The 144179-nt window shown below is 37.9% G+C and overlaps 2 protein-coding genes across 5 annotated transcripts; one reads left to right on the top strand and one right to left on the bottom strand.

Moving 5' to 3' along the window:
- The first annotated feature begins 50493 nt into the window (after window positions 1–50493).
- FANCL (FA complementation group L) lies at window positions 50494–83179 on the top strand. 4 transcript variants are annotated; one of them, XM_052784002.1, is made up of 14 exons: window positions 50494–50643; window positions 53732–53785; window positions 54758–54818; window positions 55832–55888; window positions 57577–57674; window positions 64322–64436; window positions 69830–69898; window positions 77830–77980; window positions 79768–79851; window positions 80481–80526; window positions 80616–80697; window positions 81499–81615; window positions 81945–82016; window positions 82497–83179. In XM_052784002.1, the coding sequence occupies exons 2-14, from the start codon at window positions 53760–53762 to the stop codon at window positions 82530–82532; spliced, it is 1014 nt and encodes a 337-aa protein (XP_052639962.1). In that variant the 5' UTR covers window positions 50494–50643; window positions 53732–53759; the 3' UTR covers window positions 82533–83179. The 4 variants fall into 4 exon arrangements, with proteins under 4 accessions (XP_052639962.1, XP_052639960.1, XP_052639961.1 ...); XM_052784000.1 differs by having other exon boundaries at window positions 50496–50643; window positions 53727–53785; XM_052784001.1 differs by having other exon boundaries at window positions 50500–50643; window positions 53727–53785; window positions 64340–64436.
- Window positions 82166–128680, bottom strand: VRK2 (VRK serine/threonine kinase 2). The gene is given in 17 exon segments (XM_052783999.1): window positions 82166–82836; window positions 85065–85115; window positions 85118–85156; window positions 85907–86083; window positions 86424–86597; window positions 90636–90817; window positions 91631–91663; window positions 92622–92680; window positions 95258–95378; window positions 105450–105582; window positions 114276–114368; window positions 115792–115900; window positions 116039–116126; window positions 116943–117012; window positions 117532–117587; window positions 128042–128182; window positions 128477–128680. Coding segments are annotated over 16 exon segments (1764 nt in total). The 5' UTR covers window positions 128178–128182; window positions 128477–128680; the 3' UTR covers window positions 82166–82593.
- Between the last annotated feature and the right edge of the window lie 15499 nt (window positions 128681–144179).

Below are 144179 nucleotides of genomic sequence, written 5' to 3'. Positions count from 1 at the left end.
TAAACTTACAGAGTTTTCAGAATGACCAAAAAATAGCCTTTATATTCAAGGCTTGCCTCTGTGCAACATTGCTTCCTTTGAATATGTGATTCACCAGTGAAAGTATTTGGGGGGTTTAGAAGCACAATCAGAAGCAGAATTCCCAATATCTGTCTAACAATCCTCAGTCTGTTAGTGACTTTACCTAAAACATCTCCAGACAAAATCACTACTACCATAAGCTGGAGCCATCCTAGGGGAGTCAGACAGCTGAACGCACCAACCACAAATGGGACCCACATATACAACAGGGTTAATAACAATGACTTTATTGCAAAGATTAATTAATGCTTATAAAAAGCTTTCATTTTATAAACTGCTATTGTATTAGCCAGGCCACAGCATTTCTGCGACCAAAAGTATGTGCAGCTGTGACACCTAGGCTGTGCTTTGCTGAAAAAGTTCCTCAGGAAACATCCATACTGACATTGGGACCAGCTTTATAATGACCCCGAAGTCTATATCAACCGACCATCTGCCCTGAAAGCCTCTCAGCTTCTCCCTTGGCAACAAGTCTGTCTAGGATTGGAAGTGCTGCTTGAGCTCCAGATCTCAGCTGGGGCTGGCCCCTCTCCCCACCTTTCCCATTCATGTGTGTAGAACTCACCTAGGCATGGCACAACTCACACACAGGGCTGCAATGTCAGCTACTGCCAGTCCCTGGACCACCTGCTCTGGAGTTCCCTTCTTTGGTACTCAGCTTCTTCTCTGTATTTTTCTTAATAGCAAACAAGCCATGGGGAGAAGCAAGTGGCTTACATGACCTCCCCCTGGTATGTAAGCAATAACAGAGAAGTAAACTTGGTATTTTACGGTCCCTTTTCTGAAATTCAATTCTTCAAATAATTCTAAGCTCTTAAGGTGTTATGCAAAAGACGGCTGCAAGCAGATGTAGCACTCCAAAATTAAAATCTCCCCAGCAATGTTTATAAAGTTGTGCATGCATTGTGGCACTGATTTTAATACAAAACATTAGATTGACATCCGATCTACACATAACATGCATTTGACTGACATGGGCATTTATTATACATCGATGTGACATATGCCAAGCATAACAGCTCTGACTGACAACACAGTGAAAAAGGACTTGTGTTATCCATGTTTGATTCAGAACGTTTCCATCCTTCCCTATTTAGTGGTAATAATTGTGCTACTCATATGAGAAGATATTTTTGGAGTAATACAGCACTGCAAATTGGCCCAAGTGGCACTTAAGTCCACAGCAGAAAGAGCAAGAGGTCTTTTTAGTCTCTAAGCATTTAGAAAAGATAACATAACTAGGGCTCCAGTGAATTGGAGTTGTCAAAATTCACACCTAAGAGAAAGGGGGTGTTGGGCCTGTTGCCAGGAAACAGCATCTGGTATCACATTTCTAAAAGGATGCATGCATATGAATGCAAGTGGGAGCTGCAGCATGATAAATCTATCACAGAAATTGCACCTCATGTCTGCGTTGTGGCACCCACCCATAAGAACTTCCTTGCCCTGATTCCTTAACAATACTTTACTCAACATCCAGAGACATCTAGGCAGGCATTTGCAGGACCAGTTACAGGTTCATCTTCACAGTGTGGCTAGTGCTACAGACTATGTCCAAGGCCGGAAAGCAAGCTTGACTACTCTTCATAATATTAACTGCTTGCACAGTATTTAACTTGCTCCCTGGCTCAGTTCTGAGGCCACACTTAGACATGGTTTGAGAGACAGCACCTGGAAGGAGCCACTCCCACAAGGTTGTGTGGACAGGACTGCACTTAGCTTGCCTCCCACCACTCTTCACAGTCCTCCAGCACTGTCCCAGCAGCCTTTTAACCTCTAGTATTTTATATGCCCTGATGCCATACTCCATGGTATGGCAATAAACTCTCACAGTGTTTCAGTTACTGTGAACAAAGACATATACAAGAATAATTCTGTTGTACGGACATGGGAACACCACACAAAGCTCAGAGGAGACCCAGGGTCAAGTCCTATGCACTGTGGTCATGGCCAGCTAATCCACCTTGCCCTTAGGGGCAGAAGATATATCTCTCCCTGCTTTATTCAGAGGGGATAGATCTAGACCTAGAAGATGGAAGAGAATAGAAGGGAGTAATACCGGAAGTATTACCCATGATCCAGGGCATTGAAGTAGGTTGGTAGTGGAGATGAGAAATATTCACTCTTAACTTTACAAAGACTGCAGAGTTTCTTTGTAGGACAGAAATCTCCAGAACATATTCTGGTAGAGCCAGGCAAAATCTTTACTGGAAATTCCAGTCCCTGGGCAGGCTCTCCACTCCTAGTCATGGTGTAAGCAGACGACCAAGGACTGTGGGAATAGCTGGTGTCCTGACAAAGTTCCCAGGACTGTTTTATGATGTGATGCTGTAATTGTAATAATTAATATTGAATGGACAGCATATTACTGAGTTTTCCTAAGTATACAGACACACAAATAACTTGTTAGTTCACCAAATTATAAATCACACTTATTCAAGAAGTAAAAAACTAAATAAATAACAGGATATTATTCTGGGCACCATGCTACCAATGACATCAGCACAGTTTTCACAGACTCTATATACATCCAGTGCAGGCCCAACTTCAGAGCTCTTTTTTAGACAGAATTTCTGTTCACTCTCAGTGTGGGCTGTAAGGCAAAAAATGAAGACATGGGGTTTTTTGTTTGTTTGTTTGTTTGTTTATTTTTATTAATTCCCAGCAATATCTTTCTTTGTTCTAAAGTTTAAGTGATTTTCCCAACCAGATTATACTTCTTAGATATGGAAATCTGTTAAAACTTAAACTACCTGACATCATTTAAATTGAGGTGGAAAAGTAGATTTAGGAACTGACAATGTAAAGGCCCTTTCCTGAAGAAAGAAAGAATTTCTTTTTTTAAACACAGTGTCTCCCCTGCTTCCCCACTTAAGACAACAGCTGTTGTATGGTAAAAGCAGGTCATGAAAAGTTTTAATTGTCCAGGTAGGTGTTAGTCCAGGGTAAAAGAGAGGAAGAGCTGTTTGAGCGAGATATACAGTAAGTTAATGTTCCCACAAATTATTTCTTGCCTTGTATTTAAAAGGCCTTTTATTTCAGACAGCCTTTGGCACTATAACTGTTCTGTGGATAAGTAGCTAATTCATTTTATAGAATGTCACTCCTGTGTCTCTACATGACTGTTATATTAATTTTTAAGTAACGCCTTGGCATACCATTTTGTTTTATTTATGGTCATATTACTAATTTTAATTACATTAACCTAGTATATTTGTAATCTTTTAAACTGTATTTTGTAATAAAGCACCTGGGTACTCTTGGGCAGGAGGTTGTGTACAGGCACATTTTCTCAACAGAGAATTCATGATATATTATGATTATTTACATCACATTTGAAATTTATCAGAATACTAGGCTTTTTTATGGTCTTATTTATGCCAGTATTAACAGGAATAGTTCTTTCAAACTAAAGGCTTTTTAAGTGGAGAATCATTGCTTTATGTTAGAATCTGTCAATAGTTGAATAGGACAGTATTGCATTCCAAGCTGGAAGGCATTGCTTTCTATAGGGTCATCACTGCTAATATATAAATTTCATGATAGTAATTACCAGACCAATGCTGGTCTTTTCTAGTTTTTTGCAAGTAAAAACAATCTCTACGTTATGAATAGCAGTAGTGTTGCTGTTGAAAGTGACAGAAAACTGTGCCATAACTTCACAATTTCTTGAATATGGTAAATTGAATACCATTCCTGTCACTTACATGACTCTTATCAAACAGATAAGCAAGCAAACAATAATTTGGGGCAACAAAATCTAACTATAATGATGACTTAAATTTCTACAGAGAAAGGCAAAATAAATTATGTAAATATTTTTGAAAGGAGACATTTTAGCTGAAAGCAAAAAGACAGCAAATACATTTTATGATAAGATTTCAGTTCTTCTGCACAGCAGTCTGCTAATCTCTTGGCCAAGAAAATCTAGACTAGTATAATTCTAATGCATCCAAAGGGGCTATGGACTCTAATCAATTTTGGTTTAATTTTATAATGTTCTCAAGATAACTTTGCTATAAAGAATAGGCAATATACTTTAAGAGCATCATTTTGGATGTGTTTCTGAGGGCTTATTCTATTCCATTGAAGTCAGTTAAGAGCTTTTCAACTGATTTCTGGACATACAAGTTTAAACCGGATCATACAGAAGACTGCTGAATATTTTTTTGCACTTTTAAACCACAGAAGCAAAGTAATTTATTTGCTTGCACTGCTGTTCAACTGTTTTAGGGTTCAGTCCTATAAGGACTGATTTCTTTGAATGCTATTTTTTGTGTTGCTCATTACTTTCTAAGATCAACTGTCTTACTAGAAGATTCCTAACAGTGATTTGAGAATGCACTTAATATAAAAACCTGAAGGGAAATTTTGTCATAGAATTTACCTTTTCAGTGCAATGCATGGAACTGTTATCACATGCCAGTTAACTGTAACTGTTAAATATTCTCTCTTTATTCTGCATGTTTACCCAAAAGAAACTTCTGCAGATACAGATATCAAAGATCTCATGAGATCTTTGCTGAAGAGATTTGTTATGTTTTCAATTTTAAATATGCATTGCAAAATAATAGGTGTATTGCAATTATAAGAAACATCCAATGTTTAGTTTACATAATGCATTTAATAAAATATTTGGAAGTAATTAGTAATTAATACTTTTAAAATATACTGCTTTCTTGCTAATTGTAAGCAATGATCCCTATCATTTCTACTAAGAAGTAGGTTGACTAATTTTTAGTGCATATGAAAATGGCAATTTAGAACTGGGAGCATATCAAGAAGTTGTATGTTGTTATGGTGAGCAAATACATTTCCTTGTAGGTCTGTTAAATGTAAACAATGGTGGAGTGTAGTTTACATATCTTATTCCACATAGATGTTTTTATAGCCTGCTGTGATTTTTTTTAATTGTACTTGTAAGAATATTATTTATCAAGATCCTTTTAATTAACTAGAATCATGCACATTAATTATGAACATTTTTTCTTTAAACCAGCCTTTCTTTTGACTTACATGTCGTTTGCTTTAGATTTTCTGAGATTCAAGTTCTGTATGGACAAGCCATATTTCCAGGTCTTTCCTCAGTTTTGTGTTATTTGGGCTGGTTTTGTCTAACATGGTTAAGGATGTCAGAAGCAGTATGTACTCAGCCCATTAGTCTGGCAACTGCACAGAAGGCCACCATTTGAGAGCTGGTCTATGCCAGGGTCAGTGGAGTTCAGGTGTGTGGAGAGACAATGTATTCCCGTAGAATGGGGAGACAAGATTTATGATGACCTGTTCCATGGCCTGATGAAAGTAATAGAAAGCTCCTACTGCATACCTGCACTTTGTAGGCTGATGTGTACAGTGGGAGTAGTGCCATCCTCAAAAGAGACTGCTGTTTACCTGGTCTTCACCTAAAGGATTTCCAGCATCTAGATGTTTCAGAGAAATGGGGCAAAAGGTGTTTCTTGGAGAAGGTAAAAAAAATTAGCTTCCAGAGGGTACAGAAGAGCTTCAAATTCCAGAGAGAATTAGATGCTAGGAAGCAAGAACATCCCAAAGTGGATAAAGCTGTGTGCTAAATCCCACTGTCTCCCTCAGCTCTCATATCAGCACAACTAAAGGCATGCTAAGATTTTGTGTCAATGTGGTGCTCATGAAAATGAGAGATTAACAACAGTGTGACATGATGACCCCTCAAACCAACATCATGTTTGAAGAGGTATTATTGTGCCATGTGTAGCTTGTCTAAAAATGTTAATAAGCTGGAGATGCATGAAAATGCTGCAAAACAGAAAAACTTGATGGTGAGTGGATTGCAAGAGGCCACAAAAAAATGCAAGATTTACTATTGCGGTTAGCTTGATTTCCTCTGGAAAAACAGTACATGTGCAAAAAACTCAGATCTCCAAAGAAACTTCTTACATATGGCAAAGAAAACTGCATTTCAGATAATGTTTTGGGTACTCTGCTTGAACTGTCAGTACAAGTTTATAATTGAGAACTTAAGCCTCTGGTTTACTTGTATAAACTTCTTTTTGTTTAAAATTTGCCCAATGCTTAACATAAGTTCAGGTCACTCTGAAAAATCGAATGTGCTCTTATTTATTCAGATTAATTAATACTGAAAAAATGTGCATATAAAGACAAATTTTTTGAGTCTCTGTTGCACAAGAGAAATTAATATCTCAAGATCTTAAGACCTATAATCTTTCTCCTGCTGACCTGCAGATTGTTTCTGCCTTGACCAAGCACCAGAGAGGGGGCACATATTAACTAGTGCAAAATACAGACTGGTAAGAGACATCCTACAGCTTTGGCTTTTGCAGTCTGAAATGCAGAATATCATTTAAAGTCTCAAACACGGCTCTGCAGCAAACTTCTGTCCCTTTGTAATGCTCATAAGATCCCATTATATGGTTATGCCTGGACAAAAAATTGCACATTATGTGGAACTTCACTGTGGTTGTGATGCGTCTCTAAATGGGGACTCATTAGGCAACCAGAGTTAATTTCATGTATAACTTCAGGTAGGATTTAGCTTTTGTGTTTTACTTTTGGAAATTCTAGTTACTCTAACCCCTATGTCTTAGTCAGATACTTAATCAAAAGTAGTCTTATATGCAGCCACAGACTACACGTAGCATGCCAGAAGCACTGTCCTATGGTTGGTACTGTCAAATAAATTCAGTCATCTGGAAAAGAGCATTCAGGAGGGTGGTAAACTTTCTGGATAGCAAAGAATTATTTAGGTTAGTCAGCACTACAGAGCACAGCAAAGATGTTCAATGAGACCTAATAAGTCTGCACAATGGCAGCCAAATTCAGCATTGACAAATATGAAAATACATATTGGAAGGAACAGATTGAATTGCTCATGAACATTGCTGGGTTCTAAATTAACTGTAACAACTTGTGAAAAAGACCTGGGGGTCACTGCGGGCAGCTCAATTAAACATCTGATCAATGAGCAGTGGAGGTTAAAAAAGCAAACAAAATGTGAGAATGTATAAAGAATGGGTTGGAAAACAATGACAATATTGTAATTGTGCAATTACACACATTGTTGGCACACTTTCCCTGAATACAGTATTCATTTCTGGTCACGCCATCTCAAAATACATAGTGGAAATAGAAGAAGCCCAAAGTTACACAACAGAAGGGAACAGAGACAAGGAGAAACTTCCATATTAAGAGAGATTTAAAAGATGAGAACTGTTCAGTTGGAAGAGGAAATTAGTAAGTGGGGACATGATAGAGAGATATAAAATAATTAATGGTATGGAGAAGGTCAGTTGGGTGCTCCTATTTACTCTTCCCCATAATGTAAGAACAAAGTGACATCCATTAAATTGAAAAGAAACAAATTTAAAACTGATAAAAAGAAATACTTTTTTGCACAATGCATAATTAGCCTGTTGAACTCACTGCAACAAGCTATCATTATGCCCAAGAGCTTAGTAGGATTCAGAAAGGATTATACACTTATTTGGATAATGAGAGCGCCCAGGGATACCTTAGATAGGATAAAAATGGTTGGGGGTGGAGATGTATGAACCCTCATGCTTCGGGGCATAAACCAATCATTAGCTGTCTGGGATTAGGAAGAAACTTCCCCTATGAGCAAATTATTCAATAATTGTCCATTATGGGTTTTCTTGCAAATTCCACTGAAGCATCTGGTCCTGGCCACTTACCGTAGAGACAGGGCATTGGACCGCTGACGTGATCCAGTATGGTATCTCCTATTTACATTTCCCAAATTGTCATATGCATTTGCTATGAGCCTAGGAAAGCCACCTCTGTACCAAAAGGGATAGTTCTGTCTGTTCTATGACCTCCTTGCTGCATGGCAATTACTGAATATTTATTTATGTATTTATTTGTAATATAGACAGGACAGGATGAAGTTTCATCTTTCAAAGAGGACAGATTTTTCATTTTGAATGCATGCATGGCTTGTGCTGAACAGTCTAATGCTATCATGAGATAGCATTTTATCTTTCAAAGTTTTGTAAAGCCTTTTGTGAGATTCACTGATAGTCAAAAGAGCATGTGATTCTACTGAAGCATTATTATATCTATTTTGTTTTTTATTTTGTTCCTTTTGATAGTTCACTTGACAGATTTTTCACCTTTTCCCACTTTCTCTACAAGTGGGAAATACATCCTGATAAAAAGTCTTAAGGAAACAGTATTCCAGTGTTCTATTGTACTAGTCCTATAGCAATCTAGGTTAGATTCTCCAATAAAGGTACATCAATTTACCTGTCCTGGAAAATCAGTGAGATATTCTAAGTTACTTTCTGGGGTTGCTTTAACTATAGCAAAGTCAAGTAAAACCTGCCAATTTTTCCTACTGTGTAATATATTAAAAATTAGATGCCACTGAGATGCTTTTGCATGCATTTTCATTTTATGATTTGTTCTCTGCCATCCATTTACCCTGGTTTTAATTCATTCACTGCATCTTATGATCAAGTTTTACTATTACTATCTAGTTTTACTATTTTACTGTTACCATCTAGGTTTTTTTACTATTACTTTTTTTTCTACTACTACTATCTACTATTTTACTATTACTATATAGTTTTACTATTACTGTTATTTACTATCAAGTTTTACTATACCATTTTACTACATGAAATTCTGCAACAAAGAGAGTGTCAGACGAAAATACAATTTCTGCTTTAAACCAATCAGAAGAGCATGCTTGTACATAATGCAGAACTGGTACAATTATTCTGGAATATCCCTTTCATGCATTTGTGATTTACCAACCAACCTCTGTGCCTGGAACTCTCCTCTACACACTCGTTTACCTACCAATAGTACTGATAAGATCCAGTAGGGTCAAATAATCACCAAAGGCAACCTAAAGTGCCTTTATTTAGTGTATTTAATTGTCAGGACAGATGACTTCATTGTTAGTTCTTATAGTACTGTGACCTGACAATGTTGAAAGCAAAAGGATAACAATGCTTCAAAGACAAACTGTTTGTGGAGAAAGGACTCAACAGTGCAGAAAATAAAACAAGGTAGATTAATTTGAGGAAGTAAATTCTTAAACTCAATGGAAGAACAACTTTAAAACATGCAATTGTTTCATTATGCTGCATAAAAATCATCCTTAAGCCACACAATTATGATACCGTTTTCCACACAAGAACCATGTAAATGTATTTAAATCCAGTTTATGGAAAACAGACACAATGACTACTTATAATGGTGGAATAGCTTTTATGTTTTAAAACCAACAGAATGCTTTAAAGTTTTGTAAGCTTGCTTAGAGTTTTGAAAATTTGGAATAAGGTCTTCATACAAAAAAATTGTTTTCCTCATATGTAACTTCTTAGTCTGCAGTGTGTGTGTGTATATCTTAATGATACATTTTCCTTAAATAATAATAGCAACCAATCCCATTTTGAAACTTTAGGAGCCCTTAGGAGATATATCCAGTGTTTATCAATCTACAAGTAGCAGGTGCAATTTCAGATGGAATGTAATGGAGAAAATGAATGATGAAGTTAAATGCAAGGATCAGCACTTCCAGAAAGCCTCATGAATAATGACAACTAAGTTGGAAGCATAGTTTTAGAAAACTAGACTCAGGGAGACCAGCTGGACTGAGTTAACAAGTAGTTTACAAGATTAATACTAGAAACTTTGTGAGTCTTTAGTTTGAGTTCAGCCCAAGTTAGCAGTGACCAAAAGGCGTTACTGTATAACAACTCTGTCAGTGGCCTAGATGAAGTGAGTTTTCTGGTTTTGGTCCAATTCCTATCACCCAAGTGTACACACCACAGAAATTACCATTCTGAGTGATAGTGGGTAGCATCCTTGTTGGCAAGTCTCAAATAGCTACGGATTGACTGGGCACGGAGAATGAACGATGCTGTCAGCCCCATGTGGCATTCCTCTGGGTCATGCTGGAGGCTCTGCGGAAGCGAACATAGCTGCTGCCTATGCTCTTATCAATTTACAGATAAATGGAGGTCATCAGCCTCTAGGGATGCCAATCAGTGCTTTTTCTGAGCATAGACTTCACATTTACAGCTGTGTTTCCTGGCTCCTAAAAGCCCTAAACTGTTGGAGGACTTCAAGTATTCATTTGAGCAAAATATTCCAGAGAGTAATACAGCCAATATGAAATAAGTAAATGTTTCCTATATGCTTCTTTGAAAAAGGCTTCATAACCACTGTTTAATGTCGTTTGTTGAAACTGCTGAAGCATTAGCCAATACGGTCCTCAAAGGGGTTTCTGTTGTAAAAATCTTAGGTCTCTGACTGTTATGGGGCGCAAACGATGCTGGTATTGAGACTGCTTTTACAGCAAGGATTCACTAAGCCAATGTCATTTCAGTGTAGTTTCAGAACAGTGTTTTTAACACTCCCAGTCAGGAGTTCATCCTTCTGATGAGTTCTCACATAAGTTCAGGCCCTTCTTTAATGCACACTTGCCCCAGCCTAAGCTACTGATTTTGTTGGCATTGGCATTGGCTAAGATTTTTCTTGAAAGATACTGTGCCCCCAGATTAACACTCATGCAGCCCTGAGAGCTCTCTTGTGACAGCTGAGAATCAGGGCCATTGTCTGGTGGTGTTTTTTAGATTCTTTCCCAACAGCTTTTGTATAAAATGAAAACCTACAATTAAATGTATTAGAATACATATAGAAAGAGAATTGCATATAAGGGACCTGAAAATGCACTGTACAAGACTATATTAAAAAAGTAGTCACATAAAGACTCATTGCTACAGCATATTTTCTTCATTATTTCTGCCTCATTGTATGTGAAACTATATTAGTATAATGAAGTGAGAAATAGTAGGATATTGGATATTATATTTCCTGCCTAGCAGTTTTAAAGAATTTAGCTCAAGGCAAGAGAAAATGCAGCCTTTCTGCCCTGAAGAATAAACAAAAACCTGTTACAGAAATAAAAGTGTCAGTAAGAAATCAGGTGGCCTCTCCACATGCATCAGTGCATTTCTTACCATAGCTTTATAGAGAACTGCTTAGGGTTTAGTTTGGTTTGGTTTGTTTTAGAAACACTCATGCTTCTGACACCAGGATATGTATTTATGTGTATCCTTCCTCTTTATAAAGAATAAAGACATTTGGGATGTTGAATAATCAAGCTGCCACTTATCAAACTTGAATGTCAGAGGAGTGGGGCACTGCAAAGCTCCCTGCTTCAAGACTTCAGGTCCCCTAGATCCCAATTACGAAAAAATATATTTCTTTTCCTCTCTTTTCATCCCCCATGTTTTATTTTCCATATTCTATATGTAAGATACCTGATGTTTCAAAAATTGCTGTTTCTCTTCTCTCTTATCTATGTTCTCATCAGTGTGCCATTAGTCAGTCTTCAAAGAAACAAGTCTTCTTCCTCCATGCAAATAGTAAATTCTTCACAGTCTTGTCGGTCAGCTACTTTGCTTGCTTAAGTACACAAAGAAAGCCTATGCTGTCAGGAAGAGGAGAATCCCAAAGCTACAGATACCAACATTTGCATTTAGCAGTAGAAAGACATAGGTATCCAACCTTAAACTTACAACCATTTTACAGTAACAGAACTAGATGTCAGTTACAGAGGTTTCTGGATTTTCTGATGATTAAAGTATTCTAGTTTTACAGGAACATAATAGCAGATTTATTTAAAAGGACTTTATGATTTGTGAGCTGCTGATTTGTGATTTAATAAATAGGCAAAGCTATTTATATGAAGTAAATGGAACTCTTCAGAAAGACAGAGCATACAGTATAACAGAATATACATATGTACACTTATATTACATATATATGGCATGAGATACAGCATCACAGACACCATAATAGCCATTCACCTATTTAATAACCAAGAGGAACCAAATTGCTAAATTACTGATAATTGCACAATTCTAGAAAATTACATACTAAGAAAAATGAAAGTTACAAAATAGAAGAGAAGCAGTGTTGCTGGGCTGAATCTTAGTGGACAGAAGTCCTGCTTCTACCAAAGACATCTTGCATTCTTTTTACATAAGCTATTTTTAATGTATAGCACTGGTGTAAACTATGTACAGCAGACATTCGCTTAATAGGTTCAGGTCAGAGAGTTACTGTATTTCAGCAGCTGGTGTTCAGAGATTTTGTAATTTATGAAGCTTATTAATTTACCAGGTATTTGTTTAAAATGTCACTTTTCCCTTTACCAGGCCTTAGGAATAAAACAAAAATGTCTTTGCAAAACAGTGGACCTTCACAGAACTTTCCACATTGTTATGCAAGAGTCCGTAAAATTAGTCAAAATATCTAAAAATAAAGTTATCCAAAAAGTAGAGCTTAAAGGAAAAATAATGTTATTGCCCTGGAAAAATAAAAAGAGAAACATCAGTGGAAGACTGGTGAAAAAAAAAAGCAGAAATTTTAAAAGACGAGATGACCCAATACATTGTGTAAAAAAGCAAGAAGTAACTACTAAGTACCTAGCCAGCATCTCATGAGAATGAAGCACAATATAAAGTTGCATTGCAATCTGCCTACTTGATCTTTTGGGACGAGATACTCCTGGTCTTATGCAAAAAGAATTGTAAAGGGCTGATATTGAAATAGCCTTTGAGGGAAGTATATCCTAAAGGAGGCAGGAAGAAGTAATAGCTTCAGCAAGGACTCTGCATGTCATGCATTGGCCTTAGAGACAAGCCTGCTGCACTCCTTAAAAAGGTGCGACTCCCATTAGCTTAGCAAGCACAATGCTTTTCATTATAAGGATACTTGCTTCCCACGTTCACCCCTCAAGGCAAAGCAGCTCTGCGCTGTTCCAGAGGACGAGGCTGTACCTCCCAGGAAGGATCTAACACCTCTGGTGTAGCCTCATAAAGAAGCATGATGCTGATCAGAACTGGAATGCTCTTTGTTTTAACCTTCCTTCAGGTGAGACCATTCTAATATTCTTAAATGTGCATTGCTTCCAAAAGCTGATTGTGAGCTTTGTCAAATGCACTTACTTTCTGCTAGATCTTGGGCTTGGGTAAGTCAAGGCAGTGCAGCTATAAAGGCACACAGGTGTAAGTCTAGCCCTTTAATTTGAAAGCTCACAGTTATAAATAAATATACAGTACTCAGAAGTCAGTAAGGCAAGTTACCCATGTCAGAGTTTGTAGTGAGGTGATTTTACTCCACTTCCATGTGAAGGTATTGTACTCCTAGTGTAACTGGCAAAGAGATGTCCCTCCAGCAGCATTGTTGAAGAGCTGCTTTACAAGATCAAGGGCAATCCTTTTGCTACAACCACATATACAAAAAACCAAAAAACAAACAGAAGAGCTACTGAGTATTGTCACAGTAGTGACCCGCAATAGCTGGCATTGCTCAGACAGTAGAAGGCTAGATACTGTAATTTGATGTTGCTCTGAACAGAGCCCCTCTGCTCCACCATTCCTAGCAGCCCTACTTTCCCCAAATGGAAGGGAACAGAAAATGCTTGCAGCTTAGAGATAGCTTCATTCTTTTTTTTTCCTCTGGACCATGATGTCTATCCAAGCTGCTTTATGAACCTGGACTCCTTTGAAATTGCCTACTGATCTCTGGAAGTTCCTCCTTCTTTCCCAGCTCTCTCTGCCCTTCAAAAAGGGAGATCCCACAGTTGCTGGAACTGGCTCCTCTACTTCACTTCCCTACTGCCAGATACTTGCCCCCCCTTATTGCAATTCAGACTGCTACAGTAAGGACAGCTGACAAGAGCTCCCATTGCATGGAATTGAGAACTGCAATCGCTGGCATAACTTTGGGCAACTTAAGATCAAAAAGGGGCTGTTCTTGCAGCTGGAAACCACAAAGAATTAGGAGTGCTTCTGTAATGTTGCTTTTCCCCTGCCATTTCTTCTACTGAAGTAATACCAAGATACCCTCATCCAAAGACTTCCCACTTATTGCTGCTTGAGGACATGTTTGTGCTATTAGAAAAAAGGAAAATTACCCCAATGAAGGCCAGGTTCCAGCCCTGCATGTCTAACTTCATTAATTCACATTAAAACAGTTGTGTATCTTTCTTACCAACTACCATTTATTTTCATTTCACCCTGTTACAAACAGTTTCCTCTGTATTACAGCAGAGCTAGTGCTTACTTCACTGTTTGGATCTGTCACCTGCAGTTCCTTGGTGAATTTACAACGTATGTTGCACCAAAATCTCTTTGTTTTACCTTATAGCCCAAACTAAATTACTTTTCGCAAATTTCCCAGTACAGATACCAGTCTACTCTATTTTTTAATTCTGTCCAAAGGAGGATACTACTTCAGCAGTTGTCACCAAACTCCATGCTTTGCATATATCTCAGAAAGCAAACTTATCCTAGGGGTCAGATGATCAGTTTTGCTGGAAAAAGCGATTTAGCCTTCAGCTAAGGCTTCCTTTTCTATCAAGAGCTCTACTGTGAACTGTGTTTTCTTTCTGATAACTTTTCACATTGTTTTATATGACATTTCTATATTTTCTTCCTAACACAATAATTCTATCTTTGTTTCAGGGATAAGGGCCATAATACATTCTCATGTTTGCCACAGAGCAAGCACAGATCTATATAAGATATGACAACCAGCATGCTTTCTTATCTACAAAGAAGGTCATCTGTTGTGCTTAAGAATATGGTGCAAATGATTGTACCAGTATATTGCTAATGCTTAAATCTACATTTCTATGTAAAATTAATTTTCTCTTTTGTCTGTAGTTGCAACTTGGAACGCTTTCCTTATATGCACTATAAAATGTTAATAGCAAAATTTAGTGTGACTTTATGACTGTGGTGTCATTTTTCTCAGCTTGATCAGCTCTTTCAAATGGCATCATTATGATCAAAGTTGTTTACAGTAATAAAGCAAGAATAGTTCCAATAAAATAGTAGGTGCCTTTACAGTTAAAGAGTAGCTGGCATTTAAGAACGCAGCAGCTACTCGTTCTGTGGGTACAGAATCATGGAAGTCCACAATATAATAGAGTTAATGCATGTAATTACAAGATTGTTCCCCTCAGGATTTGAGGGCATTGAAAGAGACAACAGGAAATACATTATGAATCTGAAAGGGTGAAAAGTAGCAAAACTGCATATATTGACAATATAAGGAGAAACAACTATGCATTGAAACTTTGAGGTCTCCAAAAGTGTGGATTATTCTAATGCAACATCATTCTTTACTAGTAATTTGTCACCAGTTATTGACTTATGAGAATAAAATGGTGACATTTTAAATTAAGGTACATTTATAAATATTTTACTAATATTACATGATTAATAGAAATTACTTTAAAACTAAATTATTGTAGGTATGCTTTAACATGTGGGAACACATATGGATGATGTTTCAAAAAATGTTTAATAAATGATGTTCTAACTACCAGCTATAAACATTAATATTCTGGGACATATGAAATCATTTATAAACCATGGGTCTCTATAAAATCTTTAAAGAAATTTTGTAGCAGTAAGAAAATAATCAGTGATGGTGATTTACACCTGCTTTATCCCATGTAAAGCATAAAGCTGAAGCCCAGGAAAGCAGGACTCAAGGAATGTAATGTGAATGAGATCTCACAGGATCAATCACTAACTGGGAATATCATGGTTACAGTAATATGTTAGGTGAAATTCCAGGTCAGCAGTTGCAGTGAATAAGATAATAAAGAAAATAACAAAAATTTGTTCCATGGAGGGAAGAAAAAAGATCGATGATTCTTTAGTGAAGCACTGCCCAGTACTTCAGAAGACATGGGATTAACGCTTACCTCTGCCACATATGACTTCTATGACCTGAGGTGAAATACCTATACCTTGATTGTAGAAAACATGTGATACCATCCCTATTTACAGCAGTTTTAAGCATTGACTTCAAACATGTTTAAGGATAGGCTTAAAAGATGAGCTAGATCTATATTTCTAAATCAAGACCTTCAACTCTAGGATTTAGTGTCCAGTCTGTAAAATGAGATTAATAATACTTTCTCTTCTGCCTCTTTTGTTTACCTATACAGTATGTCAAGGCCCTGCAGGTACCAACAGTCTCTACCACCTCTTTCCCCCATGTCCAAAGTCAGCTTTGGTATGGTGCAGCTGTGTAACCTTGCATCTGACTGCTGGGAAAACAGCTAAATTGTGAGAAAAAGCTGCAAGAAACCTCACAGAGGGCCTCTGCCCCTTGGCTTGTAAGCTGCATTTAAGCTTTGACCGTCTCACCTGGCCCTCCTCCAATTTGGAAGCTGCATCAGGACAATAATAATAAGTGATATTTTCTTGGTTAACAGTGATAACTGGTGAAGTTTGGATCAAGGTTAAACAAGTGAAAACTCACTTCAAATGTTCATACCCTTGGTAATAATTTATTATCAAAGGTTTTTACCTGGGGCAGTAACAAGTAAATCCCAGACTGATCATTGCTCTCCTACAATGAAATCTAGTAACACTACTGATTCCATTTGAAGGCTGTACTTTAAGGTTGCAGGTCCCTGACAGAGAACTGAGGATGTGATTGATTTACATGACACTGTTTTAACTGAGAACACCGTATAAAATAATTCAAAACCAATTTGACATCTTGGAAGACAACCTTATATTAAGAAACGTCAAGATTGTAGAGCACAGAAAGAGAAGCCCGTGATATATTTTTTCAATGAATACCAGAAGTGGTAGGGATGCATACCTATAAAACTCCCGAACAATGTGTTGCAGGCACATCGTATCCTTGGAAAGGCCAATCAAGTAGCACATTATATGGTACTTGTGAAATGTTGCAAGTCTTGGAATGAGGAACAGAAATTTGAAACAGGCATATAAATCTGAGTCATGCTGTTAGGGTTGAAGAATTTTCTTTTATCTGGATTACCCTGCTGCTCTTATTTGATGTTGAAAGGTGTTTGTAACTGTTAAACTGGGAATGAAAAATATAAGCAAAGATAATGTGGTGCCACGTTCACCCAGAAAGAAGGCTCATTGAGGAAATCAAAGTTATCTTTGACTCACGGGATAAGAGGAGACCTGTGCCTGGATAGGGGCTGGTTCCTGTGTTTTCACAGGAAGAATAGCCTTTCAAAAATGATTACTTCATGTTTTCTGTTGGTAAACTACATCCTTATTACATAATTGATTTTTTAAAATGTACAGGGCCACATTCTCCTCTTTTAATCTTACACAAGTTTAATGACTTTCCCTGCCTTTTAAAGCAATTTTAATCATTAGAGACTCATGTCTACAGGGTACATAACACTGTGGTTATAGCACACAATGCCTAGACAAACATAGCATTATTTCTGCTTCATCCTTCCTATGCAAAGAGAGAATGAATTCAGTTCTGATTCTTCAGGTGCTCATTATCAGACAGATTTATACAAATGCTTGTCTGTACACATGGCTGGCAGTCCCAGTGAAATCAAGAGCGTTGCAATGCAGGAAGTTAAATATATGCATAAAGCTTTGCAAGATTTGGGTCATAATAACAAATGGGCTCAGTCTCTATGCATTCACTGCAGTGTTTTCTCATTTGCTCTCATCTCAAAGTGACAGTGCATTTATAAAGAGAACTGGTTTTTAGAAACTCTTTACACTATCATTTATTATACTTTAAATTGTTAAGACTACAAATTATTTTAATTAGTATTATTTCTTGTCCCTCCACCATTAGTTTTTCCAGTTCAACCTGTCCAAAGCATGAACATTGGATAAAGTCCACTTTACAATCCAGGTAGTAAGAGAAATTTTTTTAGCCCTAGGATACTCTAGGGCCTCTGAAATGATGAGAATGATTAGATACCTACTCCCAAGGCTGCAGACAGTTAAGGTCCCAAGTACGCATCTTCTTATGGAGGAGATGTCTTATTCCTATCCAAAGCCTTACTGAAGTCAGTGAGGAAACTCACATTTTTTAATTTTTTTTTTTTTTTAAATTAGAAGAATTTTCTCCACAGAAGATAACATCCATTTTATCCAGTCTTTGCCTGAGAACATGTTTACATCTCTCTCCCCTCATTCAGGATTATTTGGAATTGTATTAGGGGTACATTAGAGCTGCAGATGCATTAAATCCCTTTGCCTTTCCCTCTAAAAAAGCAGGTAAACATTCTCCTTCCACACATTGTCCTGATGCCCTTCTGCATCAGTCTGAAATGTCAGCTCTCTGTCTCATTGCTAGCATCTGGCAGCCAAATGCTTTCTCCCTTGTCACAGAACATGCAGGATGAGTTGAAACATTATCCGCCAACAGACACAGTAAGTGCACAGAAGGGAACGTGTTGCTTACAGCAACTCTTTGCCTATTTGTTGCTGTCATGCTCCATGGCTATATTCTTTTTACCTTTGGTCTGGTGGGCTTCCCAGTTGGGACCTGATGTAGTTACACAAAGCAGTGAGAAACATACAGATCCAAGAGCCAGTTTTCCTTTCTCTTTGCCCTGCTGCGTGTTCTCTTTTTTTTTTTTTTTTTCTTTTTTTTTTTTCTCTTCTGGCTTGCACAGGGGTGGAGCAAAGGGGCATATCTGATTAATCCTTTTCAGACTGGAAGGCTTTGCTATTTTATTACAGGACAAAATTATTATGAACAGCTCAAGCTAGAAATACTCTTTGATACAGAGAAATGTATTTAAAAGTTTGCCTGCAATGCCTGGTAAGACCAGAGCTAGAATATTTGAATAAGCCCTTTGAAGCTTGCAGTTGCCTGAGTTCATTGTCATCCAAAGCTATAGTCCAAGATGACTGGAGCTGCTCCAGGCTTAAAGAACTTATTACAAGCATAGGTGAGTTGCTGTTATGAAACTGGAGTGTCCATTAAAACTTCAAAGGAGAAGCTTGATCTAAGTTTTCCTTGTCATAATGTGTAATACTTAGTACAGAGAGATTTATTAAGCTTCTCTCATTTTACAGGTTGAATCTAGTATAGGGTCATGGAACATATTAAGGTTTTGACCAACAGTAAAGAGCTGAAATTTTCATATTTTGCTATTCATGACCTTGGGACTACCTAAAATGGCAGCCACCTTTAATTCAATGCAATTGTGCCTAAGCACATCTGTACTTTCACTCTATTGATGTTTCAAGAGACAAAAAAAACCATGAGAAGATGAACGTTGAGTGGGTTTAGGAGGCATTTCAAAAGCTGGGGGACTATGCTAGGCCAGAAATGAGAGACCCTGCCATGTAAAATAGTCTTACACTCAGGTGGTAATGCTATAAATTGAGAAAAAAAGATATATAATTTAGTAAATTGAGTGCTCTGTCCTATCCTGAACTAAGTCTGTGTCACTACTGCACATTAAAGACCCATACTGTGTGCCTGAAAAATCACTGTTAAAACAGTGAGGTTTTGCACATACTTTAATATTGCATTCCTATCTACGAGTGAAATTACCAACTAGCACAGCACAGCACAGCTAATAATCTTACTTTTTCCTAATGGCACTGAGCAGAACCGCAATGCAGATGAGAGAAGTGTTTATATTGCTTATGCTGGTGTAAATCTACAGTAGCTTCTGGAGATTGAGAAAGTTTGGAAGGGCCGCATGTTCCAGCTGTTCATTTATTTCTTTATCTGGCTTTATCTGGCTAAGAACAGCCCTGACATCACCTAGACTCTCTTGGTATAGTTAGTTCAGATCTAGTCAAAGGAGCCTAGGGCTCAGTTTGTTTCACCTTGAAGTAGACTCTAAAATAGTTCAGTGACTATTTTCTTTGTTGACCTAAAAGGGAGCTTTGTGTGCAGTGGGTACCTCACTGTAGATGTCTAATGCTTGTGAGACAAATATCTTCACTGGGTTTAGTTTTCAGAATCGCTTTCATCATTGTTGCTCAGGCATTTCAGACAAATGTGGAAATTTAAAAAAATCTTAAATTGCTAGAAGCCCTGTAATACTGGAACCCAAATACATCATTTAGTGGATGGTGTTGTTTTCCATGTATTGTAGAAATACAGCTAAAAGCGACATTTATCTATCTTTCAGAGTTAACTGACCCCCCCCCCCCCCCAAAAAACCCAAACACCCAAACAACTGGATTTCTTTCCTTAGGTGCTTTATGGTACATAACAAAAACCCAATAACAAGGTTGTTTCTGCTTAAAAAAACCAAAACATTTGCAAGGGTTGCAAACCCTGTCAGGTTTACAGGACAACCACTGTATTTGTCTTGAGCTAGTACACTCAGAGAAGTTCTTACTTATGAGAAGATCCTACTTTCACTTCACATAATGTAGGATAATTCTTTTATAAACTAAGCTAAATTATCTTTAAGGGTATCACTGGAGTTATTCTGGATTTACAATAATGTAACTATGAGCAGAGTGTGAGCATGAATTTGTGTCTTACTCCATTTTTATATGCAGTTTTCACAATTTTGTTTTTACATAATTTGCCACACTGGGAGGGCCAATGGTATGAACGTGGCAGGCAACAGGGAAGTATTCATTCCTCCTGATATTTGACAGTAAACTGAAAACTTTGTCCTAGTGGGGAGGTTAGTCTCCAGAAGCTTCCTGTATAATCCATGCAGAAAGAAAAGCTCCTCCAGAGAGTGTCTGAGAGCACCCGAGTTAGGCTTCTGCTCTGAACTGCTCTGTGGAGTGTCCTTTCACTCTCTTCATATATAAGGAGATTGCCTTCCCCCCAATGTACATTGGGTGCCTAAACTTACATGAAGGTGAAGAACCACCCTGGAGAATCTATTTTGTGCATGAATTTTTGTGCATAGACTACATGACTAGTGGGAGAATGCTTTTTATTTTGGGGGGAGGGTTAATTTGCACTGCTGTACAACTGTATTTAAATCTTTTTGCAAAGAACAACCTTTTGCCTACTGTCCTAAAGAATTTATTTGTTTTCATGAGTTTGTCTCAACCTTCAAGTTATTGTAACAGTTTTGTGTATTTAATATACAGTGTGTGTTAATATCACAGACAGTTTTATAACAGCATTATAACATACACCATTCCCTCCAGCTTTTTATGGACATCTACGCTTCTGCATTAAACTACTGTAGCTTGTGGAATTTACAGTAGAAATCAAGAATGAAGCCTGATGAAAAGTCTTTTAAATTGTGTTGTATACATCCACTGCATCCATCTTGCAAAAGGACTAAAATGAAGAGAACTCTTACGAGATAATTTCTAGCATCGTATCTTAGCAAGAGTACAGGATTACCATTCTGCTAGACAAACCATAAAGGAAAAAAGATTGTAGTACAGTAGGAAGGCTAACTTCATCTTTTTATTTGAAGTCAAGTTTAATTATTTATGTTTTCTGAGGAAAATAAAAATGGTAACTATGCATTCTTAGTTTAATAGAGGTCTCATTTTAGATTCTGCAGCATTAAAATACAACTAATATATCCTATCTAGAAAAATAAAAGCAGAAGAGACCTGGCGGGGGGGAGGGAGAGAAATACAGACAGACGGACAGATAGATACCTCTCCCTACCTCTGCAAAAAAATGGAGCTAAAGAATGAGGAATTTTATAGTTACAAAGCAGTCTAAGTATTTATTGTACTCTGAAGATATATTAATTCTTAATTTGAGAATTTCTGTATAATTTTTAATGTGAGCTTTATGCAAGTGACGGACGTTCTTATTATATTACCAACCAAATAGAAAAGACACAAAAAAGCTGGACTGTTCTTTTTACCTTACAAATGCTCTGATTTTCTACTGAAAAATATAATAGATGACACAAGTTATACTTCACATTATCAGTAAATACTACCATAAACTCACCATGAGGCAACACAAGTTGTCATATCTAGTTACTATTTTCTTTGGAAATAAATGACTTCTGGTTATCATGGGCCGATGTGACATGACAGTGGAAAATCATATTCCAGTCTGTGGTGAGCAAGATGATAACATATGTCACCACTATACTAAACCTGTGAAAATCCCTTGGAATTTTTATTTATTAAACCTCATGTTCACCACACTGTACAGTACATGGCTTATTCACTGGTTACAGTAAAACACTGCTTACTGTTAATTGCTTCTGTGGATTCAATTTCAATAGCAATCAACCTTAAACAAACTAGTGAAAACTCTCCTTAAAGAAATACTATGAGCATTTCTCAAAAGTACTAGTATGCTACCAAATTAACTCAAGGACAGCTCTTTAGCAATCTGCGTCGCCTGTTTGCAGTCTACTAATTCAACTAAATTTAGCTCACAATTAAAATACAGCTGACCCATACTAAAAGTACATTACCTGCATTTAGGTTCTATTTACATAACAGTTCTTACCCTCTTTATCATTCTATCTCTCAATTTTTTCTCTTGTTTATCTTACTACAGGTGTTCTTCATGGGGGAATTATCATCCTGAAGAAATACTTTAGGGAAAATTATGATTAAACAGTCTATATATAATAGATAGAAGCAATTCTTGCAGAACTATCTTTGCAAAGCAAAGCAAAAAGCAAACTGAAAAATTTAACTCCAGAGTTTAAGACCTATATGTTCATATAAACGTCCAATCCCTCTTTGACTTTTGCCAAACTAACATTCCATAGCAACAAGCTCCACGTTCTGAGAAGTACATCTTCTGCTTTAAATTTCACTGAGTGTTTTTATCATACATGACAAGATCCTAATCATCCTTATCAAGACATTATTTTGTAGCTTTTTATCATATCTATCATGTAGCCCTTCTGTGAAGCTGGTGATGCCAATTGTTTCAGTCTTTTCTCCTTATCCTCTGTCATCCTTGCCAGATAGAACTGAGCTGCTCCTAATTTCACAAAACTTCTGTTAGCAGTTGGTGACCAGGATTGTACATGGTGTTTGAAATGCAGGGGACAACTGATTTAATGACATTAAAGAGTTTTTCATATTATTCCTCCTTCCTGTACCAAAACTTTCTACTATAGCTGCATGCCAAGCAGAGGACTTTATTGCACTCTTGACAATGCTATCTAGGTCCTTTCCCTTTGATACAATTAATTAGAACTCACTAAGGTATAAAAATAGATAAAAAAAATCCTTGTAAAGTACATTAATTTGCATATATCAACACTGAATTTAATCTGCCATCAGGTTGATCATTCACTTAACTTGTTTATTTTCTTCTGAAGTTTCTTATTACCCTCTCTGGACTTGGTTAACCTGAATAATTTTGTGTCACCTGTGAATTTTATCACCTCAATGCTCATCCCTTTTTCCAGTTCATTAAAAAATATATTAAGCTATGCCACTCCTGCTGCAGAATAGCATGCACTTGGGTGTCAAATTCTACTATGGTAAAAACTGAGAATTCATTTCTTCCTCCTTTTTATATCTCCTAGTTGGATTGATCCATGGCAAAAACTAAGTGAAATCTTTTTTGAGTGAAAGCTACAGGAACTTCATTGGGCATGGAATTTATATTTTTGTCTCCAGCTTTGTGACTACTTAATTTCTGTAAATTTTGTGAGGGTTTGAAAGGCTAGACTTAAATGATTAAGCAGTTTACCTTTATCCACATTTTTATGACATATTCAATGAGTTCTAGTAGATAAATTGGTATGTGAATGTCCTGTTGTATACAGAAAATCAGAAAAACAATTTTTGTTTACCAGATCAGGTTCATTTAAAAGTAGTATTTATATTATACTAATTCTAGGTTGTATAGTTCTGAGCACTTTGGACATTTCAACATGCGTCTTTATTTAGAATATTTGTCTGAAAGGGTTAATTGAATTCCTTCAGAATGTGTGGCTCCCCATATTTGTCATTTATGTTTGAGAGGACACTTGGCACACTTGGAGCCTCTTTAGCCCTGCAAGGCTTCATTTTCAGAAGCAAACAAGCAACCTGTTTCCCCACCTGACATATAATTGGTCCCTAGGACAGTCTGGCAAGCAAAATCATTACCAGTACTGAGCAGCTAAGTTTCTTGTTCCTGCAAAGAAGGATTTGCAGTTGTTAGCTCAAACATAAAAATTCTCTGTATTTCTAACTAGCAGATTTCCTCAGTTCTGTGTCCCTTGAGAGCAAGTTATCAGTTCAATGAAGGCCAAAGAATGGGCCATACTACTACCCTGAAAGTAACCAGACTGTAGGCAGGTATGTCAGGGCTACCCGTCTTCCCCCTGAAAGATGAGACCCTGCTCTGCTGGTGTCCTCTGCCTGATGATGAAAGTGAAATTAATAGCAACATTGGAGCCTTCCACGGTCTGAAACAAGAGGACTTTTCTGAAGCCCGATATTTTGGAAGGTGGAAAAGGGAATGAATAAGAGGGGACAGAGGGAATTATTTGCTGACCTCCCTAAGATATCTTGGGAAAGTTTATTGAGTTTGCTAAGGATTTAGTAGAGGGAGGCAAGTGGAAGCTATAGAAGTATCACTGATGCTTCCCTGAAATTGGAAAGTAATCTTCTAAGTTATATTAATAATTAATTCCACATCTTGATGCTCTGTAATTCCTTTAAAAGGAATCTATATTATTATTTTCCCAGGAACATGGGGTACAATATATTATACACAGGATTAACATATCTGTCTGGTAATTATGTAATCTGCATGTAACCCATGTTACAGAATTTTTTTCCATGCATTAGATTTTCTGAGCTTTTTGAACACCTGACAGCTCAATATGCAGAATAGAAATATTTTTTACACAAAGGAGTCCTTTTACAAGATGGAGTCCCTACCTCTTTGCTAGATTATCTGTTGTAGACAAGATCACTGTTAGAAAACTTCTAGTGAAAGGTGGTACACATCAATTTTTTATGGTTCTAAATTCCTTGGAAATTCATATTGCATTGTGCAAACAGTTTCAAGATATGTAAGCTGAATTTTTTTGGTGATCTGATGACTTAAGATCATCTCTCCATATAAGGAGAGGCTCATAGAACTAGGACTGCAGCCTGGAGAAGAGAAGGCTGATGGGGGATCTTATCAACGTGCATAAATACCTGATCAGAGAGGATGAAGAATAAGGAGCCAGACGCTTCTTGGTAGTGCCCACTGACAGGACAAAAGATGACAGACACAAATTAAAAATCTAAAATTCAGTCTGAACACAAGACAACTTTTTTACTGTGAGGATGGTCAAATACTAGAACAGGCTGCCCAGAGAGGCTGTGGAGTCCATTTGTGCAGATACTCAAAACTTGACTGGAAACAGTCCTGGGCAACCAGCTCCAGCTGGCCCTGCTTGAGCCAGGGTGTTGGACCAGATGATCCAAGATCAGGTGTTTAGGTTGGACTAGATGATCCCTTCCAAAGTAAACAATTCTGTGTAAAGGTATACAGAATATTTAATGATTATTATTTAAAAATAATTAATGCTAGCTATAACTACTAATAGACAGTCTAAACACAGGAACTAATTAACAAGTCAAACATAATCCAAAACCAGCCAAACCAAACAACAGATGAGAGTAGTTCAGTCTTTGGTGAAGCTTGGAACTTCCAAACCACTTAACTCCTTTTGAAGTCAGTCCTTCAAAACTGCTGAGAAGCTTCGATACATTTACAAAATTTATACCTAGTGCCTCTTCTTTGTGCATAAATTTAGTCCAATTATACAGGTCCAGTAATGAATATAAACTCTCAGAATTTTAAAACATCATCAAATCTATGCACCTCTCTGTCGTGAAGAAGTGAGAGAAGTCAAAAATCCACCCTTTACTGATTCAGCCAGTAACAATTCAGTTAATTGTCTCAATGTAGTTAAATCCCTAAGACACGATTTTATGGGTGAAAATGTGAGAAACGCTTTAATAAAAACTAATGCCTCATTATTTTTTTCCCAGTAAATTCATAGAATAGAGTACTAATGAAATTATTAAACCCTTATGCTCTTTCGTAAAGACTACCTTTTTTTCGTAATACAAATGATGAAAATGTTTCAACAATGGTACTTAAAATATTTTCGTAGGAATCTTTATCCTGTTATTGCACATTAGACATGTTTTATGATATGTTAGTGTTTAGAGTGTGAAGAAGAAGAGACTTCTCACTTCTTCCAAAGCAACATAAGGGACATCTTGAAAACAGAACACAACAGAGATGGGAAATGTTTATGAGTTAGAGGAGCATGTGCTACCAGAGCCAACTTAAGTAAGAGGTATCGGATGTTTTTGGTGATGAAAATCTTTGTGTAAGGTGAAATGGTCTACATTCTGTTTCTTTTATTCCAAAGATGAGATGGATTTGAAAAACCTACCTGGCTCCTTGATGCAAGGACTCGCCACATGAGATAATCTCCAGCACATTACTATTGGCAAGCAGATCTTTCACCCTTTTTTCTCCGTGCATTACAGAAAATATTAAATCAGTTTGGTGTCCATAAAAACTTTTGATCCCAGGAATAGCCTAGGGTACTATCATTATCTTCAGGAGAACCATTTGTAGATCTTCAGTAGGTAGCACTAATTTAATTTCTTTGCTAGAGAAAAAGTGGCTGATTTTCTAGATCAATATTTGATTGAATATGTTTGAAATGTCAGCAGATAAAGGCCCCTTTTTCGGCCCAAAGAGTTTTTGAACCACAGAGGTATACTGTTCTAGCTCCCCTGGGATCTGACTGCAAGGAGGTCTCAAAGATCTGTTAGAAACCTTCCTGCTGTTCCTTGTGTTCTTCCAGCAAGACTTTCTAAAGATTGAGATGAGAAGAAAGAAGATCAAGAACCAAAATGTCTTTATATCCATTTTTTAATCTTTCCTGGTGCTTCTCTTAACTAAAAATAATCGTTTATAACACCAGTTTACAAAAACCTCCTGTAATAGGATCATGTGAAAGGAAGAAAAAAAAAGTGAGGGCCAGTCCTTCAGATTTGCTTTAAGAAGATGCTCCAACAACTTTTGCAAGCCATTGACATTTGAAAGGCTCTTTCTCTTTCATGACACTAATTAAAGCAGAATATCAATGTATCATCATCTTGAAAGTGATCTGTTAAAGAGATATGCTCAAGGCTGAAAAACCAGGGCAATAGACATATGTTTTAGAACTTCAGAAGAAAAGTTGCCCAGTTATGTTAGATAACTACAGAAAAGCATAAAAGTGAAAAGATATTCTTAAACAATGATAAGAGCTGCTGTTGCAAAAATAGCATGATGTGAGACCCTGTGTCAATATATTCCATACAAATTCATGCCAAATACATGCACACACAGACATTCCCCTCCCTCAGCCCCATACAGAACAGTGCTCATGTTCATGCTGTTCAAATGGAGAGGTTTCTTTAAATCTTCAGGACCTAGACTTACATTTCCCAGAATGAGACAATGAAATATTGTGGATGGAAACTTCTTGTAAAATTGAGATAAGAAATGCATCTAAAGAGTAAACCATATTGCCTATCTTGACTACATGTATAGCTTGATGTTACATGATTAACAGTATATATACTTCTACATAATAAGATCCATTCATCTTAACATTAAAAACTAATTTAAATAAGAGACAATTGATGGTGATTTGCTTCATTATATTTTACTTAGAGCTTTGATTTTATTTTTAGAAGTAAGTATGTTTAACTTGCTAATGTATATGCACACTTTTTTGATATATGAGTTAGAAAGAAAACTGTATCAAAGATAGTGAAAGCATGTGGTACCCTATCAGTTCTGATGATAGTGGTTCTTACTCAGCTGCTGCAGTGTCTAATATCAGTTTTCTGCTGTCTTTATAAATATTATTTGCAGGGATCCAAAGTCCTCTGCTTTAAAAACGCCTGTTCAATTAGCCAGTATTTGAGCAACATAGTGTACTACTTTAATTTATTTCACTGTGAAGTAAAACATATCCCTATAAGCCAAAAATGTGTACGATACATCAGTAGGTGGTTTGTATGTCATTTCAGCGACCCTGGGAAAGACTTTCAGCATTTTCATTTCTTTTGGAAGCAGCAAAAACGCACCAACATTTCTGTTAATCTCTTGGGAAATACAGAAAAAAAATCACTACCACTCTTGTATCTACCACATAATTTAGAAAGATGCTCTAGTAACTCCAATGCCTTGTATGTAAATAGAATGTTGGTTGCTCATTACTTCATAAAAAAAAAAAAATTAGCAGCTCTGTCACCCACTATTTCTGCATCATACCTAAATGACTAGATTATATCAAAACCACTTCATCCGGTTGCTGTACCAGGTTCTGCTAACCGAAACCATAAACCTCCAGCAGCGAAGTCAGATACCCAATAGTCTCTGCATGGATCAAAGTAAGCCAAACAAAATCTATGTTTTGTACCTGCTTCCAATACATTTGGGAAGCACTGTTAATGAAAAATGAGGTTGATGTACCTATTGCACACTTTTGGATTATTGTTCACTACCATCAATCTGAAACCTAATGAAACAGAGACCACCTACAGTGGAGGGATATTGTGTCCATCTGACAAACTGCATCCAATTTACTAACTGATGGGATGGCATAAGCTGCCACTGGTCATATGATTTTCAGCTTCTGATTGGTCATACATTAAGCATTAGTAATGGGGCAATGCCATTTCCACTATCATTCTCTGGCAAGAGTAAAAGTATTACATAGTACACTATAATTCTGTGATAATGATAGCATGCAATGTGCTGTTTTCTCCCCACTGCGGACACAAAAATCATAGGAGACTTGGCTTCTCCAGACTGTCTTTATGGAATTAACAAAGAAATATGCTTGCTATGACATGTATTGAACCTTTTCAGTGCATTTCTGAGTAACTTTATGGGCACACGCGTTATGTATGTCACAACCAAACTCTACAGGAAGAGATAAAATAGTGCACACATCACACAATGGGTATAAACAATGGGCAACCTAGGCTCCAACCTGCATAGCACAAAGAGTTTTTTTCAAAGCAAAATGCTGACTCTCTAAATGGAAGATGCTTTTGTTTCTGCACCTGTTTTGCTCAGTATCTTGTTAGGCTGCTTCTACTTCTACTATATGTCATACTAATAGGGAGAAGCAAAACAGGGAGAAATTATGACGGATATTAGTTGATCCTCTTGTTATTGCTAGATGTGATTATTGCTTTTTCCTGCTTGGGCTCCCTCAGTGTACTCCTAACAGAGTGCAGCTTATTAAAAAGCTCTGCTGTTTAAGTTTTACTAGCATAATAACCAGTTCTCTCTTTATGGTTGTTGTGAAGTCGATTCACTGGCCACCTGTCAGTTTGTGAAATAAATGTTAGGTTTTCCTAATGACTATTAAGGTTTTTCATGGATTTTTCTCCTATCGTATCTCTCTCAACTTCTCCAGTGCTGTGTTCGTGCTTGTGATTTATGCTTAGCAGGTGTTTGTTTGCTATGGGTTTCTAAATGTTGGCTTCCTACTGTAAGAAAGGAATGGGAAGGTGGGAATGGGTTTATTGTATTCTGTATATTGTTCCACAACTACGAAATGGATTTCCAGCTGACACTCTATGTGCTGCTACGTATTAAGCCACAAAGCCCTATCTATATCAGCAATATACCAACTAATGCAAGGGAATTCACAGTTAAGACTGAACCTCCATTATTAAATCAGTGTGTTGTGCCTAGGTATTGCTGTACGTATTGTTTTGATATATACCAAGAACACTGCAATAGGTAAACAAAAGCAGGTGAGGTCACAATACAACTTCAGTCTTCACTATGAGATTCTGTGCCCTGACTATTTTAACCAGGCCTTTTATATTCCCTGAATTTTATCTTTTGCTATTTCAGTTTTTCAACTTTAAAATGTTTGTTGAGGCTATGTGATCCAGTAAAAAATATCCTTAGGGATCTCGTGTAAATACATAAAATGTTTAGCTAACTTCTTTTAAAAGACATTATTCACCTAATAGTTTGGATCTAAAATGCTAAAAAACACTGCAATTAGCTAGATTAGAGCAACCTAATTTTAAAATGCATATTACTTACCTGATAAACTGTAAAAGCTCTTGTCACAGCCATTACAGTGTTTGTTATAAATACTTTTTGCCCCTAAGTCTCACAGACATTCACTTTAGAGGATAACTACTGCTGTGAAGTTGTGGACTGTTAAGCGTTACTAACAGCATCGAGACGGTTTTCAAAACTGTACGTATACAAACAGTGGAATACTGTAGAAATCATACCTTCCCTTAGTCTGTAAGAGCTTCTGAGGCTGCTTGTGTCACCTGCAGCATCATTACCCAAAGCCTTCCGAGTCAGCAGATAGAAAATTTATTGCTTTCAGTGGGCTTTGGATTAGTCTACATTTTAATATACCTTTCAAAGATGGGATTTTACATGCATGGCTCCTCTTTTTCCCCGAAGACAGATCCTACTTAGCCTATGAGTCATAATTTACTTATGTCCTCAAGGGGCTCCACTGCATTTTGGTCACCTTCTTCCCCCAAGTTAGGTCTTCTTTTTTCCAGTGCTGCTGACTGAGCATGATTTGGGGTTTTCTGTTATTATTACATTCTCATCTTGTCACTCATGTTACCCGAGTAGTCATTGCCATGATCTGTAGTTAACTCTTACAGTTTTATGAAGTTTTGACTTTTTTCCTGGTGACTTATAATGGCACTGGTATGCCATAAAGGGGAAAGAATATATAGCTCAGCTTTCTGGAAAAAGTAGGAACCAACCTAACACAAGATACTGCAAAAACCTGCAACTGGTTATCACACTCAGTACTGTGGGCTGGCTTTGATTCACCTTAAAATCATGATTATAGAGGTTTAAGTCAGCATTTCACTTGAAATTAGAGCCTAGTATAAAGAATGAAATCTTAACAACAAAACCACTACACTTCATGGTGTTTGTAGGACTACCCGAAAATTACTTTTAAACTAAAATAGCCTTGTATCTATCCTTTGCAGGAATTTAGTTACTGCTTTTTTTTCTTCAGCCATTCAGTGTGTTTGGGAAGTTGCAATGCACACAATTTTATTTATCATATAACTTTCCTTCATACCATTGAGATATACACTAGAGCTAAGATTGGCTGTCATTTGCCAACAAAAGGTTGTTATTTTTGTTGTTAAGTGTCTGCATGCTGTTTTGACAATAACTCTTCAGTTTCCTTGTCTCCTCCGCTTAAACTTCATAGCACATACTAGATAATTTAGAAGATATTCTGAAGACTGCTACTTATCAATATCCGTTAGCTCCATTTTGTAACTCTCATTTGAGGAAGGTGTCATTTGATTTATTTCTTTATTTGGATATTTACTACTCTATAATAAGAGTACCCAGTCAATACTCTGGGCTCTACTGACAACCTTTTCAAAATATGCACATAAATAAATAGAATTTCCAGTTGTCACAAGATCATCAGAGAGTCCAGCAACAAAATAGATATAACAAAAATAATTTTTCCCTACAAAGTGACTGATAGTTCCAATGACCTCACTTGAACAGAAGCTGTATATCAGTACCATAATGACATCACTAATCCTTTCCACCTGTATTCTTATGGGATAGGGAGAAAGAATGGGCCGAAGATGAGAAAACATATGATTTTATAAACCGAGGGAAGGCACCTTGTAACAGTTCTAAGAGGGATGCTTCTAATATGTGTAAGACAACTTAAGAGAAAGGAATCTGGATGGAAGAGATCCTGTTTATATCACTTTAATCATTAGTCTTAATCTGGCCCATCAATATCTGTGGATCTTTCCATAATTTTATTGGTTTAAAAAGAACACAGCTAAGCTTATAATAGGCCTAGTTAGCATTATTAGAATACTAACACAAACTACCTGCCAAACAGAATCGCATACACATGTGTGTTTTTGTAAAATCTGAATTCTGGTATTGTACCACAGTGGAATCCTATTTTTCTCATAAAGTCTGCAACAATGCTGTATAGCTCTTGAGAGAGGAACTTTTTTGTATAGTGTTTGAATCACCTTCCTTTTAAAATGCTGCTAAGTGTGAAATTAGTGTTGTCCTTCAAAGTGCATGAGAATAATTGTCAGTAATTGAACACAGTTTGGGGGCTAATTATATAAAAATTGATATTAAAAGAAAACTACAGGATTGATTGAGTTTTGCAGTTCATATTTAGTTTTCAAATTACTAGAGTTGAAAGGCTGTGGTAAGAAACAATAAAAATCCATTCAAAGCTGCTAAAGCAAATTAAGGTTTACTAGTCCTTTGAAAGACAAATGATCCAAGTGAGGTAATATAGGGAGGACAGTAAAAATGTTCTTGACATTCACCATAGATTTAAAATATCAGGTGTTTTGGGATGCCATATGTTGAACACATTTAATTTTTCCACCAAATTTCTGTTTAAATGGTTGGGATTTCTATTTTGGTTTGTCTTTAAAAGGGAAAACTCAAAATGTCATGGAAGAAATGCCTTCTTTAGGTGTACCAACTCCAGAATTTTGTTGAGGATCCATTAGAGTTAGTACATGCTGAGATGTGAAAGGAGCATAGCCTGTCATGACCTTGATCTATGCTTTTGAATGGGAGCAGGAAATTAGTTTGGGGGAGAATTTTTAACCACCACTTGTTCTAATTATATAGTGTCAGAAATAAATGGGATCTTGACAAAAGCAGAGCAAATGAACTTACTGCTGTTCCTCATGCTGGAAGGAATTTTGCAATCCCAGAAACAGTTGAAGCATTCCCAAATTTTCCTGGAAGAACAACTGTAAAGAAATAAGACAGAAGGGAGAGAAGTCATGTTGCATGTCATAGGCCCAGAGGGCTTCAAGTTCTATTGTATATTTCTTTGAAATGAGAAATAGCTGGAAATTGCTGAATAATTAAGGAAAAAAAAGTCAAATAAACATTGATCTACCCCAAAAAGTTATTGCTACAGAAACATTTCATTTTTGAACTAGTAGCATGGAAAGACCACTAAGCGATATTTTGAACATGCATGTGACACTGCTGAATGTTTTATATGTGGACAGCCTACTCATGGAACATTCAAAAGACTGGTCCAAAACAATTTAATTCAGTTTGTTTTTTTTTTTTTTAATTGAAGCTTATAAGTATTGCGAGGAAGATGATACCCTTTTCAGATTTGTTTATTTTCATAGAATGGAATCATAGAATCATAGAATCATTTAGGTTGGAAAAGACCTTCAAGATCATTGAGTCCAACCATCATCCATGCCCACTAAACCATGTTATGGAGTACCCCATCTACGTGCTTTTTGAATACCTCCAGGGATGGTGACTCCACCACTTCCCTGGGCAGCCTGTTCCAATGTCTGACAACCCTCTCAGTAAAGAAATTTTTCCTAATATCTAACCTAAATCTCCCTTGCTGCAACTTGAGGCCATTTCCTCTTGTCCTATCTCCAGCCACCTGACAGAAGAGACCAGCACCCACCTCACTACAACCCCCTTTCAGGTAGTTGTAGAGAGCTATAAGGTCTCCCCTCAGCCTCCTCTTCTCTAAACTAAACAGCCCCAGCTCCCTCAGCCGCTCCTCATAAGACTTGTGCTCCAGGCCCCTCACCAACTTGGTTGCCTTTCTCTGGACACGCTCCAGCAACTCAATGTCTTTCCTGTAGTGAGGGTCCCAAAACTGAACACAGTACTCGAGGTGCAGCCTCACCAGTGCCAAATACAGGGGAACATCCACCTCCCTGAACCTGCTGGCCACACTATTTCTGACACAGGCCAGGATGCCGTTGGCCTTCTTGGCCACCTGGGCACACTGCTGGCTCATATTCAGCCGGCTGTCAACCAGCACCCCCAGGTCTTTCTCTGCTGGGCAGCTTTCCAGCCACTCTTCCCCAAGCCTGTAGTGCTGCATGGGGTTGCTGTGACCGAAGTGCAGGACCTGGCACTTGGCCTTGTTGAACCTCATACGATTGGCCTCAGCCCATCGATCCAGCCTGTCCAGATCTCTCTGTAGAGCCTCCCTACCCTCAAGCAGATCGACCCTGCCTCCCAACTTGGTGTTGTCTGCAAACTTGCTGAGGGTGCACTCAATCCCCTCATCCAGATCATTGATAAAGATATTAAACAGAAGGGGTCCCAACACTGAGCCCTGGGGAACACCACTTGTGACCCACTGCCAACTGGATTTCACCCCACAACCCTCTGGGCTCGTCCATCCAGCCAGTTTTTCACCCAGCGAAGAGTGCACTTGTCGAAGCCATGAGCCGCCAGCTTCTCAAGGAGCATGCTGTGAGAGACAGTGTCAAAGGCCTTGCTGAAGTCCAGGTAGACAACATCCACAGCCTTTCCCTCATCCACTAGGTGGGTCACCTGGTCATAGAAGGAGATCAGGTTGGTCAAGCAGGACCTGCCTTTCATAAACCCATGCTGACTGGGCCCGATCCCCTGCTTGTCCCGGACTTGCCATGCAAGTGCTCTCAAGGAAAACCATTCCATAATCTTCCCCAGTACCGAGGTCAGGCTGACAGGCCCATAGTTCCCTGGATCCTCCCTCCAACCCTTGTTGTAAATGGGAGTCACACTGGCAAGCCTCCAGTCCTCTGAGACCTCCCCTGTTGACCAGGATCGCCGATAGATGATGGAGAGTGGCTTGGCAAGGACCTCTGCCAGTTCCCTCAGTACTCTTGGATGGATCCCATCAGGTCCCATAGAGTTTGTGAGTGTCCAGATGGTGTAGTAGGTCACTAACTATTTCCTCCTGGATTAAGGGGGGTATATTCTGCCCTTTGTCCTTGCTTTCCAGCTCAGGGGGCAGAGTACCCTGAGGATAACTGGTCTCCCTATTAAAGACTGAGGCAAAGAAGGCATTAAGTACCTCAGCCTTTTCCTCATCTCTGGTGGCTATGTTCCCTTCTGTATCCATTAAAGGATAGATATTCTCCTTGGCTTTCTTTTTATTGTTAACATATTTGTAAAAACATTTTTTGTTGTCCCTTACAATAGTGGCCAGATTTAGTTCTAGCTGAGCTTTTGCCTTTCTAATTTCGCCTCTGCATGATCTAACAAGATCCCTGTACTCCTCCCAAGTTGCCTGCCCTTTCTTCCAGAGATGATAAACTCTCCTTTTTTTCTTGACTCCTAGCAAAAGCCCCCTCTTCAGCCAAGCTGGTCGTTTTCCTTGGCAGTTCGATTTGCAGCACATGGAAATAGCCTGGTCCTGAGCCAGTAAGATTTCCTTCTTAAAGAATGTCCACCCCTCCTGGACCCCTTTGCCCTTCAGGACCGTCTCCCAAGGGACTTTCTCAACCAAGCCTTGAAGAGGCCAAAGTTTGCCCTCTGGAAGTCCATAGTGGTGATTTTGCTGACCACCTTCCTTGTGTCACCAAAAATTGAGAATTCTATCACTTCACGGTCACTAAGCCCAAGATGGCCTCCGACCATCACACCTCCCACCAGTCATTCCCTGTTTGTAAACAATAGATCTAGCAAGGCTCCTCCCCTGGTTGGCTCACCTACCAGCTGTGTCAGGAAGTTATCTTCCACACACTCTAGGAACCTCCTAGATTGTTTACTCACTGCTGTGTTGTATTTCCAGCAGATGTCTGGAAAGTTAAAGTCCCCCACGAGAACAAAGGCACACGATTCTGAGACTACTGCCAGCCGCTTGTAGAACGATTCATCCGTCTCTTCAACCTGGTCGGGTGGTCTATAACAGACTCCCAGCACAATATCTGCCTTATTGGCTTTGCCTCTCATCCTCACCCATAAGCACTCCACTTTGTCATCAGAATCGTGTAGCTCTCTACAGTCAAAACATTCCCAAACATAGAGAGCCACCCCACCACCTCTTCTACCTTGCCTATCCCTTCTGAAGAGCTTGTAGCCATCCATTGTACCACTCCAGTCATGGGAGTCGTCCCACCATATTTCCGTGATGGCGACTAAGTCATATCTATCCTGCTGCATGATGGCTTCCAGCTCCTCCTGTTTATTGCCCATGCTGCGTGCATTGGCATAGATGCATTTGAGCTGGCCTATCGAATCCACCCCTAACATCAGCATGCTGCCCCCAGGCTCATCTCTGGTGCACCTAGTTTTATCCCTTACCCCCTTCAAACGTAGTTTAAAGCCCTCTCTATGAGCCCCGCCATCTCACGAGCGAGGATTCTTTTACTCCTTTGAGATAGCTGGATGCCATCTGTCACTAGCAAGCCCAGTGCCGTGTAAACCTCCCCATGATCAAAAAACCCCAAATTCCACCTATCGCACCAGCCTCTGAGCCACGTATTAACCCCGTGTGTTTTCCTGTTCCTTTCAGTATATTTCCCTGCCACTGAAGGGATTGAGGAAAACACTACCTGTGCTCCCGATCCTTCCACTAATTGTCCCAGTGCCCTGAAGTCCCTTTTGATTGCCTTTGGATTTCTCTCTGCAATCTCATCACTGCCAACCTGCACAACCAGCAATGGGTAATAATCGGAGGTCCGAACCAGACCAGGGAGTTCCCTGGTCATGTCTTTTACCCGGGCCCCAGGGAGGCAGCAGACTTCCCTGTGGGATGGGTCAGGTCTGCATATTGGGCCCTCTGTCCCCCTCAGAAGGGAGTCACCTATGACAATTACCCTCCTTTTTCTTTTTCCAGAGGATGTGAGAATGCATGGGGCTGCCTGACTGAGCCTAGGCACCTCCCTAGATAGGGCTTCATCTACACACTGATCTTCATTGACCTGGTCCTCAAATTCCAGAGCCCCATACCTGTTGTGTAGGGGCAACATTATTTTCCTATAAAAATCTCATTCCCTCTTTATCAAAAAATCTAGAGAAGGTTTGTAAGAATGATTGCTGATATTTTTTCTTAATGAAAAATGGTAACGCTAGAAAAAAGAAATATTACAATAACATTTTAAATAAATACAGGCTAGCTAAGTATAAAATAAATATTCTTGTAAAATTTTTTTTTAAAATCTGAAAAATTTCAGCTTCCATGTAATTTTTTTCTAAATGAAATAGCAAGTTTTGGAAAAATAACTGAAATGCATCTGAGTAAAAAAAATCCATTTCTTTCAATAAAGACAAAGTTCAAGGCTAAACAAACAAAAAACAAATTCCAAAGAAAAGAAATCACACCAGGATGAAGAGATATGAGGAAACACTGCATAATACTTGCAACCTCTAAATGACCCTAAGTAGGGAATCAGCCTCTGATGAATCATAAGATTATCATTAAAGTAATTGCTTTAAGGAAAAAACTTTTTCTTCTATTTTACTGTTAGTATAGAGAACACAGAATTTGTGCTTCCAAGGCTCTGCTGACAGCCACAATGTCATCAACTTAAGCTGCTCTCAGCAGCTAGGCCTTTTAAGAAATAGTCATGGTATCTAGAGTCACATCTCTAAAATTCACAGCTTTGGCTGGATACTAGGTATACCATGAGAGCATCCATTCTGCAAAATTGTTTTATGTCCAAAAATTTAATATTCACAAAACCATATTACATGCCTGGGCATACACTCAGAGAGCAAAGTTTAGATGGTCACAAAGAAACTAAGTTAATTATTCTGTTTCTATACAAACATTCAAAACAAGAACCTTTAAGTAATAGTTTGCAACACTAGAAATAAAGGCAACATGCAGTAGTTTTGCAAATTGTGTGAAATGTAATAGTGGTAAACATATGCAGAAAAACTAACAACCACCCAATGCTCAAATACTAAAGTACTAAATATGATTAATTAGCGAGCAATTAAAATGTTAAAGAGATGAAGCCAAACTGTTCTACAGAGGAGATGCCACTGGCTAAAGTTATAAGCAGTGGAAGAGGAAACATGCTTAGATATAACAGTCAACTGCAAGTGTGTATGATCAAACAAATTTGTCTACTGAAATGGATGTACAAACTACAGTTAATGAATCTGATGAAGCTTTTAATGGATTGGGATGCATTAAATCTATAATATATCACGTTGCTATAGGCCCCAATGTGCTTTCTGAAGTAGATGTGCCACATAAAACTCAATTAACTCTCAGAGACAGAATACAAACTGAACTTCACCAGATGGCTCAATCATTTGGAGTTAATTCAGACACTATTGACTGGGTTAATAGTATGGTCACTGTACTAAAACAGCAAAAAAAGTTATGAGAACTTTAGAGATAAGACATGCATAAAGCAATCAACCTAAAGTAGTTCCCCAGAAGAGTAGGTGAAGAGGTCACATCTAGACTTCAAAATGCGAGAGAGCTTTTAGTTTGGGATGTCAGCCAAGGAGCCTGGCAAACCTAACTCTATAAAGAATTTGTTTCTTCCACTCTTTTTGAAGAGGTTTGCAAGAATGAATATGTTTCACAATTCCATCGGCACCTGATTTTTAGGAGTATCTTGTTGCAGATTTTGGAGGGTGAGGACACCACGGAATCAAGTAATTACTACTGACCTGCTAGGAAGTGAAGAAGATCAGCTCCCAAATCAGAATGTTTAATTTCTATAACGGAGAAAGAACATTAGACTGAACAGAAACACACTTCTTGTTCAGCCTGGAAGAATTTGGTTATGTAGAAGAAAATAGTGACAAATAGCCAGACTTGACCCTGCAAAAATGGATTTAAGCGTATGAATGGAATATCCCAGAACAAGGGGGTCTGGCATATATTCATGGGCTTGTTCCCATACTTGAACATATTGATCCATAACTTCTTATGGTTAAGCACTTCCTTCAAAGAATACACAATGACAGTAGGTTGAATGGCAGAAGAATAGCCTTTGGAATACAGAAGACATTATACTGCAAGTACTGGAATATTTTGAGATTAAGCAAGGTCCACAATCTCAACTGTGTTATGGACTATTTTAATATTTACTGACATGTACTTCTAACCCTATAAAACGTAACAGAATGCTCACACTTCTTTTAGTTCAGAAACAGTCTCTTATCTAATACCTACGAAATCAGGATTATTTAAAAATAAAAAAATCCCATATACGAATGATTGTTTTCATAAATCCTGCTGTCCTTGCTGAAGCCTTATTTTATACTAACACCTCTGTTTTAAAAAATAGGTGAATTATTTTACTTTTTCTATCTGTCACTATTACTGCCATTTTTAAACATGCTTAATTGAGATATGAATGTTACGTAGCTGGCAGGAATCTTCACTGCTGTAGATGTTGCCTTCTCTTTAGCTGCCTTAGAAATACCAGTCCAAGGTCAATCTGAAAACAGATTTTCCTTAAAAATAATCCTTCCTTACAAACAGCTCACACATATTACTGAGTAGGACAATATTACCCAGTCGCACCAGAAAAATCTTTCAAGTTTTCAACAACTTCAAGGCCACATAGTTTGAAGAAGGAAACTTCAAAGATCAGCCTCAACTCCTAGTTCTTCTATATGACTGCACTCTTAGCAAAGCCCCTCCCTATTTTCTTTGTGATCTTTCTTGATTTAATTAGAAACATCTTTAAAAGGCGCCTTTTTTTTTTTTTTTTACTATGGTAGTATAACATCTGCATTTTCAGCAGTATGCTATTTAATGACATTGGGTTATAAAGTGAAATTCTTAGTACTTAGTGTAGTATCTTGTAGAACCCATGCATTTTGTCTTTTAGTATCCCTGACTCATCATCTTATATTCTTTCATCAACATTTTAATAGCCACTCTTAAAAATGTAATTTGATGGGTAATTCTTGAAACCTGTTTCAGTTGTTATTTCTTTAAAAAGTTATGTCTCTGCACAGGTTTTCTTTCTGTGATTACTGCACCTGAAACTAATTCCAAGCATTCAAACATACAGACTTAGACCCAGGGCCACCATAAACTCAGAAGGTGATAGAGCTGTGCTAGATTGTCATGCAAGATTCTGATTCACAGGTAAGAAAATTTTGTCAGTGTCAAGAATTTCACTTTTAGCTTTAATTGAAATATGTTTGTTTATTATGTATCTATTGTATGGTATGCAGTGTAGTTTTAGTTCAGACACCTAAATTCTGTTTTAACCCTGTGTTCAGTCCCCATGTGCTTTATTGGATCTAGCACTCACTGTCTACAGTTAGTCCTCTGTTCCAAAGTAATTTAGTCAGTGACTCTGAAAATCAACTATCTGCAACTATTTTGCAGCAGACTAACTGGGTAGAGCATTTATTCACTTTAACTTCTTTCTTGTTAATTTGACAAAAATAAAACTCTATATAGTAAAGTAGGATATCTATAAATTTCAGGGAATTTTTGGATCAAAGCTTCCCTGAGGATAGCACCTACTTAAAACCATACCTGATCTGGACAGCTCTGAAATAGATATTTATGTTAAATGTTTACTTAAATATTTTTCTGACTGAGTCTTCCTTCTTGAATATGGGGGTTGAATAATCATACTTATTTCAACTGGACAATTTAATATAAGAAAGTTACCTATAAGAGTATCTGTTCCTTTCTTCTCTAGCAATTCATAAATAGTTATCACAGAAACCAGGGGCTAGGTTGACTGTGAAAGCCCAAAAGAGAGTTCTACTGCCGTATTTTTCCTTTGACAGATTTCTGCTAGTCTTTAAAGTACTGGGAAATAGGGAAATTCAAACTACTCCCTGGACACTCTGAAAAATGCCAGTGGGGGGGAAGACACAATAGAAGTGGCATTGAATTATTGGCAAGATCTAACATAACTGTACTGCATAACGTTTAAAAAAAAAACCCCAAACCCCACAAACCCAAAACAAAAACCCTCAACCAAACAAAAACCTTTAAGGTGTCTGCCATTGTTAAGGAGATTCCAGAAAGATAAATAACTTGAAAAAGCAGAGGAAAGAAGGTGTAGATGCTAAATATCTGATGGGGACTCTTCACCTAAAACCTGAAAATATACTTTAAGTTCTGGTTTGAAAAGTGACTATGCAGTACTGATGCTTGCTTATTCAATAGCTGTGTGCACTATGGAAGTCATATGTGCCTGCTTGGGTTTTTAAACCACATTCTGGAGAGCACACAAAAATGTGACAGTATTTTCTTCCTATGTGTTTAAAAAAAAAAAACAAACCTCTATACAAATTTCTACTACATATTTAATGACACACCCAGAAAACTACTGTTTCTATAGGAATAAGGGAATGTACTGAAGAAAGAAAATCTAAATTTTGCCTACAGACATTTGCCTTACTAAACTGCATCAGTCATTACAGATAGACAGGCTCCTCTGGGGAGTAATACAGAGCAAAAGTGTAATTTTAAGTGCTTTGAATTGCTTTCGGAAGGGTTGGGTTCTTGCTATACAGATATTGCTTGACAGTGCTGAAGTCAGCATATGTGCATAGCCCCTAAAGAATAGGATGAAAGCGCTGAAACTCTATGGCAATATCTCTATTCTCAATCTGGATATTGAAAATAATCAGTCTGCAGAAATGTGCCCTTTGCAGATTCTGCATAGCGTACCTCCCCTTTGGAGAATTCTACCAAACCTTGTAAACTGAAACCTGCAAAAATTCTTGATACTTCTACAGCACGCACACAGAAAGAAAGTTAACCTTATCAGTTACTTTGCATAAACAAAATCTTTTTTGTATTTATGTATGTATATACCAGGTGACCAGTCCTTATTTCCAGGCGGTGTTGCTGAAGTCTTCATGCATGACTTGATGTGCCCACCTCTCACTTTCTTAAGCAAAATCTTTAAAGCATGTTGGTCCTTGAAGCACCATTGGGCTGAATATATGCCTTTGACCCTCAAGTGATAATTATGAAGCCTTGTTTCAAAGGTGGAAGGACTCTGTATTGCAACTTACATTACTAGTTCATTCTTAAAGAAGTAATAATCGGAGCCATTGTCTGAACTCAATTTCATTACACATGAGCAAATCTGGAATAAAGCTACTGCAGTCAGGTTAAAATCAATGAACTATATCAGATTTATATTGGCTCAACTGAGATCATAAATTGGTCCCATAATTGGACCTTTGGTTTTAAATAAAACATTTGCAATTGGCTGTTCTGCCCAGGAAACAGAAAACTGTATCTTGACAGCATTCTGAACCTATTAGAATTAGTTGGGAGAGGGTAACTACATGATGAACATTTAATTCTATAAAAGAGAGATAAGTAAAACAAGAAATAGGGAGGTGCTGAATTTGAAGTAGATTATCCTTAAACTTGCATCTGCATTAGCAGTGTTTATAGACCAGGAGGAGTGTTAACTTAAAGCAAAATAGGTGGTGATGAAGGTGTGATGTCCTTGTCACACTTTTTTTTTTTTTTAATTTAAAAAAAAGCTGTAGTTGTATTCAATTGACTGAATGCCCATTTGCAGCTGGAGTGCATTAGATGGGTTCCAGCATTTTCCACTTCAGTTTAATCCAAAAGGAATTCAGTTCATGTGCTTTAATACCACATCATGATGTGAATTAAAGCACAGAACATCAGGACAATCAGAGATTCACTTCAAAAGCACAATGCTGATCTGAACTAAAATGACACTAAAAAGAGAAGAACCCCCAGGTACAGAAAGATATTTGTAGGCTTTGCTAAAGATTGTTTATATGTTCAGTGGAAACTCTTACAAAAAGGCTCTGAGTGACTCCTATCTGAGTTCTTTGCTAAAGTGGGAAGACAGGGCAAGAAGGCCTGTGAATGAATTGCTTTTTAAACAATGAGATAAAATGGTCTTGTCAAGATGAAACTATGCTTGCTGGTTTTTAGCCAGCTAAAACTAATCATGTAATACAAGAATGGTATATCTAAGACATCTCTTAGGACTGAATTGTTCCTGAAAAGAACAAAGACTTACTGAGATGACATTAACTCTTCTTTAAGAGAAAACATCAATTGCAGTGCAGATACTTCTAGTCCAAACCAGCTAACCTGGATAGGTTAAGGGCTGAAATACAGGCTTGCTCTCTCTTATATAACATCTTCCATTTTCAGTGCAGATGAAAGCCGTAATGTGTTGATAGTCCCTTTACGCCCTTTTCACAGCTCACCCTCATGGGCCAACAAGGTGTCTTACAAGTCAACTTGCAGAAGAATCCCACGTTACTTGACAACAGGTCATGTTCAGGGGAAGGCAGAAACTGCAAGGAATCCTTCATACAGATAAGGCTTGATAAGAGAGGATGCTCACACGGTGACGAAACTGTCTGCCTCATGTACCTGCAGCAGCCATCTCAGCTCTGGATTTCTGTTTCCAGAGCTTTTCTGGAAAAGGCAACATAATCTGCTTCAGAAGCCTTCATCAAATATTTAAATCGATGTGGACAGCTTTGTTAGAAGCAGGAGGATCTACTGTGTTCCCTCACTCTGACTGATCAGCTGAAGCAGTGCTTTTTGGCACAGAAGGAACAGCCAGGTCAACAGTGTCTTCAGCATCTTCAACCAGTACAGCTATTCATGAAAGGAGTATCTGTCCATGGCCTGACATTGGGGTACAAATCTGCAAGTTAGCTGTACACTGCAGATACAGCCTAAATGTAATTAGTTCTTTTGTTTAAGAATAAACTGACTCTAACCACTTCTTGGGCATGTGGTTCCTTCAAGACAAAAAGGCAAATAACTCAGTTACATTTAGAAAAATGGCTTTAATGAACAGGAAAATGGCATTTAATCTTTCAGTGCATCCTGCATTTTATGAGTAAATTCCGTGGGAAACTGTGTAAATGGAACATAATTATTTTTAAAATAGAATCCTTTGTTATTAGCTACATAACTGTCATGTGTACATAAAGCACCCTGCTGTACAGACAAAAGACTAGAAAAGTTTCCTGGAGAGTTTCTGCTATTGAAAGAATAAAAATTGAAGCAGTGGGGTGAACTTTTGGTTTGCAGACTCAAATACTGAATGTTAAACCTGGCTGAGAGAAAATCACTTTATTCTGATAACCGGATTACTTAGAACAAAAATAGAGAAAATTAAGAACTGAAGAGCAGAAAATTAAGGTGGAATGCAATTTAAAGAGTAAGTAGATGATGTAGGCTTTCATTTTCATCCCCCCCAGTGTCCAGCTAATTAAAATTACAATCAAAATGAAAGTCTAAACTTGTAAATATCTTTAGCTAATGATTTTGTCTTTTTAATCATCTTCACATTGAAAGACTTTTTTTTATTCATTTAGAGCTTTACAATAAAATGAAATTGTTTTTCTCTAGTAAAATCCTTTTAATTTTCGTTATCTGTTTCTTTTTACATCATACATTATGTATTTCTCTTTTTTTCTTTCTAATTTCTGCACAGTATTCTCTACTTTTATAGTCTGTGCTCCTCTTAGGCATTTACTTAAAACTATTATAAAATTAAATGTAATAAAATGCTATAATGTAAACTTTTTGCTTAACATAAAATCACTAGAGTTGCATCTACTGGCTTGAAAACTAATCTAGACAAACACTAGCTTTCTTCATAAGGTGCATATGCAGATACAATGAATTTTTAAGCCACTGATCACATACAGCTTTAAATTTAGACAGAACAATAAGTATTCATCATCTTTGTTTCTAAGACAAAGAATGGATTTGCCCCAATTTATAGACTGCTATCCATGAATAATGGCTGTTTTTTCTGTGAGTTTTGAGGCAACTCTTTGAAATGGTTCAAGAGTTAAAAGCAGTTAAAGACATTCTTAATGTACTGGGCAGCAATGACTCACCTTTCTGCCCTTAGTGTTCTAAAAATTAGTGTTTGCTGTAAGTATACTTTGCACTTCCCAACAATCTGGGAATACAGAGTAATTTTATCATTTAAAAATGCATACAAACTTAGACCCTTTTTTACATGCTTATGTCACCATGAAATTTATAAAAAAAAATATTTAGTTTGGCTTCAAAATTTTTTATTATTATGTAGGTTTTTCTAAACTTTGGTGAGGAAACCTTGAAAATGTAGGAAAAATGATGCTCGGTGATATGGCTCTGTCTTAATGAATTCCCTCATTTTGGATAATACAGGCATTTTATTTTATTTTGCTAGACAATATTGACTTACAATGGGCATGAAGGTTGGAACTTAGCCAGTCATAACAGTGTAGTTTAACACCATACAAATACAACATTTCTTTAGTAACCTAGTTCATTTTGACCTCAGTATTACTTGCATGATCTAGCTACACTGTGAAATCTGAGGATTCTGACCTGGATCCTGGGAGTCAGACTGTGGATTCTGAGCTATGCTTGAGAGATGGTTTTGTATTCCTACAGTATTTAGAAAATGACACAAAAAGGTAGTGCCAACACCCAAGCGAAATACCATAGCTTCAAAATACTCAGATTCAGTGACTGGCTGATGGACAAAAATTCAGTGTGAACATATCTAAAGGTGCTAAGCCTTTAACTTTACAGAAAGATGTTTCTCAAGTTTCACATCTGTAAAGACTGCCATGGATGCTACAAGTTACATGTGTACAGGAGATCCCATTCACATGCAAACACAGACCATGGGTGCATTTGCAACTTTTAACAGTTTTCAACCTACCTGGGAAGATTTATACTGTCAATCATCACCCCGGTATCTGAATTATCTCTAGGTAAAACCTATTAGCAGCACAAAAGACCCTCAAAGCTATCATGAAGTATCTGACAAATGTTTTGGGGGTTATAAAATTCTAGCTGGAACAAGACAATATTTTCATTTGTTATCTTCACTTCGATTTTCTTATGGATTAACAAAAAAAAGGATGGTAGCATTATACTTTATTTTGCAGGATAATGATCAATTTTATATTGGCGTACATATACACATCTCCACTGAAATAGTCTCATTTTACATTGGTAAAAGCAAGGCCAGATTTTGGCCCAGCATCTTTTGGAATCCCTAACAACATACGTTCCCTGGTTCTGAAAGGCAACTTTCATCTGGCTGCTTGGAAGATCTCCAAGAGTCTGTGCTCTGCAAGGCTTGAAAGGGATTAACTGCATACTCTCATGCCTTTAGAATCAATATAACATATGGATTGGCCTTGTCTTCTTGAGTTGCCACTGACTGCAAAGGGAGTATTTGTACAATTCAGGAAGATGTAATTGGGCTTAAAGCCTCTGTGTTTTTTTATGTGCACAAGTTAATTTATGTGAATGCATTAATGTTCATACATCAGTTATTTCACTGGGTCATCTGCCAAAAAGAGTGCCAAGATTTTTCCTATATGTACAAAGATGAACATGAGCTTTGAAAGCCCTCTGGACTGAAGACATTTTAAAATATCCAATGCTTACTTAATAATTTTATACTGTTAATAGATCAATCAGTGTTCTTGGGTTTGGTACTAGCATATGTTTTCTAATATTAAAGTTCTTAAATACAGAAGAACAATTGCATTCAAAATCATCAGAACAGACTCATTTGCTGCTTCAGACACTTTTGTTAACAGCTGCACTGCTTTGTACTGAGGTATTAGAGATGTCCAGAGTTTCCATCTGAGTTTGTGAACTGTTAATGATGCAAAATGTTTTTAAAATAGCCAGAAATAAGACAACTCTGTGCAAATCACTAGAAGTATTTTGTAGCAAAAATTTCATGGGTAAAACAAAGCAGGGAGTACACATGAAAACTGTGCCAGTAACAGGCTGTGGCCTGGGAGGATTGTGGTAGAAGGGGAAGCCTGGTGGTTCTCACCTGCATACTCTTCCAGTGTCCGATCTGACATCTCACTGTTTCCAAAAAGGGTGGTTTGGCTTGTGGATGTGCCCTCCTGATGCTTGCTTCATGGCAGCTCCAGTGCTTGTGTTACAGCTTCAGCAAGCCAGGCCAGCCTAAAACTAATTCATCAAAAAAGCAGTTAGTTTTTGGTCAGTGAACAAACTGGCCCAGTGTACAAGGGGATTGATGAGGAACCAGAGTTGGCAGAAGTGAGAAGAAGGGGCTGCATGGCCAGGAGCAGGTGAAGGGAAGGGCATGACTGTCCTTCACAACAGTGAGCCCTTCAGTGGGATCAGTAGTACAATAAAACCTCTTTCACATGACAACCACGGCCTGCTGGTTTAGTCACAGAAACCTCCATCTAGTCCCAATGGCTGTTAGTGTCTGAGCTGTGCTTTCAGTGGAAAATTGAAGCTCGAGAGGGAAACTCCTCAATTAGCTGAGGACAAGGTTTAAGCATTATTTTTTTGTCTAAGACCTCAGTTAATTTTCACTGGTTTTCAGTATGTACACCTTTGGTGTAGCTTTTAGGCATGAGCAAGCAAATTTACCTTTAGTAAAAAAAAGGTACAACTGCATACTATTCAAAGTATTCTTTTGCTATATTTAATTAAGAGTACTTTCATATGCTTCTACCTTCAAGAATTCGTTAGAGCTGGAATTCTTAAACTGTAGTCTATGGTGCATTTTGTAGAGGCCTGTGAAGTTGTTCTGTGTGTTTAGGTCTGCGCAGAAGCTAAAACATAATATTTTTCTAGTGTGGCTTTTCCTTACAAACAACTACTGCTTTTAACACCAGATTTTGTGATCACTAGGTAGGTGAGGAACCACCTCAGAAGAGAGGTGCTCTCTGAAATAGAGATGCTCTGTATTAAAAAATAATCTAAACTATGAAAGTTTAAAAACACTTGATCGATGGCTTTGCTCTCTTAGTAACATTGACCTTCAGTGGCTTGAAATACTATTGTAATTTTCCAATTTGCTATTATAAAATCCAGATTTCATAAACATATTATTATCTTTCCATTATGATTACTTACTCCCTCGAAGGTCTACAATGCTTTTCTATAACATCTAAATGGAAATGGGATTAGGATGAGAGTCTGTCACTCAGGGGATTTGTGGAAAAAGGTGGGGATACACACAGAAAAGGTAATTTTTTAGGGGCGAGATGAACAAAATGACACTGAGTTATGAAGGACAGCAATAACAGTATTAGCAATTTTGCATGTTTTTAAATTGATTGTTTTATGTTGGAGATACTAATGTTGGAGAACAATGCACTGTTATTTTCCTGCCTTTCATAATATCCTTAAATAAATAAAAAAATCAAGCTCTTAAGAAATCTACATTATTTCAATGAATTTTTTTTTAGGTTACTGAGTGGTTTCACGTGAATTCTGTCTTCTGTGAATGTACTTGCTGTCTGACTGTGGGATAATTTTACTTACAAAATCTAGCTTAGAAATTGTCGCTTTCAAGTGTTTGGTCTGCATACTGTTTGTTTTGTCACTCAAGTCATGATTTTTTGATTACTTAACTGGCTGAATGTGATATTTGAATGGACAAATAATTAATAACAAATTCCATTATGATTCTTGCAAACAATGATTGTAATTAAATTAGTAAAGGTGGCCAGTGGCTGAAAGATCAGATCAGGACTCCTTTGCCTTAAGAAGTATACCTGTCAAACCTCTTTCTTGCTTTGATTTTGTTATTTTCCTGTTTTAAAAATTTTGAAGTCTGTGTGCCAGATCAAAGGAACATGACGTTTCAAGTAATTGCATTTTTATACAAAGTTTAAAAGTGTGCAGTATATACAGTGTAAGATAACGATTAATGTTCTCTGGGCCCGAGTACTAAAATATTTTATAGTTCTGATATTACAGTATTTTTATTTAGATACATTACTCCATAACTGCACTTGGCTAAAGTGACTTGACATTTCTTTTAATGTCAGAGACTAAGATAAACATGTCCAAAAGAAGAAGAAAAACTGTTTTCAGTTTTGCATTTGATGCAATTAAGAAATAATCTCTCTACCTGGTAAAGTACAGAGATACTTCGCAATTAAATAAGGTAATTTCTAGTATAATGCACATTGAGAGAAAACAGCTCAAGAGAAGAAATGTTTTGATCAAAATGAAATTAATAGATAACATGAAGGACACAATTTACTATGAAGCATTGGATTAACTGCTCAAGGTGAGCCATGCTGGGTATTGAAATGCACATGCGCAGCTTTAGGGGAGCAAAATATGGGCATACAGCTTAAACATAGTGGTATTTAAAACCTGTTTGTGCACATATTTAGAAAATGTTTCCTAAATTGGTAACTGAGTCTTGCATTGTCCAAAGTTCTCTGGAGCAAAAAAGGGTGACTAGAGCAACATTCTTGCAAAGAACTGAACTGCTAGAACATGTCTTTCTCTGGTACAGATAACTTGCTGAAGTCTGGAGATCATCAGTGACACTTGCAAGGTGTAAAAAAACATGTTAACCAGCACTGAGGAGATATTTTTATTATCATGTATTCCTGAAAATCTTATTATGATGAATTTAAGTGGCAAATCTTGGGAATCTTTCACCTCTCTATTGACTCTTCTTAGTGCATTTTATGCCTGATACTTGGGCAAATCATTGGCAGAATCTGGATACAGGACAGAGGAACTTTGGCAGCGTACAAAAAGAAAACAGAACACAAGAGACTTTAACATGTAGCTCAAATGAGCAAACAAGGCTTCATGTTCATTCCCTCACATGGTAGCTATATTTCTAATAGCCACTACAATATAAAACTGCAAAGGGTTTGACCTTTTTTGACTCCTCTGTTTCCATGCAATAGCCATGTACAGATCTCCCAAGCTAAGGGAACAAGATCTAGCTGCAGGTATAAACATTTTTGTTGTTTTCTTTCCTTCTCTTTCAATTCTCCTCATGTCCCGCGGGTACTGAGCTGCTGCCAACCATCAGAGACAGTGTTTCTCTGACTGCCATAAAAACTTGCAGAAAACACTTGCAGCGGGTTCCCAGTTCCCTGGCCTGGAACAGCTGATCTCCTGCTAATAATGCCTTTTCTACATCTTGTGAGCCTTCTGTACTCATTTCCACAGTGAGAAGCACTGGTTTAAAGACATGAATGACTCAATGTGCATTGGGAGAAATAACCTCCTCTACTACAAGAGATGAATAACTGGAAAAATTGACAAGATTTAGCCACTTTAGTCACTCACACCATATCCAACAGTGGAGGCCTTATCAGCTGGCCTATAAATACATGACCTTCTACAAACTTCAGTAATATATTGCATGCTAATCAGATTGCATTTGCATTTGTTCCCAAAGGAAGCAGCCTCAGGGATTCTCAAGATTCAGTCACTAGTTCTGCAACACACCTCTTAGGTGACTTTGGCAAGTCACCTATCCCTTTGTAAAACTGTTTTTTCTTTCTCAAATGTGTCCATTTTAGCAGAAACTGCCTCTCGTCATGTTTTGTGTGATGCCTAGCCTTGGTGATACGCAAAGTCTTAATGCCTCCTGAAACATACATAATAAACCCCAAAGTTGTGTTTAAGTCTCTTTCCTCAGGCTTTCCCAAACACAGGGACTGTCAGGCCCTAGTGGCAGGGCACCCAGGAAAGTGAGGAAGGTTTTTATCCCAAAAGCTGCGTGAGAGGGCAGAAGAGCTTTTATCACCCTGAATGTGTTGCGGCAGGTAACATTATATGATTCCTAGAAAAGCAAGGCACGAATCAAGCCAGAAGTAAACCCTTGCCTTGCTTTGGGTGGCACTTCAACCTGCTTGGCGCAGCCAGCTGCGTATTTAGAGCCTTGCTCGACGGTTCTCCTTAGCCCAGGGCGCTCGTGCCCTCAGAACGCGCTAACGCGTGAGGAAACCCCGGGGCTGGTCCGCAGCCCGGCTCGGCTCCTGAGAAGCCGTGCATCCTCACAGTTCTACCGGCTGCTCCCCGCCGCGGGCGCCTCCGCAGGACTGCCCCCCTCCGGTAACGGTCGGCACGCGCCCCCCCCCCCCCCTCAGGCGCGTGCGCCGTCTGCCGCCGGGGGCGGGGCGTCACCCGGCGGCGCGTCGGATTCGAACGGTCGTGCGGGAGGGAAGGAGCGACGCGGCATGACGGGCTCGGGGGCCTTGCTTCGCCAGTGCCCGCTGCTGCTGCCTCAGAACCGGGAGGGGACGGCCTACGAGGGCTTCGTCACCGCGCAGGTACCGGAGCCCGCGCCGCCGCTTGGTCGGCGGCCGTTACACCGCGTCAGCCTCCCCCCCTCTCCCGCTCTCTCCAAGGCCTGCGCTGGCGGGCAGCCCCCGTCAGCCGGGTGGGGGCGGGGTGGAGGGGGGGGGCGCTTCCCGCCTCGCCCCTATGCCGGGCCGGCGGCTTCCCGGCCGAGCGCGGAGCCGCCGGGTTTGTGAAGCAGGAAGCGCCGGGGCTGGGAGGGGGGGCACGGTGTAGCAGGGCACCTCGGCACTCGCCGCCTTCCTGCGCCCGGTTCCCTGCCGTGTGCCGTGAGGGGGCTGTGGAGAGGCGCCCAGGCCGCGATCCCGCGGGTGTGCGCTGTTTGTGCCCGCGGAATTGCTCTTCTTTTGGCGGCGCGGTCTCGCTGATGACTTGTGGGCTGGACTTGTGCTGGCAAATGTTTTTTTGGTGGGGCAGATTCGATGTGCCTGCACTCTGGGCCTAGGGTAAAGGTTGAAGCAAATGACTAATGGTGGGTATTTTCCTTTCACTTACCGTGTTTGTGAGGTTTCAGTTTAAGTAGCTGCATCATCTCTCTGAGGATCTGGTAAATTGCAGTGCCGGGAGAAGAACAGCACCTCAGACAGGTTGAGAGTGGATGCTCGTAAGCCAACTTTGCCATCAGAGCAGTGAAGCTACAGCCATGGCTCATTAAAATATCACACAGGCACGTGCATACAGATCGCAGAAACAGCTCTTAGCAGGTGTATTTTCATTTAGAAATAGCATGGGATTTTCTACCTATAAAAATAAGTAAAAGTCAAAAGACATTTTGCATTTTCAAAAATGTAGTTTTGCAGTCAAAATTCAGCAAGGTGTTTGGTGACTCTTGTATTCAACTTTCACAAGACATGTGCAAGCATGTGTTTATATTTGCATTACTCTCAAAGCTGCAACTTTTGAAACACCCTGTGTGTTAGAACACGTCCTGGAAGTAATGGGAAGGTTAAGATGCAAGTGTGAACATCTGTTCTCAGATGTGATTTTTTGGTTAGGGCTAAGGCCGTAATGTAGCAAAGTCTGAGGTTATGCGCTTAATTTAAGCGTCCAGTAAACATCAGATTTGGAGGAGTTTGGAAGCAACTGATGTGCCAATGGGCTATATTCAGCTCTGAAACAGGTATCTTGTTTTTGCTTGTGAGCATCACAGAAACACTGAGGTTGAAAGGAACCTCTGGAGGTCCTCTAGTAGGGTCAGCTGGAGCAGGTTGCTCTAGACCATGTCCAGTCTGTTTTTTAATATCTCCAAGCACGGAGACCACGTGACATCTCGGGCAGCCTGTTCCATTGTTTGACTACCCTCACTGAGTTTTTTTCATTGCATTTAGGTGAAATTTCCTGTGTTTCAACTTGTACCCATTGCCTCTCATCCTGGCAGTGTGTCACTCAGAGTCTGGCTATACCTTCTCTAGTCGTCCTCCATCAGGTATTTGTACACACTGGCAAGGTGCCCCCTGAGCCTTCTTTTCTCCAGGCTAACCAGTTGAGCTCCCTCAGTCTCTCCTCGTATGAGAAATGTTTTAAGCTCTTACTCAACTTCATAGCTCTTCACTGGACTAACCCCAGTATGTCCGTGCCTTTCTTGTACTGGGGACCCAGCACTCCTGGTGTGCCTCGCCAGCGCTGACCAGAGGGGAAGGGTCACCCCCTTGACCTGATGGAAATGCTTTGCCTAATCCAGCACATGAGGCTCTTGGCCTTCTTTGCTGCAAGGGTGCATTGCTGGCTCAGGGTCAACGTCGCATCCATGAGGACCACCAGGTCCTTTTCTGCAGAGGTGCTCTCTAGCTGGTCAGTCACCAGCACGTGCTGGTGCATGGGCTGAATCCTCTCCTGCTGCAAGACTTTGCACTTTCCTTTCTTGAGTTTCCTGTCAGCCCATTTCCTCAGCCTGTTGAAGTCCCTCTGAATGGTAGCACAATCACATGGTCTATCAACTACTCCTCCCAGTTTTGTATCCTCTGCCAACTTGCTGAGTGAGGGTGCATCCTGTCCCATCGTCCAGGTCACTAGTGAAGGTCAAATAGTGTTGGCCCCAGGACTGACCCCTGGTGTGCAGTTAGTCCGGGGCCTTCCTGCTGGACTTTGTCCTGCTGGTCACAACCCTTTGAGCCCAGCAGTTCTGTGGGTTTTCAGTCCACCTCACCGTCAGCTTATCCAGTTCATCCTTCTTCAGTTTGTCTATGAGAATGTTATGGGAAACAGTATTAAAGGCCTTTCTGAAATTGAGATAAAGCATCCACTGTATCACTCATCTAATCACAGGAGGAAATCTGGGTTTGTTCTTAACTTCCTGCTGAAGGAATTTCAGAATTCGTGGACATAATTCAAGGTATGCTGCTCTGGAATAAAAATTGTGAGAGGAGTTAACCACTGTCTTCGGTTCAGGGAGGAATTAAACCTACTTGCAAACCTTCATTTCAGTTTTATTTTGATCATCCCTTAAGAAAGTAGAAGGAGGATCACAAATAGGGACAATAATTGAAAATATAAGTATGTGGCATTTAGGAACTGCCCCATATGGATTGCACTAACAGGAAGAAAAATTACATTAATGTACTTGGGATTGTTTTTGTTTACAGTTTCTAAAACCTTGCTGAAATGTGTTGTGGATGAGTGCCCAAGTTCCTTTTCAGTGTAGTGCTTTTATGATAAGAGTCAGGTTTGACTTTTTCTTGAGTTGAAGACAGACTTTCATGTACTTCATCATGACCTGGATTAAATTATATTTCTTGGTTTTGTCTAGATTTGGATAATGTTTATTTTTCTTCTGAAAGGTGTTATTTTTGTCTTTACGAAATGTGCACTGAAGTGTTTTTACTGAATTCTGTGAGTTAGAGGTCAAGAGTATTTCAACTTCAGAATTAAAATCAGCTTATTTCTACCTGTCACTCATGCTGCTTTCTCCTAAATAAAGAAATTCTGAATAATATTCCTGAAAGTCAGATAAGACAAACTTTGTTTCTTAGAAGCTGATCTTATGGAGAATGCTTCCCACAAGTGTGTAATATTTTTCTTTGCTGACCTTCCTATTAACTAAATGTTTATTTTCAAGGGTAGAGACTTCCATATCAGGATACTGTTACCAATGGATTTTCAACTGAAAAATGCAAGGTAAGATAGTTTTATGAAAGCAATTTGTAAGTGTATGTAACAAGAGTTTATTTTGATAAAAGCAATGATGGATATGCATATGAATTATTCTTTTTTCCATTATCAGTGTTGGTAATTAATTCTTACTGGTTTCAGCTTAACCTTGCAGCAAAATTGTACAGCATCAGTGTTAATAAACACTGACAATAAACATTGCCTATATCAAAATATTTTGTTGTTAATTAACTTTGAAACCTGTTGTAATTAATTGGTTGTATTTATATATAAATAAATGTACTTGGGAAAAAAACATGTTCATTTAAATCAGATTATTTATATGTCACCATTTCGGAAACAGAAAATTTGGTGCAAAGTTGTAAATTTAAGCAGTTATGTACTTGATGGTTAGCATAGGTTTTTTTAACTTCATTTTCTCTTTCCTGTTAATACGTATTGATTTGCGTTACCCAACTTTTCTTTAAAAACTCAGTTCTTAATACTGTGTTTATCATAGTAATTTGGGGGGGGGGTGTATTGTGTGTATGCACACATGCATGGATTAGTCTTTAACATTGTATTCCGTACTTTTGCCTAGGCCAGTCTGCTCTGAACTGTGAACAGATGTGGTATTCGATAGCTTTATTAATTTCTAGGTTGGATACTTAAAACTGCATTATACGTAACTTTGACATTTTCAGGATATCATTTTTAAATATTGGTATATTTTATGAAGTCATATTAGCTTGCAAGAATTATGTTGTTGTCTTCAGCAAAGAACAGGCTTTTGTAGGTAAATGCTTAATTTTTAATAGGCTTTGGGATAGTGACATTTGAAAGTTTTAAATAACTTTGAATATGAAACTCAAACTGAAGTATTGTTTACTTCATTTTTTTAAAGAAAATTTTTTATGTTGTTGTGTAGCAGACTTTCTGATCTCTTCTAAAAATCATGTACTGTGTATTTAAAATTTATATAAAATACTGTTTGTCTAGGATAGAGTGTAGCTGGCACCTAAAGAAGATACTGCATGGATATCAGCATATTTTAAAGCAGGTATACAACTTTTAAAACTGTTTCTGTTTAATGTATATTTATAATAATTCTGAGAAGCTTATACTTGTACACCTATTCTAAAAGTGTTAAAGAACTCTCATTGTATAGGCAAGATTTATTTTGAAATGCTTGAGAATTTGCAGGTCAATCTAGAGAGAGGGATAGAATTTAGTAAATTATTTTATTTTTTTGAAGATTGAGATAGAACAATTTTTAATAAATGGCTGCTGACATTTTACTGGAATTTTTCTTTAATATCTCAGAAACAGATTTTGTTTTTCCTTTTTTTTTCCTTTTTTTATATATTTATTTTTTACAAACTGTTTATAATGCAAAGAAGAGAATTCACATTAATTATTGATAGATCTAGCTCATTCTGTGTTGTAGACAGTCAAGGAATCTAAGTTAAACCTCCCTATCCAGAAAGAACTTTGGAGCAAGGGTACAACAGCCCTGCAGTCACAAAGAGTATTTTGCTTCTAAGAAGGCATCTTTGCCACACCTTCTAGTTGAGACACTGTATCTCACGGACTGGGCACCCCAAGGGTTTTGAGTAACCAGAGCTACAGAGCTGAGGAAACAGAAGTGTAAATATGTACCACATCTGAAGATAGACAGGGATCCTTAATCATGTACAGCATCTAAAAGCAGACGGGTCTGGAGAGTTCCTGAAGAAAATGTAACGAACTAAGAAACGTTTTTGAGTGATTCTAAAGCTTCTGTTCTCATTGGTGAAGACTAAAGTGTTCATAAATACATAAAGTGTAAAGTCTTCATAAACTATATAAATGTGTAATGTGACATGATGTGATGAAGGTGATGGTTAATTTTCAGTAAAGTTTCCTGTACTTTGGGAGATGTGTTCTGTGATAGAAATATTTAAACATGTGGTATGCGGTTGGGGTTTTTTATGTTAGTTGGTTTGACAATACTAGAAAAATAGATAGACTGAAATTGTTTACTGCTAAAAGTTATGAGTTTAAGAAAAGGAACTGATACTGTGTTCCCTCCAGAGGTTGCACAGCTGTCCAGATCTTGTCAGTTTTATGGTGGAGCTGAAAACTATTTTGGTAAGTGACAGAATATATATGTGGGAGATGGGATCTTCTTATAGCTTTGGGCTTCACTTTCAGGTTTTTTACAGTTTACTGTTTGGTGGATGAATTTATGGTTTTCTTTAAGAAGAGGTGATTTTGTATGTATGCTGTTCATGTAATATTTTTAGTGACAGGATTTTAAGTGACTACTCTCTGGAAATTGAAGTGTTATAGAAAAATTAAAATCCTGGCAAGGGATCTCAGTATAGAGCCATCCTCTTTACAGTGATTTTCTTGGAATTTCTGGTATTGTCCAAATAGTAAAGAAGGATTATAGCCACACAAAGGATTATACAGTCAGTGGATTGCTGAAGGTGCTTTCACCTGTGTGACAACTTGACCAATAAATGCAGAAAGCTTTTTTTTTTTATAGTTCAGAGACTTGTTTGTTTATTTTTTTTTTAAGTTTTTTCTAATCTGGGATTGAAGAGTAGCAAAATCTTTAGTTAACAACATGAAACTGACAATTTCTTGTCTGTTAGTAAAACATTATCCTATGAGCATTCTTGGTAAAGAATACTGGCATACAACCTACTTAGAAATAAAACACAGCAAGTATTCTTCAAAACAACAACAAAAATGCGCCCCCTGGTATTACGCTACTGCTCTATACTGGGAATGCCTTTCCTCAGTATTGGTTCAATCCCTGCCAAACTGGATTCCACTAAACCAGGCAAAGGCGCTTGGAATAGGACTGAATAAAGAATGTCTACATGTGGCTATTTTGGAATATTTCACAATAGTTATTCCAATCTATTTGCCTGGATACACAAGCACTCAGAAAGTGAGAATGCAATGAAAGTATAATGCATTCAAAATAGTAAAATAGTGATCCTCAGTGCAGATAGTAAAAACAACAGAAGATGCTGTGGGAGAACTGGGCAGAAATGATTGTTACACTGATTTTATTATTAATTCTATTTATTATTTCACTTATTTAAATTTATTTTATTTTAAATTATTAATAATTTTATTATAAATTTTATTATTTATTTGTCCTGTAAGCATAATTTTAACTTAAGTACACTTTTAAAGAACAAGTAGCACAACACAAATGTGGAACATATAGTTTGGTTTTGTTTTTCTTTGTCATGTGGCATTACTTTTTTGATAAAAATTTCTTCTTGAGGCATCATGACATACTTGATGAGTGTCTATATCAAAACTTATTCTCTGGGATCCTATGATGTTAAAACTGAGAAACTGACTTTTTTTTTTAATTGCTATATAAAGTTGTATATAGCTACTTAAAAATAATGTGGGGGATTTCATATATGTGTCATCTTTTGTGGCTGTGGAGCCCAGGAGACAGCTGTGGGCTTAATAGAACTTTTTTTGCAATGTTCTTTCAGTCAAGATGCTTGACTTCAAATTTATTAGCTGAAAAAGAGGCACATTTGATATTTGCATCTGAAGACTATGTTGTCAACATCTGTGGGGTTTTTTTAAATTGCAGATGTTTTCATTACCAGTATCTGAAGTAATTTACCAAACAGCTTCTTTGTCTGCTTTAGCTGGAGGCTATAACAAAACAAATGCAGTGTACAGTTAATTTTACATAAGCTTAATATTTTTGAATGAATTGCAAAAGTCACATGAGTAAATAGATGCAAAAATATTGAAATCTCTCTTAATGATGTTTTTAATGTTCTTTTAAACAGGAAATTGCTTTAAAGAATACAGAAGACCTGCATATACCACGGCCACCAGAATACTACTCCTGTCTTGTCAGAGATCTAGAAATACTGGGTTGGAATAAGTATGTTTATTTTATTTCTTAATAGGCATTATCTTTAGATTATCTGTTCTTCTTTTATATTTGTGAGTTGAACATATCAAATATACTTGTTCTGTTAATTTATCCTGTTCAGAAACTGGTTTTGCTTTAAAAACTCAGCTGCTTTGTTTTTAACTTAAAAAAACCCAACAAACCTGTATCAACTGAAGGTATACTTTCAGTCTCAAATAACAGCTGAAAGGTGAGATGCTGCTACTACTAAGAAATCAATTCTTCTTTGACCTATAAACTATTGGCATAGTAAACATATTTAATACAACTTCTAACAGTTCTCCTTTTTCTTCCTTCTTTTCCCTGCTTTGTACAGCTTTTTTCAACTATTCCCATATGCTATGGTTGATCATCGTGTACATTTATGCTTTCGTAAAAACAGCTCATACATTTTTTAGAATTAGAGTAATTATTTTTAAAGAACAGTTCTATCTTTCTCTTCATAGCACAAGGATCTCCTTGGACAAAGGAATAACATAGTTAATCCACAAAAAAGTAAATCTACAAAAAAAAAAAAATGTGAGTGGAGGCTAGAATTTGGAAAGCTGTAAATCCAGGACTTCAAAACAGCCAGCTCTTTGTAACACCCACAGAGAGAAATGTACATATATTTTTTGCTACCCAGATGGGCTCAAACAGCAATGAGGGCTATTGAAAAGCATTAATTAGTCTCCGAAAACTGTGCAAGCAGACCATATTTGGGGTAGCAGGGGGGCATTTCCACGTGGGAAAAACGTTGGTTACTGCACAAGTATAAACTGTCACCTGAGGACAGAGGCTCAGTGCATCCAAGAATGTGGTTTCATGTATGTGCTGTACTACAAATTGAGTATCTGTGGAACAAGATGTGACAGTTCAGGTCTTTTTCTGGGGGAAGGAGAACTAGAAATGAATCTTTTCACCCCAACTAAAATGGATGGTTTAATACCATGAGAAAGAATGTCACATTAGCAAAGGATATTTGACTTTGTTGAGGAATCAAATATACACATAGCTGCCTCTGGGTGCCTTCTCATTAGGGTCTGAATGAGTGCAAACAGATTATATTATTCAGTCCCATATACTCTCAGATGAGCTCATACAACAAATTTAATTTCATCCTCCTGCAGAAGAAAACAAGGTTGTTCTCCTACCTCCTATAGAAACCTGAAAGAACACACAGTTGTGATCAAGTACATGAGGTCCATGTGGAAATTTTTCAGAAATCTGCAAAGCTTCCTGTTTTGCAGACTTTTACTTGAAAGGCTTTAACTGCCATCACATGTGCCACCACTGGCAAGTTCTCTGATACTGAGTCTTTTACTTCTCCAGCAGAGAGCCTGGAATGGACTGATTTCTATCCTTTCCCCTAGAACCTCCAGGAGACCTCTGTGCTGTTGAAGGTAGTTGTTTCTGTGTAGGGAGGCATTAAGGAAATATATTTGAAGGCTGTCTTTAACTAATAATATGCAATTAATCTCACAGTGCCTTCTTTCAAGGGGTTAAGGTGAAAGATTTTGTAGGATGTTGAAGAGTTTTGAATGAGAAGCTACTTCTTAATTTCAGTAAAGTGAAAGTTAAAAGAAAAAAGTCTACATTTGTGGTTTTCAACATGACAAATCTACTTTTATCTTAGTCTTGGATGTAAGTTAACTTTAACAAGTGTTTATTTTGCTAAATGAAATAAAGAAGCCTTGGGTTTAAGCACAGGTTTGAGTTTTCTCACCTGATTTATATATAAATAAATAATATGTGATTAACATTAAGTAGGAATTTGCTTTGAAGGCCCAATTTTATTTAAAGATTTAAAACATCCTTGTTAAATCAGCTGAAGTTTTTTCGGTGATTTCCATTATTAAGTATGTCATTGTGCCAGCTGATGACATTCTCTATTCAAATTTCTCAGAATCAGGTCTGAGAATATTAGTTAAAACTTCCTAAATACATGGGAAATAAATTTTGAATCATGCCTGCTCTCCCAAATGAAAAAAAAAAAGCAAAACCTTAAAAAAGCCCATGCCAGCAAAATAGACACTGACACACAATAAATATACTTTAAAAATGTAAATATAAAATGTACTATATTTATAATTGGATATATAAATATAGAATATAGCTAAATATACTAAAAATAAACTTAGAAAATACAATTTAGTAGCTTATCTCAAAACTGCTATTTCTTCTGACTTGCTGTACATACAAAACATCCAGTGGTTTATTATTAAAAAGCACATCAGTGTTTTGTCAGAGAGCATGCTTCTAGGGCAGAATTTGACCTGGTTTCTAGGCAAAGATGTGGCCTTCATGTAGACACACAACTTACTCTGTGCTTTTGTCCAGTGTAGTCATGTAAGTCACTAAACATACACCTCTTGATTGACTTATGGTACAGATAAAATCTCTATTTGATTATGTTTTTTTGGTTGGGGAAGTCAATCATTAATCAAAGGGCTAGTCTGTACATAAGAGGATCATACCTGGTTTACTGTGAGTTGGAAGGATAGTTACCTAGAGAGGCGATTTGAAGTACATTGGTAAGTTACACCTCTAATTCTAGTGTGCTTTTAACAGTATAATGAACTATTAAGAATGCCTCTTAACCTAGACTGATTTTGTGTTGCAGGTGATGTGTATTTGCATGTTAGTTAAAACCATTCTGGTGTGGTCTTTCAGCACAAAACTAAGCCTGCATTTAGTACTGGCAGTAAGGATCAAACACTGCTCACACCTTGAGAAGCCTCCAGCTTTACTTATCAGGATTTTTCTTAGAAAAGAACTGGCTTGTTGTGGACCCTAGATTTAGTTTTTCCTAGTGAGCTTTGGGTCATGCTGGAAGCTGACTGCATCCAAATCCAACTGAAAAACTGAAGGATATTTTGTTTGAAAGAGAATCAAAGCAATAGGCTATGGTTGCTTGACCTCTGAAGTGAGTTAAGAAGCTCTCAGGTATGGCACAAATTCAGTGTGTTCTAATGGCTTTCATCTAAGGAATATGTGAAGTTTCTCAGAAACAAATTGAAGACATTGTCTGCAATGATCTTACACCTGTTTCCTCCTAAACCACTGAAAGTACAAACTGTAATGAAGATTGCAAATGTGCAGGCTGCTGTGATTAGATATAATCACTTTCTCTGTGATACAGAAAAGTTGATTCTTTGACCTAATTTATGTGTGGGGGAGGGTGAATATGCTTTCATATTCAAATACTTGTACACAAAAGTCACAGTTCAACAGGTTAAAATTGTACCAAATTGGCAACACTAAGTGCTGTCCTAACAGCTGAGGAGTTCAAAGAAGGATACTTCCTCATTTTAAGAACATGGAAAATTACCAGCACAAACCTAATCAGCTGAGGTGGGAGAGAGTACACATGTAGTAGTATTAAGCTATAGGAAAGGCTCTGCTAATACTACCTGATAATCTTGCTGGTTGATTCAATGACAATGTCTTGGGAAGGCAAATTATTGACTATAAAACATTTGTAGGACTCATCACCCTCATGTGGATTCATAAAGGTTGCTAGTATCTCTTAAGTCCATAGTGTGAGTCATGCTCTCTGAAGTCTCAATGCATTTCTGCTTGATACTTGCCAAGTTTTTTCATAGAAAGTATCTTCTCCTTTTGCCTTCTCCATTTCCAAGGGAATCCTGCCTTGTCGTATGCTCTCAATCATTTGTGTTATGTTCAATTACAGTACTTCAGAGATTTAACTGAAGTTTTCCATCTTTATGGTCATTGCATTTTTTTCTATGTGATAAAATGATGGAGCCTGCAGAGGAATGAAGTTTTATATAACTGAAATATCACCTATGTAAACAATTCCTTATTTGATTATACAATCATAGGAAGAAGTTCATACAACTCTTACAGCATTGTCCAACTTTCTCCAGTCCTACAGAACTAACCCTTTTATCTCTTCTTATCCAAAGAGTAGTGTGGTAGAGTGGTGTTACAGAACAGGTAGCCACAAAGCTACTGAGTTCCTTTTTTCTGTCCTAAATGGAAAATTGAATACTCCTTCATTCCCCAGAGGCAGTTTACTGTTTTTACATTCTGTTGAGAAGAAGGAAGGCTAGCTATGAATTTTCATTCTGGGCATTCTTCAGCCCTCTATGCCGCTTGTCGGCTGAGTTTTTTATTCCTTGGAGTTCCTGTTTGTGAAAAAGTTTGTAAGTGAAGAGAACGTTTTACTAAAAAAACCCTCTAAGTACATGGTTTGTAATGAATAGTACTTAAAAGGTGTGTTGCTTAGCTTGAATAGTTGTCTTCTTCTAGCGGCTAGTTGTTGAAGTCAAAATTAAATAAAAGTTGTAAGAATTTCCAGACTGATCTGGATTGTAGGGGTGCTTTGTAGTGGTGGTGATATACATTTTTTTAACATTTTTTTTCTGTTATTTCCAAGATCAGTATGAATATGAATTCTAAAACTAAAAATATGTTAAAAATTGAATAACGGACAGAACTTGAAAATCGTTTTATGATGTATTCTTCAATACATAATTAAACAGGTAGCCATTATTGGCAAATAATGCTTACTTTTTTTTTTAAATGCTTTTCCAAATGCTTACTTTTTTTTTTAAAGTTTATCTAATTTACACTCTGTCAGTAAAACTGAATGTGAAGGTTCTTTACATATATGACTGAACATAATCATTGTCTCTATATTTTTTCTATAATGGTGTGCATATATTTATATTTTAAATATATAAATAGGTGCACACATGTATGTATGTTTATTTTAGAGGCTCTCAGGTTGTTAAACTAATTGTAAAAGTACCGAACCCTTAAGGATTTCAGAAATAAATTTTAAGATATGTATCATAGAATCATAGAATATGTCCATTGTTATCTAAGAAAAAAAAAAAAATTTTTTTAATCTTGTTCCCTCTCACCTAAGGAGCAAGGAACTGCAAAAATGTTTGATTTTAAACTAAAATAATCCATACCTTTCAGACACCTCACGAGTGAAGTGGTCCAAACAAGATGACTGTTAGAACAGATAATTTTAAATACTAAATGCCTTGACAGTATCCCTTTAATTTTTTTCATTCTCTTTTGCTATCTAACCTCACAGTGCATTGATGCGGGCACTGGTTGTGCTTTGTTTTGGGCACTGCTATATATTTTATTGCAGTAACCATTCTGTGCCTTAGCTGCTGGTTTAGGATTTCCCCACCCCAGGCAACAGTAGGTGGAGGGGTGCGATATAGGTCATTTCTTATCTTTATAAAACTCTGTGATATAATTTTGAGTAAAGTTGGAACAAAGTGGGAGTAATGATTTTTTTTTTTTTCCAATTAGAGGAAGAATGCTCTAATTCTTTCTAAATAAATTGAGTTTAAGCGACTACAGTTGAATTACACTTTTATCAAGACTGTATTTCTTTCAACTGTTGTGGAGAAAAGGAGTGTCAAAATACTCCCAGGAATCTGTAGGACTATTTAATATTGCATTAAAGTTAATCAGGATTAAACATGAAATAATATATCTCTTTCCCTACCTATTACCACTGTATTTTTCAGTTCCCTCATATTGAGGCTATGTCACTTACATAGATAATTTTCTTTTCTTCTTTTCACTTCCTTCCTAGGAATGTGCACGCCCTTTGGTGTACATCCACTTTTTCTTGTACAGGCTTCTACAACTCTGTTGCCAGTTTCACTTGAAAGAGAACCATTTTTCCCAGCATGCTGGCTTGAGTGACTGGGCTAGTATGTAATGGTTTAAAAAACCCCATGTTACTTAGGCCAGCGAGCAGATGCTTTCTTTGAACTGTGATAGGCCTTACCATCGGTCTAGGTGATAAGTTGTACAATAATCTTGGACTGCTTTTTATCTTCACACAAGAATGACGTAGTAAAAATGCCAAAATATCCATATGCCTAGTTCACTGGTAAATATATGGAGAAGTTTGAACCTTTTTGGCAGTTGTTGAAGCTATTCAGCAGAACATATTTCTAGAGAACAATGTATTTTACAATTGTATTCGTCTTCATTGTTGTGGGAAGCACAAATCAGTGACATCTTAAGCAAAGAGTCAGTGATTATGTCAGAAGTTTTAAAACTTATTTACATTTAGTACGTACTTGCTGCTTGCTTGGGTGCATGTATACTGTGTAAAACTGTCATGAAACGAAGGCAAATCATCATAAATAACTCATTTTGTACCTGTTTGGGTACTATTTTCTGCAGAAAATCAATTTCGGAATATGAACCAATATCCGCTGAACTTTCCACAATAATAGTATTGATAATAAAAGAGAACTTCATTGAAGTGAAAAGCAAATCAAGAGCATAAAAGTCTCATACAGTAAGAAACTGCAGAAATGGATCAAAGATTTGACAGGAAGTTTAATGTGTACATAAGTAGAGGCTGACAGGAACATGCTGTGTGTGTCAAAGGTTCCAGTGATGGAAAACTGAAACACAGTGCTCACTGACCACAGCATGATCCTTGACACACATTGTAAATAACCCAAAGATATATGACTGCATTAAGCAGTAGACTGGTGTATTAACAGCAGTAAATCTAGAACAGCAGAAATGGTTGGCATATAGGACTTCTTCTGATTAATATTGTAACAGACTAATAAGAGTATTGCAGACATTTCAAACTGTACTTCTTACAATGCTGTTAGTTTTCTTTTCCCTTTCAGAGTTGCATATGTGGATACTGGTCTTACCACAATCAAGCTAAAGGCTGAAGACTCTTGTGGTCGACAGCATCTCATGACTCTGAAGTTAAATGCAAAGGTGAATTTATGTGGGAGAAAATATTTTAAGGCTTCCTTGAAATAAATGGATTTTTGTTAATTCATAAGGATTTTAGAGAGTCGGTTTGTTTGTTAGTATGTCTATTCTGCAAGATAATGGTGGGGGGGGTTAAGAAATTTTTTTATAGAGAGTTTTCAGATTTTAACTATATTTAAAATTAATATTGCATTATGGTTATCTAAAAATCTCTTCATATGAAACTGTGCATCACATGGAAAACACTTTATGATATTGCAGTTATTTTACTGGATTACAGACAAAGCCGTCTGGAAGACTTTCATTCATTATCACTCAGTCCAGAGACTATGCATATAACAAGAATTAGAGGATGTTGGGTTTCTTCTTTAGCAAGTCTTACTGTTAAAGCTATAGAGATAAAGATTTATGAAAAACTGACTACAGAAGTGAGTTCCTTATGTTAAAAAAAAAATTTCTTCTTAGTCTAAATAATTGGCTGATTTTGACATTGCTTGCAAAGCAAATGCATGGCATGCGCAGAAGCAGAAAAATTTTAATTCTTCCTGGTACTTAGAACTGAACTCAAATTGCAATGTTTTTCATAAAATTTCTCATTTCAGGGCATAAATTTCGTATCAGAAACTATGAATATCCAGGCTGTATGGTGGCAATTGTATGGTAATAGCTGTTGTCTTCAAAAAATTAGTCCAGGGGAAAAAGTAGATCCAAAAGTGTCTAAACATTGTTGTTTGGGACTATCCTTGGTCCATCAACTGGCGTAATAATCTTGAAGGCCTGAGGAGTGGGCATGGTATTGTAAGATTAAATTTCTCCTTTGCAGATGTCCTATATTCCTTTAGATACCAGGATATTTTAGTTTTACATAAGACAAGCTAATTTTACCTCAGAGGGGGAAAAAGGAGCCTGTGAAAAAAGTAGTCTTTGGGAATTGAGGTTGCTAAAGTGGTGTCGTGGTTTAACCCCAGCCAGCAACTAAGCACCATGCAGCTGCTTACTCAATTCCCCCCCACCCAGTGGGATGGGAGAGAGAATCGGGGGAAAAAAAAGTAAAACTTATGGGTTGAGATAAGAACAGTTTGAGAAGACAGAAAGGAAGAAAATAATAATGATAATAGTAACAATAATAAAATTACAGTAATAATAATAAAAGGATTGAAATATACAAAACAAGTGATGCACAATGCAATTGCTCACCACTTGCCACCCGATGCCCAGTTAGTTCCCGAGCAGCAATCCGCCCCCAGGCCAACTCCCCCCAGTCTATATACTGGGCATGACGTCACATGGTATGGAATATACCTTTGGCCAGTTTGGGTCAGCTGCCCTGGCTGTGTCCCCTCCCAACTTCTTGTGCCCCTCCAGCCTTCTTGCTGGCTGGGCATGAGAAGCTGAAAAATCCTTGACTTAGTCTAAACACTGAGCAACAGCTGAAAACATCAGTGTTATCAACATTCTTCTCATACTGAACCCAAAACATAGCACTATACCAGCTACTAGGAAAACAATTAACTCTATCCCAGCCGAAACCAGGACAAGTGGATTTAAAAAAAAAAGAGTAAAACTATCCTACCTGCACAGAGTAATGAATGCATAATTAATTTGCTAGTCAGTCTGTTAGTAAATACATCAATGGAGAAAATATATCAGGAAGTACAATTATGGTCTATTTAATGTGCGAGGAGAGTAACCAGACTGTATTGTCATTGTTTATAAGGGAGCTGCTATCCCATACTTAATATGACACTAGAAATTAAGTGCAGCCTGTTGCCCCAAAGTTTTTTCTTGATTTTATGGCAACTGAAGTAAAGTATTTCAACTATTTGGAAGCATAAAAGTGCAGAAAAAAAAATACAGTGCAATACCCATTTTTACCAAGCAACTGCCATGGTCAAACACTATTACACTTATGCATTGGCTGGTTCTGTTTAGCTTTAACTTATCACTGAACTGTGAGGGGAATCAAGATTACCTTTTTCTGTTCTTGTAAAAACTTGTGTATTTTTTTTATAGTAATAAAATATCTGAAGTTGAGACTCCTCATAGCAGAAGAAAGCACCATCTAAAACCTAAGGATATAGTGTAATAAAAAAATTAGATTATCCAACTTGTCTATTGCAACAAGTAATCATCAATTTTTTTTTTTTTTTCTCCAAGTGATTGTTATGATGAAGGATCAATTGCTTGTCCTTTTTAAACCATGTCTGGCATTTAAACTTGCCACAAGAGAAAATTTATATGTGAAACGTGGTTTTGGTGACATGGGGATTTGATTTTCCTTCATGTACGTATCTAATACACTTGAAAAATACTTTGCCGAAGTATTTTTTGAAGGGATTTCTTTTGATAACCTGCTTTAATAAAAGTATGTTTATTTCTGTTATGCTGTTTCTTTGATTAAGATTACTATCTGAGCTAAACCTCTCCTCCCCAGCATATATTGCTGGCTCTTGTCTGTATTCTGGCAGATGGGTTTGTTCAGCCTTGCCCTCATGGATGCCATACAATGAAATGAGTTCATGAGCCTGCTGACAATGTTTTCAGGAAGAAGGTCTTCAATAAGTGATTTAGTAAATTCTTTTTCATAAAGTTATCATGTGTATTCAGGTAATCACCTAAATATTCCTTTGCTGTCACTCTTAATGGTTTGGATGTATTCTGAGGACTTTTCCTTAGAGTGCTGTCAAATGTTTCCACCTGTTATCCTTGTTTTAATGTGCTTTGTGTTAGGAACTGTCCTTTCAAAACAGAAGTGTCTAGGAAATGGGGTGATCAGTTCAAACCTGGAAGAATTGAGAATGGTCATATCATAGTTAGGTGTGTTAGCCAAATCACGTGCTACACAATTTTGACTTTTGTAAATTATTAGGCTTAAACCTCGTAAGAGGATATATTGCTTAATGCTCAGATTACATTTCATGAAATAGTTTTCCGATTTACTTGGTTGAAAATGCCTGGTCCAGAAATCTTTATCCATTCACAATTTAAATAAATAACTAGAGAAGTTTTCTGAAAACAAAGCATGCATCTTTGCAAGTATGAAACCAAATACATTGCATTTTATTTATCAGATTTCATTTTGTATTGCATGAGAAGTGGGTTGGGTGCTTGCCATTTCAGATCCCGAGAATTCAAATAGGCCACTGCAAGAATTTGCATACCATGTAGTAATCAAGATGCTTTGGTAAACATCTGAATGATTTGGCAAGGGTTGTGAAAATACTTTTTCTAGATAAATTTAGCTGCATGCTCAAAAATACAATATAAATATTTTGTTCAACAATTGCTTAAATTTTCTAAAGAATAATAGGATGGTTTCTGACATACATATTTGAATGTAACTGTAATAACATATGATGTCATTGATATGCTCTGGTATAGTATTTTAAAATACTGTCTCCTGGGGAATCATTCACCTTATTTTATATAGGATTTCATTCTGCAAGGTCTAAAAACATTCTGTACATACGTACAGAATCATTGTTGCGTAGTTCTTGGCAATTATCTAGTGCACAGTACAAAACTGTGCTTTTAAAGAAAATTTGACTAAAAATGCAGGGAAAATGTGCTGTAGGTTTTTTTGGTTTGGTTTTTTTTAAAGTAATATAAAGTTAGAATCTGTTTGCAAGCACTTGTTCAAAGGCACCCTACAAAAGACTGCATAAAATGAATTTATTTACCAAGAAAGTAAACACATAATTGGCTAGTGCTGCTGGGATTTAAATGAGGTAGTCCTAAAACCAATCCTACGGAAAAATTGTTCTGACTTAGTTTGTTCTAGGCATACTTTTATACATTGAAAACAAGTTTATTTCTATGCAAGCATTGAAGTATTTCATGAAAAATAATACCTACAATACAAAACCACTAACACTACAATACAATACATGAACAGTAACACTACAATAAAAGAAACTAACAGCTTTTGTGGCTATACATTTCTAAGTTGTAACCGCCTCCTGTCCAAACTGGTTGTTTCACTTCTCTTGCTCTCTCACTGTTGTTTAACTTGTCTGCCACCAATTTGATAAAATGGTAAAGCATAAGATATTCAAGTTATAGGAGCTGTCTTCAGAAAGTGGATACCTAACAGAAACCACAAATGAAGGAAAATTAAAAAGCAAGTTTAAACAAATTTCTGTAAAATCATAAATCCAGTAAATTATTATTAAAATCAAGCAGTGAAGAATGGATGCTCTAGGGAAGCTGCGTCTCTTTTTTGCTCTTTGCCATAGAGAACCATTTGAAACTAAGTACTGTAGAATTACATTTTACATAAAATAAAGACACATTTAAAAAACTCTGATAAATTGATTGCCAGATGTCTGATAAATAAGGACAGTGTCTGTGTCTAGAGGTTTACTTTGGATGGAGAATGGTTATGGGAGGCAGCACAGCTAAACTTTGCCTCTTTGTCTTGGCTCTCTAATTCTGTGAGGAAGCTGGGACTTTTTTTTCATATGTCTCCCCAGATAAGATTCTCTGTAACATCTTGTCTTGGCAGTTGATGCAATACTAATACAATTTCTATAAAACTGCTGTGGACATCATTGGTAGAATTTGAAAGGTTGCATAGGACTAAAGGAGGCAACTTCTCAGGTGAATAAAATTTTGGATCGGTGCTTTTAGAAAGGACACAGTTTATTTGTAATTAAATGTTTCTTTCCTTTGCTACTTTATTTTTCAGAAAATACCAGGGTTTTTTTCCACAGACTTCATATTGGATGCTGAACAGCAATAGATTTACTGGTGTAATGAATAGTCAGTGCTTATTTTTGGAGTTATCAAACCTTTTATAGCTTCAGTTTTCTTAATACAGCTGTTTTTTCTTTTCCTCATTGATACCTTTTAATTTGGGGCAGGGGGTGGGGAGTTGTTTTAATTTGGGGTGTGTGTTTATTAATCTCTTTCTAAATAGTTATATACTTACTGATTACTTTCAGTTTCAAAACAAAAAATGTTGCTAATCAGAGCAAATATTTTAGTTTAAATGAAAATTAGTTCTTGACCCATGAAAGGGTTGTTTGGGTTTTTTTAACCTTTCCTATCTAGTACAGGTAATTGAGGAGAAATTTTTTTAAAATATTTGATGTTTTAAGTTATTTTTTAATGTGTCTGTGAACACTAAACACAGAAAACTGTGATTCTCCTGCCTTTACAAAAAACTGATATATAAAAACTGTTTACATGTAGATTTCTTCTTTAAATGATAATTAACAATCATAACTATTTCTGAAAATGCTTTGCATACTGTTTCGTCCAAGAGCCAAGTTCTCAAGATGCTTGAAATGCTTGTATTTCGTTATCAAATTTGGCAGCTGAGTATTAGTCTGACTTTAAATCACTGGAAAAAAAAAAAAAGAAAAGAAAAACTGTGTTTTCTTTCCCTCCCTCAGTATCCAACAGAACCACCAGATTGCCTTGTGGATTTTCCTGTTCAGTTTGCTATTTCTTGGATGCCACAGGTAAACTGCTGTACTATACTTCTTTTTTTTAATAACTGAGATACTTACACAATATGTAGGTAGTAATGAAGGGTTGGACTTTATTTTTTAACTCCAGCTTTTTTCACTGTGTGCATTTTACTTTTATACATGCTTATGTAAATGTAATAATACTGAACTCCATATTCCTTATGATAGTGTTTTAAGTATTTTCCTTGCTATATAGATACACCTTGTATGCTTTGCACTCATACTGGCTGGTTTTTTTCTTCAGCTGTTCCTACAGCTGAAATATCTTTAGGAATGAGATTGGGAAAATATATGCGTGAGAAACAATTGTCTTATAGAAAAGAAGCACCCTCTAAAGTTGACAGAACTTAAAAAAAGGCGGGCCCCCAGTTTGTTATCCTATATAGTTTTCATAACATAACAAAACCTTTTTAGTTACAATCAAAAGAACAACAGAAAAGTACTTAGTAGAATTCCAATTTCATAGTTTAACTGATATTGTTAATATAAAGAACAAAAAGCCATTGTCTTTTTTTAGTCTCTCTTGCATTATTTCATGTATCTTTTTTCCTTAATAGAGCATGTGTACTTGATTAAATGGATTTAAATGTGGCCACTTATATGTAAGTTAATTTGAATTATCTCTAGAAAATAGTTGATGTTTAATTCCATTTAATTCAGGAAAATAGATTTTACATAAACGATTGCATTTCATAATTCTAACTCTTGTGAGGATTTCTACCCATCAATAAAACCTGTCTTTATGGTACTAAATTTACATAGGGAACATGGCTGAAAGGTTGCATCAGAATGATTTTAGGACGGGCATATAATTTTGACTGCAAAGCTCAAGGTTCTGTGCGTCCGCTCAGATCCCCTAATATGAGAGCTTGAGGAACTAACTGCAAGAAGGGACCATTGCAAGTGAAAAATATATTTAGTTTCACATGTAATTTTAGGGTTTGATTCTCTGGTATGGTTTGGAACAATTTAAACAGATACTGTTTTTCCCTTAAATTATACTGGATTCCATATACTACAGGCGGGATTTCAAGTGCTGTTTCTAACCTCAAACTTTATATATACTTTTAATAGTATTTTATTAATTTTACAGTTTTGCAATTTATGATGCCTCAAATTAACAACATTTCAAATATCCTTGACAGTCATTACTTCTCTGTGTTTACTGTTTGTAATTTTAAAGCTACTAGCTGGCCTTGTGTTTTAATAAAATGTTCTTGAAAAACATGATATGAAGCAGCCTCTGACAAGTTAAAGATGGGAGCGAATATATTAATATTGACACTACAACCAAGTAAAAATCTAATGTTAAAAATATGACATTCTGATGCTTGAGATTTTAAAATCTTTTTACAGTTAGAATTACCTATGAACTATTTGAAAACATGAACAATAGATGTTTGTATGTAACTGAAGACCAGGTTTTGAAATCATGAGATATTAATTCTAGCTGCTGATAGCCTGCTTTAATACTGAACCAAATACCAGCAACCTGTGCATTCTGCTGATAGAAATGCTTTAGCTGTACAGTCTTTTTTGAAAATTGACCTTATCTGTGTGGGTGACATGAACCTAACACTTCTGGAAAAAAATGTCTGTAGTAATTGTGTAAATTGTGTTTATTTTCAAAATGCACAGAAATCATTGCAGTGAGCAGTCTTCACGCCGTGGTAAAATAAGGGTTAAGCTTAGGTAACGCTGAAACACCACTGGTAACAGAATTTAGCAGGTCCTCAAGTGGTTGAAAGTTTGGGTTCCTAAAAGGCAAAACCCCCACGCTATACCTATTTTCTAGTAAAGTAACATGAAGTTTTGATACTGATAGGTCTTATATTTTAATATTTATTAGTCATCTTTAATGTAAAAACCAACAAGGCTTAATTAAATTTATGCAATCGCACTGTTAGAATCTAAACACCTATGAAAGAAAATATAAATAAATTTCAGGTAATTGATTTTTATTTTTTTTTTTTCACCCCCCTGTGTGTGCTGTTGCCTATTTCAGGTTCTTTTCAGTGCTTGTGGACTTTAAACTTGAGGGTTTGTTGGGTGGTTGTTTTGGGGTTTTTTTTTTTCTTTTCTTTTCTTTTTTTTCCCCTCCCCTCCGTATAATAATAGACATGGCTTTATGGCATCCATATTAAAAATGGGTAATTTTCCTTATGGTCCCTGTCTTCCTGCTGGGTTGATAATGTTTTGATGTATTTTTCTTTTGCTCTGATGAGAGGTCTGCTGCTGCTGCTCTGACATATTCATTTGGATGAATAATTATAACTTGCACAATGTCAAGCTGAAGATGGTAGGGTTTTGTGCGTCATGACAAGCCTAGTAGCCAGTGCAGGTGTCTCACAGCATGATCAGCAACAGCCAGTGTATTCTGGCTCAGAGGAGACATTTTAGAGTAGTAAGAAATCAGCACCAAGGGCAATGCTGCTGCTGCTACTGTTATAAGTGCCAAATAAATGCAGAGTGCTTCTCAATGACAAGTGCAAGAACATCTACTTATTTCAGTTATATTCTTTTTCTAAATAACCAGATAAATGTGCTGTCTCCACATTTTAGCATACACTGTAAGCATGGGTCTGCAGTTTCACTGCATCTATATTCTGCTGCCCTCACATCAGGGTACTGTTTCTATACTGACCACTGCCTACCTGGCTGGCTACATGAAGGTCATGAGAGTGGAAATTAATGACTAATGAGGTCATGCAGCCAGCCAACAATGAAACAGTAATACAAGATTCAGAACGTATAGTGGTATGAATGAGGTTATTCAGTTATTTTGATGAAAACACAGTAAAATGCATCATAATTGTGCTTTTTCTTAGCAAAGGAGCTTCACAGACACCGGCTTCATATGCCTCTATAAATACAAAAAATGGAGATGGTTGACAAGACACTTTATAAAGATTTCAGAGTGTTGTGTCTCATTTTGATTTGTGCTAAGGAGGGGGAAAATTGCTAAAGATCTGTTTGTGAGAAGTGAACAGTTCCCAAGCAAATCTAAAGAATCATAAATTATTTAGGTGATACAGGTGATCCCTTTTCCAGTCAACAACTGTTCGCTTTATTAAACTGTATTTTACCTATGAATTCATAAAGGGCAAACAAGTAACAGCACCTGCATTTTAGGCTACTTTACCTTTTCCATTAGGAGGCTTTGCAGTTGTTTCAATTTTGGATAAGCAAATTTTGTGTTAGGAAGAATTTTAGTAAAAAAAAAAATCTCAGAATAAAGATCACATTTTAATCTTTAAAAAAAATAATAAATTGTGCTGTATTTGCCTTAATTAGAACATTCTTACTACTATTTGGTTAATGTTTAGTCCATTGAGGATTTGGAGCAGGTGTTTGAAATTTGGCAGCATAGCCATATAGGCATATAGCACTTCTTAAGAGTTACTGAAAGGCTTCATGGATTTTATGGCAGGAGCAGACTCAAGACTTTCTCTTTATTCTTCCCAGCCTCTATGGCTCTAGAAATGAGGACCAAGAGTAGAGTGACTTTTTTTTCCATTCCTTCTTAATCCTTTAATTGAAGGAAACAGTGTATGGGCAATAGGGGTGAACTTGGGAAGGTGTTTGAATTGGAGTAAAGTAAAAAAAGAAGGAAAGGATTGGCGTGAAGAGCTACCAGCGATGAGATGGAGACGAGAGTGCAGAGGGTTGAAATGGAAACAAACATGTTGCAAAACTACATGAGACTCTTTGCTGGTAGCAGAGAAAGTATGTTCCCCTTGGAAACAGATAGGTCCAGAATACCTGATTTTCACTGACCAAAGTTAAGTGCTTTGTCTCCTACCAGTTGTTGAACTGGATGGAGGATACATGTAGTCCGACAGCACAAAGGTAACATTTGGGTCAAAGTTTTCGAAAACTTCTGGGGAATCATCACAGTTGATATGTTTACATGTCTGTTTTCCTGTAAAATAACCAATTTAACCCAGTCTCTACAAACACCTGTTTTCAGAAGTGAAGATCACAGAATCATGGCGCTCCAAATTAACATGAAATTGCTGTTCAGTCCAAAGGACTATGTTGGTATAGCTTGTGTCACTATGTGTCAGATTTTTGTCTCATAGAGCCTTGAATAACAAGGACTTTGAGGCTGAATATATGCTTTGTTGAGAGAGAAAACTGTGTGCTGAGAGTCACAGTGCTTTTTCAGGAGTCGTCACTAATTGTATTCTTTGTTTTCTACACTCACGACTTGAAATTTGAAAAATCTGGAGAAGTGTTGAGTGTTTAAAGCTATGACCATGGTCACAGGAGGTGATGTTCTAATAAAACCAGTCCTCTTAAAGCCAGATGAAAGGATCTCAAGCTGAGTGTTCCCAACTAACATTTTCTCAGTCTCTTGTTTTTCCATATGAAAACACAGAATGAGGCCATCTAATGTGAAAAATGCATTTTGATGGTAAACCCAATAATGTTTTTGGGCTGCTCAGCTGCTGTGGTGGTCATTGTAGAGAGCTGAAGGGAACGGGGTCATTAAATCATGCAGCGTATCTCTGTCAAAAACTTACCAAGCTCCCACTTGAAAGTAATGAGGTGTCCTGGGACTGGAGGGCCTTCTCAGGACCTCAGTGCTGTAAGGGAGAGAGGAAGCCAGCTCAGGCTGCTGATTTGGTATGAATTCACATTTGATGGGTCCTTCAATCAGCCCGAGCTCTCGGTATCTCGTACAACTACCATAGCATAGGTAACAGTAGTTAATCATCACATCTCCTCTTAGGCTGGTTTGCTGGTCTAAACCAGTAAAACTTTTTTGACCTTGTCGAATGGTGGAGTCTCCATTCCCCATCTTAGAAACATTTTTGTCCCAGCCACAGTTGGTTTGCTTGAGAAGGTCTGGTCAGAATCATGCGCCCTCACTAGTGCTTTCTCCCCTGGCTTCAGTAGTGCCCGGTCAGGCTGGGGATCAGGGAGCACAGCTGCAGAGGGATCGCCTTCCAGCCACTGCAAGAGACGTCAGCGATCCCACGGGGGGGGGCAGGGGGGGGAATAGTAGTATGTGATCAAGTTAGAAAAGACTGTGATATCCACTTGCGCAAAAAACTGCATTAAGGTTTTGTGACTATTCCAGCGCTAGTATTTCCTCACCTCTGCTAGCTAGTCATTACTACTCGTATGGGCAGCTGATGTCAGTATCCTCAGTAGTTAGAAATAAAATGCAAGGTTGATGCTACACATTAAAAATATCTTCATTTTGTTTTAAGTTGTTGTGAAAGATTAAACTGCCACAATGTTCTCTGTTTTTGTAATGGATGTCTTGCCTGATGAGCATGGTAACCCTAGCAGATACAGAGGATGGAGTAACCAGTTTGGTTTTGCTAGTGCTTTTTAGAGTCGGGGCACCCAGCGATGATATCCTGAATTATGAATGTCTTATTTTCCAAAGAATATTTGACATATTTCATACAAATTCTAATGCATTTGTACAAAGGTTGCCAAGAAACAAAGAGCTTGTGCTGTTTGATGTTATTAGTGACTACCTTGGTGTAGTGTAGACAAAAAAAAAAGCATGATAGCAGTCTTTTCTAGGAAGAGCGTTGGTCAATGACCAAAAATTAGTTGGTTAATCAAATAAAAAGGAACGTTACAGTTTTCATGGTTTGCATGACAAGCATGTGATGTATTTAAATAGCTATAGATGCATTTATGTATATAGCAGGAGACAGCTGGCAACATCAATGAAGCATGCAAATAAGATCAAATGAACAGTGCATTAAAAAAAAAGATTTAACTACCTTTTTAAGGAACATCATTGAAAAATTACAATTAGTATTAAAATTAATTGGATTTTAAAACTTATCTGTGGGTTATAATCCCTTGATGTTTCTTTTTTCTAGTGAAACCCTTTGAATTCCCAGAAGATAAAGATAAAAATGATTATTAGAGGATTTATCTGTATGTGATATAGAAAAATGTAAAAAATCAAAATGGAAAGCAACTGTTGCAAGTACCAGAAAATTATGCTATTAATTTAAGTGTCATCAGAGCACAAAAGATCACATTTCAGGACTGTGTGAAAATTATTAAAATACTGGAAATAATAGTACTTAAGATGAAGATATTATACTCTAAGATGTGGTTAAGTGACTGACACTATTATATCACTTCAGGTATTATAAAAGTAACAAAATGCTTTTAAAGATAATAAGCGTTACATTTTGAGATTGGCAGTATTCACACTTTTCTGCTTAAGTGCTTTCCTACTTTAATATAATTTAATAACAGCAGGAAAAAATGTAGCATTTTATTTCTAAGCTACACCGTTTCTTTCTAAAATATGTATGCGTAAAATATAAAAACTTATTACATATAAAAATCATATTTCTTCATCTGAGAATGTTCGTATAATTTGCTTCTTTTTGTCCAGGTGAGAAAGGAAGAACATAACCACTAAAGATTAAAGGAAACCATTCCATGTATATTTTGTGTTATTTATAGAAAAATACCTCTTTAAGAACTGATCACTTGCTTTGCTTTTCCTTTTTGACCCCAAGAACTCTTTCCCAGGCCAAAAGATACCTGAAATCTTTTTGTGTTATCTTTTTGGGTTTTTAGAACATATGTTACCATCTCTTTATCCTAATTGAAGAAGGAAGTCCTGTCAGTTCTCTCCTATCCTTCCTGCTTTTACTCATGCGTTTAATTGGTCAGTTGTGTTCTGTGTAAACGATTCTAAAATCCCCTTCGGTGCTCCCAAATGATTCCTCTCTTTCCACTCTTGAGTTTCCCACTACCAAACAATTTGAGAAGGAAGTTATCCAGGAAGAGTTTGTCTCCAAAACGCTTCCCCCCACCCTTGATCTCTCTTCACTGCTGCCCTTGTCTAGTTCCTTGACATCTTCACTTTTTTCCTGTCGTCTCTCCCCAGGAAGCCACATTCTCATGGCTCCTTGTTCTCCTGCTGGTCAGGTCAGGACACTTCCCAGTTCCTCCACCAATTTCCTCTGACGTCAGGCTCAAAACCTGTATGGGGCATTACGCCAAATAGAACTCCTCTCGTTCCGTTCCTCCTCGTGCATCCTTCATCTCCTTTCGGTTCCCTAAATTCATGTTCTGTACCCTCTGGGCATCTGCATTTGGAAAGGGCTTAACTTGACTGCTGAGTGTTTTCTCTGCTTGGATAAGTCTTTCCCTGTAGAAATAGTTACTTCTCTTGTGCTCAGTGATGATTTTAAAAAGACTTCTTTTGCATTGCTGTTCTGTATATTCTCCTGTATAATGAAAGATTTTTCTGATTCCATCTAATCCACTCTCAAATACTGAAATCCCTTGAGTGTAATCCTCTGATTATTAGATGGTTTCTTCTTCTCTTACCATACTTACATGGCTTGAAATCTAATGTTAAGTACCGGTTTTTATACTGCTTAATTTTGAGATAATTATGCCATTGTTAGGCTATATTTCTTAGAGTCTTTAAAAAATAAATAAGCCACATTAGTTATGTGGGTATTTCTGTGTATTTATATTTGGTACTACTGCCGTGTTGCTCAGCTGCAGTAGAGACAAAATATCAGAACGTTAGAAGTTTAACAGTAGATAATAATGATTTTTACTTTAATTTTACAGTAGTTTGTTGCAAGTTACAACTCAAATTAATAGTTGTTACCAGTTTTCAGAAAAGTTTTCTGAAAAGGAGTATAAAACACTATCAAATTCGGGTATGATGTATGTATATCACAACATGTTAGAACTACCAGGATTAGACTACTTATTTGTACTCAGGATACAACACTGTGTTGTTTCAATTAAAAAACCTATGAGGTTCAACCTTTTATGCTACCATGATACAATTGGATACATAACTAGATTTTAACACTTCTTAAATTACCTACAGTTTGTTTTTGAAATATTCTGATGGCTGTAGGTGGAAGCTATATGAAACTTGTTTAAATTTCTTCTTTTCTTAGAACTCTTTAATAGACGTTTATAACCAGTTCCTGGTGGCATTAGAATCGCTGAAAGAATTCTGGGATGCCGTGGATGAAATTGATGGGAAGACATGGGTGCTTGAGCCAGAAAATCCCACACGGAGTGCTACAACAAGAAGAATTGCAATAGGTACGAAAAGATTTGAAGGAATACAGTGGGTCTGAGAAGTAAAACTCAGGGTGCTGTTGTGCTTTGCTTATCTAATCAGATGGTGCTTGTTGGTGTTAGGAAAATGAAAGGTAGCACTTAAAACCAGCAAGACACAACTCTCTTATTCTGTGTAGTTAAAAAAAATAACCTCCCACAGAATACTGACCTTGTTCAGAAAATTAATTACAACTTTATGGTGTCACATAAAATGAAAGTTTCTGCAGGAAAATATTGTGTATTTGTAAATTATGAACATGTAACTGTCAAAAACTGAGGACTTGCATGATAACTCGAGAAAAATCAGTTATTTGTAAAAAATCAGCTTCGATGAAGCCCTTGTTCACAAATTCCAGGGTTTTTGTAACAACTTATTAGTTTAGATTGATCCTGTCCTGGAAGAGTGAAAGGAATGTTAAGAGTGCAGTCAAAAGGGAGAAAAGGGGGTTAAAAGAGGCAGGTGGAAAGGACAAAGAAATAAGAGAAGAGAGGAAATGCGAGGCTTACAGTGTTGAAGTACCTTAATTCACATGCTGATGGCTGGCATTTCGCGGTCTTAATATATATAGGATGAGGAGTCTTGTAATTGTAAAGGAGAAACTTACGGGGGGGGGGGGGGGGGGCACGGAGTGTTATCTTTGAAAGAGTTCTGATTTTTAGCTTAAATCCAAAATATCAATAGCACATTGTAGAAATCTGAGAACATACAATGGACCAAAGTAGACCTACGTTGTCCCCGAAACCAGTGGCAAGACTGATTGAAGAAGGAAAGGAGCTAGTGGGGTGCTGAGGTTGCTTCTTCATTGGGGGTGGAGGGAGGGACAGAAAAAGTTCAGCAGCTGGCTAAAATGACATGGGTAGGACAACACTTCTTTTTTGTGTGTGCGTGCAGTCAGGGTGGCTTTATCTTGGTTCTGCTGTACTTTGACACAGACCAATGAAAAGGAAAGAAGCGCCTCAAAAAGCGCCTCACGTTACATCAATGGAGGGCAGTACAAGGCTTTGAGCCCTTTGAAGATTGTGATGAACAGTTATGACTAAACTTTGATTTCAGTCATTCCAATTTCTTCAAGGAGGGCAAGCCTAATGTACCTCTTTATTACAAAAAATGTTGGGTTTCACCTGGTTTTATTTAGAAGAGAATTTGCTGTGAGGTTTTTAACCTGTATCCAGAACATTTTTGAGCTGCTTACCCCTTATGAATAGCAGACCTTAGGAGGATGATGGGGTATCTTGTAAAAGAAAAAGTATTTGCTATTTCAAAAATATGCCATTGTTCACTCAGTCCAGGAGTATGCTGGGGGGGGACTTTTACTGTCCCTACTGACCCTACTGCTTAATAGGGTCTTTATGCTTCTCTCTTTGACTGTAAAAGATAATGAGGAATTAATAACAATTACCTCCCTACTACCTTTAAAATTTCACTAAGATTTCAAGTGGATTATGTCATCTAGCTTGAGTTTGATTATTCAGAAACAAGTCTAAGTGTTAGGTTAAGACTAGTCTAAAAGAAATGCAAGACTGGCAGGTTTTTTTAATCAGTTGCTATTTTTAATTACAGTCCATTGAAATTTAAGTATTTAATATATACTGATATTTTGTACAGTTAATTTGGATACCTACCAACTTTTTAATCATTTACTGCAATGAAAAACAGCCTGATTTAACCAATTTAAAACTGCTTTTAAAAAAAGGTTAATGTTTCCATTTTCCAATACTTGACTGCAAAGAAAAGCTTCCCCTATGACTTACTTGCTTTCTCATTGTAGGGAACAATGTCTCTGTGACCATAGAGGTAGATCCTCGGCATCCAAGCATGCTCCCTGAGTGTTATTTTCTTGGAGCAGATCACGGTAAGGCAGCAGACACGCACTGTTTGTTTCTCTTCTAGAATCTGATCTCTGGCAAGCAGATAGTAGCGTAAGCTATGTCAGACTCCTGGGGTAAACTTTACTTAAGCAGAGCCAGGAATTAAGCTGAATACGTGTGTAGGAGAGTGTTACACAGTAGATGCTGGGGTTTTTAACAGCCTAAATCCATAGCATGCTGGTTTGCTCTGTGAGTGACACTTTTTTCCAGCGCTTTCCTAGCACAGTTTGGAGGGAACTCTGTCCCTTACAGGTGATTACCTAACTGTGTTTATATTTTAATATAATTTTCTTTAAAAAAAAAAAAAATTTACTACATATGTCCTAATAGCGTTTGGGAATATTTAAGTCTCTTATTCTGTATCCCACAGCTTTTTACCAACTTTTTAAGGTAACTATGATCGTATCTTCAACAGTATGATGTTTTAAATATTAGTGTAATGAATTCCCCAAACTGAAAACTAAGAGCAGTCTTTGACTTAGGTACCTTAAGTAATTAAAAAAACCCTGACCTATGCCTTCCCCTTCAGTGCTGAAATATGAGAGGTTAAATTGGGTGGGGGAGTGAAGGGGATCGTAAAGATGATGTAATTATTTATGTACATTGTTTGCAGTGGTTAACCCTTTGAGAATTAAGCTGAACAACAATATGCACTTATGGTAAGCATCTTTAATAATATAGGTTTGAAACTGAAATGGTATTTGCCATTCCTAGTGTTGACTTTTTTCACCCTCTCTCCCACCTGCAGGGATCCAGAAATCAGTTTATTACAAAACTTGAAAGACCTCTTAGAAATTGATTTTCCATCTCATGCTGTGTTAGAAAAAAGTGTAAGTTGCTTTTTGTTAATCATCAGTCGTTATTTCTGAAAAAGTAAAATTTAAATAGTCACTTTATAACCGCCAGCAAAAATAAGAGACTTCGAAGAGACGTAATTGGATTAATATATTGTCATAAGGACTTCTGAACTTCAAGCAACAATTGTCAGAGCTTGTTAACCTTTGATTAGAGGTGCAGACTTTCCTGTGGACTTCATAGCAGTAAGGCGATTAATAATGGGCTTCACTATTAAAAGGGAAAGAGGAAGTTCCAGAGTAGCTAATGAGATGTGGAAAATCCAAACACTCTGTTACGGATGTTGATGGCTTAAGTTCTAATTAGGCAGAGCTCCTTAGAGGGGACAAGAGGCCGTCCAAATACTGGTGCATTTCAAACAAACTCAGAATTAATTTTTGACAACGCTGTATTTACTAGCTTTGCTTTCAACTTGTGAAATTTTTAAATTAATATCTGACTGAGGTCTTGTGTCTAATGTCCAAATGTAATGACAAATCATTGTGTTTAATAAAAAAGAAACAATGGGGCCCAAGAGTATGAAAATGCTTGTCAAACTAGATGTAATTCAGTGAGAAGATGGGATAGGACCTACTAAAGTCTTGTACATCTGGCACCTAATCTCACTCTTTATGCCATAATGGTGTAAACATATATATGGAAGGCAAAAATACTTAGTAATTCTAAGTAACAAAAACTGCAAAAGCAAAGACAAATAGATGAACGTGTTTTCTGTGTTACCAGCCCTATTTCTTCCTTTCAGTTGTACTGCAAGCTAAAACATGTTGTGTTTTAAGGATTTTGCTAAGGACTGTGGAATCTGCTATGCCTATCGACTCAATGGCACTACTCCAGATCAAGTGTGTGATGATCCCCGATGCGGACAACCTTTTCACCAGGCTTGCCTCTATGAGGTAAAGTAATTAATGGGACAGACTTGCTCATTAACTCACAGAGTCTAGAAAGTAAGCATTGCCCACTGAAATTTCAGATGAAGCAAAATCCTTTAAGAAGTGCTACAGCAGTCACTGTGCTTTGTCTTCTCTCCTAACCCACAATTCATAAATAAGCTCCCTGTGGAAGGGAACCTGCCTCACTTTGTGATTATACAGACTCTGACTTGACACACACCGTGTCAGGTGTTGATCAACTGAACTCTGTTTGGAAAAACCCCTGGTAATAGATTGTTCTTAACTTTGATATGGAACAAATGTGAATTTTAATCCACTTACTTATGTTGCAGTGGCTACAAAGTCTTCCTTCTAGCAGACAGAGTTTTAATGTCATCTTTGGTGAATGTCCATATTGTAATAAGGTAAGGAAATCTCATGAAGATGAGTGATTGAACTAAATTGTTAGGTTTCGCCTTTATGTAAGCTACCACAGACTAAGTCAGTTGTAAAAGAGAGTATATGGCTACTATATTCCCTTTACACATTGGCACAAAGAGAGGAAAAATTTAAATTCCCATGCATTTAATGCATCAGCATTTAACTAAAGGTTTTCTGAAACAGTATAAAGACAGCTACGCACCAGTTATCAACATACTAGTGAGAGTAATTAAATATCACGCCCCATTTTACTCCATGATACTTTTTTAATGTTGCTGTAGTAAAGGTCCAGTTTCAAAAAAAAAAAAAGAATCCCAACATTTTAACATTTGTAACACGAAACAGCCTTGTACAAATAGCTTAGTGCATACGTAACTATTGAGTGCAGATTTGGAAAGTTTAAGAGAACTTGCCTGTAAAAGAGATGTATTGACAGTATTATTTAAAAAAAAATCTTTTTCAAGCCACTGACGCTGAAATCTTCAGTGAAGAAACTTTGAGGGAAAAACTGTGTGATGGGCACACCGCTGCACTTACACTGAAGACACTGAAACAGTGACATCAAAGAAAATACAAGGAAAGTAATATTAGTAGCAGAAGTACAAGTATAGCTATACTGTAGTGGTATGTTTCGTCAGCAAATGCAAGCCTAAATATAATGGACATCGAAGGACTAGTGATGTCAGAACCAGTTTCTTGCAGTGATACTGGATGATCTGTAGTTAAGAGTTGATTGTGTTTCTTTTTGGATTCTGAGAATGTTGCTTGGGGGTTGAATGGTGGTAATTCTCTTGCAGTGTCTTTCTGCAGGAAAAGAAAATAAATATGGTAATAGCAAACTTAATATTGAATAAGCGAGTGTGAATTGGAAAAACAAAGACGTGAAAGACGACATCTAGGTATTTAAATTATCCTGGAGAAAGCAAGACAATTCTTACAAAGTCTTAACTCTGGAATTTGCAGGTATAAGTATATTGTATATTAAGTGTACAACATTAGGTATGATTAAACACCCTCTAAGGAGACATACTCTATTACTGAAGTCAACAGCTGAAATCCTTCCATATCTTTAACTTGTTTCCAAATAATGTTAATATTTTAAGTCTTTACAGTGTTCCTGCTAATAAAGTTTAGCCTGGAAACCCTAGACATTACTCTGAAGTCTGATTTGCTGTTTTAATTTGTGTAAGTTTTTGCTTTTCGTAGTGAAGCTAAACTTCTCCTGCTTTATTACAGATAGCGTAAATATGCTAGTAGTGGGGATTTTGTTCTAGTTGGATAGGGTGGTGGTTGGGGGCTTTTTAGGTCTCCAGAAGCAATGTCATCCTTGGCTTACCTTTTTGATCTCCATTTCTGAAAGGAATCCCCAAACACTATGATTCTGTTTCTCATCTATCCAAGACTTGACCATATTTTCCATTGTCCCTTAGAAAAATTTCTACCTCTGGTTTCCTTTCCATGATCCCACTTGCAATATGTTATTTTTTACCAATACATCCCACTCAATTTCAACCCTAGCAATGTAGTTTTCTTCATGAAAATTCATAACGTAAATTGTGTTTCTCTAATAGAAATTTCCTGTCTTCCTGTTTTATTCCTCTCTCAAATTGGTGACAGACATGTCTGTTTCTCTTCTTTTAATTAAATATGGGCTCCACCTGATAGAAAGATACTATTATGTCCAACGCAAGGGCAGCTCACAGGTTTTTTCTTCTCTGCTTTTTGTTGTTTCCATATATTTTCTAGATATTACCTTGTTCTCTCTTCCCCAGGTTGTCTAGCTGTCCTGTCTATCATAAGCATCCTACCCTTCTTGTCCTACTCCTCTCGGTCAGGTGTTCCCCTTTCAGCATAGAAATGTTTCTTGGTTTAATTTATACCTACACTTTAACTGCTTTCCAGTAGCATCTTACTAAGCAGACACACTCATTCGTTCATTGTCCCAGCTACGTGATGTTCTTCTGAATGGACTTCCCCAAAAGATAAAAAAACAGGGAGAAAGAGAACTTTCCCTCCAAGTTCTGTATTCAGACGGTTAACTGCATCGTCTGTTAATGGCAACAGGGTGGCCATCCCATCTAAGTGTCTGACTTACTTAGAGTGAGGTGCCTGCAGTTTACTACTGCAGGCAGTTGCCCACCCAAAGCGTTTGGAATTGCTCTCTGGAGAATGTGTGACAGCCTCTCGCCACTCTAGTTCCTGCATGAACCATTGTTTTTTCCCTGCTTTGTGCCTGAAGAATCCTCCTGAATTTTCATAACCTCAGTACTCTAAAATTTCCTATATAGCTTTCCTTTACCGACCTCCTAAATTATGTGAAAGAAATTGAGAGGAAGTCTGCAAAATGAAACTAATACAATCTTGCCTTTTTTTCCTTCTCCAGTTTCTCACTTGAATCTCTTAAATGTTATCTGACATCCGTTTTAACTCTCCCCTATTATGCATAATATTCAGTGAGTACCACAGAACTATTCTACATCAATGCAGCACTATTAATCATACTGGAGTAGCAGCTTCTCCTTTATAAAGACTAAATCAAAACACAAATATAATCTAAATACTAGACCAGTGATTGGTTCCTTTTCTGCAAGAATGTGCTTTTCATTCCTCCCACAAAAAGTTGGGAAACACAAATCTCCAAGTTACTCTCCAGTGTCAAGATCTGTAATCCATACTGTGTGCTTACCGTTTAAGTAAACGGGGGAATTTACACCAGCTCTTTTTTTTTTTCCTATGCCATGTTGGAAACCTAAATGTGGCTCTCTTTCCATATTGGCTGCTTTCTTAGGACTATGGTAGCTTTTACACAAAATTAGAGGAGGGAGGAGATTTGGGGGAAGAATTTGCTACCTTTTTTTGCTAATATCTTTTAAATGTTACATTTGAGGACTAGGAAGTAGCACTGCAATACCTTCATATTACAAAATCATATTTGTTACTTTGAGTCACTGTTGTGTCAGGACTCAAGAGACTTTTCAGAATCTGTCTACCTTGCTATCAGCCAAAACATCTCCAAAAATTGTTCTGCTCACCACTTTACTGCCTGATGCTCTCAGGTACAGCTGTGCTTTTTCTGCTTCACTCTCCTAGCTTGTACCAGAGTCTCCAGGCAGTGATCAGCAGACTGCCTGAAGCAAAGAATTTCAGATTAATAATAAAGCTATCCTTAAAGTTGCATTTTTGTGCTTATTAGAAATCGTCCTCATTTAACAAGTTATTTTTCTATATGAAAGAAACAAACAGGGTAGAATCTCTTTGTTAAAGTATACATAAACTCCATTGAAAAGGAGCACAGTATGATTACTAAGGTGTACTTTATTCTGCATTATTTTTACTAACATTTTTTCATCAATTTTTTCATGTACACTTGAAGAGTAAGACTGAATATATTCATTCAACCCTTTTATGCAGTAAATTACCAATAATATTTGAGATGAGTTAGTTAACTACTAAAATCCTCAGATTAAACAGTCAGAATTTAAGAACTTAATTAAGAGTGCTATGAAGTTTTCCACTGCGTAGAAAAGGAAACTACTAAAGTAAGTTTCTACCAAGAAAACAACAGGGTTCACAAATGGAGATTGTTGTCTCCCCAGCACCTTTATCTGTTGGGCAGACACACTGGTGCAGTACTCAAAGTGCAGTGTTTTACTATCAAACTATAAAAAACCAGGAGTGGTAGTTTGGGAATAGTATGACCAAGCAACTATACACAGACTTTTAGTGTTTGTGGCATATATTTAGTTGAGGCTTTGTTTGTGGTCATGTGGTGTTTTTTGTTTTGTTTTTTTTTTTTAAACTCTTATTTTTAGAAAAGCTGATCTTTCTCTTGCAGGCTGCCATGACTGTTCTAAGGTAACACCAAAAACCTCACCTTTTGTGGGTGTTCAGTCTCCTGAATCGTAGTGTAAAATTTAACTGGCTTCTCTTCAGCCTGGAATTGCCGGTGTGTTACCCGAGCATGGGGCCTGCTTAGGCAGTTATATTCTTCCTCTTTCACTGTGTTTTGCTTCTGTTGCACTGGCTTTGGTGAAGGCTTTGGTAAGCGAACCTGTATATGTACAGATAGTAATTCTGTATGCTGACAAGAATTCAGTAACGTTCAAAATTATCACAGGTACCATTCCGATACTTGGACCTGTCAGGTTTGAGACAGGTAAGTTTAGTGGCCGCTCTGCACTTATTCCCTGGGCTTACAAGAAACTCTAAGTTTTAGGCTTGGAATAATACAAGCCAGTAAGCGTATGCCAACTTCTGGAGTATGAGACATAGCTCCTGGCTTTTTTCAAGCACTTTTTTCCCTTGCCCACCCCAAAAGGTGGACATTGAGCTGACAGAGCAGACAAACTCCCAGGAGATACCATGCATTACTGCGATGCCCAAATCCTCACCTGCTGAGGCTCCGTTTGGTGAAGCATCCTGTTAAACTTAGTTGGCTTTTCTTCATCTTGGAGTTGTTTGCCTGTTACCCCAGTACAGGCTTTGTTTTGACAGACGTATTCTTCACCTTCCATCTTTTTTTGCTTCTGCTGAACTGGCTTTGGCATAGGCTTTGGTAAACGAACCTGTTGATGTACAGTGAACAATTTTATATAGTGAAAAAAAGTATTTCAAAAAGAAAAATGTTCCGTCTTCAGTTCCGAGAACCCAGAATGAGAGTAAGCTTTTATCTTTCTCAAAAGAATTGTTTTCAGCATTTTAATTATCAATGTCGTCTTCAAACAGTACAAAGTTAGAGCTATGCTGTATTTGCAAAGTATGCTATAAAATAAACTTCAGTTATACATTTCAAAACATTCACTAATAGCCTTTATTGGGAATGATGCCAGTAAGTCACTGTTTGTTTCATTAACAAGTAGAACTGAATGCATTTAGTATCACTGAATTGAGTCAAATGCAGAATTCTCTAAAGTAAATCGCTAAGTCTTCTGACTTGGGTAATCTAATTTAAGAGTTAAGGCTTATATTCTTCTACAGTCTCCTAAAATGTAAATGGGGACTACACGGTGAATAGTTGCATGAGTTAATGCAAGTTTTTTCCAGTGCTGCTCTAAGCAGTAAGTATCAAATGATGTCTGGTTTTGGCTTTTGTAACTTGGAAGACAAATGTAGCCAAAACACAGGCTGTATGCCACATGCCTTTGGTACTTCTGGCACACTAATAACTCTGTAACTGTAATGTTTGCATATGGTCCTCTATGCAGCAGCTGTATCTGAATATAGCAGCTAAAAAAGAAATAATGGGCTGCTTTTTTATTCTGCAAATTAAATACATACAAGAGATAGAAACTGCACAAACTAAATACCGTTGAAAGTGCCAGCAGGCACTTCATATATTGTTTAATCCAAAACACCTCTTAAGAATATAATCTGTATAGTTCTGCTCTGTGAAAATTACTAACTGTAGAAACGTAAAGGTGTATCTGTTCTGAACAACAACCCAAGCTAGTTTCAAACAGTCTACCTCAGGACCTAACGCTGTAGGTAGCCCTGAGCAATGGTATTGCACAGGCGAGGCTCAGTGCCACACTGACAGTTATCTGAATGCAGGGGCCCAAGCTGTTTTCTCTGCATCAGGGCACCACACTGAGCTGTGCAAGAACTGCTGAGCTTGTTGCCAGCAACCCCTGGTATCTTCACAATGTATACATACTTTAAATGACTACACCAGTTTCAAAACAGGACTTGGAGCACTTGTGAAAATATTTATTTTATGCCTAAAAATTACCATAGTCCACACTAATAAAAATTACAGGTTGGTATTGATGTAATTATTTTTTAATACAAAATCTACAAAATCTAGCAGGTAGTCAGCTGGCCTTACCATACTTCATTTGGGCCTAATGCTGGCACTTTCACTGCAGGTGAAAAAGCTGAAAATATTTATCCACTGCCAAAAACTGCGGTAAACAAATTTGAGAATTAATGCAATTAATATTTTATCACCTATGTTTGGTGTGCAATTGAAACAAAGAACCAGGATGTAGCCACTGTTAGGCTCTTTATGTCACCTCAAGATTAGACTCATATACTGTATGGGGAGCTGCATCTTAAAATTCATGTTCTATAGCAATTCCTCTTCACATCATCTTCAAGGAGCTGATGTTACAGGATCCCCTTATTGGTATTTATGGGTGTTTACTGGTCTTCAGAAGGGAATTAACCCAAAATCACCCCTTTCCTGTGTACCAAACTGGTACAGGTGGAATCGGACAGGTCATCTGCTCATAAGCAAAGAAGTGAGGAGACAGTGGATTGTTTGTAGTGGCTCCCACTATTCTTAGGTTGCCTCTTTAATGGGAGAAGTGTTTGGTGAATAAAAGGAGAGGTGGAAAGGGAATGCAGAGATGAAAAGAGTCAGACCTAGGATAACTACAGACACGGCCGTGAAGAGATGCAGTGGGAAGTGCCTGCCTGTCATCGAACACTTTGTCAGGACTGTAGCACCAAAGTGCACCAGGCCTTGAACATCCTCTGCAGCCAGTAACCACAGATGGAAAAATTGGATTTTCTGAAAACAGCAATAAATTTAGAGAAAGTTCAGTTATCTGCTCTCTCTACTTGTATTTAAGTACTCCGTAAGTCCTCTGAATAACCCTAAAATTTCCCTTCTGCAGCTGTTCTGCAGTGAATGTTACAGGCAACTTGCTCATGTAAGGCAGCAGAACTGGCTGAAGAAACATACTTGGGTAAGAAATAGGTGATCATTGGTGCAGTGCTAGCATTCTTACTATTCCAAGAAGCAAGACACTCAACATTAAAAATTTCTCTGAAAAAATGATGACAGGTGCCAAGATTTAGTAATATGCAGACATACTCTCTCTCTGATCTTGTTCTTGGCCATCAAAACCAATTCCGCATAGTCCTACAGCACAAGAGTGCTGATAACTGACACTCCTCATTCATGGATTTTTCAGTGGGGTTGTGCACTTGCAAATAGCAAGTGCTACAGCAGCTTTTACAGCCTGGAAGGTCAGGATCACCCTTTATGCCAGCATACTGTCAAGTGTTAGGCCAGGCAATAAGAAGAAAATAGATTTACTATTCAGTATCTGACTCTAAGAAATCAAAGATTCCTGTGAACCAGAGATCCAACAGGATCAGCTGAAGATCAGTTAACAGCTACCTGATATTTCAATTCAGTTCAGAAAACAGTACGAACTTAAAAAAAAAGGTCAAATTAGTGAGGACAAAGTGGTCACCATCATAGCAAGAGAAATACTGTCACTGAAATAGCTTTTGGTTTTGTTAAAAGAAAAAAAAATAATAATAAAACCAGGAAAGTCAATAAAATTGCCAAAATAAGTATCTAATTACCAAGATCAAAACCCAGTGCCTTTTTATTAAACATGAACTTTTGTTCTGCCTTCCATAATACGTAAATACTGCTGACAATTGGTTTGTGAGGCACTTGCTACAATAAAATGTAATTGTATCATGAGAGAAAGGTGACAATCAGGAGATCATGAAAAAATTACATATTCTCACTGGTGGTTAATTAGCCATGCAAAACCCCCTCAAACAGATATTCTCTTCTATTAGGAATGATTACTATGCAGGCCTACAGATGTCAATACCACAGTCATTCAAATACTTCTTTCCCTACTAATTGAAGGTTGTAAAGCTCTGGTGCCAAGGTTTTGCTTCCAAAGAGCTAATTTATGACTAGAAGGATATTTTATGTCTTCAGTTGCAGCAGCTACAAAACTCAGCAAATCAGAACCATCTGTGCACTGATACTTGAATCACCATTCATCTAGCAGCCTATCAGTCACATTAGTTTGCATCCTGCATTCTTGGCTCACATACACTTGTGATGGTCCAAAGTTCACCAGAAATATTAAAAATGACTGGTACCCTGACCCTGCCTTATTGCACACACATCAGAGACAGAAACGGGGCTTTTGCATACGGGGAGTTTCAAGGCAGAGGTATGATGGGACAGACATTTCACAGCAAGTCCAGTAAGACTGCTAATTACCTCAATCTCCACTTATTAAAACACGGTTTTATTAACTGTACAATTTCAGACTTAAAAGTACAAAAGGAAAATATAACATGATAGCTGTCAGTTTTAAAATTCTGTGTTAGTGCATCACATAGCACTGCATACCAATAACACAGTTAAACCCCAGAATAATACCTCCTCCACATTAGTGGCTGCAGGAGTATAAAGGCAAACGACAAAGAACAGTTTGAAAGCAAGAAAATGAATTAAATGCTTTCACTAATAAAGGTAACTTTGCTTTTAATCTGGAACGAAGGAAAAACCTGGCATTCAGGCTTGTCTTCAAGATGTTAGTGAACAAAGTCCTTTACTTCCCCATTATCCTGAAAGTAAATCATTCTCCACAGAGCTACTGCTTTGAAGTGAAAGGCTGTAGGTCAAAAGGACTCAAGACAGTTCTTCCTCCTTAAGGGTTGACATCCCACTTTTTAGCAAAGCCAGGGGAAACAGGAAGTAACAAACATGGTGTATTTAAGGCAAAAGAACTGCTGTGTCAGTCTCATTTTGAGATCTTAAACCATTTCCTCTTCTACAAAAGAAAAGGCAACAATCAAGCAGGAGATGTCAGAAATAATCCCAGAACTGTCTTTCTTACTTTTGACAGTTTAGCAGCACAGTGAGTTCGTGTGCAGGCTGCAGCGGAAAATTCCAGAGGGCCATCGTAGCAAGTTCCACTTGACTCTAGTCCATCCAGCAGGATTTTCTTGAGCACTTGATACTTTGGTTTCTCATCATAAGCTAAGCCATAAACACATGCCAAAAACTTGGATATTTCACCTGTGGAGCATATTTTAATGTAAATTTCACTTGCTGTAGACCTAGAACTTCAGAAAGAATTTAATTCCAAAATGGATGCCAATCCTACACTGCCAAACAAGATGACACCATTTCAGCTGAAGACACACTCAAAACACAGAACTGACACTATCTTGTCTTTTTGAGATGAGAAAAGGAAAAGACAGACTTGGATAAACAAGCTAACCCTTAAGTGCTATGTCTTGTTATGCACATGCACTAATTCATATAGTACCGAAAGCTATCTAAGTATAAAAATTAATCAAAATAATTTACCGACAAATATTGATAGTTCTGTATAAAATAAAAGTATTTTGTATTTGATAGATCATAATACCCCTTTAAATATTAACTACTCTCAACAACACTATTTTAATCTGCATAGATATTAGACTTTGAATGCTTTGGAAAAAAGCTACTTTTTTTTTTTTATACTTCTACTACTTGGACACATATTGTTTTTGAGATTACATCCTAGAGCAGTCTAACAGCAGCATTATTTTGGTGTCATTATCAAGCAGTTCTAGAAACAGGGAAACCACTGAATGGGCAGAAATAATGCTATTAGGAAAAACATATGGGGGGATCAAACTTTTCTTTCAGTTGAAGACCCAAGTGTATTCTAAAACTGGAGTACTACACCAGATATTAGCATCTGATAAAATCCCAGAAGTAAAGATTTATTAAATATGTATACACATCATGAATATATTTTATGTAATACATGATGCATTCCAATAATTCCAATACAGAAATGCTATGAAAATAAGTGAATAACTCAAAATAGATACTGACCTTTGAAGAAAATTTGGTGTTTTCCCTGGGTTACTTTTGTATTTCAGTGAAGGAAGAAATATATGACAAGATAAACTGTCCATTCACTTGCTTTTTCAAATTCTGAATACTAAGCAATAAACCTTTTGTAGACAGTTGCTTACTATTTCCATACTAAGAGCTACTTCTGTTTCTAAGATAGTCACTGCTTCCTAACACCTTGGATTACATATGGCTAAGATCCCTTATGTCACTCTATGGCATACATCACAGATGAGACTGATTAAGATTTTTATACTACCACACACCGGGGTTGAAAATTTAGCCCTCAACGTCCATTTCATCTGCTTCATACTTGTTTATGGGATAATGCAGGAAAGTAGCAGAAAAAGAGTTCCTGCAATAAAAGCATTAAGCATCCCAAGTATCCTGTATCAGTAATCATCAAGAGTCATTTATTGCAGAGTGACCAGCATTCAACAGCATCCAGAATTTACCTTCTTCCTCTGCAGTAAACAAGCCTTTGAGCTAAAAATGCTTAAAATATAATAAGCTTGTACATGAAGGGCCTGATCCAGTTCCACTGAAGTCAGAAATATTAGTTCAATTAAACAGCACCCTGAATTAAGGAGTGTGACATAATCTAACAATGAGTATTACGTAACTACTGCGTTATCAGCTAAACACAGATACTGCAGGCTGAATTCTTCTGTTGGATAGGTATGCGTAAGAGTGGTTCACGCAGGCTTGATTCAGGGATGACTTCTGCTTGCACACTACAGTTTGCCCTAAGACCAGAGCCCAGTAAATACTACATGGACTCAGGCCTGGTGAAGGCACCTGCCTTAAGGTGCAAAACTTAGCAATTGCATTTAAGATTTTAAACCGAAGACTTTGTTAAATTTGTGTTACTTTTACTTATCTTCTGCTTCCCCCAAATAGAGTAAGACATTCAAGTATTTTTTTGTAACAGGCTAAAGAACTATATGGTACATAGTGCAAGTACACTTACTACAGCTGCTTCCAGAAGAACCCCATTCCATCACTGAATCTGGGAGCTCATCCATAAGCCTGAAACAACATGAGAGTGCAACAATTTAATGTGGTTTTGGAGCAGGCGATTCTTCATTTGGGATTTCGGAAGACAGCAAGTCTCAATTCCAAAGGGAGTGGACCTCCAGGATAGCTAATGATTCACAGTACTGCTTTTAAAACAAAATCTCCTCTTACCAGCTATATTTTTAACTCTTTGGAGAGTGCTGATTTCACCAAGACCAGGCTTACAGCTAAGACTGCACTTTAACATTAAGTTTTTCTTTGCAGATGTTTTAAGCTTTCTAGAAAGAAAAAGAAAAATCCTTTGAGCTGAAATGGCTTGTTCTGATTTCAGCTTAATGATTAATACTTGTATTTTGGAATTTAAGATGCAGTTCTGGTCTGCCTACTAGTCATTTAGCATCAGGCTCTTTCTGCCACATAGCTCACGGGCAGCTGGGTGATGGCTGTCAAAATTACAAGCAGGCACGGCAGGGACAAAAGGGGAGAGGGAGGTTAAACGACCTTAAGTCCCATGCACTTCATAAACTGAAGGGCAGGGTCACAGATGTACTTTCTATCTATCCAGAAACAGAAATAGCAAAGGACACTGGAGCTTAGAATCAATCATACCCTAAAAACAGATGAAGTAACACCAGCTCATCTTTGTGCAGACATGAACCAGGATGATCTCCTAGCACCTGTAGGAACCTGCAGCTGCACAAGCCCCCTTGCCCTGAGTAAGTGAAATCTGTTAGTTCAGTCTAGCTGTTAATACTGTTAAAGGATCCCTTTTGTTTGTTTGTTTAAAGGAGCCATAAAGCTCCACCAATAAGTAATGGGGTGTGTTCTCAAATGCATAAAGTTGGGGTACATAAGCTAATACCTTCAATTCAGTAATCTGTTGTTTAGTATCAGAAATAGGGGTTTCAATTTTGGGGAAATGAAACATTTAAACATAAACATTTTCCTGTAACCTAGCTTAAATTCCAATTCAAATGGAGCCTCTCCTCCAATTACGGAATGGCACTAACATTTCTAAACTCAAATATACCAGCAGTCCTTAAATATCCCCTTACCAATGCCGAAAGCTTTGGCACAGTTGCCTCATTGCCCCAGTGTTACTGGGAGGAAAGACTAAGAACTTGTAGTGAAAGGGTGAGAGGATGAGACAATTCGTGAACAACAGTTGGAGGTGCTGCTCGGGCTCCTGCCTTTCAACTGCACCCCACCTTCCAGGCACAGCCCCTTCTTCCTCAGCATCACACAGACTCTGCAGCAAAGGACTGGCACGCTTAGCAGTGATTCAACTGTGCTGCTTAATGTACTAACTAACCTGTAGGCAACTGGATACACACATATATCCAGATGTTTATTTCTGGCCTTTGAAAACAGTATAGGCACTGAAAATTAAGATAAATAAAAGGGGATGACCTGACCAAGTTACCTAATACCAAAAACATAATTCATTAGACTAACTGGATATTTCTGATAAATAGAATCCATATCATTTTCTGTGCATTTCCTCAAAGCATCTGTTTGCTTGGCATCCTGAAAATGCTAGCAATCTAAGGGTTAACCGCAAGGGAAGAATTAGTGAAGCAGCTTGATTGATTAAATTGATTTAACATTGAATTGTATAAGTGTTACCTTGCAGGGGGTTGTGTAATGATCTGAACTTCTGAAGGAGAAATATTAAACATAACATATGATGTCAACATTTGCAGATGCAATCTGTATTATCCACAGTCTGCAGGCTAACCTTTTTCTCTGTTGAGAGCCAATGCCACACTGAATTTGCAGATTGATTTCTGTGGATCAGCTATCCCTATTGTGTACCTCTGTTGTGACCTGCCCTACTTAAAAGTTTGCTGCCTTCTCCAATTGTGATGTTACATTTATGGGTAACTACTTTTCTGTATAGTCTTCTACAGCCTACACTGTACCACATGCAATTAACTCTCTCAAGTCCCAACCGTGAAAGCAGAGAAAGAAAACACTAATGCACTTGGTTCCTTTAGTAAGCTCTAAATGAGTCATGCTGGGAAAAAGGAAAGATTTTAATCAAGTTCCTTAGTATTTTGGTATTTAATTGTTTTTAATGGCAGTAGACTTATATAACATTAAAAACTTACATAAAGACATCTGAAAAACAGTATCATATAGAAAGTTAAATAAATTGAATGCATGTGTGGAAAAACTTCCAAGAGATGTATTATAGTCTCTACAAAGCACCCATGAAGTTTAACGGAAACACACAACAACCTTCTGTATGTGCAATCGGGCCTGCACTAATTCACGAATGTTTTCTTTAAAAAGGAGTATTAAAAAAATACACAGCAGACAAAATGACTGTGTACTGTGCATTTGAATTTATCATCTCGGTACAGCAGTACACACATAAACATGTGGAAGAGGGTATCCATGCACATAGAGTCCACATTTTTAACTGCTTCTTTCTTAAGGAAAATTTTTAGCTACCTCATAATGTGTTACTCTACAGCATGTAAAGCTGTCTTTTTCAGACCTGTTTTGTTAAGTGATGAGGGCATTGCAGGGTTCTAGGGTGGTATGCGCGTGTACATGTGTACGTGTGTGTTGTTTTATTTTTACTTTGTTTTCGCAGTCTGGACAGCTACAGGATCCTTCAGGTTCTGTTCCCAGGGTAGCTTCCCACATAACCATTGCAGCATGCAGTAGCCAAGGATTTCAAGGTCACCTCGTCTGGATGGGGCTAAAATGTGGGGAAGGAGGAGGGAAGAGGAGAAAAAAAAAAAAACAACAGATGAAGAATAAGAACCTCTTCTTAGGAAATAGAAAAGACTTTGATTGAACTAGTGTTGATGAAATATGAAAAGCCAAATGGGCAAAGTGTTTTGTTTATTCAGCTGTATTAGACCTAAAACGCCCCGGCATTTGGCCACAGTCCACAGACAGGCAGTGACTTGTTACTGTTGAAGTAAGGGTCAGTTTCCTCACCTCCTCCAACTTCATCCTTCCTCAGTCTGGCCTGTCACATGGACTTGATCCCCATGGCCTCTGACATGATCCAGACAGCCCATAACTGAGTACCAACACTTTCTCAAAGAGCCAAGCAGTAAAACAAAGAAATAAATGTCTGCTGCTAAATTGCTAACACATGTTCCAGGAAGTCCATGGGGTCCACATTGGTCATGCAGGGACCCTGTGAGTGCAGACTAAACACTGATGGCCTTTCCTGTTCTCCTACAGAGCTATTTGAACCTGGAAGATATGACAAAACTGCCATCTAGTGTACATTTACACACCAAAGTTGTCTGCTTACAAGTACTGTGAACTGTTTGTTTAGCATAAGCTAAAATATACTTGGTGTTTAGCAAGTCCTGTGTAAACTTACCACTGTTGCTTCCAAAAAAGGAAGTTATTTCAGGAACGTCTTATTCTCACTCTGCACACCCCAGATACACTAACTACAGAATACAAATACAGTACATAGAACTCAATCATAAATTAACCCCATCCCCAACCATCTTCTATGCAGAAAAATGGGTAACTGAAGTTAATTTATAGATTGACTTTTCCAAGAGAAAGAGGGGGGGAAAAAGTGCAATACTAATAGAATTGCTATTGCTTGCTGCTATTCAGAGGAAACCAAACTTGAAAAAAACTGAACAAGCAGGATTGCTGTAATATTTCTTCGTACACGTTTGACTTGCAGCCTATAGTTTGCAAGTCGAAACCACATGGAAGCTGCAAAACAGAAACTGTTAATTGTGATTAAAGACAGACAGGTGTAGAAGTTAAATTTATGCTTTTCCAAAATGAATTTGCACTTTCCAGAAAGGAAAGAAGATTTCAGATTTGTTTGGTACTTTTTGTTTAGCCTAAAGCCTAGTAGTTGAGCACTGTGCTGTTAATCCAGCTGTAAACAGATACCATATTTTATGGGCCTTCATTAAATAAATTCCAGAAAGTCACTCAGCAAACTTGTTTTTTAATTTAAAGAGTCGTCTGCTAAAAGCTACGGTGCCAACACATCATAACTGTTTCTTGTTACCATACACACTTTATAGTAAAAGCAGAAGATTAGTTCTTATACATTCTCTATCTTAACTGCTATTAGAATATGGGATTATTAAAGGCCCTTCTATCTAACAGAATGCTACACTATCCCTTGGGTGTCATTTATTTTCTGCACTAGATTCAGCAACATCCTAATGCAAGACTTGGCTCTCATATTAAAATAAAAACACAATCTCTACCACTTGCTGTTCTGTAGTGATTTCTTCAGCCATAAATCTCCTGTTAACTGTGGAACAATTCCAGTCATACACGTGTTCACAACTCCTTTTTCCATTATGGCAATTCCAGATTATAACCATATAAGCCAGCATTTTTGATTGCAGATCCTCTAATTTTCACACAATGCTTTTCTGGCACCTGCTTGTGTAAGATGGGCTACAGAAAGTGGCCTTTGGAGAAAAACTGTCAAAATTACAATAGACCACTTTTTTCTACTGAGGGACTAATTGATATGAATCTGTAAATAATGCTAAGTCAATTAGATTTCAGAAGCTAACCTAAGATAACTTGTTTTCTGACAAAGCAGTCCCCAGAGAGTAAAGTTTACTTCACAGTTAACAGTTTGGCCATGACTAATTACCTTCTTGCTCACATGTCAATCTTGAGCCATTTTCTGACTAACACTAGGGCAAAACCATCACAAATAGGGAGACGTGTGCAAGTAAGACTTTACTAGTACCTTCCTAAAGCCACAGTAGTCAGCTAGGGAAAAAAAAAAGGTATGTGTAACTAAGCCATACATCACTAAAAAATAAAAGGGGAAATGTTTTACAGAGAGATGGTAAACTCCCATATCACTTTATCTCCCAGGTCACTGCAAGTGTTACTACATAAAGATATTTACATGTTTTTTCATAGAACCACATGAAAAAGTCAATGTTTTATTATTTGATTGTACTATCTTATTCTTTCTCTCTGCTCCTTTGTCAGCTTGGTATTAGAGATGCTAACTTCCACAACTTTTTAAATCATTTAGATCCTTATAAAAAAAGTATTCACTAACTAATCTTTAATGAATTAATATGATCTATGAACAATGGAATAATTAGGGTTTCACCCCAAATAAAGCACTAATACGTAAGTTTCAACTATATGTTCACTTGCAAAAATAAATCTGCTAATACAACTGGAGATTCCAAGAATTCTTGATAAACATCAACTGACAGAAGTCAATCTGCCTTCATTTTAAATCTGATAGCCATGCAAAAATAAAATTACTCTGCTTGATAACTGTTACAAGAGTATACATTCAAAATAGTACTTATTTAAACCAAATTCTCTTACTTCTCTGTAGACTAAAGACTTGTTGGGGTTTTTTTTCTTTCTTTTTAATAGATATTTGATTTCTGCTTTTCTATTAACCAGGATTTTTTCAATTATTATTTTAGTCTCATATGAAATACTATTTAATGGGAACACATTGGTGATATTTTATTTCACAGTATTTTTATAGTTTAATTTTTTAATTTGAAGATTTAACGCCTGATTCTGTCCTCACTCCTGCCAAAATAAATGAGGAACAACTCCACTGAAGTTAATGAATTAACAACCATGTCAATGAAATCAGAGTCAGGCCATAACAAGTTTAATGTACACCACAAACATATACTCAAACATGCAGGCACAGGGTTCAATGATAACTCAGAACAACGTAACTGAAGCAATTCACCCTGAGAAGAAAATGTATTATGTATCTCTGTATACTGGATTTGGCAACTACCTGAGCCCTAATTTATATTCAGATTACTATTTCAAAATAGGTCATAAATGATATCACACTGGCCACAATATGCTCTCAAAACTACACTGCTCCCAAGAACTCATCTGAAACCCACATAAAAATGGGAGTTTTCCTCTATGGCCCTTATTAAGCTAACTTTCTCAAGCCTTTCGTAAAGATCTAGGAGGCTAACGAGTGACAGATGAAATGTTCTTCTATTATATTTAATTAGCACTGTTACATTATAATTTCACCATTAGCATTTCTTTAGATTGGAAGGTTTTCATAAAAAGGATAATTTTAGTTGCTCATATTGCATCTGCATGCAGTGGAACCTCCAATTCTCACTGGCATTACAGCATACAAATTCATGTTAATTCACAAACAAATATAACTCACAGCCATTAATCCAAAAGCCCATAAAGGAAAGAAGTGTTAACATGACCACAGAGAAATATAATTATGTTTAAAAATGTATCATCACAATGTTTTAATAAATGAACTAAAAGTGATATAACTTCTTAACTCAAGGTTGAGATGATAAAAAACCAGACAAATACAAGACTTGACAAAAATCTGCCTACGTTAGGGGCAGGAGAAAGGAAAAGACCAAAAAAAAAAGCTAATAATGAAGTATTGCTTCCCCAAGGTACTGGTCAGTCTGAGGAGTTCACTGCAGCAAGACAGTGACTAACTGGATAGAGCAGGTGGCTACAGAGAAAAGGTTAGATAAATATAGTTAAATTAATGATAAATTTTAATGCTTGGAGGCCATTCTGTACAGAGTTATCCAGTCTCAGGCAGGGCAACTGCCAGCAGGGGCCAGGAACAATCTCTCCTCCTCTCATGTACAGTTCTGCACCGTTAGCTTGGCCTGTTGCTGAAGTACTCACTGACAATAACCACCACCACAGAATGCTGGAAAGAAAAATGCAGTGCAAACATGGTGTCACCACGACTGGACTACAACTCTTCCAGAGAACTCAGTCTGGGACATGGCAATGAGTGACTTTTCCTGTGCCACCTATGGTGTCTCTCCTCAACTCGGATCCTACAGCTATACACTCAACTGGTCATATGGCTGATCAGCACAAAACATACTGCAGAGCTGGCAGGAGTTCCTGCAGTTGTTCACAGGGAGGATACAACTGCAACTCCCCAGCACTGACCTCGCCTTGGGCAGTCACAGAGGTGCCATGCTGACAATATCAGCCTCACGGTCCTGAAGGCTCACGTCCTCTCAAAGGCAGCCTCGAACCTGGAGACCAGCCCGCACATCAGCTCTGTTGGTCACAGGATGCAGTCCCAGCACAGTAGTTGAATAACTCACTTCGAGACCCACAAAAGCAGGAACACCACTGCTGCTGACCTGCCATGGCCAAGCTCATGAGCACACTGTGAGCCAGCAGGTCCTGCAGGCCAGAAGTTCCCAAACTGTGATCCTCAAACCTCTTCAAAATATCAGAGCCGGCCCGGACAATCACAACAGCCTAATGTGCAGACATGTGCACAGCAACCTCCAAACAAGCAGTTACACATATCGACTGACCAGCAAGATCTAACTGCAGAGCCTCCTCGTTTTCACACTTGCTCTGCTGCATCCGTAATAGAAGAATGTAGCCAGCAGCAAAATTCTCCTCTAAACATGGACAGAGAGTGAATAATCATCAGGACTGGTGGAATGGGATGTGCTGAAAGAAGAAGGCTGGGGTCCTTATTTGATGGGGAGAAGTTTATGTAGTGGGAAGGCTGGAAGATGCAAGGGAACTTCACCACGAGATCTGGGTGGGAGATAAAATGGTGGTGGCAAGAGGTGCAGGTACCTGGTCGGAAGTAAAAGGTTCCAAACTTGCAGTAAGGAGAACGTGTGGCAGGAGAGTGGGGACAGGAAGTTTTACTCTTCTTTCACATCTGTGTGGCAGAAAAAAAAAAAATCATAAAGGTAAGGGGCTGGCAAGCAGCTGTGAGATTCACTAATTTTTTGAATTCCTGATGTAGAGAATGAGAGCCAAAATTAAACAGCCAATTCCCAGCCACACTCATCAGTTGTGCTAGAAAGTTGTGATGCTCATCATACTATTTTTGCTGCTTCTGGACATTGTTGGCAGGACAGAATAAGCTTACAGAGGTGGTTATAGGAACCTATTCAATCTTGTCCTTGCTAAAGCCTGACTCTTCTTTCGCTTACAACAACTTCCTGCTCCCTCTTCTGCTGGGCACACATCTCTAATCCAACACTCAGAAACTAAAGCATCTTTTTACTTATTTCACACTGCAAAGTTCCACCCATTTTTCACCAGATCAGTTATATTTGCCTTTTATTTTTAGGATTTAAAATTTGTCCTGCACACAGTCTTTGGGAAACACATACCAAACTGCAGCAAATCAATAATTCATTTGACCGACAAAAAAATCCAGCAGGCTCCCTCTGAATCCTAACTACACATGGACAGATGCCAAATAAACCTCTTGATCCAGAGCCATTTAGAGCTCTGTTCTCTGGAAGCCATGTGGGCTCAGAAAGAATATGTTTCCAGGCATAGGTGTTTATATTCTTGCACATCCTTCCTCACCAAATGAACCCTGCATATATTTTAGTTGACTCCTGCATGTAAAAGAAAAGGAAAAATGGACCAGCATTGAGCTATGTTTTTAATATCAAACAGCAACAGTTCTGTCAGACCAGTGGGGAAAGTAAGAACAAGAACTGCAGAGCTTTCCCTACAATCAGCCCGATGCCTTCATTGCCCTGTAAAAACACAGAGTACAGGCATTCAGATGGACCTCAAGGAGCGCATGTTGCAATAACCCAATGTGAGGGGCACAAAGAACTGGCTAAAATATGGCATCAAACATAGCTGCAACTGCCTTCCCCAACACGGAAGATGAAAATAAACACACTTTTGCTCAATGAAACCAGCTCAGACAACACTTATCCACCAGCTACAAAACAGCGACAACCAGTGGGCCTAATTGAGGCAAATGTCATCAGACATTCTACTTATCCTTAAGCTTGTCAAAAGTCACTACTACTGTCTTAAGCAGCTTTTACTATTCCAGATGTAGATAGAAGTTCTGCAAGGATTTCAGTAGGCCCTCTACCCAATGCGAGAGGTGGCAAAACTGCTAATAGTTGCTGTGAAATGTTGTTAAAAGGAAGAGAGTCATCTTGAAATCTATGGCAAACACAAATATATGCTGGAGGGAATTCAACATAGACAGTTCATACTCTTACGTTCATCAATGATAGCAAATTAAAACTGGTCTTATGCACTCAATGCACAGGACCAGAGTATTTAAAAAAACTCAATATGTTAAGCGCAGTATATCTCCAGAGAAATTAGGTATTGACTGCATGCCTCAGTGCGTAGAAAATCTACAAAAATCCATAGGAGGCATTGATCCAAATATTACTTTTTAACACTAACTATGTAACAATTTTTTAAATGTACACTGGGTGCAGATATAATTCTCTTTAATTATCAATCAACAAACAAAAATGTAGTACTGTTTATACAGTATGGTCTTTAAAAATGAATACAATGAATACACTCAAATACTACTCTAAACCTAACAATGCAGTTGTGCCACATGAAATTTGCATCAAAATAAAAAGGTTTTAAATTTAAAAACCCCACATGCTGGTTGCAATGAGATCCAGCCACCAAATACAGGAATGCTGATGGTGTGGGTCAGATTTTGTGGCAAAGTCCAACTTGGGCCCTGACTTGGTTCAAAGTGAACTCTAGACATAGATAGGGTATGTAACTGAGGTTGCGACAAATATTTGCAAACACCTGCCAAGTCTGGAAGCCCCCAAGCAGTGCTGTGGCACACACTGGGGCCCACACACACTAGGCAGAGCAGAGGTGAGCCATGCAAAACTAAAGACAAAACCAGCATGGAGAGCTGGGACACGAGGCAGGGCAGCTGCTCCCAGCCTTTCCCAGCTCAGGGGGAATTCCTCTTCAGTTCCAGCACAAAGTCAAAGCCACCAGCACCATCAGTACCTTCAGTGTACACCAGCATGCACTAAAGTAACTTGTTAGAAGGCAGCAATTTGCCATCAGCTGCCACAGGAACAGCACATCCAACTCAGCCCTTACCAGAGGCTGTCAGAAGAATAAAGACTAATGCTACCACCCAAAAGTGTTACCATGCGGTGGCCGCTGGTAGGAAACTTTCTGGATCTCAGTGGACTGCCTAACCTCTACATGAGGTTGAGCTGATGAACTGTACAGAGAGCTTGGGGAATAAACAGGCATGCAGCTGAGTTAAACTCTCGGTTCAACTCGGGAAACACCAGTGTTGATTTAAATTAGTGGGAAGTAGTTACATTTCACTGGTGTTATGCAAGGAGGTTATCAGCTTCAAGTATTGCCAAGAGGCACTTTTGAAAGCAACAAATTCATAATTTTGTTTTAAGTTTCAGCATGTACCTCAAATCGCTGTATATATTCAGGTTGCTACTTTATGAGCAAGTCAAAATGTTCTCATTTGTCTAGCTCAATACAGCAACTGGTACTACTCAGGGTTTTTGAGGTTTGAGATATTTATGTCGCTACGTACATTCAGGAAACGCCCTCTGGAAAGGATCTCATTTATGTAAAATAACATTTGAAAATTAGAACTATATTCCATGTGCATTGAAATAAAAAAATACTCCACTCTGAAAAATCAGGTAATACTAGAATGAAGGCTATCTATGCAGCTTCAATTTGCCATCAGCAAAGCAGTCTTTAAACACCTTTCAGAAGAGCACCCCACCTCACTTGGTACATCAGACTGTGCTGAGACTCAATCATGAGTCGGGAGTACAGGAGACTGTTGAGCAAAGCAGCCCTTTGCCCCAGCTGTTGGAAGTCCTTTAGTATCCTGAAACATCTCCGCAACTCTAAACCTCACAACAAGAGATGAGATGATGGAAACCAGTTGCTGTGTTCTGTCACCCAGACCCGTGCAATCTCTGACAGAAGTCGCTACAGATGCATATTTTCCCCGGGATGTTGAGAGACCTGCTGCAAATGGGAACTCTGGTAATTTGACCTTAATGGATTCAGGCTGTTACAAGGTCAGAGCTGAGGCATTCAATGGGAATAGTTTGGATTCTCTGCAACATACCAGATACCACATCATGTTCTGCAGGCTTTTCCGGCAGGAGCATCAGAAAAATCTGTAGATTTTCTGTTTGCAGCTATTAACAAACAAAAAATTTTCAAGTGTAAGATGGGGTAAGCTCCCTCAAGCTATCTTTCTGAATATTTTGTTTTCTGGAGTCCTCTGCTTTTCACCAATTCCATCATGGCTTTAGCTACTTGAGGGGGTAATCTAACCCACAGATTGCAAAAGACAACTTAACTCACACTTGCATGTGCACACCTTTTGCCACCCAAGTTTGTAAAATTTCCCTACTCTTTCAAATAAAAGGAATTACCTGTCCTGTAATCACATACCCATCAACAGACACCTGTCCACTAGACAAACTAGCTGCTCTAACTATCCAACTGCCAAATCCCAAATACTCCATCTTCCACCTATTCTTCAAACAGCATCCACATCAAATACTCGTACACAGCCACATTGCTCACACTACCAGGAAAAACAGCCAGAGTCAGATCTCCAGAAAATGCACTGTATGCTTGGGAGGGCTAGAGTCTGAAACAGATGCCCTCTTCACCACAAAATATTTTTTAGCAGGTGAAATTGTGCAATTGTCTTAGCAGCAAATACTTGACAGTCTTATTTCATTTTTCCTAATGACCAGAGTTAAACAATTGCAGGTTTTAACAGCGCCGGCAAATTATCAAGACCCTCTACATTACATGGTCAATGGTCCTTTTAATAGAAAAAGCAATAATATACAGTTGTTTGTGCCAACTAAAACTCGTTAGAAAGTATTAGTTTAAGGTAACAGTTCAGCAGCTATTAACAAGCACAAATTTCTACAGTTATCGCTTGTGACACTATGATCCTAGCAAAGCTGGCAGCAGAAAACCATTCCTTTTGTTTTAGAAGATCCTGGGGGTGAGGGGGCTGGGGGAATAGGGGAAAGAAAAGTTAACAAAAACAGTGTTTTGTAGCAAGAATCAAAGTTTTTCAATAATCACCATTTTTTTCACTAGCATAACATTAGACTTGACTTTTTGTCTTGCTGACATAGCAACTAAGAAAGTTGTGTTGCATTGACCATATTGATTGTGAACAATGCAGCCATCAGTGGGACTTCGCACCATATATTTTCGATATTGACCTCCCATTCCCTTTTCCATGGCTCTATGGGTCTGCTATTGGATTTGGACTGCAGTGTAATAAACAGCTAAGGTTTAATTAATGGTAAATGAATACAAGACATAGGTTATGACTTTAACTAATTAGGGAATTGTTGAATTAAGTCTGCCTTGGAATGCAAGGCAGTACAATCAATACCCAATAAAAGGACTATGTATGTAATTTACCTGCAAATGTGTTTCCAATACCATCAAAGTGAGTTTAAATAAGTAAGATATATGAAAGGCTACTGGAAAAAGATTTCAAAAAGTTAACACTTTATGGCTTCAAAAAAGGTTCTTCTCCTTGCTGAAGATATGTCATCTTGAAATATCCTCTCATAACACAGATGGTGACACTCAGACACAGCTCTCCCTAAAGGACAGTGCAGCCTCAAAACATTTTTCCTTGACAATGCAACACTAGCAAATATTGCCTCTGCCTCTATAGAGTATAGCAAACGCAAACCAGTACTCCCAACATGAACCAATTAAGTTTAATAGCAAGCTCTTCTTAGGGCGTCTTGGTCCGCCTTCCAGTACCACATGTGCAGCAGCCTTTCAGCTTTAATCATGCTGCCCCTCTTCCCCCACGAGCCCTGGAAAAGCCTTCCCAGGCACAAGAAGAGGTCACCACACAAGGGTCTGATCAACCCCGAGCAATCCCCAAGACTACTTCTATTGTATACATCAGCTCACACAGCCTGATTACTCATTCTGTAATCACTCCTCTGAAATAAAAAAAAAAGAAACCTACCTACTCCCTTGTGGGCATCTACGCTGGTAAACTCTATTGTCCCATTATGGCCCTTCCTAGGATTTTCCTGATACTGTTTGTGGTTCCCATTGGGACAATATCTGTAGGAAAGTCCATAATCTGCAAGATAAACCTGGAAGACATGAACAGACAAATGAATAATGCTTTTGTCCTTTGAAAGTATAACCTTTATAATTAAGTCTTAAGAAACTGATAGGTTAAGGACAGCCTTAGATCTAAATTTTATTAAACCAAATGGTGCCTCAGGATAAAATATGTACAACTGGGGGCTATAACAGCTGCCCTCCCCATTTAAATCCTTCCACTACTATACTCTTATCTTATTTCAGAGTCGAGCACAATTTCAGTCTTTTTATTTTGTTCCCAAGCTCTCTCCTCTCCAGGTGGGAATCTAGACATCATAAATTGCAATATGCCTTTTACGTACCCTCACGTTGCTTATGGGACCCCTTCCCCTCCTTACTTAAACAGGCAAATATACACTCCTGTTCAAATTTTCCATCAGCTCAGACTGTACAATTTCATAACAGCAGTGCAACTTAAAATCCAGAGGAAGGAAAAGGCAGCAGCTTCCCCCAGCCAGACCGGACACAGGGCTCCAGCGCTAACAGGGAGTGTGACCACAGGGCTGCTGAACATCAGCCTAACTGTAGTCTCATCTTTCTGAATGTCACTGTCAGTAACTTCGTACTGGCAACAACTATTTAAACATAAAGTGTAAGATGAAACAAAGCAAAACAACTAGCCCCCCTCAACCCAGAAAGCAATCTTAGTAAATCACTCCTGAATTTATAATAAATTTTAAAAAGGCACAGAGCCAGTCTTCACTCTAAGTTACTCTGAAGCAAATCCATGGAGCTAAATCAGCGTAACAGAAAATTTTGGGCCCCCACTGTGTATACTGCAGCAAGCTTATGCATTCTGCCACACTTACCTTTCCATCCTGGCACAGGTGATTTTTTTTTTTTTCCAAGATGCTTCACTGTAGCTACCTAAATAACCAGAGGGAGGAAGCCCCACAGTTCTGAATGACGTATCTGGGAGATGCACTTGCATATTCTTGGGACTTAACTGTAAAAGTATTAACTGACTTTAAACTTAGTCTTGCTCACTTTTATGGTATTTGAAGCTGAAAACAGTACAGCTCAGGAGAGCTGAATTTTACTTTCCATTCTTCTGCTGCCTGTCAAGACAAACCCAAACATGCCATCTGGCTCCTACAACTCTGTAGAGAACTATATGCATAGTGCATGTGGTACGGCATCTATGTCAATTCTGCCACTCACATGATCTAGATTAAGGGCACAAGTCCACTCTATGAAGTTCAGATTAACGAGTTCTACCCTCCAACAGGGGTGGACTTAATACATGCACATGGTCAATTACTGCAGCGCAGCTGACAAGCAGTAACTTGTTGAAACCAGCTGGAATTTAATCACAGTCTGTCCACCCCACAATATCCCATAGGTTATTTTCTCACTCTGTCATTTTCACACTCCCACCTGGCCTTTGCCCCTTACATTGACCAGTTCTCACATTAGGTAATTGCTTTTTTTATAAATATCCAAGTATGGTACTTTCACTTAACAGAAAAAAAAAAAAAGCCACAGACTGCTATTATATTGTCAATGGAACTGATCTCTTGGGCAAAAGCTAAATCATCTGAAGGCATATAAAGATCATTTCTACTAAATCATATTATATTATAAAGAAAAACTTTTTCTTATTCGAACCTTAGTTTTGTTTCCTCTTTAGCTAAAAAACAGTTTATCCTATAAAAGTCTAAAATAAACTCTTCTGGCACTTACTTGTAATTTAATTATGTCACTCCTGGTAGAGGAAAAACAAACAAACAAAAAACCCTCAAGAAAACTTAACACATTATTTTGTAGCACATTCTGTTGAACTACCGATTCCTGTATGTGCTCCAGGCAGCTTCAAATCCTGGGATGGCTGGTCTCTTGGTTTTACTGTTTCTGCTGCAGGATCTGTGCTTATTTGGAGCATGTAAGCCGAGATGCAGCACTCACTTCCTGCAGGGTGATGGCTTTTAAGATTATCAATGATGTTTTTCACCTGACAGACTATACGAACTGTGATACAAGATTAAAGACCGTAGGCATGTTTAGAAAATCTGGAACAAGGCATAAACTCTGTTGGGTTGACCGATTTGATTTTCTCCTGTAACCATTCTTCAGTGTATTCCTGATGCTTTGGTACCTGTCCTAATTGAGCCCACAGTCAGTGTGAGAGAACTAATTTAAACTACCCTAATATCAAGTTTTGCGAGTCTTCTGCATCCTTTGTGGGCTGGGAAGGACAGAGTAGGCTAGAAGGTGCATTCTTCCCAGGCTAAGTGGTACATTCTGGATTTTGCTTGACTATAGATTTCTGACATGTACAGTTGACCAGATACAGTAAGATGAAATACAGAGCAGATTTCAACCTTTAAAAATTCAGGTTATGCCTTATATTAAAATGAAATGTTAACTGTTAGAAAAAATAATACAAGAAAAGCACCTCTGCCAGCTCTGGTTCTGTCTGGGCTGGGAAAGCTAGCTTATGTGATAGACACTCCCATATGGAAGCCCAGCCTTATTGGTCTTTCAAACTATCTTAACAACAGGGCATCTAGAAAGTAGCCACAAATATTTGCTAGTCAAACTTGAACTATGTAAAAAAGTTACCAGTTATCCTACAGGTAAATCACAGTAACTCTTAATCCGTTTTTAAGCAACAGATTTGCTTAAAATACCTTCAGTAGTTGTATCAGCAGGGCAGTTTTAAATTTATACTGAAAAACCCCTCTAAAAGTGAGAAGCAGCTTTAGGTTATCCTGCCTTGACTGATGGTGGCAACACCTGGAAACCAAGAAGCAATTACTTCTTAAAGCCACGCACATGCAATCGCAACAACATCTATGATTGTACCACAGTTTGCTCCAGAAGCTGGTCATGAGTGTCATTAGCTGAGCCATTTAACGCTTCCACAACTGTCACATCAGATTTTTTCCACAAATATGCAACCAATGGTAGCCTCTCAAGGCAAAGCCTCTTGGCCACCAACAAATATCAATCCCCTTCAGCTTGTACAAAACCAGCAATGCACTGTTACAACCTTGCCACAACCATTATCAGAATGACTACATTATTTTAAATTAACATTAACTTCATTTCATCAATTCTCATTACAACCCTTTCATCATTAAAAAGATATATAGTTCTTTATAGCTAGTTGTCACTTTTTTATAATGTAACACAGCACGCCCTTCCAAATTTGCTCAGAACATGGTGGGTAGGGGTGGTTAACGAATTTGTAGGTTGTTGCGGTTTTTTTAAGGTTATAGGGAGGGGGAAAAGAAGATGAGTATTAAAGAATATTGAGAAAAATTAAGTCAGTGTTAATATGTGTTTCAATACCATAAATATTTTTCATCTGTGTGCTTTTTTTAGGAACAACAAAACAAATAAGAAGAGAACAAAACATATGCAGAGTAAGATAAACAAGACACTTGAAACAAGAAATAGTAATATGGATGATGAAGGTGCAACAGTGACATAAGCCTAGAACAGCTGGGTTTAGCTGTGTTACACTGTACACTCCTTCCCACACACTTACTTATTTTAACTCTTGTTTTTGTTCAAGTTTCTCTTTTTTACACATCCCATTCTGCACTAGACTCAGCAGTGCTTAGCACAGGCTGTTACTAATAGATTTTGTTATAGATTAGAAGCCAGATTTCTAAAGCCTTTGCACTTAATTTCATGCAAACCTGAATGTGCCCACCTTATTCAAGCGAACAGCCACACAGGCACAAATAATTATTTATGGGCACAAGCAACCAGCCATAGATTCGGCAGTCCTCTTGTCCTTTCTGTGCATGACTCCCTCACACTGCTTTATATCTGAAGTGCTAAATATCTGCTAAACATAAAATTCTTATAACTTGTATACATTATGATATATAACTGCACTGATCTGGGAAGTCATAAGTCTGGCACTTTGGATTCTCATGGCATTCTCTTTATCTTGAAGCACACATAGCAGGAGATTTATCACTGAAAGGGTAACAATACAGTGGTTTTCTCCGTAACTTTCTTTCCAGTGGTTCCACCACTAGGCTTACATAAAGCGCTGTAAATAATTAAGTAGATACCGACTAATAAGAGGCAGATTGGTTGCTAATGGCCATAGCACTGTCAACTTCAGTTGGACACCACACTACAAGAAGTCTAAAGGTAGACTGAAGTCCATCTTGGGACAGGAAGTCTGAAGTATAGTGTTTGGGACAGAAATAGCATCTTTCACAAAATAGAAGCCAAAGAAGGAGGAAAGCAGGTTAAACAAAGGAGAGAGGGGAAGAAATCTTCTGTGACTTGTCAGTGGCAAGTCCCAATGCTGGAATCAATTGAACTCCAACATATTTGGGCCATTACTACAAAAAGAAATTAAACCAGTGTAAACAGTTATATCCAAATGTAGCAGTAGGACTGATGAATGAAAATTAAGGCCGTCTGACCGTGAAGCTACATCTCAGATCAGGGGCGTAGCCAGCACCCATAAGTTAAAATTCAACTGTTTCTGTATGGTATCTCTGCATACTGTATCCCTCCTAAAAACACAGGAAGGAGAACAGAAAAGATTTTCCTTTTTCTCAATTCATCTGTCATACTAAACTAAAGAGCAAGAATGACAATGATTCATCTCACAATGAAAAATGGCTTAAAGTTGGAATTGTTTTCAAGCATGTTTTTACCATATGATCAATGTGTGAGCTCTGTATCTTCTACGCTGGTCCACTGAAAGCCAGTCTTAAAAGTTAACATTTTGAAACATTTTTGTATTCTTTTTTCCTTTTTGGTTAGGGCTGTCTATGATAATCAAGTCTGAGAGTTTTATCCTGTAACTGTCTTGTCTAAGAAACACTTGAAATCAAAATCAGAACTGAGATGCAAATGCAATTAAAATTTACGGCTTAAAATTCCAAATAGGCAACTTCTGGTGCAGACCTGAGTCTGCAACACTGCAGCATGTCTGCCCATATAATCCATGGGGGGAGGGGAGGGAAGAAAATACTGCAAGAAAATTGTTTTGAAGAGGCCTTCTTCCAAATCTTATTTCATTTATTAAAAACCTCTGATTTTAAGCTTGTTTGGTGACCATTTGTCCCTTTTAATAGTATCACAATTTAAATGAGTTTCATGGATTTGAATTTCTCTTTTAGAGTCTATATCAATAATGCTTATTCTACTTTATCATACAAACTGTTACTGGTATGCACCAAATTATCTTTAACTAGCTGCAATACTGAGACAGTGCTTCACTTGTTCTGTAATTTATAGGTCTGATCACTTCAAGTTTTCTTTCAGGCCTCTCTGAGATTCATGGGCTGTGTAATTCCCTCAGTACATCACTCCTATTGTCAGTCATTGTGCTGGGTCCATGTTCAGAAACATATTGACTAGAGAATTGATCTTTTGACCTGTAACTCACTGAATGGCCTAACTCCCTTCTATTGAATAGATCTGCAGCAAGCTGCTCTTTGAGGTCAGTTGATTCTGATCTTCTAACCATTTCTAAACATCATTTGGAGGTCACAGAGTGACAGGACCTTTACTTTATTTGTTTCTCTGTCTTGCCACAGAAGGTAGGGGACAGCAGTATGGATTTCACACATTCTTTCAAAAAAGGGGACTATTCTATTTATTGGCTGCGGTGTAAATTTACCAGGTTAATTTACAGGAGAGAGTAGCAGCAGAAAGTCTAACATAGAAAAATGGGGTTTTTTGGAACTGCAGGAAATCTGTGACAAATTTGCACACAAGAGTACACACGAACAGCCACTAACTGACAAAAAACACAAAGTTGAGTATAAAGGTACACATACTTTTTTGAACGGAGATTTAAGTCTCTTCACCAAAAGAGAATACAGAAATACATTTTGAATATGTACTTTTTTTTTTTTAAGATATTAGTTATGTGTTTCTTTAAAAAAAAAAAATTTAGAATTAAAGAACACTTCCAATTTATTTTCTCTTAAAATCCTAGACCCTAAAGAGCAAGAACCCATTAGCATAACATTCTTAACAAAAACTCACCACAGAAATTGTTAGGTCAGACAGCTTTATTATGCCAACTCCCGCTGGAGCTACAGGTCTCTCAGCTTGTATGCCTGAGTCTGAGTTTGCCACTGGCTAGATGCTCTCACTCCCTATTTATGAGATTAGGTTGATCGCTTTACCTCTCAGTTCCACCGTTTTAAAAAAACAAGACCAACGCAATCTAGCTATCCACCATTTTAGCAGAGAGAGAAGGTTGGACAAAACACTTCACAGGGATTTGGTAGCAATAACAGTGTCTGAGGTTTTATCTGAAGTATCTAAGGTTAGTACAAGATTGCCAAATTAAAATACAGCATCTCTGACAACAGTTTAGAGGATACAGGACAGGATATTCCATACTGTTGTCATAGTCAGTCAATGGCAATGCTCCACAGAGCTTCCCAAAATACTGTTCTGGTAAATACATAATACATTCAGCTCACCAGCACGTTATAAAAAGACAGCTTGATTTGTAGAAAAGGCTGTCGCAACATCACAAAGTCTTACATAGGAACTGGACACATTTGGATTAGGAAGCAACTTTCATGGCAAAATTGCATGCAAATTAACGACACATGCAAATTAACGACACATGCAAATAGCAAGGACATGACAAATGCAAAATCATCTGTGCAAGTACACATGTACAGTTGTGAATACCTGAATCTGTGCGACAACATTGTCTAGTACTGCTCCTAACCCAGGTAAAGAACATTTATTGAAGTATGGGGGCAGACAGCACATCAGAGTCAACAATTCCAGGGGAAAGATATTCAATTAGTGGCTTATGTAGATCTGCCAATTTTAAAGTTTTAGCTGTGGTGTTGGTGAGATTATTCCTTCTTTTCATGTCCCAGAAGCCACAGAGCATACATGCTTCAAGATATTGTGCAAGCTGTGTCTGGAAAATAATTTTTTATTTGACCAGGAACAGTCCCATTAAACCATCTGCCCTGCTGTGTAAGCTAAATATAGTACACATTACCTTAAAATACATGGTTGTAGACTGGTACAGTATAGTATCATGGCTTCAGTGAAATTAGCAGACCTGTGGCCACTTGCTGTATCTTCTGGGGCCCATGACTAGGAAGTTTATCTGAATAATATCTCAACAGCTCTAAGTTTTCTTAAGCATACAGAAATGAAAGTTTAAGTCATACCTTACAAATCAAGCAAATATTAGAAATTCTGTCCTGTTAGCTCTTCTGAATGAGAATGTGAACTTTTTAAAATGTTGTATAGAATAATTCCAGTGGAAAAGAAATTTTACTGAAACAAAATTCTACACAAAGCCTCTCAGCAGTAATATACACTTCGTACGTGTTGAGCTAGGAGCTACTTAAACTGGAATATCTATTGATTTCTTTTATTTAATAAATATAACTTAAGTCATATTTCCACCTAAAACCTCTGTCCAGTAACTCACAAATACCTTATTTTTGTGTCAATGAATTTACTACTCGTGAAAACAAAATACTAGTATAGCATGATCTTCATGCAGACAACATGAGAAACAAATCAGAAAATCACCCCACAACCTGGCTAATTCAAAAGCAGCTGATCAAAGTCAGCTACATGTCTTAAAATTTTATGATTACTGTAAAGGGACACTTCCAAAATTACTTCAATGTGAAAAACAGCAGCATATCTTGCTGTCATAAAAATACACAATAGCCAAGACAAAAAAAGTCATTTGAGTTATGCTAATGGGTTTGGGTAGCAGATCGTTTTGCCTCTAAATAGCCTCCTTCTTTGGATTCAGCAGGCTGGTAAACACCATAAACTGAGATTATGTACTAGCAGCTACCACTGTCTAAAAACATGGTTGTTTTAAACAGCCATGATAGTTTTCAAACTATGTGTTTTAGAAAGCTGAATAGTTAAATTTGACTCAACCATTTCACTTGAAACCTGTAAAAATGCAGATATAGTTCAACAGTTCAACCTCCAATGGCAGTGAGCTGTTCTGCAAGATCTGTTTCTTCATCACTGCAGTAGAAAAACAAAAACTGAAAGAAAACAAGTATTGCTTATGCTAATTATATTTAAGTGAAGTTAGAGATGTCCTTTTTTCCTAAATGATTTTTTTCCAAGAAAAAAGCATACTTAGATTTGATTAACTGAAGAAAAAAAGACATTGTAAGAGCATGCGGAGTATGACAGGATCAAAAGATTTGTTTCAAAATGTTTCACCAAAACACTTCAATTTCAAGGCTACCTTTAGGCTTTAGAGTGTTAAAGACCAGCAACCTTAATCCTACTTACCTGTTATATCCACTACAATGAGCAAGACATAAAAGTTAGTGGCATGGAAACACAATTGTTGACAATTATTAGAAATCTAGAACTTCCCAAGAACGAAAAAACAACAGGCCACATCCTTAAACTCTACTAATATACTTAAACTAGCATAACCTAGAACAGCAATTAGGTCCTCTAACTTACTCTCTTGATTAGTTTACCAATCCATACCAGTAACCCAGTCAGCAGAGCACAAAAAGAACAAAGCAGAGTTTTGTCCTGCTTCTTTCTCAGAACTTAAGCTCCACAGAGCCACTCTCAGACTTGTCATGAGAGGATGTGAATGTTCATGCATAAACTTCTTTTAACATGTGAATTGTTAATGCAGAACATACATAACTTAAAACTATTAAACAGTTATAAACACATTAGAGTAACAGCCTAGATAAGTAAACACGCTTACCTCATGTGGATTGGTATAGCCCAAAAGTAGATTTGCTGCTTTAACGTCACCATGAACATACTCATTTTCATGTATATATTCCAAAGTATCCAACTAGGAAAGGATTTAGAACAGAAAAGAAAACATGATCATCATCTCCACTCTGCCCATAACCCTACCAGCAAATATTTCTCACTTATACAGTGAAATCAAGGGCTACACAGACCGAGCTGACAAATTTGAGTTAGAGCACAAGGACTACCCACTCTGTCCACAGGGTCTGCTCCTACCAGGCACACAGCTGATGGTAAATCATAAACAAGCCATACTTTGCCATGAGGTATCCCTGTGTAACTACCTATGAGTACTGGCTTCTAAGGTCACAAAACAAGAATGAAGCTAGTACTTTATAAACACTGGAGGAAATGTTAAGAACAACAAGCTCTTAAAAAGAACATATTCAATCAGCCCTGAAGGTTTATATTTGATCCTGCCAGTTATTATTTGACTTGCATTTCATGTCACCATCCCCCTGCATCCTCATCATCATCCTTCTTCAGCCCCTTGCACATGTTTGCACTTGGCAACTCATACAAAGGACAATCTAATCTTGGCTTTTGGAGAGTACAAAGAATGTTACAAGTTTGTCAATTATGTGCCTACAAAAGCCCTTCACTTTTTTTTAATTATTACTATTATTTAGGTTAGAAGGAAACTTTGGAGGTCTCCATTCTAAACCCCCTGCTTCAAGCAGGACTAATGTAAGTTAGGTCAGGTTGTACGAGAGATTGAATAGTCAAGTTTTAAAAGTCCCCAAGCATGGACATTTCACAGCCTCTAGGAAGCATGTTCCAGTGCTAAGACACTCTTTCTGCAAAAACTTTTCCTTTACACTCAGAGTTCCTCTTCCTGTAACTTAAGACCATTGCCTCCCATTTGCTGTGCACCTCTGTTCAGTAATAGCAGTCTTTCACAACACAAATGATATTACAAAGGAGCATGTATACAACCTTCCGTTAGTATGTGCCAGTCTACAAGCATTTGAAAACAAAACTGTATTTGCAGACTAGCCTAATCCTGGCCTGTACAATCAGTGTGTTCAGCAAACACTGAAAATTTTGCATTCAGGCATGCAATTGTGAACTTTGACAAATATGGATGTCTAATACAATACCCTCCAGACACTGAAAAAAAAAAAAAAAAAAAATCAATACATGTTAAAGCATATGAGAATAGGCTTACACATCTCAGTCTAGACATATATTTTGAAGTGTATGGTTTATGTTTTAACCTATTAAAAAAAAATTCTGTTTAAGCCCACCAACTTCCAGTCTGCAGGGGGTCTCGATTTTCTACTTAATACTCATTTTATTTAAAAAAAAGAAAAAAAAAAAAGAAAAATAAGAAAACACATAGCATTTATGCATGTTTAATTCTAAACTCAAGAGCTACCTAAAGGAACAACACTAGAAAGATAATTTTCTAGCTGAACTCAGCAAGTGTGAGACATAGCAATTTCCTCTCTCTCTATACATACCATTCGTGCCCCAAGTTGCAGAACAGTCTCCTTCTTAAATCTCTTTCCACAATCTTCAAAGATTCTTTGAAGGTCTTCCCCCAGTCTCTCCATGACCATGAATCTATAGCTATCAGGAAATATATAAAAGGGAGGAATCCTTTAAGACAAGACTGCAAGTTTGTGTCAGATTGAAAGGACTTATCTCGATTTTGTTGAAAATGGATCTTCAGTCAATTTGAGGCTTAATTACAATTCATCTTGTTACCTTTTTCCCTTGTACTCAGCCAAGCCTGATCCCCAAAACACTGGAATTCCTAAACATCTTATTTTTTTGAGATTCATCCATTTTCTTACTGTAATAATAAAAAAAGATAACATTGGGTTAAAGGTAGCTAGAGAATTTCAGGTTTGGTGTGGGGTTTTTTTGTTGTTTTTGTTTTAGCTATCAAGCCAAGACTTTAAATGAAACAATGAAACAAATAAGGCTTATTTGGCAGGTTGTGTAGCAAACAATTCAGACCACAACTTCACTCTGAAGTTCTCTACGTTCTGCAAAACAAGTTTTTTGTTCTAGCAAACACTTTGTTCCCTTAGAAGGCAGATAAGCAATTATCAATAGCTGAAGAAATAATTCCTTTAGAAGCTCTACGTTATTCAATACAGAATGCTTCAAGCTATCAAAAGTGCTTATGTCTACCAGCAATCTAAGTCATCTAAAGTCTTTAGGATGGTTCCCATGAATAAATCACATCCATGCTCAAGTGTCTGCAGAATCAAGTGCCTTGATTACTACTAAATCCTGTGATGATTACACACACTCTTAGCTCTGCACATGGAAATAGTTACTAGCAGAAATACGGTCACCAATTAGTCCATGTAGTACCTCTGTTCTAAGGCTGGCCTCTTTCCATTCATCGTTGTGCACTCTGAAGTGCACACATAATAAATTTGGCATGTTTCTGTTCTCCCTTCTGATCAGAAAGGACAAGGATGACATCCAAGTAAAGAAACCTATAGCAATCTAAAATTATTATAGCACCAACTAGGATTAGTTCAGTGTATGTGAAATGAGTTGGCTATCAAGCTCTAAAGCAACAGTTCTTATTAGAAGCAGTTAAACCCAAACTTGTCCTTAAATCTACCTGAACCAGAACTGATATATTACTTACTATGCTCTTGTTTTGCAGCCCTCTGGTAAAATTTCAGTTCAGAAAATAAGGGTCCATTTTCAAGATATTCCTATTGAGAAATAAATAAACTTAGTATCATAAAATGCATTAGAAAGACAACAGTTTCTAAAGAAAAGTGTATGAGAAATTCAAAGGGGATGAAACCCCTTTTTTTCCCTACCTCCCATATACCATGCCATCTGAAATGTAATTTTAATAAGCAGCTGAAAAGTTGTTTGGCAACACATTTTCATAAACAACTCTGATTCTTTCAGGAATTATTTAAGACACTATTTTCAGAAATACTGTAGATCAGGTGTGTCTAAGTTCATAGTCTACTTTTCCTTACTAAACTGTTGAGGGCAGTAATCAAGGAAAGGAAAGAATCAAGTCAAGAAAATACTGTGTGTCACAGAAACACCAAATATATCCCCAAGCAGGGAAAGTATATCAAGATATAAAAAAAACAGGGGAAAAAAACAAAAGCCACAAGCATGCAATACAGACCCAATGTTGAAAATAAGGATAGATAATTAAGAGAAAGAAACGCATACAAGTTAACAATTTAGAAATGAGATCTACATATTACCACTTTAATTACATGCACTGCATCATCTTCTACAGGAACATGAGTCTGAGGGGAAGCTGCAAAATGAGAAAGAGATGGGGATCAAGCTGTATGCAACAAAATGTAATTGCAAACAAAGACCTACCTAACATTGCATTAGGTGACCAAAAAAAACCATGACAAAGATATCCAACATTTTGTTTGAATTCCTGCTTTTAAAGGTCAGAGTTTTGCCAAGTTCAAAGAAAAAGAAAATGAAAACAACACACACACGCACACACAGAAGTTTTAATCAACAAGTACAGAAGCAATTTTAACGCACGTTTTCAGAACTCTCTCCTTCAATGCTAATTAAGGAGTAAGCAGGATGTCCCTATTGCACGTTTGTACCACAATGAGGTATTCCATTATACCAGACTATGTTTAAGTCATTCCAGTCAATTGGATAAGCTCTGTATTTGGTTGCTGTCAATCCACTGTCGTGACAAAGACACCGCTTAAAAGTTGTGACCTACATTATGCCTGTAGACAGGATTGTCTGCTTTCCTCTATTACAAATTAATTTGGCCGTAGAACCTTGATTTCTATTCTGACATTATTTAGACACCGGCCTAAGTTAGGGACAGCACAGCCACCACCTGCCTAAAGGGGAGATGAGGGATTGTGCCTCTTAGTGCAAGTAGAGATTTCAAAACAATAATTGACCACATGTGCCAATTACAGCCCAGGAGACAGAACCTCTCTGCACAGACAATGCAATCCTATTTTCTTCTGACCCTGAGAGAACTATTAGTTCTCTCTGATACTACTGAAGCTACATGCAGCTACACTGGGATTAAAATTTAATGAGACTAAATCATCTTTTAGAATCATCACTGAAAAAAACTAAAAAGAATACAGTTCCTAGGAAATAAGTGTCCCTTTCAAACTTCTTATAATGATCAAATACCAACAACAGTCCAGGTGTGAAGCACTTCAACTATCAGCACACACAAAAATAGACTAGTTTTATCCGCATAATAAAAATCAAGTAAACTTGGACCTAATCAAACCATCCAAGCTTACATTTTTTGATGGTATAAAAATTGAGGGCATAAAAATATTTTTACAATGAACAGACTCCTTCAGCTGCCATCTTCCTTCAATTCTATTCAGCACCTGGGTTGAATCTGGCAGCATACACACCCCAAACACCTGCGGGGTCCCCACTGCCTTCTGCTTGACATTTCCCCATGTGAATGCTTCTGTGCTAATAACACATTAAGATAAAATGAACATATCCTAAAACAGTAGCTCTGTAAGGTGCGAACTATCCGTAGACTCAAACGGGTAGCAGTCACATTCAGAATACAATTTAAAACTATCACACAACCAGGAAGGAAATTTTGGTAAACTGTGTTCTTACCATATTATTGTACAGAACTGGGAATTAAGGCACAGGTGCTTGAAGTCTTTATCTTTCTCTGCAACACGTACACTATGAGTTAATAGCTGCAGACATTAGTTTAAAGGAACACATCCCATGTGTTTTCATTGTATTCAACAGCATCACATTACCCAAACAGAATTAGATGTGCTCCCTTACTGACACAGATCAGAAAAGAACCTGTGTATAAGGAAATGTATTTTAATACCAAGTTACTTAACAGAGGTTTGATAGGTATAGAGAAGTATCAAATTTAAATGTATTTGAAAGAGTCTGATCTAACTTCCCTGTAGACATCTTGACATTTTATAAAGAGAGGCCTCATTCATGGTAATCTGGAACAGACAGTAACAGCTGTTAGGGTAATGAAGAAGAGCAATTAACGGGAGGTAGCCCAGCAAAAGGGCCTAACCCCCATGGTTCTTACACTATGCCAGTGTGGATGCTTTTTGGAGTCACACTCAAAGAACATCCTGAAGAAAAATAAAACCAAAACTAACTGGCAATCATTAGAATGTGAAAAGGGAGAAGAGTCAGACAAAGCTTAACAACATACAGGAACAGAAGCTCCACAAAATGAGTAATGTGACATTCAAATCCACAAAAGGAGAAATGGTATTATTGTTTTTACTGCACATACATGAAACAAGGCATAACATTCACAGTTAATAACATTCTGAACTTCTTACATAGATAATGCTTAGACAATTAATCTCATACATACAGATAAGCAGAAGTTGCATGCATACCTTTTGTTACATCATTTTAATTAACCATTCATATATCAGGCAACAATACTTTAGCCGCAACTCAGAAATAAGACAGGCTATTTTTTTTCCATAAACATACATAAATGGTTTTTAAAAAATTGTCTCATTACTATGTATAGTTACTTAACAGAGTGGAAAGGCTCCCAAGGTTTAACAAACAGTCTGATTACATACCTCATAGACCACCACCACATACTCTCCTGTGAGTTTAGCTCATAGTTAATTACTGTATACTCGTAATTAGCCATGTGCTAGCCTCGTTCTGTGTGGTAGCACATGGCTATTTATAATATTACAATCAGTTAAATGCTAGACTGCAGGACAGTAAGCAGAGACCCTGCAGGAGAGCAATGCTGATAGGCAGGAGGTCTCTGATGGCATATAAGTACACACATACAGTACCAGGAGCACTATACGGCGAGATTACGTTTGCAAAGGATATCTTGAAATAGCATAACAAGTGTGAGTGTTCCCAGTTTACAGTTTATGTTGCTTTTACCAACTAGAGATGCACAATCTCCCTGCATTTTGGGGGAGGGGTGCTGATGTATGCATATAATCAAAACCATTGTCTGCATAGTTGTTAACTGGGAACACTGGCGCAAGATGAAGCTGCGTAGGGGGCTGTGGCTGTTTCCATCTCATGCCAAGATGAGTCTCACAAAACATTTGCAAAGGGCAAAGGACACAGCTCTGTTTCCCCTTCCTCCCCTTCATCCCACAATCGTAGCTACCATGCCAGTGAAAAGCATACGAATTTAAAATGCACTCTGAAATAAATCAGTGCAGGAAGATTCGCATTCTTTGCCATAATTTCCAACTGTTGTGCCTACACAACACAGCAAATAACTTACCTCAAATTAACCCATGTCCAGAATTCCCTAGCTTCACCCAGGCACAGCAGTTATGGTCTTATCATCCACTTTAATTGTGAATTTCATCCGTTTTGTTGCTGAGTGCCACAACCTTAATTAATGTAGCTTTCTAAATGTTAATAAGACATGGTAACAAAAGGGTGTTTCTGGATGAACTGCAATTTCCTACAACCACACAGCACAATTGCATGCAGTCTGACAAAGAAACGTGCCAATTCTATTTGCCAGTTCAAACGTGCTTGTTGTAGTTTTAGCAGTTAATATGTGGCAGTCACATTTGGAATATGGTGAAATATTTTCAATGGCTCTCACAGAACCAGTTTTGTTGACAAAGTTTGCACAGTGGAAAAGAAAACAGCATTGATGTGGCAGTTTGGAAAAACATCCCTGCTCCTGTCCACAGCTGGTGTCTTTGCCACTGCTGGATATTTTGAGAATATATTTGTTTGGGAAACATGAATAAAATTATTTTCAGAAGTTCTTGGGTTGCTAGTATTTTATTTTTGCTTTGCTTCATTGGTTAACTAATCCTGAAGAGTGATATTGTCAGCTTAGTTTTTTGCAGAAATAAAAACTAACCTCAAAAATACCACACTTCTAAGTTACAGCCTACCTATAAAAAAAGCTGGAAAAATTCTGACCCTGTTTAAGTCAAGCCAAGAGCTGTTAAATTCAATGGCTAACAAACAGGGGGGGAAGTGTCGCTCAGAGCATCTAACAATAAAAAACGATCCAAGGTGCATGAATATAGTTACTAAAAACAAAATGTAAACAAATAAATAAAAAGTAGCTTCTGCTATTTAACACACAACTTCAAATACTTCCTACATATGGAGGGTACTAAGGCAAATATTTAAAGGTGAACAAAGCACATTGCATTCCCCCCACACCTTTGCAATATCCAGTATTTCCCAAGAACTGAAACATTCGGTGCTTGAAGTCTGTTTTTAACATAGCCTAAGGAAGACCTGCTTCTCTGCTCATGTTGTTATTTAAAGATACATCATCATTTCCTGGACAGACTCTTTTCTGAGCAGTGTTTATGAATAGGGTTTTTTCTAGATTCTTCTAGGTAGCTTTTTGAATGTAGAGTTTTATTATACAGATTACAGATACATAGCCCTCTGTACCATGATTGTGAAACCATCTTCTACAAGACCCAACTAAACTGATTTTGGTAGAAAATTGTGTTCAACTGCTAAACTGTTTTGCGGGTAACTGCAAACACCTCCAAGTTAAGAGCATTCAGTACTGGTAGGAAATTTCACTACTACTACTTACTCATCTTTCTATGAAACCTTAATCTTGATTCACTAGAGCCAAAGTTTTGTATTCCACAGCAATGGAAGCCACTGTTTGACTTTCAAAGTTAATTACTCTAAGCTAAAATAGGTATGACATCCTTTAACCCCAGGCAGAAAAGCTATGCATGGTCTGCTCTTACAGCACTCTCAGATGGGAGTCCAGGCCTCTAATATTTAAAACTTGATGCACAAACTCTTTTCTGGCAAGATTCTGCTCCAGCCCATCTGCTAGTCTGACATGGTGCTCACTCAGAATATACTATGCCAGTTTCAGTAGGGTCCAGGTGCCAAAGACAGCTGAAGGGAGTGCCCTCCATAAAGCAACAGGTGCCCTATCTCTCATCCAAAGCTCTTCCTGTTACCATATAACACTGCTCAGAAACACATCCCCCACTCAAGGCAAAAAACCCCCCAACAAACAACCTACCCAACAACAACAAAAAATCAAACCTGCTCTCTTGACTTTCTAGTTTTAGTTTGCATGCCAAGGTCTCAGTCCCTGACCAGAACTCTCACAAGGTGGACTAATGAAGAGCACAACAGCAGCTCCCAAATGACAGGTCCACACATATAGGGGAAAAAAAACCCCACCCAATACATTATGTGGCAGAACACTAAAGTGTAATAGTAATGATCTCTGCAGACTTTGTAGCATAACAGGCTTTAGACTATTAGGTAAAAATGACTTATGCTTTCAAAGTTAAGACTTCTAGCCTACGGAGGACCAAAAAAAGAAGAAAGAAGGAAGATTCAAGAGGAAGCAGCCATCAGCAAGAACAAATTGAGGTGAAGAGTATTTCCTCTTTAATAGATGGTGCAGGCCAATGCTGTACCACGTGTCAGTCCTAAGTAACTCCCGAGTAGCAAAATCAGGCTAAATTGATGATTTAGTTTGCCTACAGACAGGGTGAAAAATTAGGTAATCTGCTTGCTATACCTATATCTATACAGTCTAATATTAGTGACTAGATAAAAAGACTCTTTCCTGAAGTGGTGCTTGTCTGCCAACAAATTTATTTTCACACGAAGATTCACACCTGCAGGTACAATAAGACCTTTACTGAAATGCATTTTAACATCTGAAGGTTAAGAAAAATCCATCCCTAACCAGACAGTTACCTAGTAGCACTATTAATTACAAGGTTTTGCTATTAATATTCTTCTTTCTATTGAGTTTATAAAAATTATGCTGAATGTATACCTTTCGGTATCATTTTTACTGCATTTTTAATTCATTTGCTGCACTATAGTAAATATTTTCAGTGAAGTTAATTTAAGCAACTGCTGAAGTACTTCATTTCTCTAGAACCAATTGCTAAAGCTGGCTTCCTAACGCAAACCAAGGAATGAACGTTATGACAATGACAGAACGTGCTTCCATCAACGCTTCTCTTCCCTGACTCATGTACACCCCTGCTCACAGCTATACAAATTATCCATGGAAATTACTCTTTCTGAAATAGAGACAACCTTTCTTTCACACCTCAGCCTGATTCCCAGAACACCAGGCCTCAGAATATCAATGGCAGAGTGTACTATAGCCCAAGCTTAAAAGTAGAAAAGGCCACAACCACACCTCTTCCCTACCTACACCAGCAGCAGATCTCCCTGTGCTGCTGGTATTAAAAGACAATACTCACCCATTTAATCGCTGTTTACTGTTGAAGCAGATATTCTTTGCCTCTTCTTGGAAAATGAGGGAGAAAAAAAAAGAAAAAAGAAAAGGATAGTGCGCTGGCTATATTGGTGACAGATCTCCAAATAGGGCAGAATTATCACCAGTTATAGCTTTATCAGTATGTACTTTCCTGAGCTTCCCATATTGTAACAACACACGCAAAAATAGCAGTCAAACCGCAACACACAAACACCTGCTGCAAAGCCAGGTTTCAAATGGTTTCAAAACTCTTAAGTTTTCACCTATCACTTACAAAGTTTCATTACAATATACACACATAATACAATTAAAACACATTTACAATGTAGTAAGTTCTATTGTAAAAGACGCTAACAAACATGTGCATATATAAATATATATATAAAAAAATAAATATTTTGCAGAACCATCAGTTTCCACGAGAAAGAAGCCTTCAAGCAGATAGTGCTGTGTACAGCAGATTTCACTGTGACAGTGGAATTTTAACAAAACATTGTGTGACCTTTCTGCATTTAAATTTTCAGTCCAAATTGTGCATTAATAGAGTGCTTGCAGCAAGACTAGAGAATGATTTATATAAAGACTGGTGTTAATTACTGACTGTGATCAGGAAGATAAATGAGAGAATGTAAGGCTCTCGGTAGCACCCTCCTCAACTCTTGCTTAATTTTCCAATGTACTGCCGCTGTTCTCCACAAGGCTACAAACTAGCTGTGAGATCACCAATGTCATTCTTCCCCAGTTGCTCTCCATTCTGCTCCCCCTTATCAAAGCGTAGCAGTTCTGAGATGCCTGACAGCAAATCAGCCCCATTTACAAAAATAAAATAAAATAAAACTTCTAACATACAACACTGTAATTAATTCCAGCTTATGATCCACATTGCTTTTGCTACAACAAAAGCAATGCTTGAGAGAACATCTCTAGATGGCTTCTATTGCTTCTGGCAGCAGAGGAAGCTCTCCTCTTCAGAAGCATTGGGAGGAATCAGTATTTGTAAGCCTTCTGCTACTGGATTTGCTCTGGTTGAGATAAAAATGCAAAGGGAATCCAAGGGAAGGAACAAGTCAACAAAGAAACAGATAACATGGCACAGACAGGAAAGAGAAAGAATAATTACGAAACCAGGGAAAACATTTGTGAGGCAGGACAGAACTTACAGATAGCGATAACTTTCATGTACATAACTAGAAGTTTAGAAGCCCTGCACCTGAAGAGACTATCTGCATCCTAGGGCTCAGGATCAGTAAACGGTTTTCAACAGCTTTGATCTGGTGAACAGAACCTTCCACAGAATGCATCCCTTGTAAATATATTTTGCAGAGATACTGTAAAATTTCTCAAGAACATTGTTGCAGATTAATGGAGTATGGAGTACCCTTAATGGGAAATTAAGCTATAACAATGGACATCAAAATCTTTACACTGCTACTGTAAAAATACTTATTAAAAGATACAGCCAGCAGAGTTAACCTTTACTTTTACAAAAGGGCTGTGCTGTTCATATCTGGCAGGCAGTCGAATCTGTCTCTTCTCTCCTATCTTGCCCACCTCTCTACAGCTCTTTCTGGGTTAGCTTCTCACTGAAAGTTTAGTGGTCCTCTCACATCTTGTTGTATATGCACTAAAAACTAGTCTGAACACCACAGAAAAAGAAGGTGCCTCTCAGCACCAAGCATCCATATCGTACCCTCAAAGGTTCATCATCTACTTCACTCCCCTTGAGTCTCAAAGACAGCTGAACTCTTTAGTAGGATCAAGCCCAAAAAAAGCTACTGAATGGTATACTTTACATAATATCTCTGATAAGTATTTATAAAGAGGTGGACTAAACAAGAAAGCTACAGTCAGTGTCAATACTTGGGAATAAATCTTGCCCATTCCCTCTTTTAATTGTAGGATGAGCTACAAGGAGAACTAAGTCTTCAGTTCAGTGCTACATGTAACATTCACTACCCCTTCTGAAAGAAGAGCTTAAATGAACACAAATACCATTATAGAAGTGGCAGCTATATTTCTTCAGCCATGCTGTCACTTACGAAGAAACACAGAGTAGTAATACCAAGGGTCCCAGATTGTATTCTCATTCTCAACTAATTGACTGACTGCTTTCCACCTTGGTTCAGTGGGACCCAAACTGCAACAAACACCACAATATATGAAATCACTTCAGTGGTCTGTGTGCTCAGGCAGAAAACTAATCAAATCTGCATGAAACTGACTGAATCCCACATGCTGTACCACCCACAAGGTCCAGTGTGATTTGACTGCAACAGCAAATGACAGCACTATATTCTGAGTGATTCAGGAATACAACATTTTTTGTCTTACACATTCAAAACAGTTCCTTCAGACAGCCTCCAACCATGCACTTGGTGAAGAAATTCAGTGCAGCAGACCACACCACATCTAGCCCAAACTAAAACAAACCCTCAACTTAAATAAATGGTAGATGTACCCACCAACTGCTGCCATTTACTCATTCACTTCTGTTACCTGAACTACTTGCAAATATATACACTGCCTTAGTTTTCTCCAGGTTTTTCAGTGACCATGTTTACTCTGCAGAAAAGCAAAAGCAGTGGCATTTAGGTTGTTACTAAAATCTTTTTGCTTCATTTACACAGGCATTCAGTGGAACAAAGTGCCAGCTTACACCTTTTTCCCCCCCCCTAGAAAGTTTTTCCACTCAAACCTGAAGCCTAGATGCAACTTAAGTCCAGATGCACAAGTAAAATTGTCCACCCTCCTGCAGTTTACAGCCACACATTAATAGCTGGAAGAACAGTACAACTGGGCAACCATTTTAGAGAAGCAACATCTGACTACATATGGGACTATCACACCATGAAATAAAATATGAGTCTTCAGTTGCCATTCAGTTCTTTGTGATTAACCATAATGGACATAAGGAGGAAAAAAAGAGGGAGAGGAAGAACACTTCAGTGCAATATAAAATGTTCCTGAACAGCTGAAAGCAGACAAGCACCATGAGATAGCCAGACAGATGTAACAAAGATCACAGTAAATCTGTCACCAAGAGGCCAGTGGCATGCAAGTGCTACACTTACGTCTCCAAATATGAAAAAAGCAAACATGCTAACCCTTCTATAGAAAATGTGCCCTTTTTCTCTCTACAGTAGGTCCCTGATGCTACAGTTTGACACTGATGGACAACTCCTTCACCTCCATGAAACCACATTGAATCTAGCACAGCTCTGCATATTTGAAAGGAGTTACTAAAGACAAAAAAATTGAGAAGGCATGTAACGCCTGTTCTAATGAAAACTTGTCTCGTTATTAAAATCTGGAAATCGCACTAAGTGGAAAGCTCATGCTGCTTAACAGCGTATTAACAGATTATTTTCCAACAAATCACTCAATGTGAAGGAAATATCATTAAGAGATCAACTGAAAAAAACCAACAGTAGGTAACAATCAAAACTGTATGTTCCATGGCAGAAACACACAACAAGGAAAAGCTTAAAAAAAAAAAAAAAGGTATAGCTGATTTATGCATAAAAGGAAGTCGATTTATGTATAGGAGTGACTTGCTTATCAAGTTTTAAACATTAATACTCCAAACAGAGAGTTAACATACCTCCAACTTAAAAAGATCATGTTTGGTTCCAGGAATGATGTACTAAACTGCTTCTAGAGAATTCTTTACTGCTGCCTTAATACAAGTTCAATTTAGTCCCTAGCAGCCACTGTTGGCTAGTTCGCATGTATTTGTTTGCCATGAAAAAAAAAAACCAAAACCCAAACTCATAACACTGCTTTGAAAGCAGGATTTGCTCTTTCATAGAGACCAGCAATAGTTACATACATTATATCCTCTTCAGTGACCCAGCATGCTTTACAAACTGCCTTTGAGAACCATTCATTCCTCATAAAACACTGGCTGAGTGAAACACAGCAGCTTCTTCTGAAGAAAATACAAAAAAGTATCTAGGCTAGAGCAAATAAAGAACAGCATTTCCACCTCTGGCGAAAGGTTTTAATTCGGAGGCAACACCCAGCTAACTATTGTTACTGTTATGTTTCTTGGATGAAAACTGATTCAGTCTTGGCCAGAAGGTAACATTTCCAATAACCAGAAACCCAGAGAGCGCTCCAGAGCATAAGACTGGCATAAGTCCAAAGCGGCAGCTAACAAAAGCATCACCATTACTTTGAAGAGCATCGCCTGGCAGTGCTCTTCGGTAGTTTTTGACAGCAGCAGAAACTTGCCTACCCCACCCAAGCGCCATAGAAAAGTGCACTAGGAACCACTGAACTGGGCTAGACAGCCCACGGATAACATGCTGCACCATCAGCGACACTTCTGAACAAGGACACCTAACAGGGCACTACAAATGTCAGAAAACCACACTTCAACACAGATGACCACCAGCACGTAAACAACAGTAACTTTTTGAACCCATTCTGTCTTATTCATGTCAGAAAGTTACAAAGAAATTTAGAAGTCACCCTTCTAATCACCACGCGTATTTTACCTAAATAGATCAAGCCAAATCCTCCATGGCCGATCTGACTGCCCAGCCTCCAGACTTTTCCTTCGGTGTCTTTCAGGATCATGTCTCTTGGCAGAGGAACCGGCAGCTTGCCTCTGCCTCGATCCTTAGGCGGCATCACACCTTAAGGGAGCGGAAAATTAAAGGAGAAGTTGAGGTTTTTTACAAGAAACAATATCCCTCAATGTCCCTTTGCTAACAGGCACCGAGCAGGGGCCCAGCTCTCCGCGGCTGCCCTCGGCGATCCCCCTCAGGGCGGCGCCGGGCGGTTCTTACCCGCCTCAGGGCCAAAGGGCCTTTCAGCTGAGCGGCAGGCCGAGGCGGCTGACTCGCAGCGGCCTCCCCTCCAACGGCCGACGGGACGGGGGTAGTAAGCGGCACGCGCTCGGCCCCACCGCCCGCTCGCCCCACACCCACCTCCGCCAGCTACGAACTTCCTAGCTGGGAACTTCCCGCAAGCCGGGCCCAAGCGGCGAGGACCCGCCCGCAGCAGGAGGAGGAGGAGAAGGAGGACGGCCGCCGTCGTCCCGCGGCAAACACCGGGGCGGGGAACTGGGAAGGGCCGGACCGCCTTCGGCCGGGACGCGGGCTCTGCCCGCCCTGCCTCGCCGGCGGCGGGGCGGGACTCCCTCAGCCGCCCCGCTCCCCTCAGCGAGGCGGAGCCCGACGCGGGGGTGGTGGGGGAGGTGTCGCGCGCCTGCCTGAGGCGCCCGCGGTTTGTTGCTTCCCCTCAGGCTGTCGGCCGCTCGCGCAGCGCTCCCCCCTGAGGCGCCGGCACTTCGCTTCAGGGGGAAACGGAGACGTTGGAGGAGCCCCAGCCGGTTCGGCTTTGCCTCTTTTTGAGCCGCACTTCGCAAGTGAGCAATTTACTTTTTTTTTTTCTTAAAGTGCTTTGGTGCATATAGAAGTAGTTGATGAGACTGTACCCCGAGGTTTAAAAAAAATATTAATAATAAAGAAAAAGATCTTAACTCACAGGGGTTTCAGGGTGCAGCACAGACTTCAGGAGCTGTCATGAAGCCACAGAGCTGTCATAGTGCCACTCCTTAGTCAGGCTGCTTCATTTTTACCTCGGGATCTTCCAGGTGTAGGTCAAGGATCACTTCTACACACAGAAACTTGCCCCAAACCAGCATGCAACACCTCCTGCGTTCATCCCCGTGTGAGATGACAGAGCCTCACACTGCCTCAAGTGTTGGTAGCCACCAGCAGCCCCATAGCACAGTGGGAAGAGGCAATGGCCACCTCACAGGCTAGTCAGCCGTTGCTCCAGGCAGGTACAGAGAACAGATGCAGCTGACCCAGGGGTGGATCACCCCATCACCACCACTAGGCTGCAAGTTGGGAATAAAGGACATGAGTGCTTTTTTTATTCCCCAGGCTCACAGGGCATGCCTCTAATCACAAACAACCACCTTGTGCTATCTTTGCTTTATTAATAGGGTCCACCCATCCTGCCAGCACGCCACACCTAGTTAGAGCTCACTGGGGACCACCATGTCTTCCAAGCAATGACTACCAGTCCTTTTACCAAAAAAAAAATAGGTTCAAGAATAATCAAAATCCAGAACATCTTCAGCAACCACATAATTTGCAAGTGAACTTAAAAGTAGTAACACAGATTATGACTACAAAGTATATATTGCCATCAGTACAGTAGGCCTTAACACAACAAACCTTTCTGCTTCATCAGTCTGGCAGGCTTTGTGGTTTTACCATTACTGAAAGGAGCAGCTAAGGAATTACCAGTAGAAAGGTCAACCATAAAGCAAACAAATTCAAGATTGCCATAAAGCATGTCACAGGGTTTCTCCCCTTTGCAAAAGTCAAAACAGACTGTAGGAGGGTGGGGTTGGGGTTATTTTGTTTGTTGGGGTTTTTTTGTTCAAAAAAACCAAACGAAACCACAGATGCCCCATGCTGCAAAGAAACCATTACCACTCATTGGAGAGAGCTAGCACCTTTATTCAGAGACCATTTGGGCAAAGCTCTCGGGATATCTGTCACTTGGTATGACAGCCACTGTTCTGCCATGGGTGAAGGATCTTTTCAGAAGAAAATTGTCTCCAAATAGTTGCCTAGGAAAACGAGAACAAGCATCTTTTTAAGGAGAAAGCGTTTTTGCTGAACTGTTGTGAAGAGGTATTCACATGAATAAACTGAAATGAAAGCATGTATTAGAGGGTTTACTGCTTCTGAGCTATCTTTCCCTGCCCACAAAAGTACAACAACATCAGGACAAGAAAGTGAAACAAATCAGGTGTGGTTTGCATCTGTCTTCTACACATTCAGGAGATACCAGTGATAGCATTAGATTGCTAGCAGATGCCTACATTGTTACATAGTTTAAGGCTTTTTTTTTTTTTTTTTTAGAACCAGGAAAAACCCCATAAATTGGAAGACTCAAAATTGTAGAAATTGTGTGGAGGAAAAAACAGATTAAGTATAAATAGAACGATCCTACAGAAACAGAACTGATTAGATATTTTTATTTTATTTAAGTACAGAAGAACTGGAATTGATTTCCCTTTTGTTCCCACAAAACCATAGAGAATACTCTAACATCAGGAAGTTAGTGGAATATATTGATTTAATGAAAGGTTGGGGTTCAATGCAAAACTTTACAGTTCAGAAATATAAGTTGTTTTGAGCTTATTTAGTGCTTTTTATTCATGAGTAAGGATAAGATCACAGAAAGAAAACAAGTTCCTACAGTTCTGAGGAATAATGAAGTCATCAGAAAAGGCTATTTTGAAAATAGTCATTGTAAGCTAACAGCAAAACTAAAAGTAGAACTAGAAACATAAAGGTCTATTTCATTGTTAACGAATACAGTAGCATATGCAATCTGTTACTGTTTTTGAAAACTTCAGTCAGGTTGTATAACAGCTGTTTGACTTGTACAACAAAGATACCTACATAGGTAGTCGAAGTTTAAGGTCTTCATTTTTTAAATGAAAGTTTTCTTGTGCTACTAAAAGAAAAGAAATTTCAAGTTTACAGCTTCAACTCCATCCAAAATGGAGGAGCATCTGAAGTCTTAGCCATCTTTAATATCATGCAGCTCTTTCATAACTTGCACAGTTTAACATTATCATGTAGTATAAAAAGGGTTAAGATATATACCCTACAAGTCACAGAAAATATTTATGGGTTTGGTTGGTTGTTTTTTTTTTTTTTTTTGAGAGAGGACAAAGTACAAACTTTTAAAGCTTTTATCATTTATTATAACAGTTAAAAAGCCCTCAAAGACAAACACATAGGAATGTAATAGGGACTAATAATATCACTCAGACAAAAAGAAGAAAATTTACTAAAAAGAGAAGTTTCCTGCACATACCAGGCTACTCCTGAAGAATGAGTTTGTCACTTAAATCCAGATCTTTATTAATAAACCACCATAACTAGTAGGCCCACAGAAATAATATATGCAAATGTCACTAATATTTTTTTATACAATTCTGTTCTAAACAATGCAAAATAAAAACTTAACACACAAGTCTTTTTAAAAATCAACAAAAATCAAAGACCTTACATGAGGAAAAACTCTAATCAGATTAAAACTTAATACTAGGGCCTTTTGCCCTATAAATAGCACATCCCTGTGTTTTGTGGGCAGGACTAAGGAAACCTCTTTTCCTGACGGGCTGAACTGGAAATGGGGCTTTTTTTTCCCCCCTGCTTATCATCAGCCAACTAGCAACCCTCCCAAGAAACATGAGCTTTATTTAGTCAGGTTAAAGCCTCCATTGCCTCTTCACAGTTGCTTCAAATCAGCAGTTTGGGGTTGTGATGTAAAGGGGATGAATGGCCAAAATAATTATAGATATGAGGATGGGTTTTAGTTTGTTCTATGGTGGTTTTTTTTCAGGAAAGCCTAATTATGATGGAAGCAATTTCCTTTCAAGGTGATGTAGGCACCATTACTGCCAAATTCAAGAATCCTTATAGGAGAAAGGTGTGTATGCTAACAAGAGTAAAAATATTCAAATCCTGCCAGCATACAACTGAAAATGCTACCAAATTACTGTTATTTTACTTCCTAATGGCACATTGCTGCAAACAGCTGAGGGCCACAGGCCTTTCTTGTAAGAATCTATTCCTCATGCAGCTCAGGTGGGCATTTTCTCATTACTCAGAATTATATATTAGAAGTGGTAGAAAAGATGCAGTTTGGATGTTTGTTTTAGCGTTCTGGGTATTTTTAGGGTTTTATTAATTTGTTTTGCTTGGTATATACTTATACAATACATGAGAAAATCTGAGCATCTCTGTAGAGTTGATACAGGTGTGGTCACTGTTGTATTACTGAAAAAGAAAATGGTGGCACTGTACTTCTTAGGTTATTCTAAGATCATTGCTAATATCCTGGGCTGGCTCTTCTGCAAAGGTAAATACAGTGATCTAGTTTGGAGGTGAAGATGTGAGTGTAGATCATTTTACATAGTAGATTGAAGTTAGGTACCCAAGTAACTTTTGAATGTATGGTTTTCTGTCTAGCTGTGTATTCAGGTGTCTGGTGCTATTTAATATCTGGCCTTTTGGATTTGTAGGTGCCCAAGAGGCACTTTGAAAGTTGGAAGTAAGCCTGTAAGGTACAAACTTTTGAAGTTTTATCCTCATCTGTGGCTCAGAAGCAGTATTGTACTCCTAATCCTTTTCCCAGAGTAAGTTCTAAAGGGTTACAAAAAGTTATGCTATGTTATTATGGGTTGCGTTTTAAAAGTGTGGTGAGATTCTCGGGGCGTGAGTGCTTTCATTAAGTGTTTAATAATACAGCTAACTCGTTTTATCTGTCTTGAGACTGTATTTGTTTCTGTCTTTGTTTTAAAACATTGTACATTAAACTTTTGCTCTGTTTTCCATTTACTTCAATCCTTATTTTTCTTCTCCTTGCTCAAACCTAAGCTTGAGTATGAAAGATTTTAGTCAATTATATGAAATCTTGCAGTATCCAATACACAAAGCCCCTTAAACTTGCTACAGTAGGTGAGCAACTTGTAGCTTCTCTTACTGTTGCTTTGTGATGCTTTTGTGGTATTTAACACTGACGTTTTAACACTTCCACATTTAATTCCCCCCTTCCACTCTGGATCTCCTTGTTGCTTAAAATATCATTGCTAAATTTACACTAGATATGTAACATCTCTGTATTAAGACCATTGACAGCAAGGCATCAAGTTTCAGACTGTTTCCCAGTTTCTGCTGAGAAATCTATTTGTGTTCGTGCATCTGTGCAGAGTCCTGTGCTCTTGCCGTGCTTATTCAGTTGTCACTGTGCTTGCTGCCAGTTTCTTAGAACTTTTAAAGTAATTACTTTTTGCAGTATCAAGGGATCTCCAACATCCAGGGGGCATGTTGCTCAACTTCGTCATTGTCTAGGTGCATTGACACCCATTTTAAAGACTCTTGACTCTATTTTGTGTGACTGGCCCCGTGATTGAGATCACATAATTACAATAATTAGGAAGCTCACCTCAGGATATTATCAGAGCAACCCACCCAAACCTAAGTCCATATGGTTTGAAATAGCTAATGAGTCAGTTAATGTGCTATGTCCAGGAGTAATGGACACTCGATATGGATGGCATGAAGACATAATTTACCAACTTCCTGACTGATTAAGGTTTTCCACACAGACAGTTCTTGTATTTTGCATCTCACAATAAGTTCAAAGTATTAAAGGCTTTTACGTGTTAAACAGAGCGGAAGAAAACAGCTGAGACTTTTAAAAGGCAGGCAAGAAATTAGTCCTCTCTTTAAAGAAAATACAAAAAATTAGAGATCTTAGAACTTTCATCTTAAATATAATACTGCAAACAAATTATTTGAAAAGCTCTATTAAAGTACAAGAGATGACAGTGGCAATAGGTGACATTTGCTTTAATGCAAAGTAGCCTGAATGAATGACTCCCACACTTCTAGAGGGGCTGCTTTAGCCTCTGTAACTTGACTACCCAGTCTCCCTTTAACACTCACCTCACTTTTGATACCATGGAAATGTGTAACCAGTTCTATGTCCTGAACCAGTCAGAATAGGGGATTAAAACAAGGAGGTCAAACCTTCTGGCAACAAAAGCACCAAAAGCCCTGAAACAGGGAAGAAGTGATGTCTGGTTTTTAATGAGCTACAGAATCTCTCTGTCCAGTCAGGGTCAGGATTCCTCTCACCAAGTCTGTTCCTGCTCTCCTGCCATTTTAATGGCTGTTGGGATGAGATGTCACTCCCAGTTCCTATCACTATAACTGAAAAGACAGCCAGACCCTAGGTGTGTTCCTTATCTCTTGTATGTTAGAGGTTTTATTGCTCATACCTTTAGAAAGCAATTATTTATGAGCACTGAAGAAAAAGTGTTTTCTTAACCATGTTTATTTACTTTCAGAAATGTGCAAAGAGATAATGTAAGTTTATTGTTGTTGTGGGAATGGATTGTATTTGCAGGGAGAGCAGAATGTCTAGTGGTTAGAGCAGAGAGGGGGATCAGGAATGATTTTCCTTATGGGAGTAATTCCAGGAATCCCAATCCTGGCTCTGCTACTGACTGACCTTATACAAATAATTTCATATCTGTTTCATTTCATCCATCTGAGGCAGACGGGTGGCTTGTTTTAAGGCACTGAGATTCTCAGGTGAGAGTTACTGTGTATGTATTATTGCCATGGCTATTACCTGATGGTGAACATTAGCCCTCCCTTATCATGGGATATGTGATACATTAGAACTGGTTTTGCATGTAGGCAGCTCGAACGTATGTTCTTCTTTCTGTCATTGTTTCAACCTTTTTTTTATTCAGGCTTTTCCCCTCCAAAACCAAACACACATGGAACACACAAAATTTGCATGAAGTTAAAGTTATTACAGCCTTGCAAAGAAAATAAGTAGTTTGCCTCCACTGGGTTTTTGTGCATTTTATCCTAGGCATAAAAGCAAAGATATGCTGGTCAAAAAAGCAGTAGGAAGGTTGCTAAGCTTCCGTGGTGGTTATTACTTAGGCACTAGGTCTTTTCAAAGGATATCTAGGAATGGAAATGAAGAAATTACAGGAATATTAGCAGTAGCACACCAGTGTTCTTGGTCTACAGGAGGCAGTGACTTTTTTTTTTTTCCCCTATACAGCAGTGTATGTGAAAAAGTTTAGAGAAACAAAGAGGAATTTGGCAAAGCACTCAGGGAGAAGGTGCATATAATCATTTAAGTCTTTCCATTTCTGAGATTATCCACATAAAGTTGTCTGAGAAGGGAAACTCATCTGTCATAGCATTCATTATTCACATATCAATGCTACTTTTTATGTATAAACTTAATTACGATGATAGAATATATTAAATATGACTCATTTTACTGCAAGATTGATTTTTTCCTGACCTCAGAATAAATATTGATCTTCATGATCTTTAAATGTAGTGCAAAGGTTGTTATATTAATGGCATATTAATAGAAAGTAGCCCTGACCATGCAATCTTAATATATTTGCATTGTTATTTCTCAGCTCCTGTCCAGAAGGAAAGAGGCAGGGTGCCGATGCTTGCTTTCCCAGGAGAAATCAGGAAGCCATTGATTTTAACGACTGTTCAGACTGCTTTCAATTTGTTGTTGCGCTTTGGGGTTTTTTTTTTTTGGTTGTAGGGTTTTGGGGTTTTGTTTTTTTTAATTAAAAACAGTGATGAAGTGGCAAATAGATTGTATAATATATCTAATAAGATAGCAATGTGTTGCTTTTCCAGCATGCCCGGGAAAGCAAGGTGCTGTCCTTACCTGATAGTGCTCCACTACCCATTGCCATGCAGTCAGTTCCGTGAGCAGAATCATAGTTGTGAAGGGAGACTGATGGGATAATTTGACAGTTTTGGATTCAGTATCTGGGGCTCTGATTTCTCCAATAATCATGCTAGTAATTTTCTTAATAGCTGATTCTTAAAATCAGTTAGCTTATTCAAGTGAGTCTTGCCCTGCTTGTGTGACTTTTTTTCCCTTCTTTTTTGCATCTATAGGGACTCTTGAAAATCCAGGCTTAGTACTGCAGTTCTAATGGTTAGCTGAACCAAGGCAGATCCGTTGTTTTCAAATATTCCTCAAGGAGTAATTGTGTATGACTTTTAGAGATCATGCATTGAAATAACCTTTAAATAATACTGTATAGTTTCTAGAGCTGCTGAGAAAACAGTGCCCACTTAGAGGAGGAATACTTGCATGCCTTTTATAAATGCTGGTTTATGAGCAGTCTTTCTGTTTAATACATGTTTTGAGTGTTTTTATGTCAGGTGGCATAAGTCAAGAGGGAAGATGACAGCTTGCATTCCGTAGTTTACAGACAGCAAGGAAAATAAATGTGTCTAGTATGACATATTTCCATACAGAAAATACTTAAAATTAAGAAAAGAAAGTGATTTGAGCAACTAAAAATCTGGTAGCCTGACTTCTACAGTTTGCAGCTTTAGAACTAATTTTGAAAGAAAGAATAGTAACAGTCCATGATGATAAATGGAAAATGAAATAAAATACAGTATTGCTTTGCATCGTGCCAAACTAACTTGGTATCTATCTTTGCTATGATAACTGATTTGCTAGATGAGAAATGTGATAGAACCAATTCATTTGGACTTCAAGGCATTTAATGCAGAATCACATGGGAAATTATTAATAAAGCTGGAGAATGTGAGAGTAAGCGCAAAAAGTGTGAAACAGTGGAGAAATGGGCAAGGAGTAATAAACTGAAAGGGGAAATAGTGAATGACAGAGAGGTTACTAGTTTCCTAAGAATCTACCTCAGGACCTGTTTAATTCAGTATTACTAATTTCATGAGTAACAAAAACAAAACAGAAATGTCCTTATACAATTTGCTGATGAATATAAAGTTGCAACGCACTGGGGAATTGGTGTAAGAGAAACGGAACAGAATTTCGTAATACAAAATTTGAGGCTGTGCTTTTTGAGGCTGCTGGTTTGGAGGAAAAAGAGGAGAATCGCAGAATGACCATGGGCTGGTAACGTGACTTAAGAAGTTTGAGGAAAAGTCAGGCCTGATTCTAGGCTGTATCAGATCAAGTACTTTTGTTATGAAATTCAGAATACATATTTGGTAGTCTTTCACTGAGAATTAATCTTTACTGTCCTGTGTATTCCTTAAATGTTAAATCATGAATATTATCTCAAATGATGCATGCAGACGACGATGATCATATTCAGTTCTGCTGTGGAAAGCAGAGCTAGATTATGACTGTGAATTGAGTTGGAAGAGGACCTCTTCTGCTGGAAAGCAGTTTTTGTAAGAAACAGATCTGAAAAGAAGTTGTGAAGAAATTTCTTTTCAGAGGTAGAGTAAGCAAAATTATATAGTTTTTCAGATGTTAGGTGTGCTGAGGCGTAGGAATACACAGAAACTCCTTTACATAAACAGTAAGTGGTAGGGAATTAATTAACTTGATAGATTAATTAGGAGCTGTGCTGAGGACAGAAAGGGGATATCTGTTTTGTATCTTCAGAAATAACATCAGAAATACCGTGAAAGTTAATAGGGAGGCTGAGGGTAATATACTGTGAATTATTTTAGGATATGCAGGGCTAAATTTTGGAATCAACCTATCCTTTTCTTTCTCTACTTCATGATGTGAAGACCTATTACTTGGTATACTTTCATCCCTTGCACAGGAAAAAAGGCAAGAACTGCTGAGTTTTGAGATAATTTTCTTTTTTCCCATGGGACTTTCTAGAAAAAGGTGAGATTTCAGCCCATTTAAGCACCATTATTAGTTTGGTCCTTCCAAAGTATAGTGATACAATAATAGTTATGCACTATTCAAGTAAATTAAGACAACGGCATTTAAGTAGTATTTCAGTAATCTTGGGCTCAGTTTGTCCCAGAATTTTTCAAGGGAAAATCAGACCTGTTTACTTGTTGACTTAATATTTTGTGGAAAATGTAACTTTTTGCATTTTGCTGTGATTTTAAAAATTAGTAACTACATTTATATATTAGTGATATCAACAGAAACAGTTCATGTATATTACTGTGTACATAATATACTGCATATGGTACTGTTAATTTGCTTGTTTGTATGTCTGCTGTTTGGATATCTTCTGTGTGTGATATTTTATTGGAGCACATATGATTTGAAGAAGCTGATTGCCTGCTGTGGTATTTATCCTATATAAATTCTACATTAAATGACAAATTTTAGACCCATCAGAGACAGAAGACTAAGTCCATCCATTGAATTCCTATTTGTATTATTACTTCCTAATGAATTCTGTACTACAGCAGGTGTCAAATAATATCTGTTGTTTTGCAATTGAGTATGAATAGAAGATGTATTGCTATTGCAAATGAACCTAATATGAATCTAATGAGCAGTAATGAGCAACTGTTTTGTCATTATTGAGGCAACCACTGTGATGCTAATAAACTCCCATTTCTGCTCTTTAGAAAAAAACACTGACCAGGATTTATAACATGGCCTTAATGTCCCAAAAGCCTGAGGCAAAAAAGAAAAGTGGAACCCCTAAACTGAGCATAATTTAGTAATTTTCTGTGTGGCAGGCTTCTTATTTTCTTTTATTAAACTCAACCTGGTTTAAGTCTTTCAAGCTTTCTTACATTTGAAAGGAAAAAGATGAAGAATGAGTGCTTATTAAAGGAACATAAAGTTAAGAAGATGGGCATTCTGCCTTAATTTTCTTTAATGTAAGTACACTAATTCCATACTTCTACACTTGACAGTGATTTTGTAATAGTAAAGGCAACTATGTGCAACTGTTTTAAAAGTAGTCACTTTAAAAGTAACAGGCCATTAAATCAATATAGAACTATAATATATTTTGGGGGAAATATCACAACTGTCTCTTAATTGAAACTTCATTTCTTATTTTTTAATTTATTTTTGTTGTCTGTGGACCATACAACTGCTGAATAAACAAATATACCTTTGACACAATAGCACCAATAGCTTACTACATAACTGATATGTAAATGAGTTCTGACTCCTGTGTGGCTCTGCCTTTTCCAAGTATAAATAATACATAGAATGATACATAAAGCTGTGTAAAAGGGACAGCTGGGTACATGGTACTTACAAGTGGAGCACAGGAAAACCAGTCAGCACTGCTTTTCTAAAAGCTAAGTACTATACTTCCATCAAAAAAATAATGCTTCTGTGTATATAGTCTTCATGGACTCATCTCTCTGTGCAATAAAGCTAGATGCACTGTAGAGATTCATTTCAGTATTTCATTTGGAGGTTTGAACTATTCTGTGTAGGGTACAGCTGTTTGTTTTACTACAGTACACTCCATACTTGCTTTAACTGCTGAATGGAGACTATATTGCCAATATTTAAGGTATTATATAGACACAGCAGTGAAACTGAATTTGTGAGCAAGCCAGGGGATGGGCATTAGGACAAATTACAGCAGTCATCTCTCAAAGTTGCAAATAGGGTGCCAAAGGTTGTATGAAAGCCATAAACTGTTCCGTCCATGCTGGGGCATTAAAAGGACTTTTGGCCCGCTGAGCAGTAGCTTGCAATAGTTCTCATTTACTGACATTTCAATTCCTAAGAAGGGAGGGGAGCAGGAAGTCAGGACGCTGCTGGCTTTCTATCAGTTGCTCTGCCAAAGCTGTGTTGTTAACTGGGTAAGCCATTATGTTCAGCTTCTCTTCCCATCATTAGTAATATATGGATCATATTTACTTACCCTTTAGGTATATCACAGGGTTAGTTTTTAGTAATGCTTGATGTACAGAGTTGAAAAAGGCAACTCTGCTTAACAGCATCAGTATCCTAGAACTCTCCAGGAAATACCTGTCTAGATATATTCACATTCACTCCAAAATTCACATTCACATAGCTTTATTCACTCCAAAAGGAGTCAGTTCTCATACTCCACAACTGTTCTGTAACACAAATGAAGGCATGACAAAGGGAGACAAATAGGAGCTTTGCTTCAAAAGTATAACCCTGATCTGAACTAAAACACTGGTGGAGATGCATCCATAGTTTAGAAGAAAAGGTGAAGCAAGAACAGGTCCAAGTCTCAAGCATGACTATTAAACTACCATCTTTAGGCAGGAGAGTCTGTAAGTTGCACATGATGATAAAAGGACTTTGGTTATAGAAAGCTTTTGTATGAAATATCTGATTTCTCTTTCTATTAATTTCTTTATTGGGGATTTGATTCCTTAGATGATACATAAATTCTTGTGATTCATCACATCTAATGAAGGCTTTTAGGTTGCTCATGGAACTAATTGTACCATACATACAAGTTACAGTTTGAAGGTGTAAATTAATATTGCATAAAAGTTCAAAACATTTTATATTTCACTTTGGTAACTGTAATTTCACAAAATCATAGAATTTAGGCTGTAAAGGACCTCTTGAGGTCATCTGGTCCAACACCAGTACACAAAGCAGGACCAATTCTGAAGTTATATCAATCTTCGAAGTTAAATCAAATTGCTCAGGGCTAGAGCTTCCCTGTCACTTGAAAGCTGTAATAGTTTGTTATTGAATGTCTGGCAGTTTTATTACAATTTACATTTTTTCTGATTGCTTTCATCTGCACTAATAACAGAGGTATATTACAGTGGCATCCACAGGCCTTTGTTAGGACTGGATCTTTCCCATAGCAAACATGGTAGAAATAAAGAGGTGGAAGTGGCTGCTCTCTGAAATGTAGCTTATGATAACAAGGTAAAAATGTTTTGTGGTAGTAGAAGCCATCTTTCTGTTGCTTTGTTTGTACAGCACCTTACAGACAATGTCTGCATTCATGACTCAGGATCATTTGTGTGTACTATGTGGACAGTAAGAAGACAGGGGGTAAATTTTCCTGTTCCACTGTGATAGATTTGTTTGGGAACGCATTCAGCGTTTCATCTGACCAAAACCAACAGGCTTTTACTGCTACCTTTAAGAAAAATATGCACAAGTACTCATTCAAGTCTATACATGGTAACCTAGCAGTACATATATCATTATATATCTTGTATACATCAGTTTGAAGTATTTTATGATTTAATTAATGTGAATATCATTTACATTTCAGTAGTGGTCCATAGCTCTTTATATTGAGATACTTATAGCCTCTAAAAATACCGTTTAACCTACTTCTGTAGCGTCTGCGCTTCAGCATCACTGGGGAAGATGGGCTCAAGACATTAAGCTATAAATTTGTTGGAGAAACAATGACCTGGAGGTAGCTAATGAATGGATTACAGACTTTTATGCCAGAGGCAGTAAGTATTGAGGGGTCTGTTCATCTGACAGGTTTTTGGGGGTTTTTTTGTGCTTATAAATTTTGCTCACATAGAAAGGCAAAGTAGTTATTAACTCTGAAGCCACCTTGTCATGGAATTGCTGAGTAGTAGAAAGCTGAGCTGAATGTTTCCTTAGACACTGTCACATGTTTGCACGGTCAGTTTCATTTTGCAGTAAGGAGTCACACAGTGGCCATTCTTGTGCTCTCTGGGCACAATTCTGGAAGCTCTGGACAATTCTTTGAGGTCTCCCATACCTTCTGCAGTACTGAAACAGAGCAGAGTTTTTGCATGCGTGAGGCTACAGAGGTCCAAGGGAACTTGAGCAATTGAGTACTCAAAAAAAAGGATTCTGCTCAGTTAGAGTCCAAGTGGCAGAAACATTTCCAAAGATTAGAAGATTAAATGAGAATGGAGAAAAAGTTGGCAGAAAGGGAGGAAAGAAGAGCTCACTGTAGTTTTTTACAGCATTATGCATAAATCACAAGAGGCTTGCATGGTATCATCACTAGTATGTAGATTACAAGAATCTCTCTTTGGTGGGAGCATGAGATAAAGAGAGCAGATGTTCAAGGCTTTGTGTTGTCCACCTTGCAGCTCATGCTCTGGAGTGGCCTGTGGGTGGAGTGGCTTGGGTAGGAAGGAGATTGCTACTGAAATTTGGGGCAGGCAGGTTTGGGAAGCAGTTGTTGTTTAGACCATCTTTGAATTCTTTAGTTACATAGGGAACTTTCCAGCAGCAATACCAATGGTACACAGACTTTGTTGTGCTGAATGTAGTGTTCGCAAACTGTGTCAAGCCCCGCTTGCAAAATTGCACCAAGAAGGTAAAAGCAACTCCAAAATAAAGTACTGTAACTGAAATAACTAGAAATTCCATTGAGATGACTACAATTTTTCTGCTTGTATAACATAAAACTGCCTTCCTGCCTTGTATAAGTGTCTGTCCCTGACATTGTAATTATATCACTACAGTGACCTACTGTAGTTGAGTGGTTCATCAGATTGAGGCTTTATGGAAAGTAGATTGTCATGAGAAGGCATTTGATGAAATCCCTTAAGGATATAAATATCATTTGCAGGAATCCAGAGGCATGTCTTTAGGAAAAGAAAAAAGATTTCCTTCCAAGAATCCTACTCTTCATATGCTACTACTTTTTACATAAATAATGAAACAGCTGTCTAGCATAACCATTGCAAGCATGTACTAACTTTTGTTTACATACGCACCAAACCCTAGACAATCTCCAGAGATGTCCTTCCCTTTGCTTATGGCTCTCTTCTCTTGTTCTGCTGCCTCCTCTGACTAAATGTCAACAACAAATAACTCAAGGGGTCATTAATCTATCCCAGTCCATCCCCTTGTTCACATAGACTAGAATCATAGAATCATTTAGGTTGGAAAAGACCCTTAAGATCATGGAGGTCAACTGTAAACCTAACACTGCCAAGTCCACCAATAAACCATGTCCCTAAGCGCTATGTCTACCTCCAGGGATGGTGACTCAACCACTTCCCTCAGCAGCCTGTTCCAGTGCTTGATAACCCTCTCAGTGAAGATGTTTTTCCTAATATCCAATCTAAACCTCTCCTGGTGCAACTTGCGGCCGTTTCTTCTTGTCCTATCACTTGTTACCTGGGAAAAGAAACCTACATACTTACGGCTGTCTTCCTGTCTCTAGGGGGCTGGAGCAGGGAAAAAACCCGCACCTTCCATTCTCCCCTATTACATCACTGCCTGTGTATACACAGAGTAAGCCAGTAAATCTTCTCCAATGTATCCTTTCTGTCGATGTGGCTCAGTTCAGCACCTGATGCAGTTAATACTTGGGGAAAGGGCGCTAGAAACTACCTGGTATCCTAGGAATTTTGGTGAGAGGTTTTGGTAGGCATGTGGCTAAATTTCTGGAAGAGGTGGGCATGAAACTTTGTTAAGGAAAAAGTAGTAACTGTAGCTATACAGTAATTGTATGCAACATAGCTTTATAAAGTTATATTGAATTGTATTCACGTTCTTATGAAACCATTATAAACACTACAAGAGCCATGTGTAAACCAGCAGCAGTATCACCATGTAGATAGCATCCCATTTGGACTGAGAAGTACAATCTTGCACTTTTTGTCTCTTAAAGAGCTGATGGTACTCTTAAAGAATGAAGGGCACCTGAATCCAAATGAGAGAGACAATATGCATAAAGAAAATTGAGTTACATTCCCTATTCTAATAGGTGGCAGAAAATCTATAAAGCAGCTGTTTGTAAATTTGTTCACAAGGCATGTGAAAAAGCAATAATGCAGCCAAGGTAAACGTTACCCATACAGAAGATGAGCCTACCACGTACTAACAGTATAGAAGGGCTATATGTACTGTGCAGTATAGTAAGAACATATGTATAAGGAGCACCGCAACCAAAAGGTGATGGCCTCCAGGGAATCCTTGCTATCGGCTTTAATCCAGCACCCATCCAGGCCTCAAAACATCTGCAGTGCTGCTAAGCCTTCTTTACAAACTCTGGAACCACAGATGTGAAAGCATACTGTGCCGGGAGTGCCTTCCCATTTCATCAACTGTATAATGCATACATGGCTCTCCTTCCTCTTCCAGGAGGGAAAGATGGCCAGTCACCAAGTATAGAAGTTCTCAGACATATGGCTACACACTATGCATATTGACAAGTAGATTATTGTATTGGGTCTGGCTGAGATGGAGTTAATACTCCCCATAGCAGCCCTCATAGCACTGTGCTCTGCATCAGTAGCTAGAAAGGTGTTGATAACACACCAGTGTTTTGGCTACTGCTGAGCAGTGCTGGCACAGCATCAAGGCTGTCTCTCCAACATCTTTGCCCCCCCCTCAACGGCA

This window comes from Harpia harpyja, chromosome 4 (genome assembly GCF_026419915.1).
Source record: "Harpia harpyja isolate bHarHar1 chromosome 4, bHarHar1 primary haplotype, whole genome shotgun sequence".
NCBI classification, from domain to species: domain Eukaryota; kingdom Metazoa; phylum Chordata; class Aves; order Accipitriformes; family Accipitridae; genus Harpia; species Harpia harpyja.
This window is presented reverse-complemented; position numbering and strand designations above follow the sequence as displayed.

Excerpts from the sequence above, each read along its gene's own strand:
- FANCL (XM_052784000.1), top strand. The coding sequence starts at position 50,551 with ATGACGGGCTCGGGGGCCTTGCTTCGCCAGTGCCCGCTGCTGCTGCCT. Across the intron at positions 50,644-53,726 it reads AGGGCTTCGTCACCGCGCAG|GGTAGAGACTTCCATATCAG; the intron begins GTACCGGAGCCC and ends TTTATTTTCAAG. Across the intron at positions 80,527-80,615 it reads AACAACAATATGCACTTATG|GGATCCAGAAATCAGTTTAT; the intron begins GTAAGCATCTTT and ends TCCCACCTGCAG.